Below are 144179 nucleotides of genomic sequence, written 5' to 3' on the forward strand. Positions count from 1 at the left end.
GACCTTTGAACGTTTGGCGGAAAACAGATAAAGAAATCCCAAAGCCCCCATTCCACTTGTAAGATTTAAACATATATTATAAAGCTTTAATTTCTCCTTACCCCTTGTTAAAAACAGCCATCGCACCTTCCAGAAACGAATAAAATTTGTTAATTATCGGATGGGAAATATTGATTGACTTTTAAATTCTCCTTACCTTTACAAGAAACGTCTGTCGTATTCTTTACGTGTCGTCCATTTATCTTCAGGGGACATTGTTCTTCTATTAAACAATCCATATCCCGCTGGTTAAAACACTGATTGATAATTAATAAATAAGTGCAGTACATGCAAGTAGAAATCTTAGATCATCCCCATTAAAACTAAATGGTGTCGTCCTGTAAAAGCTCCGCCCATTTACTGCCTTGTTTGGTGATGTGCCAATGAAAAGTTTCGGCTTTTGTTATGCAAATGAGAACGGGTGGCGTGACCTAAGGCCATGGGCTGGGTTTTTTTCTGCTTCTAGCTTCTTGCCGTGCGTGAAACTTGAACTTTCTAGAAACAATGCCTGGCATCAAAAAGTGTCCATCACTTTGCTAAAGAAATGTGTGTGTTTTTTATCGCAATTCCGAGAGTAACTACTGGAAAAGTGCGACGGTAAGTTGAGAATTTCCTTGTCTTATGAACTAAAGTGTACAAAAGTATTTTTATTCGCATAGAAGGAGGAGTTTGGAAAGTTTTCTTCCCAAAAAGTGACAGGTTTGAGACGCATTAGTTTATGCGTTGTTCAGTCCAGAGGCAGCCAACATTTTTATTGAAAATTGCGGGTGCGAATTACCAAACAGGAATTCATTTGTCTCATTATTTTGTTAAAAGAAATTACTGTAAATCTTTTTAAAGGTTTAGAGCACGACCTTGCGCGCCTGCTGCGCGAAAACTGTAAAATTGTTTGTGTTCTCTGTGTTGTTGGGTCCATGTACCATGACGTACGCGGCATGTGCAGCGTCGTCAGAATCTCAATTTAATCTTTCCTCATGTTTCATGGTTCGTCGCAATAGTCAAGAAAAACAACAAAGTTACGGGTTGTAACAACCCGCCAAACAATTCCCTTTCCTCTTGGACTTTAGCTGACTAAAAATTATCCTTTGGTAGTAGAAGAAATATTTTTTTTTAATACATTAAACATTTGCTCCAAGAGTATTCGAATACGCAAAGAAGTACATTGCCGTTTGCTCAATTTGGTACTTTCACAAATGCGCCCTCTTTTGGCTAAAATATCTGAAATAATTACCGTTTTTCATATGGTTTAGTGAAGTTAAAATTTTAATTTCTGACGAGAAAAGGTATCAATTGTGTATCAGATACCAATACCATTGTACATTGGCTGAACTTGGTCCAATTTAGAGTACATAAGCACATCTATTTGAATAAACTGTCAAATTTGGATAAGTAAACCAAAATAGATGGCAAATTCAGACCCACTTCTAGCTGGGGCTCCGCAATGAAGAAAGAAGATTTTCTGAAACATTTGATGTTGGTTGTCTTTTTTTTTTGGTGCTAAAGTTAATGTGCAATGCTTTGTAAAATGGCTCGTACCCAGTGGCGTAACTAGACATTTTCATTTGGTGGGGCAAGTGGGGGCAAAGATTAAATTTGGGGGGGGGGGGGGGCCAAAGAAGTGCAAGATTATTTTTAAATATGTTAACTGATATATAGTTGATACACACCAATGCAGTTCTAAAACAGTCTATAGTCAGCATGTAACAAAAGATTGCGAAAACAACAAAATCTTAGAGAACATGTCATTTTGTATAAGATAAAACTTTTTGACTGTATAAAAGGATTAAATTACCAACTGTGGTCAACAAGTACCAATTTAGAGTTGTACACGGTATTCTCAACTAGACTTTGTGGGTGTGTAAATACCCAAAACATAATAATATTAGGCCAAGTAAAAATAGAAAAATAGAAATGTTTAGCGTCCCCGCCCGCTTCCTTTTTACAGGACACCTCTTTTTTTTCTTAAGTTTTTTTATGCATATTTTTTTTTTCTTTTTTTTTTTGAAAAAGGGTTATTTTAAATGATCTCAGCAAAAAAAAAAAAAAAATCTGAATGTCTTGTCTGAATGCCTTGACCAACTGTTTCATTAATGTTTTGTGTATTTCAGCAGCAGAAAAAAAACAGTTGATATTTGACATTCATGGCGACCATCTTGAAATAAAAAATTAAAAAGCCCCTCCTCCTTCCTTATTTTTGAGAAACCCAGACACTAAACATGTTTCTTTTTTTACTCGGCCTTATTGTAACAAGTGTAAGCCAAAAACACAGGATCGAAATTGTGGGTGTTTAATAATCACATTTTAGTTACGAAACGGATATTTAAAAATAATAGGCCTACCTCTCAATTGCACCGCTTGCTTCAAAGGAGAAGAAATGGTCTAAGCAACCTTTTTCGCTGGCCATTTTTGTGCTGTAGTAAATTTCTCTGTAGTGCATCTGACCATGGAGGTAGAAATTTCTACCTCCATGATCTGACTTTGTGTTTGCGGAGCTATTGGTCTGCGTTCAGACCACCACGTATTTAACAGAACTTTGTCACATCCTGCACTCTCTGTAACCGCAAAACCACAACAAACATTTACCGCCAATACGATCGCGCGCGTTTCCACGCATCTTTCATGTTATAGTCCACATAGGGCCCACTGATAATGAATATAAGTTTTCCGTTTTACGACAGCATTTTATGCAGCCTTAAACGATTTATATATAAGGCCTATAAGAATATACTTATCTCTGATTTCATATGGGGGGGCAAGAGGGGGGCAAGGGTTCTGAGCGGGGGGGCCGGCGCCCCCCCTGCCCCCCCTCTGGTTACGCCACTGCTCGTACCCATGAACTTCTGTAATCTTTTTGTTCAGTCATGCTTTATTTTGGAAGGAGTACGCTGCAGGAGGCCAACATGGCATTTTTTGGTCGAAGTAGCAATCCCGATAACAAATCGTTTATGTACAAAAAAGGCATTTTCCCTTTTTATTCTTTTTTTTTTCAGGGAGTGGGGGCACTGGAAATTTGTGCAAACCATTAATCTTATTATACAACCAAATTTGTCTGGTTGCAACATTTTTTTTGTCAAGCAGATTTGCTAAGTATTCAAGCAATTGTTGCGAGATGCAAAGTCTTTTGCCAACAAGATTTACTAAACGTGTAATTTTCATAATTTCATAAAGCACAAAAACTCGCTCAGCACAGAAGGGTATTGCTTGGAAGAAACAGGTTACCAGGCAAAATTACATTAAAGTCACCTGGAAGTGGTATTTTGTCAAAATAAAGCTTTTGTCACTAAAATATGTGTTTTGATGAGTGGAATATGAATAAACAACTAACTAAGGTTTACATAAATTAGTTTCCATGTTATTTACAAATTAGAAAAAAAGCCCGACCCGAGCGGGCGCTGTTTGTGACGTCAATCGAGGCGGGATGAATCGCATGCAGTGCCAACACAGCATAGTGACGCTTGGCGCAAGCTAAAAACATGCCCTCAAAGTTGAAACAATTCCTGATTTTTTCACGTTAGGCAAATGCTCCTTTAGGTTCGTTACGTCTTTCAGGTACCTTCTTCGACTTCCCCACTAGCTGGAAAAATTATTGGGATGGCGTCATGTTTTAGAAAAGAACTTTTCTCTTCATGTCAAAATGTGTAGTGTATTCCGGATTCTCGAAGCACGACGGCTCGAAGTGTTTGCCGCACAGCGCTGGAAAAGACGTCGGACCGGACAACTTGGCAAACTGACACCATCTTTAGTTGTTTTGCTGCATCCAGCAGCAATACATCTGGTTGACATTGCCGGAAAAATGCAAGAAAAAAACTTTTTAAAGCGTACATGTACAAACCCACGTCCAGGACTTGAATGTACTTGCACATACGTGTGTTCGATGTTCGATCGAGGCAAAGTCTTCCTCGATTGACGTCACAAAAGGGGTAGGCGGAGTCACCCTCACACAACTTTATTTAAAGGCACCTGGAAATAGGATTTTTTTTCTTTTAAACATAAGAGTATATGTTTATTAACAATAAAACAATTTTTTGCGTAATTGTTTGTCACGATTTATATGTTAAAAAAATTAATTAAGTGCTTGGGGGTTGACTCCGCCTACCCCTTTTGTGACGTAGGAAAAGGAAGACTTTGCCTCGATGCGTAGATAAACATACGTGCAAAAGTACATGTAATTCTAAGACGTAAGTTTGTACGCTGCGAAAAATTTTTTTTTCTGGCATTTTTTCGGCAATGCCGACCAGGTGTATTGCTGCTGGATGCAGCAAAACAACTAAAGATGGGGTCAGTCTTCATCTGTTTCCTGCAGATCCCAAGTATAGGCGGTTGTGGGCTGCGAAAGTCAGATTATCTAGAGCAAAGTGGTCCGGTCCGACGTCTTTTTCAGCGCTATGCAGCGAACACTTCGAGCCGTCGTGCTTCGAATCCGGGATACACCACTCATTTGACATGACGAGAAGAGCCATTCTTAAACACGACGCCGTCCCAACAATTTTTCCAGCTAGTGGGAAATCGAAGAAGGTATCTGAAAGACGTAATGTACGGGGGCCTGACTACAAATTTTCTCTTCAAATATCGCGCCTTGAATTACGTCACGAACAGCGCCCTCTCGGGTCGGGGCCTACTCGTAAATTTGTAAATACAATCAAAACTAATATTTATAAACCTTAGTTAACTTTTTATTCACATTCCTCTCGTTAAAACACATATTTTAGTGACAAAAGCTTTATTTAAAAAAAATACCACTTCCAGGTGACTTTAATTTGTTAAACATATAAATCGTCAAAAACAATAACTCAAAAAATTATTTTAATGTTCAGGAACATATACTCTAATGTTTGAAGGAAAAAAAATCTAATTCCAGGTGCCTTTAAGTTTGTAGTCCGACCCAATTTTTGCTTAGCAAACAAATTTGTCAAGCATGTTTTTTTGCTTCACAGCTACATGAAATTGGGCCCTTGTTGCAAACTAAATATTTGCTAAACAGATTTGCTAAGTATTCAAGCCATTGTTGCTAGATGCAAACTGGCTTTTGCAAAACAGATTTGCTATAGCGTGCAGAATTTTGCAGAGCAGATATGTGCTAAGCATACGAATAAATTTTTGCAAAGCAGATTTGCTAAGAATTCAAGCCATTGTTTCTAGATGCAAACTTGTGTTTTTGCCAATTGCTAAGCACGTAGGCCAAGTCATTGTTGTCGGTTCAAACCTAATTTTGCAGAGCAGATACATGCTAAGCGTGCAAGCTATTCTCAGTTGTTGCAAACAAAAAATTCAGCTGATTTGCTAATCATGCAGGCCGTTATTACTGGTTAAAAAATAACTTTAGCTAAGCAGATTTGCTAAGCTAGTGTTCAAGCAATTTGCTAGATGCAAACTTGTTGTTGCCAATCAGGTTTATTAACTGTGTAGTAATTCTTGTTAGCTTGAATACTTAGCATTTGTTTGCAACCAGGGCCCAATTTCATGAAGCTGTTTTAAAAGCATGCAGAAATAAACTGCTTTATAGATTTCTTTGCTAAGCGAAAATTGAGTCGGGCACCAGCCACAACAATACAAACTTAATGTAACTTGGGCTGTAACCTGTTTCTTTTTAGCATACCATTCTGTGCTTAGCGAGTTGTTATGCTTACTGGCTTTATGAAATGCTGCGCTGTCAGAATGGCTTGCAAATCTGCTAAGCAAAAATGTGTTTGAAACCAGTAAGAATGGCTCGTATGCTAAGCACATCTACTCTGTAAAATTTGGTTTGCAACCAATAAGAATAGATTATGCGCTTAGCAAATCCGTTTGTTGTTAAGCAGAAAAACATTTCAAAGCAAAAATTGAGTCGGGCACCATCCACAACAAATCAAAACTTAATTTAACTTTGGCTGGTAATGTATTTTTTTAAGCAATACTATTCTGTGCTTAGCGAGTTTTTGTGCTTACAGTCTTTATAAAATTGGGCACTGTAAGAATGGCTTGCGCACTAAGCAAAAAATTTCTTTGCTAAGCAAAAATTGAGTCGGGCATCATGCCACAACAAAACAAAACTTAATTTCACTTTGGCTGGTAATAAATTTTTTAAGCAATACAATTCTGTGCTTAGCGAGTTTTGTGCTTACAGTCTTCATGAAATTGGGCGTTGTAAGAATGGCTTGCGCACTAAGCAACAATTTTTTTTGCTAAGCAAAAATTGAGTCGGGCATCATGCCACAACAAAACTAACTTAATGTAACTTTGGCTGGTAACGTGTATTTTCTAAGCAATACTATCCTGTGCGCAGTGAGTTTTTGTGCTGACAACCTTCATTAAAGTGGGCGCTGTGTTCAAACAGACTTGCTAAGCGTGCAAGCCACTGTTTGCAAACAAATGTTTCCAGAATAAACATGCTAGGGGAGAGCAGATTTGATTTTGAAAGCTTGTTGTCTCGTTTATAAAGTCCTGGTTTTGAAAGGGCAGACCTACAATCAGGAATTTATGTTATATATTCATTTATTATTATTATGAGTTAATTTTTTTATGTTTTCCTTTTTTGGCGGGGGGGGGGGGGGTCACAAATCAGTCCTTCGCTTATAGAAATAGAGGGAGCTCTTTTAATCGCGCTCCTGAGAATACTCAGGAGCTCAATTTGAGCTCCTAAAAAATCACTCTTCTTAGATTGTCAAGGAGCTCAATTTGTTTGATACCATACTCAGTTTATGATTACTAAAATGGTTAGGTCGGATCGGACTCGGACGTACACAAATAAAATTTACAGACAATATAAAATAAAACAACCCCGATACCACTCCCGTGTGACAAAATACCGCACGATTTTAAGATTTTATGTTTATTGTTTCCTTTTTCTAAAATGTTTTCACATTTGATATAAAGCATTAGAAAATACACATTTTCTTACGAGAAAATACGTCGCTGATCCATGGTTGATCTAGTAGTAGTTCTAGTGTGTATTACACGGACGACGTATACAGCAGCGTGTGTGTGTACGTACCTACGTACGTGTAGTAATGTACCCGTCTGCGAGTTCCTAAAGCTAGCAATCTGTTAATTGCGCTGCTCAATCTCGAGATTGCACAACAGATGTTGATTGAGCTACGTACGCTGACGGTATGCGCTTCGCCCTCACATTTGCGCCGCCTGGAAATGCGCTAAAACTCCCACGTGACACGTCGAGTCTTGTCTCAATGCGTTTATTGCTGGTTGGTGTAGATTTTACCAATAGAGGGCGCTTAATATCACGCTAGTGCATCGTTCCAAAGCGACCTCTAGCGTTCAATGTTTCTTTTATTTATTGTCGCACGCAAAGTAACAACGACTGGTGTGAAATCTGCTTTTGTGTTATAAATAAAATACACCGTAATGATCGCGGAGGAGCGCTGTCGATCGCGCACCTGAAAACAGCCCCAGGAGCGCGGTAGGAGCGCGAGCGCGATTGCGCTCCTCAAAAACGAAGGTCTGCACAAATATAAGAAAATCACATAGGGATTTGTACATTTGATCAATTTTTGCAATTTTTTCTTTTTGGGAATTGTTTTCCTTTTTTGTTTACAACTTTGGTGCCTGGACTTCATTCTATTCTTTTATCTTAAAGATAATCTTATTTTTTATACCTAAAAATTGTTTTAAAAATACTTGCAAAAAGCCAAAGTTCGAGCAGCGACCATTTGTCAACAAATGTTCCGTGGTAACCTAGGCATATATTACATGCCGAGTACCAGTCAAAATTGACCATTGGTCGACAATAGTCAACTATCGAACAGTCACCAAGATAAAAAGACTTAAGCAATAATGATGATGCAAATGGGCAAATTAAAATTTTGAGAAAAGTTTATTAGCAAAATCGTCAAACCCATGGTTCGTAGTAACCCTCTGGTCTATGACAGATCCACCATCAATAAAATTATTTAAAAAAAGTGGTGTGTCATTGCCGAGCCGATAAGGGCACCGGACTCATGCTCTGGTGTTTCTTTTCAGCAGAGTGTACGAGAGCCCTGACACTTGTGACCTTAAGCCAGACACTTGACCATTATAGCTGCATCCTTCAGATGGACCAAAGCTGTATGTCCCGCATGTTGTGTATTGCATTATAAAAGAACCCAGTGTACTTATCATAAAGAGAATGGGCTCGCCCCTGTGTTCATATTGCGCAGCATATTGCTCCACAGAACCTTGTAAACCGTGACCACGGTGCTATAAAGAATAGGTTTCACACTTAAAAGCGTAGCTCCCCATACCTTGCAGTAAATAATACTGAGTGCTTTAATACGCCCCTGGGCGTGTGATAAAGAGCTATGTAAAATAATAAATTATGGGTTTCTGATATAAAAAGACTAACTTACGAGTTTGCAGTTTAATGCGTTGCCTTGCTGTCCATCACTGGGCAAGTCACATAATAATGTTAGCCTCAATGCTTCCAAGTTTATCCCAGTATTGCACTACTTAGCTTCCACTGCATGCTTACTGAGCAAATGGAATGTTTCATTGAGCCAATTGCCCCAACAGTTTCAAGAGAGAAGTGAGACCAATGCATGTAGTGTCAACAAATCAGGGGCCAATTTCATAAGGCCTGTAGCAGAAAACTCTTGCTTGACAGAGACTGGATACCAGCCAAAATTCTATAAAGTCTACATTGTAGCAACTGGTGCCCTACTCATTTTTTGCTCAGCAAAGTTGCTTAGAATTTTATTTTTGCTGAACAGCTTGATGAAATTGAACCCATGCATGCAGCTGATGACTGGGTGTTTACTTGTCAAACCACATTCACTCTCCTGGCCCACTCAATTACATTTCACTACACACTCACATAAAGGCCACAACTAATTCCAGACATTCATGGCTATTCTTACCTTTGGGGCTGATGTATTCTATTGATTGACTGATTGATTTATTTGATTTATTGCTATTTATTTACAAGTATACACTTAAAAATTGCCTAGGTTCTCCTGTTTAAAAAAACAAAACATAAAAATATTGTTTAAAATTAAGGAATGTTTCAATTCAATTCAATATTCACACCATGTTTGCATGTCTGTAGACATATTTATGCAAAACTTGTGGAAAGTGCACATTTGTATTAATGCAAACTTACTTGCAATTGGGCTGATGCAGTGATTATTTTTTATTAAGGGAATAAAGGGTAGCGACGAGTTCTTCAGCTCTGTTTAAAGCCAACAGGGTCGACGGCCGAGTGATAAAGGCCCAAGCCTTTATCGCACGGCAACGACCTTGCATGGTCTTAAACGGACGTTTAAAAAATGTAAAAAAAACCACAATTATAGACACTTTAACAATTGAAAATTCAAAGTTTTAAATAAGGGAATCAATGTGTGGTGAAGAGGTTTTCAACTAGTGGTTTAATCCCAACGAGGCCTGGTTCTTGATAATTTTACCGAGACGAAGTCGAGGTAAACTATAAAGAACCAGGCCTCGGCGGGTTTAAACCACTAGTTGAAAACCGATTCAACACACTTTGATTCCCATTCATAAATACCTTTTCGGTCAAAAACATCATCACTTTTTGGTCAAAAAGTAAAATAAATGCAAAAATTATAATTGTTAAATGATTTCTTTCAACACAACACCCCTCCAGCTATGAAATGGTAAAGCCGTCTGCTGCCCTCGGGTAAACAACTCCTTATAAGGGAAAGCTGTGCGCGTATCGCGTGATGTGGCACAACTTTTCAGCCGTTGCTCTCGACCAATAGGAATGAAGAAACTGTCTTATAAGAACAGGTTATTATACCACAAGGTCGCGTGTCACGCCCATGAATTAACACGTTTTACGGGTCATAAACAAAGGTTTATACACAACCACGTGACGCGCTCTACACCAATAGGAATAGCGAAACTGTCTGAGGTATTTATGAATAATTTTTGTCAAAAACTTTCTGAAGAGTCTGTTTGATGCACGTGGGTTGTGTGCACGCACGCGCGCTTAGGCTACACGCAGGAAGCGCGGTTAACACGCGGAAGCCAGTTGGTTATAAACACTCTTTTCATTATCAAAGGTTTATACACCCCCACGTGATGCGCTCTTTACCAATACTCTCTTTATGTAATAGAGTGAAAAAGCTCTCTTTGAATTGCCATATGAAGGACAACTCTTTTTTTGAGTGGTCTTCCATCCTTTTAGATTGAAGTTTGCATCTTTTTGAGTGATTTTTTACTCTGTTCTGGAGTGAAACCCCCTCTAACAGAGTGAAATAATCACCACTCTTTTTGAAGAGCCATATAAGGGACTCTTTTACATTTAGAGAGTAGGAATAGCAAAACTGTCTGAGGTATTTATGAACAAGGGAATCAATGTGTGGTGAAGAGGTTTTCAACTAGTGGTTTAATCCCAACAAGGCTTGGTTCTTGATAATTTGGTTCAAATAATTTTGTAAAAAACTCTTTTTTTGTAAACAAATTTGAAAAACCTTATCATTTTGGGCTATAAGTTGTGTCAACCCAATTACACTTGGTGATAATTTCGGCCACACCCACAAAATACAGTTAATGTTTATATTACAAAAACTATGTAGCCTTAAGTTTTAAATGTCATGTTTACATAATTGTATTACAGCGGGCTGATTTGTTTCACTGTACATTTAACAGTTAATCACATTGATGAGGCACTGGGTTATTCTAGATTGGTTCTTTAAACATTAATTCAAATAATGCAATTTTTGATAAAGACATATTTACATCCTTGGTTGCTCAGATACAACAGTTCTTGTGCAATCTTTTGAAAATGTGAAAAGAACCAATTGTTTCCAAGCTAATAAAGGTTCTGCGCTCTCCTCAGCATTGATCAAGGCTGTTTTGGAAAGTAAGCCAAAAATGTCTTTGTTTTATAAGCTATAACATGTTTTATAGATTATAAAAAAAAAAATGGTTGTTTGGGCTACAACAAAATTATTGTCTGAAATATTTGTTTCTAACCATAGGTTTGTTGTTTTGTTTTCGTTCCTGCAGCTCCAGTCTTCAAAACATCAACATGTCAACAATTGAATGTCTGTGACCCACATATCATCATAAAACCTGGCATAAAGATCTACCTTCTCTGTAAACAGGTATGTTGCAACACTTACAGTCCCAATTCCTTCTTCCATATCCAAAGTGAAGGATTCAGACTGACTTGGGCCAGTAGGCTCAAATGAAAAGTGCACTTTTAATGATTAAAACTTTAAACTAAATCCATGCCATAAAACAGAACTTTGTAAAAACAACTCTAGAACTTTGCCCCTCCACCTTCCCAATGATAGGGTTAAGTGAAACTTGTTTGAGGGAAGAATCATTATGACTGAAACCAAGCCTACAAAGTTCATCACTGGACTTAAAATGTTGGTTTGTTTTAACTGATGATAAATTTCACACCAACACAAAAACCTCAAGCAAACTGTTAAAGGAATTTGACCCCACCCCCACCCCCCCCCCCCCATCTCCAATTACTGTTGCTTAAAATAATCTTGATTTGCACAAGTTCCTCTGATTATTTTTTTCAAATTGTTGGTGTTCTGCAAGTAAATTTGATACTAATTCTAAGCTGAAAGCATTTCATTTAAAAGTAAACATTTGAGGTCAACTGTTTCTTTTTTTCACAGGAAGGCTTGCCATCTTCAAAGATGTCTACACTTCAACTGGCCTGTGATTAAGGAACTGCTCTTTTTGATAAAAAGGTAAATTTGCGAAAAAGCAAATTAGTAAAACTTGCTCCTTAACAGAACTCGTATTTAAGCCTGATGTAAACATTACACAAAATCATTTAATGGGAAGCAAGTTTACATAATGCAAATGTTTTCAATTGTTTTGGGTGTAGCAAAGAAAAGTTGACTAGAGTGGGATTTGAACCAACTACCTCCAGGTTAGCGTGCAAGCGCGCTACTCTACCAACTGAACTTTACTAGCCTGAGGATGGGGGCCTCCCTATTTTGTTGTCATCTTTGTTTGGTGTGCAAGTAAGAACCCATACAACCATATGACTTTGAATTGGCTACAAATAATTTATTTGTTTTTAACAAAAAGAAGTGTGTTTGTTTTGTTTGCCTGCAGCTCCAGTCTCCGAAAACATCTACATGTCAACAATTAAATGTGTGAGACCTGCTTATCATCATACAGCCTGGTATCCAGAACTACCTTCTCTGTAAACAGGTAAATTGAAATGCTACAATCTCAATTCCTTCCTCAGTATCCAAAGTGAATGATTCAGAAAGACTTAGGGCCAGTAGGCGCAAATGACATTTGCCTAACACAGGGTCTCAATCCAATCTTATCAAGTACGACCAATTTGGACTAGAGTGATATCGAAGAAGGGGACATGGAAAGGTTGAGGCCACATGGTGGCAGAAATTGTTATAATTACTGCTTTTTTTACACCAGATCTTTAAAGAGAAAAACATTTTATTTTTCCAATAGTGGTCAACTACCAAAAGTGCCCTTTTAATGTAAATATTGGAAACTATATACATGTCTGCATACAGACCTTGATACATGTACAATTGAGGCAAGTTTCTTGAACACAAATCTAGAACTTTTGAAAATCCACCCTTCCCTGTAAGTCTGAAAGGGCCCTTATAGGGTTATGTGAAACTTGTTTGAGAGAAGTATCAGTTTGATCCCAATCAACACACTCACAACATCATTTGATAAAAATTTATAAAACAAACTTACAATCAAGCTTCAACAAGAAAGCGTTTTGTTTTAAAGTTTCGAATAATTGAGCTTTTAATGCCTTCGCTGTGATGATCATATCAGTTAGGGTTAGGTCTGATGTGTTGTAATCAAAACACACTGAAAACAACAACTGTTTCTGAGCAAGGCTTTAACATCAAAATTGTTAAATAGTTAAATGAATATAACTAGATATAGCAAAGCATCATGTATATCCATATCAACCTCATCCTCAGAGCCTTGTTTGATTATGACAAGACAAAAGATGAGCGGACTACCCAGTCAAGGATTAAGCTTTAGTCATGGTGATATCTTACAGGTAACCAATGCTAGCGGTGATGAATGGAGGCAAGCGAGACAAGTCCCTCATTCTGGAGTGGGAAGATGGGTGTCATTCCCAGTTAAAGGAGGTAACAAATTAAAGAAGTCAAACTCTTCATTACAAATAGTTTGTACACGCCGAGTCTCACATTGACCATCGTCAGTATTCAACTTTACTAAGTCGCTTCTCAGTTATGCACAGTGCACGTGCAACGTGACTTTTATGCACGATTGCTCAAGTTTATGAGTGCTTGACACAACGCTTTTTCAATGGTGTACATGCCGCAAAACACTCGCCACATTCGATCAAAATATTAGCCAGGTAGAGGAAGACACTGAGGTGGTGGCCAACTGAAGTTTTCGATATAGAGGTTTGTAATTTGGTGTTTTTCTTTTGTTAAAAACTGCTAAATTATGGGTTTTCCGCAGCACGCTTGACACACGGCACACGTACACATACACTGTATAGCTTGACTATCGATATATGATGACAACGCTAAAAAGTTTGTAAAACGAACCATTGCTGCACAGGGATAGGTTGTTCGGTAATAATAAACATGCATGGTTGGACTGAAAAGAGTGCTAATATATAAGACTGTCACATACAACACCCCAGCCAATGAATTTGATTTAAATATTTTAATAAAAAAATGATAATAATAACAATGAAGCGGATTTATGCACGCCCTCCGGAATAATACATCAAGTCAAACGCCCCCACACGCAGAGTGGAACAGGTCCATTTTGCGTATACCACATGCAAAGGTCATGCAAGTTGCAGAGCCAACTTAAGCGTGTGGTACCTGTACTTAAACTTCGGTTAGCGGGTGTATTAGTTTAACGAAATCAGTAAACAAAGGTGGCACCATCTTCCTTGTGATCTGAAGTACCTGGTACTTGTGTAGCAAAAAATCACTGGTGCTCGGGAAGGACAGGGCGGTTGTTTATACACAACGCCTCGGGGGCATGCTCTCATTACTTACAATGTAACACGGGTCATGAAGTGACATGAACTTGAAATTTGATTACAGCTGGTGGATTCTTTCAAGATATGAACATCAAAATACCACGAAATGATTGACTAATAATGCCTTCAACAGATTATGAAGTAGCAAAAAATTTAAAATGTACATCTACTTTGCCAACTGCCGTATAGTTTGACCTCGTAGACGTTGTGCGCAACAATTTCGGGCCGGTAGTGATCGACATGTAATGCGCTATGCGTGAATGAGACTGAACTATTTGTAATGTCATTATTTCCTTCACAAATTAGTAATATTTACTCCTAAATAGAGCTCCAAGTTAGGCCTGATGCATACATTACACAAAATCAGGCCATACAACCATTAACTGCCGTGTAGCCAGGGATCACACCCAAGTTTATGATACAACCTGGGAAGTGGCAAGTTGTAAACCAATTATGGCAAACTGACTGGGTACAACTGCATTTTACTCAGGATTCATAAATAGCTCAGACAGTTTCGCTATTCGTATTGGTGGAGAGCGCGTCACGTGGGTGTATATAAACCTTTGTTTATGACCAGTAAAAAGTGTTGAAACATGGGCGTGACACAAGAGCTTGCACCTGTGCAAGACAGTTTCTTCTTTCCTATTGGTCGAGAGCAACGGCCAGGACAGTTGTGCCACATCACACGATACGTGCGACGCCCACAGCATTCCCTTATAAGGAGTTGTTTACCCGAGGGCAGCGGAGGGCGTTACCATTTCATAGCTGGAGGGGTGTTGTGTTGAAAGAAATCATTGAACAATTATAATTTTTGCACCTATTTTACCTCTTGACCAAAAAGTGTCGATGTTTTTTGACCGAAAAGGTATTTATGAATGGGAATCAAAGTGTGTTGAATCAGTTTTCAACTAGTGATTTAAACCCGCCGAGGCCTGGTTCTTGATAATTTACCTGGACTTCGTCTCAGTAAAATTATCAAGAACCAGGCCACGTTGGGTTTAAACCACTAGTTAAAAACCTCTTCACCACACATTGATTCCCTTATTGATGACAGCTGTTGAGTGCTTCAGGAAAAGTAGACAGTGAGCAAAATATGACGTTAAAAATACCTGTTTTCTTGTTCATAAAAGTTGATTTTTGTGGAGCTTGAAATATCTGTTTTAACAACAAGGTGTGTTTGTGTTGTTTTCTTGCCTGCAGCTCCAGTCTCAAAAACATCTACATGTCAACAAGTAAGAGACCCACTTATCATCTGATATCCAGAACTACAATCTCTGTAAACAGGTAAATTAAAATCCTACAATCTCAATTCCTTCTACAGTATCCGAAGTGAAGGATTCAGAAGGACTTGGGCCAGTAGGCTCAAATAACAGATGGTCCACATGAGAAAAAATTACATAAGGTTCAAATGTTGAAAGTCATTTCACAATCAAACAACGTATGTATGAGTAGGTGCTTTTTCTCTGTGTGGAGGCGTACATTTTCTCTGTGTGGGAGGACCGTATAGGGGATGTACCACGTACTTTGCGCGCATGTACACAACAATTGCAGTCTCCCACTTGTTTTGCGTCAAAGTCCGGCAAGGATTTTACAAAAGGTTTTAGGTACAGAAGGTATCTGTGGGTAATAGAGGCATTTGTTTTCATTTCTAAAGGTACGTTGTGATTATTTTCAACCACTTTTCGTAGATTTGTTTTCCTGTCGGGCGACAGTAAAGTTGAGAAAACTTGTGTGCACAACTTTACAAGTAAACAAACCTTCACTTGATACGCAAACAATGTTTTCAAATTGTTGTTGATATCTCTTATGTTTCCAACCTGAAAGTTTGAATTTGGTGAGTCGAACAAAACAACTGTGAAATTCATTCAAAGGATAACTTCATCCTCTACAAAATAAACTCAACTTGTAATACAAGAAAATAATCACACCGACAGTTATCCAATGATTTCTGGATACAGCCTGAAATCAATAGAATTTTCATGGTGCAGAAAGGAGCGTGTGACGTTATGTTTAATATTGCATGCCTGCTAAAGGGTTAAATGATAACTCTAAATTACAATAAAACCCTAACAGAAGGGGGGCACATGGTGCACTCTAGCATGTTTGTGCCTGTAGCTTTTTACTAGTATAGCTCTCAAAGTTTGAGGGTGTCAGACTCGACAATATAGAAATCGTGTAACTGAAAGACGAACACAAAATAACGTTCACTCAACACGAATTAAACTTCAAATATTCTTATTAAATAAATCTTAGGGGTATTTACAACATTTACAACATAATCAAGGTATAAACTGAAATGATGGCTTCCGGACTTTCGGGTCGCCAGTAACTATTGGTTGTTTAAGCTCACAACATCAAATAAACTTATAAATAATATGCTTTACAGAATGGTTCTTGTGCTCCTTCTCACATCAAGGTCTAATTATCGCACAACAGTTATAATAAATAAATCAATGTATAATCGTCTCTCTTTGTGCGTCACTTCTCAATTTGTAGGCGACGTAAAACAAATAAATACGGTACGAGTCGGGTTCTGCCAATCTGGCCCCAAGCCTTAAGTTTCACTAACTGGAACACTTAAGCTTTCATACAATTAACAATGTTCAAATAATTATTGTCGTTGAAAACCTTCACCGGCGGCGGACCTCCGTCTTGCGGGTGAATCCCAATTAGCGCCACACTCTGTGTCCCTGCCGTGGTCGTCCTTGCGATCCAGACTTGGGGTACGGTAAGAGGGGTAGCTGATTCCAGGGGTTAAATGGTCATCGATAAACGAAATTAACCAAACTGTCTAATACTGGGTTTTCCAAAAGCACATCAGATAAATACATTCTTGATACAACATAATTTCGTTAACCACTTCAAACACTTTCGTTGATGTTTTTCATCACGTCTAAACTTAAAAGTTTTTGAGGGAAATTCTCCCTATCACTGAAACTGTTTGCACAACAAATTAATTGACTAAATCATCAAACACTTGAATGATATTAATAAACCAGTTCACCATCGTAACCTTGTCAAACTTCGTATCCGTCCCGACATTTCCAAGTAAGTAATACACTTATCAAAACGTTAAAACTACTCAACTTACGGTAATTAATTATTAGAGAGGAGTCTTTGGCGTCGCACTGCTGTTGCTGTAGAGATTGGTCAACGTACACGAAGGTGGCTCTCAGCCATAACTTTGGCTGACCGGCCTTATACCGATACGGTGGCTGTATCCACTCGCCTGCTGGTTTGGTCGGCAACCCTAACTTTCACATTCAACACCTCCTCTCTCCTCAAGCTCACATTGCTTTCTAACTTTCACAACACATTCTCACACTCCACATTAACTTTCCTTTCTCCAACTGTTTCAATGCAAAAAAAAAAGGCATTTGCCAAAAAAAGGAAGGGGGGGTTCTTAATTACCATGACCATAGTTAACTAAGGGTGGCACGCAAAGTATGCCTACATAACATAGCTTAACAGGGCGTTTCCTGCGCAGTCGACGTGTATGACGTGACAGAAATGCAGCACTGCGCGAAATATTTACAAACCGCAGGTTTGGGGAATTTACACTATGTCAGATCGAGAAAAGTAACAATAAAACAATTAAAAACAAATTATCGACATTCGACTCAGACAGAGGGAATGTCAATTTGTGTGGGAAAAAATAAAAGAAAGGTTAAAAAAGAAAAGAAATGACAGACCAATGATTATGGTACCCTTTAATCATCAATTGAGCCTTATGATTGCACCCTCGGTCATCAAAGATAAACAGAGTGTGAATCTGTAGATAAAAGGAAGGGAAAGTTTTTTCCAATGGCGGTCATCTACAAAAAGTGCACAGAACTTGGTAAAATGTACAACTGTGGCAAGTTTGATAAAAATAGCTCTGAACTTTGGAAAGCTCAAAGGAGCCACTAAGGTTTCCCCTTCCCTGTAAGTCTGAAAGTGTCAAGTCCAAAATTGTTTGCCAAAGTGTCCAATGGCTTTAAAATGTTGGTTTATTTTCACTGATAATAAAGTTCACACAAACATTTTCAAGCGAACTGTTACAGGAATTCAATCTCCCCTTCCAATCACTGTTGCTTAAAATATTGTTGATCTGCTCAAGTTCCTCAGAATAGTTTTTCTAAATTATTTGTGTTCTGGAAGTATGTTTTATAAAAAATTTAAAGCAATGAAAGTAATTACTTGAAGTCTACTGTTTGTTTTTGTTACAGGAAGGCTTGCTATCTCCAAAGATGTCTAATAAACTGGACTGTGATTGAGGAACTATTAGTAAAAAGGTAGATTTGCAAAAAACCAAATTAGTAATATTTACTTCTAAAAAGAGATCAGAACTAAGCCTGATGCATACATTTCACAAAATGAATTAATAGAAGCAAGTTTACATGATGCAAAAAATCATCACACGTTGATTTTTAATTTCCTGGGGTTGAACAAAGAATAGAAAACTAGAGCGGGATTTGAACCAACAGCCTCCAGGTTAACGTGCTAGTGCTCTACTGTACCAACTACCTAGCCTGATGTTTAGGGTCTCCCTATTTTGTTGACATCTTTGTTTGGGAGTGCCAGTAAAAAACTATACAACCGTTAACTGCCGTGTAACCAGGGATCGCACCCAAGTTTATGATACAACCTGGGAAGCTACAGCCAGGGGATCACCTTGAGGGGATTTGAAATTTTTAGTTTTAAATATCAAGTTGTAAACCATGTGGCAAACTGACCGGGTACCATTGCAATCTACTCAGGATTGATGACACGTGTAGTGTTTCAGGAAAAGTGGAAAGAGAGCGAAATATTACTCTATATTTGTTTAGTTATTTATACCTGCTTTCATATTAATCTATATTTTTTAGTTATATTATACATGGTTGCCTGTTTTGATGTTAATATAAAATGATTTTCTAGGGCTAGAATTATTTGTTTAAAACAAAATGTGTACTATTTTTGTTTTCCTGCCTGCAGCTCTGGTCTCCAAATCTTCAACGTGTCAACAATTTAATGTCTGAGACCCACCTGGCATAAAGAACCTCATTCTCTGTAAACAGGTAATTTGAAACCCTACAATCCCAATTCCTTCTTCAGTATCCAAAGTGAAGGATTCAAAAGCATTTGGGCCAGTAGGCTCAAATGACAGTTGCTTATCACAGGGTCTCATTCCAATCTTATACAGTACAACCAATTTGGATTAGACTGGCATAGAATAAGAGGACATGGAGTGGTTGAGGCCCCATGGTTTCAGAAATTGTTAGCAATACTTGATCTTTTTGCATCACTTCCACCTTGAAATGATTTACTCTAAATTGCATTAAAACCCTAACATAAGAGGGGGTGGGCACATGGCACCCTCTACCATATTTGTGCTTGTAGCTTTAATTAGTATTTCCCTCAAAGTGAGAGGGAAAGTCAATCTGTGGGAAAACTTTGAAACAAAAATGTGACGGCCCCCCTTCCCTGTAAGTCAGAAAGGGTCCAGTCCCAGTATCAGTTTGACTAGAATCAAGCCTTCGACACTGAACTTTAAATATTGGTTTGTTTAAACTGATAATAAGTTCACATCAACACAAAAACCACACGCAAACTGTAGCAGGAATGTTACCTCCCCCTCCAATCACTGTTGCTCAAAATAATCTTGATCAGAGTTTCTCAGTCTTACTTAATTGTTGTGCTCTGGAAGTATTTTTTATAAAAAAATGGAAAGCAATGAAAGTAATTATTTGAAGTATACTGTTTGTTTTTGTGACAGGAAGGCTTGCCATCTTCAAAGATGTCCACACTTCAACAAGTAGATGTCTAATAAACTGGACTGTGATTAAGGAACAACACTCTTTAGTCAAATTAAGGTAAACTTGCTAAAGAGCAAAAAAGTATAAAGGATTTGAGGCATTGCATGGTGAGGTATCAATGTATATTTGGTTTGCGGTAACACCATGTGTGTGTCTACATGCCAGGTAGAATTGTTCTTAGAGAACTGTCTTGCTTTATTCTACTGCCGCAGAGATGATAATCGGAGGTTCGGGAGACTTCCCAAGTTCTGAAAAAAACTGTCCTGTTTTTTAACATTTACCAGTGCGGATGGTGAAGTAAATAGACTGGACTACTACTTTAGCTTGTAGGATCGTAATTAACTGTAGTGACGCGGATTAAGTTCTGAATTGGTCTCAACGTTTCGACTAGCTTGCTCATCAGTCTCCTGACAAGTAGACACACACATGGTGTTACCGCAAACCAAATATACAGCAAAAAAGTAGTCTTCTCTCCTGAATAGAGCTCTCAGTTAAGCCTTATGTAAACAATACACAAAATTAATTAATGGGAAACGAGTTGACGATGCAAACAATCATTAGGCATTGTTTTTTATTGTCTTTTGGGGATTTACCAAAGACAAATTTACAATAGCGGGATTTCAACCAAAGGCCACCAGGTTAATGTGCTAGCGTACTACTCCACCAACTGAACTATACTAGGCTGATGCTGGGGGTTGTCTGATTTTGTTGGTAGCTTTGTTTGGGGTGAAAGTAAGAAGCCATACAATCATTAACTTCCGTGTAGCCAGGGATTGCACCCAAGTTTATGATACAACCTGGGAAGCAGCAGCCAGGGAATCACCTTAAAGGGGATTTCAATTTTTTGTTTTAAATATCAAGTTGTAAACCACATGGCAAACTGACTGGGTACAATTGCAACCCACCTGGGTTGAGAAGAAAGGGAGAGAAATGTGATGTTAAACATACCTGTTTCCTTGTTTATACAAAATTACTTTTTGTGGAGCTTCAAAAATTTGTTTGAACAACAAGGTGTGTTTGTGTTGTTTTCCTGCCTGCAGCTCAAGTCTCAAGAACATCTACATGTCAACAAGTATGAGACCCACTTATCATCATACAGCCTGATATCCAGAACTACAATCTCTGTAAACAGGTAAATTAAAATCCTACAATCTCAATTCCTTCTACAGTATCCGAAGTGAAGGATTCAGAAGGACTTGGGCCAGTAGGCTCAAATGACAGTTACATATCACAGAGTCTCATTCCAATCTTATAAAGTACAACCAATTTGGAGTGGAGTGACATAGATGAAGAGAAATGGAAAGCTTTAGGCCACATGCTGGCAGAAATTGTTAATAATACTTGATCTTTTGCATCACGTCCACCTTGAATTGGCTTGCTTAAGGACACAAGTGTCACGGCTAGGGATTCGAAGTGATGGAAATTTTTTCTTTAAAAATGGAAATTTTTTCTTTAAAAAATGCGATAGACTTAACAGCGCCCCCAACAGTTGTCATTTAAAGCCATTATGCACTTTCGGTAAACAGTATTGTCCAAGTCCCACACTTGGTGTATCACAACTTATATATAAAATAACAAACCTGTGAAAATTTAGGCTCAATAGGTCCTCGGAGTCGGGAGAAAATAACGGGAAACTCCACTCCTGTTTTGCCGTGTCATGACATGTGTTTATAATAAATCCGTAATTCTTGCTATCGAGAATTGATATTGTTTTAATGTTTTCTCAAAAAGTAAAGCATTTCACGGAATAATATTTCAAGAGAAGTCTTTCACCATTACCTTCTGTAAACCCTGTAGATTATTTGTAAATTTTGTATTTGGTTTTTTTCTGTACCGAAAGTGTATAATGGCTTTAACTACCGAAGGTGCTGCTTTATGTTAATTATTTGAATCGATAAATGTACCTCCAATCCATTACATTCCTTTTTCATCTTGCAGAACTTGGTAAATTGATAATTGCGGGGAGTTTCATGAAAATAACTCTAGAACTCTGGAAATTACAAAGTTTGCCACTATGTGCCCCCCCCCACTCCCATGGAAATCTGAAAAACCCTTTCCTTTTAGGGTTAAGTGAAACTTTTTTGAGAGAAGAATCAATTTGACCGAAATCAGGCCTACAAACTCACAACTGAATTTTATAATGTTTTTTTTAAACTGATAATAAAGTTCACACCAGCACCAAAACTTTAAGCAACAATTTGGAAATTGACCTCCCCCTCCAATCACTATTGCTCATTTTGATTGATAACAGTCAATATAATCTTGATATGCACAAGTTTCTCAAAACAATTATTCCTGGGTTCCTTTTGCAAGACTTTTGATAAAAATTCTAAAGTGAAAGCAATTGATTTAAAAGTAAACAATTTGAAGTCTACTGTTTGTTTTTATTACAGGCAGGATTACCATCTCTAGAGAAGTCTACAAGTCAACAAGTAATAATCGATTTGATGCCAATACTTTGAGCAACAAATCGTTTATTGCCATCAAGACAGTATGGTTGGTTGCCCGGGGCATGGGGCATAGTTTGCTTGTGGTTGGATGTTGGTACAATTTAACTGCCGATGCGTCGTAGTTTTGACAACATGAGGGTGCTCCTAAACATATTTGTATCACTTCCAATGGTACATTCATTTTGCTGTTATTTAGAGTTACGCTTGCAATTTGTTTGAGTTTGTTGTTGTTGTTGTTTTGCTGTGTTCACACTTATTTGTTCAAAAATGTTGCAAACGAAGCGAAATAGACCAAAGCAGAAACGCGGCCCATCAGGGCATTCTGCTAGGGTGCATGCGAGTTCATCGGTGTCTGCTTCGGCCTAAACCTGAAACCTCTACTCCTGTTATCAATATGGAGCCTGCATCAGGACAGCGAGGGTCTATCACTGTGTTAGCCTCCCCACCAATCACTTCTGGAATGGGTGAGTTGTATTCTGCTTTTGACTTTGACTGGAACTGTCTCTCGTAAAAGGTAAATTCTTAAAACAAGCAAATTACTATCAAGTAAGGCCTAAACACATTACACAAAGTCAAGAAAAAGCTAAATTGTTTTTTCTTAGCAAGACAGCATGATTTGAACCAACAGCCTCTATCAGGTTAAAACACTGACAACTGAGCTATCTAGCTCTATGCTGACATTCTCCCTATTTTGTTTTTGGGTGCTATTTAAAAGCCATACAACTTTAAGCTGTGTAAAGCACACAGTTTACCATAATACAACCTGGGAAGCAAAAGCCAGGGGAACATCTTTAAGGATGCAACTTTTTAATTTCAAATATCAAGTTATAAACGTATGGTGAATAATAATAATTTTGGGTTGAACAAAGAAAATGATTTAGTTCTGGCGCAAGAAACATCTCCAAGTGATTTTGCGAATTTAAACTGTTTGGCATCCATAAAATGTCTTATCTGTTAACTTGATCTTTCAGAGCCAGAGATGCAGCCAATTGTTCGCCAAAATCAAGTGCAGAGGGAATTACCTCTACTCTACGGATATCGCTGAGGGCTACACAGTAAAAAGGAGAGCATTGCAATTGCAAACATTAGCATCTAGTCTTTAGGACACCTTAGCTGTTTTGTATTTTTGAAGTGATATTAATGAACAACCCAGTAATTTTTCTTCAATTGTGTAAAATATTTCATTTTGTAACGATATAGTTAACATTTCTGTAAATAAGTGCACCATTTCAAGCAAGCACATATTATGCGTTTTTACGCGCTACTTGGCGATCTTAGGACCTTGGTGGTGTGGCACTAACCCTAACCATAACCTTAACCCTAACCCTAACCTTAACCCTAATCCTAACTAATTGTTTGGAATCCGGAAGTACAAAGCATGGGAAATTCCAGACTTATTGCGAAAAGGGACTTGGACACATGCACGTGGCATGTGGGGTCTTAGCCCGGCCGGTTGTTTCACATCTGGTGGTTGATCTTAAAGGTGCACTCCGGTGTTATCACAAACTATGGTTGACCAAACGGGTTAGTTCCTAGTCTTGGCCATGTGACTAGGGACCGCGTTCGGGAGTAGGGGGTGCCCCCCTCAGACGGGGGCATGGACCTGGGCGCTCTTTAACTAGAGTATGAGGGACCTGATGATCTCCTGGGCGTGTTTTAGGGATGTCTTGGTACTAACCCTAACACTAACCCTAACCTTTACCCTAACCCTAACCCTTACCCTAACCCTAACCCTTACCCCATCCCTAACCCTAACCCTAACCCTTACCCTAACCCTAACACTAACCCTAACATTGTTTGGAATCCGGAAGTACAAAGCATGGGAAATTCCAGACTTATTGCGAAAAGGGACTTGGACACATGCACGTGGCATGTGGGGTCTTAGCCCGGCCGGTTGTTTCACATCTGGTGGTTGATCTTAAAGGTGCACTCCGGTGTTATCACAAACTATGGTTGATCAAACGGGTTAGTTCCTAGTCTTGGCCATGTGACTAGGGACCGCGTTCGGGAGTAGGGGGTGCCCCCCTCAGACGGGGGCATGGACCTGGGCGCTGATTTAATATAGTATGAGGGCCCTTATGATCTCCCGGGCGTGTCGGGGCTGGTATCCTGGGACCTGCACGTGGTGGCCCTGCTTTTAACTAGCCTTACCAGGATGATATAGCCAAAATTAAGAAGTAAATTAATGAAATTGCTTGAAATGGTGCATTTATACAATACCTAACACTCGACTTTCATGATATAATTTTTATCCAATGTAATTCAGGCACAACCGTTCAGTTAATTAGCTTATTTACTCATTGTTTTTATTTAAGCTGTACTGATTGAAAACAAATAAAATTAGTACATTGCTGTGCCAGGCATTTACTCTTTTGACCGATTTGGAACCATTTTATTTTTCGGCCAATTTTTAAAAATGGGCCTTTTTGAGCCAGAATATTTGGTTTAAAAAACTGCAAGGGGTTAAACTTGGTCTTCTGACCGATTTGAATCCAATTTTTTTTTCGGCCAATTTTTAAAAATGGCCCTTTTTGAGCCAGAATTTTTGGTTTAAAAAACTGCAAGGGGTTAAACTTGTTCTTTTGACCGATTTGAATCCATTTTATTTTTCGGCCAATTTTTAAAAATGGGCCTTTTTGAGCCAGAATTTTTGGTTTAAAACACTGCAAGGGGTTAAACTTGTTCTTTTGACCGATTTTGGAACCATTTTATTTTTCGGCCAATTTTTAAAAATGGGCCTTTTTGAGCCAGAATTTTTGGTTTAAAAAATTGCAAGGGGTTAAACTTGTTCTTTTGACCGATTTGAATCCATTTTATTTTTCGGCCAATTTTTCAAAATGGGCCTTTTTGAGCCAGAATTTTTGGTTTAAAAAACTGCAAGGGGTTAAACTTGTTCTTTTGACCGATTTTGGAACCATTTTATTTTTCGGCCAATTTTTAAAAATGGGCCTTTTTGAGCCAGAATTTTTGGTTTAAAAAACTGCAAGGGGTTAAACTTGTTCTTTTGACCGATTTTGGAACCATTTTTTTTTTTTCGGCCAATTTTTAAAAATGGGCCTTTTTGAGCCAGAATTTTTGGTCTAAAAAACTGCAAGGGGTTAAACTTGTTCTTTTGACCGATTTGGAACCATTTTATTTTTCGGCCAATTTTTAAAAATGGGCCTTTTTGAGCCAGATTTTTCGGTTTAAAAAACTGCAAGGGGTTAAACTTGTTCTTTTAACCAATTTTGGAACAATTTTATTTTTCGGCCAATTTTTAAAAATGGGCCTTTTTGAGCCAGAATTTTCGGTTTAAGAAACTGCAAGGGGTTAAACTTGTTCTTTTGACCCATTTGTATCCATTTTATTTTTCGGCCAATTTTTAAAAATGGGCCTTTTTGAGCCAGAATTTTCGGTTTAAAAAACTGCAAGGGGTTAAACTTGTTCTTTTAACCAATTTTGGAACAATTTTATTTTTCGGCCAATTTTTAAAAATGGGCCTTTTTGAGCCAGAATTTTCGGTTTAAGAAACTGCAAGGGGTTAAACTTGTTCTTTTAACCAATTTTGGAACAATTTTATTTTTCGGCCAATTTTTAAAAATGGGCCTTTTTGAGCCAGAATTTTCGGTTTAAGAAACTGCAAGGGGTTAAACTTGTTCTTTTGACCCATTTGTATCCATTTTATTTTTCGGCCAATTTTTAAAAATGGGCCTTTTTTAGCCAGAATTTTCGGTTTAAAAAACTGCAAGGGGTTAAACTTGTTCTTTTGACCCATTTGTATCCATTTTATTTTTCGGCCAATTTTTAAAAATGGGCCTTTTTGAGCCAGAATTTTCGGTTTAAAAAACTGCAAGGGGTTAAACTTGTTCTTTTGACCGATTTGGATCCATTTTATTTTTCGGCCAGTTTTTAAAAATTCGCCTTTTTAAGCCAGGATTTTTTGTTAAAAAAACTGCAAGGGGTGAATCTTGTTCTTTTGACCGATTTGGGATCATTTTAAGCCGGGGAGGGCGCTCTACATATGCCAAGTATTTTGGAGGCCAAGTACTTCCGCCCACAAGAGGGCGCTATAACGAAAACTTTTAATCAATCAAATTTTCCGAAAATGTTTTAATTTGGAGGCCGAATACTTACGACCACTGGAGGGCGCTATAACGAAGACTTTTAGGCAACCGGGAAAATGTGTTTGGTTACAGCGCCCTCTTTTGACTGAACTTTACATTATTTTGCTGTTATAACTGCCCTGTTTAACCCCACCCGACCCAAAAAGATAATTTTAATTTGTCTAATTATGAATGTAGGACTGTCTGCCAGTTTATGACAAAAGTGGCTGCTTAATTTAACCAACCAATGTACTCCAACTTAAGAAATGAAACACAGCTAGACTCCATATCATTTTATTTAGCAAATTTATTACACAAAAATCAGCAAGACTTCATAAGGAGATAGTGCCGGTGCCATGACAGGCACAGGAATACTTTTTTTGTACACCAAGGTTTATATTTTTAATGGCAGTAGGGGCCTTGGCTACAGTTGTAAAATCAAAACCGAGGCTGCTTCTTTCAGCCACAAAAGTTGCATCTGCATAATAACATTTATTGTTTGTTAATTAAATAAAAGTAAAGTTCTGGTATATATGCACAATTGCAAGCAATTTAATTAATTTACTTCTTAATTTTGGCTATATCATCCTGGTAAGGCTAGTTAAAAGCAGGGCCACCACGTGCAGGTCCCAGGATACCAGCCCCGACACGCCCGGGAGATCATAAGGGCCCTCATACTATATTAAATCAGCGCCCAGGTCCATGCCCCCGTCTGAGGGGGGCACCCCCTACTCCCGAACGCGGTCCCTAGTCACATGGCCAAGACTAGGAACTAACCCGTTTGGTCAACCATAGTTTGTGATAACACCGGAGTGCACCTTTAAGATCAACCACCAGATGTGAAACAACCGGCCGGGCTAAGACCCCACATGCCACGTGCATGTGTCCAAGTCCCTTTTCGCAATAAGTCTGGAATTTCCCATGCTTTGTACTTCCGGATTCCAAACAATGTTAGGGTTAGGGTTAGGGTTAGGGTTAGGGTTAGGGTTAGGGTTAGGGTTAGGGTTGGGGTTAGGGTTAGGGTTAGTGCCGCACCACCAAGGCCCTAAGATCGCCAAGTAGCGCATAAAAACGCATAATAATGTGCTTGCTTGCAATGGTGTACTTATTTACAGAAATGTTTTAAGTAGTTTAAAAACCTAATTGAAAAACACCATTAAAACATGTCAGGCCTAATAACACATCTAAAAATTTAAGACAAAATACAGGGTGGTTCATTCATAACTTGACAATGAACAGCTATAGTGTGTTCTGATTACTAGATGCTGATGTTTTCATAAAAGTTGCTTTCCCTTTAGTGTAGCCTTCAGCGATGTCAGTAGAGCTGATTCCCTCTGCACTTGATTGCACTTGGGGAACAGCTGCATGCCTGGCTCTGAAAGATTAAGTTCAAAGACTAACAGTTAAAAAAACAAAGCATTCTGATTATTTGCATCATGTTAATTTACTTTCCATTTCTTGGTTTTGTGTAAAGTCTAACTTAAGCGGCAATTTAGGTGTAAATATGACTAATTGCCTTTTAGGAATGTACCTTTTACTAGAGAGTGCAGTTACTAAATCAAAATTGAAAGTAGAAACTCACCAATTCCAGAAGTGACAGACAGTTGCTGTCCCAAAACAGGTCCATGTTGACAACAGGAGTAGAGGTTGAAAACCTAAAGATCGTGGGGTCTTTAAGATAATGCCCGAATCGGCCGCGTATCTGCCGCTTAGGTCTACCAACCGCCGCAATCGACTTTTAGTCGGTTGGAAGTGCGCTTAGGGCGAGGCATTCTCAAACCAATAAATGTGAGCACGCATACAGACAGAAAAACATCAACAAACACAAACAAATTGCAAGCAAAACTTTAAATAACAGCAAAACGAAGCAGAGATTAAAAATTTAACAAAACTGATTTTCTAAAGCTCAAGAAAAAAGGTAACACTAGGACTGCTCAAATAACAGTGAAGTGTATTTTGCCTTGTGGAACATCGGAAGCCCTCCTGTAACAAAAGAAACGGTAGACTTAAAAAATTACTTTCAAATGAATTGCTTTAACTTTAGAATGTTTTCCAAAACACTTGCAGAACACCAACATTTTGGAAAATCTATTCCAAGGAGAGCAGATCACTGTTGTGGTCCGTAAAAGTTTTTCCAGATTATTTTTAAGCAACATCGATTGGAGGGGGAGGGGGGTTACATTTTTTATGACAAAAAATTTGTTTGTGTTTTTCCATTTGAATATTGACATTCCCAAGGTGCAATATAAGGCCTAATTGATGACTTCACTTTGATAGTTTGAACCTAACATACATGCTGAAATAAACAAAATCAAAATGGACGATGCATATGGTGGCCATTTTGAATTCCCAACAATATAATATGTGACAAATCACTTCCGTTTTTTTTAGGAAACTACAAAAATTATGTGGAAAGTGTTTAAAAATTTGTTTTGATCAGTTTACCCAAGTTCAACAAATAGTTGCTATGGTAACAGCTGACCTAGATATTTTTACAATAATTATGACCCAAGATAATTATCGGTCACAAATTTGGTGCTGGAAATTGTGTAAGGGTTTCAATTTACCTGTGTAGTTCTTAATGCCAGGCTGTATGATGATAAAGTGGATCCAAGACATTCAATTGTTGACACTAGATGTTTTGGAGACTGCGGACAAATCAAAAGAAACACACCTTTTTGTTCAAAAACGAATATTTCTGAACCTTACTTGGTTCATCGTAGGACCACGAAAGTCATTATTTGTATAGGCTCTAATCAAGAAAACAGTTATGAGTAGCTAAAGGGGTATTTTCTCAAAATTCCAATTTATCTAATACAATACTGATGTCATCAATTCTTAGGAGACTACAAACTTAACACCAAAGCATATCTCTACTTGTTTAACTTTTGTAACAATTATGTAAGAGCTGTTGTATTTGAGCAGCAAAAGATGTACTTTTTCAATTTTGTTATAATTTGGAATAGAACTCTCTATTGAGGGACTAATTCAAATCAAGAAGTATCTGTGATAAGCTGGTCCTTATTATTTTCTTATCCTTTATTTTTACGAAGTAAATTATTGTATTTTTGCCTGGCCAGTAGTATAATTTGTTACAACCAAGGGCCAAGTTTCATAAAGCCTGTAAGCACAATAAACTTGCTAAGCCCAGCCAAATCTACCTAGTGTAAACTGGATACCAGCCAAAATTGCCAAAGTATTACTGATGCAACTGGTGCCACACACAACTGTTTTGCTTAGCAAAGAAATCAACTGACTAGCATTTTCTGCTGAACAGCTTTAGGAAATTGGGCCCACATCATTTAGGCCTTTTCCCTCGTGTAAATATTCAGTACTTGTTGAGTGCAAATAAGAAAAAGGGACAGAGAAGCCAGTTATTTGTTTTCTTGTGTCATTATAAACCTGTGTGTATTGCAACCCCCGGTCAAGGCTACAGTATTTTTGTCTGGTCAGAAGTATAATTTGTTACAACCAAGGGCCCCGTTTCATAAAGCCTGCAAGCACAAAAAAACTTGCCAAGCACAGCCAAATTTTCCTTAGCAGAAACTGGTTTACCAGCCACAATTGCAAAAGGTTTACATTGTTGCAACTGGTTCCCCACACAATTGTTTTGCTTAGCAAAGAAATCAACTGAGTACCATTTTCTGCTGAACAGCTTTAGGAAATTGGGCCCACATCATTTCTCAGCAGGGCCCAATTTCATTAAGCTGTGAAGTGGAAAATACTGCGTTGAAAATTACTTTTCTAAGCAAAAATTAGGTGGGAACATGAGTGGCAACAATGTTCTTCTTCTGACAATTTGGCTGGTAACTTGTCAGCTAAGCAAGATTGTTCCATTCTTAGCAACATTTTCTGCCTACAGGCTTTGTGAAATAGGGCCCTTATTGCATTCAAGTATTTCTTTACAAGATTATTTTCCAATTTCAACAGCAACATCATGTTGACATTCCGCACAGTTACTCAAGAAATCAATTGGTACTAAGTGTAATTTAATATTAAAGGTTACCTTTTTGAAAAATTACCTCACTGGAGAGTACTTAAGCTCAATTATCATGGGACAGGCTTGAAAACTGGTTGACGGAATGACCTCTTCGAAGATGGTAAGCTTAACTGCAATAAAAATAAAATGCGCAATTCGCAGAATTAAGTATTAAAAATCATTATCCATCATTAACAAAGTGTGTCAGATAGTTTGCTGTTACGTTAGGAATTGTTCTGCTGGTTCATTAAAAACAAACGTAAAAGTTTAGTTTTTCAAGACAAAAAGTTACCAAACAACTAAAGACAAATAATTATTTTTGATTGCTGCAAAATCGCCGGAGCATTTGTTTTTTGCATAAAAAACTCATGGACTTTATCAGTGAGCCAAGGATCACACTCATGTCTACAGTACCATCTGGGAAGTCGTCAGTCAGTTTCCCTTGTGATTTATTACTTGATATTTGAAGAAAAAAAAACCCCATAAAACTAGTGATCCCTTTGCTGCTGCCTCCGTGGTTGTATTGTAGACTTGAGTGCGATCCCCAGCTATTATAAGGCAGTTACAGTTTGTATGGCTTCTAAGATTGGCAAACCAAAACTACAAATGGCCAAATAAGGAGACAGTGTAAGCATTAGGGCTCCATAGCTCAGTTGGAAACTGCCAGTATGCAAATCTGGGGGTCCCAGGTTCAAGTGCTGACCAAGTCCATTTTTCTATTATATAGTTCAACCTACACTTGGGAAACAGCTCATACTGATTGTTTACATGCATGTCATTTTGCTTTGAATTCTGCCTATAGTATTTGGGTATAACTTTTAAAACTTCACTTTTTATGGGAACTTACCTCTGGAAAATGCTTTCCTCTCTTTGATAGACCAGTCTTTGGCATCGTTGATGATTAGATCTCTTAGGACATGGTAAGCCTTACTGCAATACAAACAAACGCACTTTAAAATCATCACCCAATAAAACACATTAGATTCAGAAAAATGGCTTTTAACTGAGGATTTGTTTTGTACTTTCGAATGAAACTAAATAAAGTAAACAAACATCAAAGGGGGGGTTCTTGGAGTAGGTTGTACTTAGAAGTATTATTTTTTAAAATGTAAACCAAATATCAAGCATCGCTTATTATAAGAGATGTCAGAGATACCTTAAAACAATCTCTTCAGGGCGGGTGTTGGTATGATCTTCATTATCAGTGAGCTCTCAGAATTTAGCTTTGGGCAAATATCACACAAACTTTTAATTACCAAAAGTTGAACATAAAAACATAAAAAAGTTTCTCAGAGAATTATTAATAATAGTAATTTGGGAGGCTTATCATCCTTACTCGCAGCTAACAGCTAAATTGCGAAGGACGCGGCTACACTGTGTTCGAGAAGCAGGCATGTAAGGGCGCCTTTGGCAGCCAGCCACATCAAACCAACATGACCTCAGAGCACAGCCAAGATCAAAAGTGTTTGATTTTTCCAGGGAGGGAGGGAGGAAAACCAGATGGTCTGGAAAACCCTTGTGGCACAGCAGAGAGCCAACACACAACTCATCTCACATATGACCCTAGCCGAGAATCGAACCGGGGTCACCTTGGTGAGAAATAGCGCTTTAGGCACAAGCCAACCATGTTAACAGAAGTAATTTTACTGCTTAGAAAAAAGGGGTTAAAACAAGAGCAAAGTGTTTTTTGAGATGTCATAACCAATGAAAATTTCTCTTAATGATGGGTGCTTGGATGATGTTATTATCTATGAGTCTTAAGATGAAACTTATCAAATAAATTGCATGCAAATTAAATATGCTGCTGTGTATGCTTCTGATTCCCAAAGGTTTTTATTGGCATTTATTTTAAGTGTTTTACCAAATATAAACGGACCATTTAAAACCAGACTGATCAGTTCCCCACCTAGCCTGTTTATCCTGAACATATTGCTACACAACAAACACATAAGACTAGCTGTCAATTAGTTTAATTGACTCTTTAGGAACTAACCTTTCACTGGAGAGCAGCTCCTATACCATAAGGCAGTCTTGAACATCGTCAAGAGAGTGTAGCTCCTTTTTTATAATACAGTCTCTGATACTATACTTGACGGCAGGTAGGTATCTCTTTGTGATTGAAGACTTACTGCAAGACAAACAATGCATAGTTTGCAAACTTTACTGTTAATACTAATTATCCATTATTGAAACAGTTAGATTCAGGTAAAATAAATTTAACTTGCCATTTTTCTGTAAGTTTAGAGAGAAGGTATTGGTTTGATAATCACTCTTAAAACTAATGGTAAAAAGAACCTTTGGCCAGAAGCCTACAGCAGATTTTGATAGTATAAAACATTTTGAGAAAAATTTCTGTTTGAAGTAATGTGGTTATTGTAAACAAACGACAGGCGCTCACGCCTGTCAGATTGTGTTATACCTGTAGGGAAATACTCTCACTGGATTTTCAATGACATCTCAAAAATGCGAGCACTCTATATTCAGATGCTAGTTTTTTGTGTGCACCATCTTCATTTTTACAGGACCAAAACAATCAAATTGTTCAAAAAAAGCAAAGGTATACTTTGCCTGTAAACAAAATTTAAAAAAATGGTCTATAATTCAAAATAATTGAAGTAAACAAACACTAAAAACAAAGTTTTTGTAAACACTTGTCACATCAGGATTTGGTTGATCGCTGGAAAAAACAGAGGAGCAGTTTGTGGAGATCAATGTAAAAAGCCTGAAATGTGTGATTCATCTTAAATAGGATTTAAGGCATTGCATGGCTTGGGGTAACACCATGTGTGTATCTACTTGCCAGGTAGACTTTGTTCTCAGAGAACTGTCTTTCTTTATTCTACTACCGTGGAGTAGATTGTTTGTGTGTTCGGGAGACCTGTCATTTGCTTTTTAACTATAACCCGGGCGGATGGTATAGAAAGTAGGCCGAGACTACTACTTTAGCTTATAGGATCGTGATTATCTGTGCTACCGCGGAGTGAGTTCTTAAATTGATCTCAACGGTTTGGACTAGCTTGCTCTAGTCATCTTCAATAGTGATTCATCTTCTCTTTTTGGGGGTATTATAAATATTCAAATGTTACCTTTAGGAATTTACCTCTTAATAGAGAGTACTTGCAGCTCCTTCATCATAGGCCAGTCTGGACATCTACTCGAAACAAGTATATCTCTTTGAAGATACTGCAACACAAACAAAATACAGTTTTAAACATAGTGTTTAAAAACAGTATCCATCATTACAACAGTAAGATTCAAATAAATGGCTTTCTCTTAAAATTTGTTTGTGTACTTTCAATCAAATTTAAATAAAGAAAACCAACATGGACAAAAGAACAGAAATATTTTGAAGAAAATTGTGCTAACCAGAACTATTTTGAATGTTGCAATCAAAATACCAAGAAACAGCTTGTTGTTTTCAGTGTGTCTTGGTTAAAACACATCAAACCCTAACCTAGCTATCATTAAACATCACAGCGAAGGCATTAAAAGCTCAATTATTCCAAACTTTAAATTAACAGAAAATACCAAAGCAATTTCAGCCTAAATATAATGAGTGTATCTACAACATGGAAGGAAATAATTACTAAGGGAATCAATGTGTGGTGAAGAGGTTTTCACTTAGTGGTTTAATCCCAACGAGGCCTTGTTCTTGATAATTTTACCGAGACGAAAACCACTAGTTGAAAACCTGTTCAACACACTTTGATTCCCGGTTCATAAATACCTTTTCGGTCAAAAACATAAACACTTTTTGTTCAAAAAAGGAAAATAAATGCAAAAATTATAATTGTTCAATGATTTCTTTCAATACAACACCCCTCCAGCTATGAAATGGTAAAGCCCTCCACCGCCCTCGGGTAAACAACTCCTTATAAGGGAATGTTGTGCGCGTCGCACATATTGCGTGATGTGACACAACTGTTTCAGCAGTTGCTCTCGACCAATAGGAATGAAGAAACTGTCTTATAAGAACATATGCAAGCTCGCGTGTCATGCCCATGTTTCAACACTTTTTACTGGTCATAAACAAAGGTTTATACACACCCACGCGACGCGCTCTCCACCAATAGGAATAGTGAAACTGTCCAAGGTATTTATGAATATAGCTTAAAGACTCTCATATAAAGACATACAACAACACTTTAAGACCTACTGAATGTGAATATACCACTTTTATTAGTAATTCCACTCAATAAAGTAATCAAAGTGTATGCATCAAGTGACAAATAGACACCAAAACAATAACAAAGCATCATAGCAAGCCTGGATCACAGCACCAACAGCAATTTCCATGGTGCTCCTTGCTTTGCTGTGGAGCCCTCTGCAACGTTCTATTTCTATATTTCCTCATAGAGGTGCCCTTTACCAGAGGGAAATTGCTTTGCCCCTTCAAGAATGAAGTTCAATGCCTGTCATAGTGCTGTTATTCTTAAGTACATATTTTTTGTCTGAACATCTTTTTGTTACCGTTTACCCGTGTATCTTACCTGATATAGAGAGAGCGTTTTGTGCTGGTTGGAGACTGCCTGTAGTACTGACTGAACTATTTATAATTTCTTCCCTCGAGGACTGTGTTCTAGTTATCAAAAGTATAAATAACAATGTTTGTCAGTGACAATAAGTTGTTAAAGATAAGCAATGAATTTAACAAAGGAAACCACAAAATATCTAAATAGTATTAAAAATTAGTTGCGACTAGTTTCAAAGTCTTAATTAAATAAGGTACAATTTAGTCGATCAGTCAATTTCACTGCCAAGCACTATCCATCATTCATTAGTACCTCAGAAAGTTGTGCTCTCTTAATGGTCGAAGCATGCTCAGGTTGGAGTGTTTTAACAAAAGTTGATCTAGCAAACAAATGGCCTGTAACAAGCTTGTTGGCTTGTTATGCAGAAACTATCTATTACTGGCATTATATTATGTGATGGCACATGATCAGCTGTGCTTAGTTGGTCACCCTCATTAAACATGGTGTTGGAAAACAAAAGGGGAAAAATCAAATAAACTGGTTTATTTCTGGCTGTTATTATTATTATTTTTGCAAGAGAATGATAACTAACATAATGGGAAGCATAAAGCACAACACCAACCCAAGTATTTCTATGGTGATGTTATATTTCAAATCTCATAGTCTTGTTCTTGCAAGCTGAACTGCATTAAGAATGGCCGCTGAACGTAAATAGAACAATAATTCTAAACTGTATGAACAAAAATCACAAATTCGGTAGAATTGTTTGCGTTAAAGGTATTCATTAATGGCAATAACAGTGAGAGGGATGGTTTTTCAAGTGTGTGGTAATGACCAGGTTGGTGGTTGGCCACTGTATTGCTCTATTTGATTGGGTTTGAATACTTAAAGTTCATTTTCTAAGAATTTACCTTGAAGTGGAGTCAGCTTAACTCCATTACCAGTCTTGGACATCTACCTGTGATGGATAGATCTCTTTAGAGAAGGCTTACTGCATAACAAAACAAAATAACAAAAGTGTCTTTAAAAAACAGCATTTCAGATAAGTGGTCTGTACCTGTATAATTTTCAATGTTTCACATTAGTAAACATTATCCATCATTGATCAATACATCAGGGAATTGGTCCACTCTGATTTGTTGGGTGTAAACAAAATAAGGTATAATTTGAGCTGGTTCTTGCAAGTATGTGTAAGTATGTGTAAAGCCCAGTTCATACTTCCTACGAATGCAGCACCTGGGACTGAGTGTATGCTTCCATAAAGAAAAAAAAGTTGAACTATTAAAAACAAAAGCTTTATGACCCTTTCAGTTTTTGCACCGTTAAACAGCCAATAAAGGATGATCTCAAGATTTCAACTATTACCTTTTTTATGGCCAAATAGACATTGTAGATACCGGTTATTAACCATTTTACTCTCAGAATTTGCATTAAGTAATAATCAACTCAAGTCAAAAATGCACCCGGCCGCCAAAGTTTTTTCAGCTTAATGGCTTAATGACCCCTTGGCGCCAATGAGGATTTTCCCCTAATTAAGTGTGAACACATTTCTCCAGCTTTGGCAAACTGTGGGTGCTATTTTCCACATCAAATAGCCGCCACTGACGTCACAATTCCTTTGTCGTGCGGGTTTGTTTGACCCCACGTTTTTCAGAAATTTGGCTTGGAGAGTTCTGGAGAAAAACCCTATTTGACCATGTTTTACTTGAGGTAAGAGACTCATTATATTTTTGTTATGTTTCCTATGGACTGCAGCTATTAGAAAACTGTAATATCTATATATTTGAGATCATCCTTTATTGGCTGTTTAAATAATGGAGGTAGAACTGCCTCCATAATTTAGATAAGACGCTATTTTTTACCTTTTCAAAAGTCAGATAAGCTGCATCTTGTACGCAGGAAATTACGTCATTAGATTACTATCTGTTTTTTTTTTATAATTATCTTATACAAGGCCAAGAAAAATAAACAACATGTTGCTCGTCCTGCCCGCTCCAATTTTAGAGGCGCTGATTTGTTGTTAAAAAAAAAAAAAAAAAATTCATCATCTTTCTTTGATATTGGCCTAAAACATTGATATTTCCCCAACGCAAAGACCTTGAGAAAATCCGAGTTTCTTTGAAACATTTTGCCCTAGATCTTTGCACCAGGACATGATGCCACACTCACAGAATAATTTTGGAGCAAAAGCAAGAAGGACTCTTGGAAAGAATAAAAATATTAGTCGAAATGGACACAGAAACACATGTGAATTGGAGGACATGCCGTAAAACCATAAAACCATCTTCACAAACAATATGGCGACCATCTTAGACATGGTGGCCATCTTGAAAAAAAAGGGAAAAAAGACAAGCAACATATTATTTATTTTACTTGGCCTAATCGGTGCTAAAAAAAAAACAGGGTTGCATGCAGTCCTCATCCAAGTAGGGTGTCGTGGCTGAGTGGATTAGAACACCGAACTCAAGCTCTGGTGCTTCTGTTCAGCAGAGTGTGGGTTCGAATCCCGGGTGTGAAACTTGTGTCCCTGAGCAAGACACTAAACTATAATTGCTTCTCTCCACCCAGGGGTAAATGGGTACCTGCGAGGGCAGAGATGGTTCTTGTGATTGATTTAGCCGAGTAGCGCATATTAATGTTGCACAAGGCTGTATACTCCCACCAGGGAGCTGAGATGGTTTAAGGAGTGATTTAAGGCCCAGTTAACATGGGTAATAATGTGAAGCACTTTGGGACGCCCTCCGGGTGTGAAAAGCGCTATATAAAAACAGGTTATTAAGTATCTTTTAGGTAGAATCATGTGAATAAAAACATCAATTTTCTTTGTACATTTTAGAGTGAAGGAGGGGGGTATTGAAAAAGTGTACAGTTTGTACGCTTGTGAAAATGTTCACTGTCAGTTTCACTCTTGAGTCTTGTACAGGCTGGACTCGATGAGAGTATGATTCCAGGCTTGTGCGGGGGTAGGGAATTTTATTGGAGCAGTTGCTTCAAGTTGTTCAAGTTCGGTGCAATCACTAATGAGTCATCAAGGGCATTCCACTCTACTACGGTTCTTGGAAAGAATTATTTTTTGTGGATATCCAAGCAGGCTCTGTGGGTTATGAAGCTACTACTATTTGTTTGGCCTGAGCGCTGGGTTGCTGGCATTAGGTTGATAGTGAACAGCCCCTAACCAACGTGCCCTTAAAAAAAAATAAAACTTAAAGACACTGGACAGTGGACACTATTGGGTAGAGCTACCTGGTGGGAGTATGAGTTGGTGGGAGTACAAGATGGTTGACCAAAACGAGCGAGTGAGTGTTGTGTGAAATGACAGAACAATTTCCGTAACCTGCCACACCTTTTCACAAATTTCTACAAAAAGGAATAGGCCCATCTCATTTAAGTTAGATACTATTTTAATTCAGCCAAAGTGAAAATGGTGGCAGGATAGGGAAACTTTTCCTGAACACAGTAACTTGGAGCACACTTATTTTCTCCGAAATAAAAACTTCTTAACACAACATTACGTGCACAAAAAGCGACCTCATTGCAGCTACCCACGATATTGACACAACACAATCTTTGGCACACGTTTATTCCCGACATACAGTCACATACTCCTACATTTTAAACCACACAATTCTCTCTTAATACTTAAACAATATTAATCAAAATTACACCTGGAATTACCCTGACATAAATGCGGTTACTTTGAGAACCTTTCAATTTCAATAAATAAATACTGAATAATCAAAATCAGAGATTTAAAACAGAGATAAGTAAAACCTTTACCCCATAACTTTATGACGTCTGGGTACACACGACATGTACAGACTGACGTCTTCTGTCCGGGGACTCAAAAGTTCGGCTTTCAAAACTTTGCGCCTAGTGCAGAAAACATCACAATTTCTCCCATTTTTGAGAATGAAACTTCTGCTAAAACGCTTTAGTTTATAACACAAGACAATTCTTAACTCACCAGTACACTTTTCCAGTGGCTTTCCTTCAGAACTCCGGTGAAAACCCAAAGTTTTTGGAGCAAAATACATGAAGAATTTGCATTGTCGTCTGCTTGTCTTCGAAATTAACGCACATGGCCGGTCGGCTGCGCAGACGACCTCTCCCCCCTCTCTCCTCGAATCACGCCACCTCGGATCTCATTAGCATAACAAAAGAGCCGTCTTCTGGTTGGCAAAAAGTTCCCACCATATTTGGAAATACGGGACGGGCGATTTTGTTGACAGGGGTGATCAGAGCATATACTCGTAAACAAATACTAAAGTGTGTTTCTTAATTAATGAACCAGTGTTTCCAGATATGATTCTTATTATTGTGCGGATTTGAATTTTCTGAAGAGAACAATACCCTTTAAGAGAATGGAACAAATGACGGCAGAGAGATCATAGCTTGCGTCTTCAGGTAAGGAGAATTTAAAATTGATCAATACTACCTATCTAATAGTTAACACATCTAGGTGCGACTGAGAAGAAGGGAACATTATTTTTGTTATAGGGTAATGAGAAATTAAAAAGTGATAAATTAAACTAATTTACATAACCAAGCATGCGCACACTACGCCGTGTCGATACATCTCGTCACTGCATGCTGTGGGGGCCGGGGGGGGGGGGGGACTGAACGTCAACGCTCATTGGCTAACCAAAAGTCACTGCTTTTCGTGTGCCTGCTTGTTGAAAACTTTCCAGCGCTTGTAAAGCGCATGCTGATCTGGCGCTTAGAGTTACCATAAAGCATGTAACCACGAAACATTGCTAAGCACAAAAATATTCTGCCAAAACTACATTGACTGGTGCCGCACTCAATTTTTGCTTAGCAAATATATTTGTCAAACAATATTTTCAGGTTTTATAGAGCTGCATACCTGATGTATCACAGATGCAACAATGACAATGACAATGACTAATGGCTTACTTTTTGACCTCCCAAAAATTGGAAAATAAATCTAAAGTTATTTTTGATAGGTATCAAGAGGCTAAGAGACTTAATTGTTTGAGTAGTTTTGAATAATTAGAATTTCAACAAATACAATACCTAGTATATGGTATTATATTTTTGAGTTGCACCCTGTCGGTCACGACAATGCGCTCGGTCTGGTGCCTACTTGGTATACAATTAATTAACACAATGGTTTAAACAACTTTGTAAATAAAATTGCCGTTTCTTTTATAGGGCTCCCCCCATCCAGCCAAGTTGCCCCTCCCCGTCCAACCCCGCCCACCCAACTATGCCTGCGGTGATTAACTATTGAGGGCGGTATAACAAGTATTTCTTTCCCTTAATTAGTAGTCTGTGCACTTTATTTGCCGAATCACGTTCAGTTGTATTAACAAATAATAAGTCAGGGGCAAGACCACTTAGTTTACATCAGGAATACGTGATAGAAATCAATGGTGACGACACACGTGCGATTAACTTGATCATATCCCAACAATCTAACTTAAATTTAGGGGTTTTGTCAATCAAGAATCATGACGAGTGTACCAGCAGCGAAAAGGAAAAGGGTTGCCATGAATCGCAAGAAGGCATGGCGGAAATATTCCAACATACAAGATGTAGAAGACTTTCTTGAGGAACAGAGACAGCAGTTGCGAACAGGGTAAGAAAAATGCATTGCCATTGCATTGCCATTGCATTGCCATTGCATTGCCATTGCATTGCCATTTATTGCATCTATTGCGCACACACACGGCGGTGGCAATGTAGAATACTTTACAAACTCTACACGGCAGTAACACTAACAAATCATTCATCAACTCACATTAGATCTGATGTGAAGATTTGACTGATTAATTGATTGATTGAATTTTTTGCATAAAAATAAAAACACAGCACACAGCAAAGTCGAAGAGCAGAGCAAGCATTTTGCTTGGCCCCAGCGGCCAGCCTATCATCCAGGACCGCTGGGATGGGCTTATCGCTTGCACAGATTCTTGTTCAGGAAGTACGTCATGTGTACAGTGCATAGAAATATGGTGCAGTGTGAGTGTGATGCATGATGGGACTGCGCATTATTAAACCAATGACAGTGCATGATACGTTTGCCCATCCCAGTGCCTTTGGTTAAAGCAAGGCGCTGGGGACGAGCGAAAGCAAGCATGTGGTGGGAGAACAACAAGAAGGAATGATAATCCATACTGCCCTATTTCTTTCTCCATCCATGGAATGGATCAATCATTCAAATTGATAGTGATGATGACCGGAATAAAATAAACCAGAATTGAACTTGTTAGAATAGGACACAAGAAATAAAAACTGCACAAACAATGAACAATTAAAAGTTTATTTAAAGTGTGTCAGTTGGAAGGAAAAAATGGGATGTACTGTACAGAATGGCATAACTGTATATCCTCTTTCACAGTGAAACCAAAAATTTCATTCAAAAATGACTTATTATTATTTAACAAGTATTTTTTTAAATTTTATGTTCTGCAGAGGTTTGGCATCGGAGAAGTCAAATGAAGCTCTTTTCTTTGAAGACAAGACAGCCCACAGAAAAGGACAGAAAAAAACAGGTTATTACTACTTATTGGATCCAAACCAAGCTTGGATCTCTATTCCTGATAGCATCATTTATTGTTTGGGTCGCCAACAAAACAAATGGACTGAGAAATGAACAAGGAAGGGCAGCCTATTTTCAGGTCTTGAATTTCATCTTTGAGAGGGCAAGGCCATTTTCTTTTTCTTTGGAAAATCTTATAAAGTCTATGGGAAACTTTTGAAGGGGAACGAAGGCCAGACAAGGGACAACGGAGGCGGCCTTTGTGTAATTTCTGGCCTCTATTTTGATAAAATTGTATAATTTATTTTGATATTTCTTGTTCATCCTTTAATTACAGCATCAAAGTCAACTAAGCCGAGAGGCCCCATACAGCATAAAGTTGATCTTCGAATCAGACCACATCCCAGAGTTCCACCTATTCCTAAGTAAGTTTGAAGACTCTGTAAACCTCCCCCAAACGTTTAATAAATAAAACAAAAATTTAAATAATAATAACAATAATACTTCATTGTGTTTAAGTGGCATTTAATAAGAAATATGTTGTTATCTAAAACATACATGTGTGCAATGTGTTACAGTGGTCAAGTGGTTAGACCACATTAAGAGTCAGTGTTGCTAAGAGTACTTTCCAGAGTTCTATGAACAAAATAACATTCATATAACTCGAGTGGGATTCAAACCCACCATCTTTGAATTCTAGAGAAGTGTCATACCAAATAGACCACCGAGAAGCTTAAAGTAGGTCCAAGTTTAACCACCAAATATTGACAAAAGTGAGTTCTTTCAATAGAGCGCTTCCCCGCCAAGAAAGGAGGAAGAGCAGCCGGGTTTTACAGATCCAAGCTCAAGAAAGAAAGGGAATCTACAGTGAGAACAAGCAGAAAAGACTTGATGAGGCAAAACAACAGCGTACGCTAGCGACAGGGAATCGAAAAAGAGAAAAGGAACTATTAGATGAGCGGAAAGCAACATTTGATTTGTGGGGTGAGCTTCTAAATAATCACATCATGTAACTTGATCTTTCCATGGCAAAACAGTTTAACTCCAAATTCGACATTTTGAGAGATGCAAGTACAGAGGTAAGATGATTTGTAATGGAAATGGGAAACGTGCCCTCAATTTACTAACCAAAGATCTTATTTAAAATTTAAAAAAGTTTGAGTTTTGCCGATTACTGTGGTACAGGCCTGATTCTTCATGGAGGCAACAGAGGCGATTGCCTCCATGCCCCCTGATCATTGCCTTGGTTCCCAACTGTAACAGTATATGAAGAACATTTACAATTGAATTGACAGTGTATTAAATGAGAAATGCCTTTGTATATGAAACATTCTATAACTTGACATAACTAATTTGTTGATAGATTGTGACATGGTCAAGAAGATAAAGAAATCAGGTATAGAGGCTGATGAGCATTTTCTACGACAGACAAAAAAGACACCAGCGAAGGTAACTACAATCTTTCAAACACTTGTAGTAGATTGTTTGAACAGTCACAACTCTTTGTTTGATTTGAGTAGTCTTTTGTGATTGTATGTCTTATAATAGTAATTATAACATTTTGATACAGCTCTTCATGCAACTGTTTCTAAGCGCTATAACCAGATTGATAAAACAGATGGGATTTATTGACTTAAAAGCGTCCAATGAAGTAGCTGCTTGAATGTTGGTGGGTAGCTTGTTCCAAAGTGTTGGGAGCTATGACTGAGAAAGCACGATCACCATAGCGTGTTCCGGGGAAAGCTTGAAATGAGCGATTGAAAAAGAGCAAAGGCGTCGATTAGCTGATGATAGTGAAGATTAACAAAGGGCGATGAGATCTTGGAGATGTCTTGATTTTTTGACAGCCTTTACAGAGCAACTACTGGATTGTTTTCGTCTATAATTAACTGCTTTACCATTCAATGATTATTTGTTTTTAACTTGCATTGTTAATTTTGTTGAAACAGCTACCTCCAAGATACCAGGATAAACCCAGCAAGTTCCCAGCAGTAGAGATCATTGCTCCTGGTGCTTCATACAACCCATCGCTTGAAGATCATCAGGTTTGACAATTGTTTTTCCTAAACTCCACTCTAGGTACTTAACCAACATTAAGATTGTCTTGCCATAAGCAACCCTAGATCGTCTCTTCCCTGTGTTATTAATAGTATCCATAACTAAAGCATTTTTCATGATGACATCTTTGACAGGATTTGGTGAATGCAACTTACGAGATTGAGTTGAAGAAACAGAAAGCTGAAGAGAAATTAGACAGATGGCACAAGATTCCCAAGCTCAGCGCTAAACAAGCTCAGGTAAGTAGAGTCTAAAGAGCATCTGAATGGATTGACTGTGGCTCTGGCTCATCAAGCCAGCAACATCAATTTCTAAGCATGTTCTCTGATTTAGGTTACTAGCTATAGCCATAGCCATATGTCCTGGGCACAATTTCATAATGCTGTTAACAGTTAGCAAAACAAAATTCTAAGCAAAAATTTAGCTGGGCACCTGTTGGAAAAATGTAAACTTTATGGAATTTATGGTTGGTAACCAGGTTCCGTTAAGAAATAGTTTTCTGTACTTAGCAAACCGTAAGGAATAGTCATCAAGTATGGGAGGTACATCAAATGATCCATTGAGAATAAGAACTTGTAATCATACATGTAGCTCCTTATAACATTCTTCTGTTGAGTCAAAAGATGCAAGGCATTCATGTCTGTTATAGACTAAAAACCATGGACCATTTTTATTTGTTAAGAAGATCTTCATGTCAAGGAAACTCTGCAAACTCCCACAAAGGATATCAACATCAAGCTGACAATAGCCAATCTCTCTCATACAAACATTGGTTAAGCTTCTATGATTATGAGTTACACATATCAAGAAATTGTGATTCAGTAACTAGACGACAACACTTAGTATAAGGATTGTGAAATCTGCAGTTAGCTTGGTAGGATTCAAACCAACAACTTTGTGATTGCAAGTCCCGCAGTCTAACCACTGGACCACGGTGACCTAATACTGACTTGATTTGTTATGTTTCTAGGCAACCTACATTGATGAGATGTCAGCAGGACTCTTCCATGACGATGAGAATCAGAAGGGAGATCCTGAAGATGTAGAAGGTGAAAAAGGTCTCCTCCCGAATCCCCCGACGACGTTTGAGAATCGCAAGACAAAGAAGAGGAAACGAAAAGAGAGGGCACTCAAAGAAAAGGTCGGTGACTTTTTCCAAGATTGGAATTTCTAAATCTATTCTATTATAAAGTATGGCACATGCATGTGACAAGGGCTTATCTTAGCTGGACTCAGATACTGGAACTTGCTACCTCTCAACATTTGTACTTGCAACTCTGTTCATCAATTCAATCGTAAAATCAAGTCATACCTATTTTTTATCTTGAGGATCCAGTTCAATTACGTTGTTTCCTTTCCCTGGAATAACTGACTTCAGCAAATTGTAACCATTTGAAAAATGTGCTTTATAAATGCTTGTATTTTTATTATTATTTATGCAATGTAGGATTTGTCTTCCTCGCTTTTTTTTCCACTCAGTCTAAGCTTGGTTACTGATGTGTTTGTCAACAGTGCAACTTAATCCAGTAAGGTTTGCAAAGACACCGTGTAATCAATCTCTTGATGAGTTGTGAAAAATACAAGAAGAACCAGTGATTTATCAACTTGACGTAATTAATTTTCACCCTTTGTTCTCTTCTGACCATAAAGGAAAAAGAGATGAAAGCTGAGAAGCGTCTGAAGATACGACAGAATGAAGTTTATCGATTACGCAGCATAGCTAAGGAGATGGAGAAAGAGAAAGCGGATGCAGCGATAGAAAGAGAAAAACGTCTTCAGAGAGAGAAGGAAAGAGAGAAGATCCCAAAATCACTCGGACATCACAAGTATCCTTTACTCATTCTAGAATGTTGAAAATTTCAGTTACACTTGGGTTTAATTTTTGCAGTACACCATGTCTGTAATCTCACTATACTTCTGGAATCTGGGTTATGTTCTCAACACTCTAATGGAGCCAAACGAAAAGAGAGAAGACAATGAAGAATTTCAGGTTTAGATGTGGGAAAAAAAAGCCACAAAATTATTCCAGGACCTATGCAGTCAAGTAGGTACTGAAAACCCAATCCTCATAGTGGGATTCGAACCAGGGTCCCGGAGATGGAAGGTGAGGAAAGATACCACTGCGCCAACCTGACCTTATCATGATTAGTGTGAAACAGTTATTTTCAGTTATTCTCATAAACAGTAACACTTTGACCAGAACCATTGTTGAAATCTAACCCAACATAGTGGTGTTGGCAAGAGGTGGTGAGATTACCAAATAATACAGTAGTCGAAACAACAAATTATTCAGCAGTAATTCCTGCATTTAACACAGTACAAGCCATATAATCTATTAAGTTTTTTGTTGGTGTATACAAACAAAAACTTAATTATTTGATTGATGAATGAACGAATCAATACACTTGTTAGTTCTTTAACCATATTGCTACTTCAGATTGGAGGAAGAACCCATGGTGATCAAGCTTAGTGATGAACTGGTCGGAAGTCTACGCCAACTCAAGGTACTATCATTGAACAACTGTATTATTGACCAATTGTCCAAAGGCTTTTTCATATATTAACCTCTACCCTTGCAGGTACTCATTTATACCCCTGACACCTTATAAGTTTTGTGAATTACAACAATCTTTGGTTTTCTTATTCTACAGCCGGAGGGTAATCTCCTGAGAGATCGTTACAAGAGTCTACAAAAGAGGAATATTATTGAATCAAGAGTTTGGAAACGGTGAGTTCAGTTTTACTGCAACCCATGTTGGAGTCAAGTCGAGTCAATGAAAAAATTTCTCAGAATTTATTCTTAATCAGCTGAGTCATTCCTGAACCAAAGATCAATAGTGTAAACAGAAAGCTCTGTTTATATTATTTTTGTCTATTTTTTCTCTGTTTTTTTTTTTTAAGCGTCGTCTTCTCAATAATTTGAGTTGCGCTATTCTAGAAGTCAACGTCTCGGTGTGTTTTACAGTTTATTTCGCATTTTAGGTGACGCTATATTTACATGGTAAGCATTGCAGACAAATGGCACGTATGACAAGGTGTAGGCAACATTAAGACAAAGTTATTGTTTCCTGTATTGTTTTGTTTCAAGTTTATGACTCATTTCGGTACCGTTTTGTTTTCAGAGGTGGCAAGGCTAAGTATAAGGAGTATGAGAAGAAATCACACAAGGAAATAACGTAAGTTTAAATATCTTCAATCATGTCTCAATCAAATAGAAAGTGGCAAATTATTTTCCCCCTGCAAGAGGATATGTAACATTGCTTTGAAAGAAAGTAAATAGCAAATGAGATACACATTAACCGCGATTTCAACCCTTCGCTCCTCATGAGGTAATCAATGAAATGCTTTTGAATCAGGAAGTGTAAGTTGACATACTGAATGAAATCTCATCTTCTGCAGAGTGTATGCATGCCCTGAACTGTATCATAAATTGAAAAATTCTCAGCATCTCTGCTGCCACCTAGTGACTCCTTTTGTCCATGATTGATTGTGTTTTTGTCTACTTCAGTAAAAAAGAATGGATGGATTTATTTGGTTGTTTTTCAGGAGTTAAAGGACAATGGAGCGAGTAGGATACTCAAGGGGGTCAAGGAGTTCTTCAAGGTGTTTCAGACTATGTCAAGAATTAAATTGTCATCACTTAAGACTGCTCTGTGTATCATGTATGGTCTCTACATTTCATCTACACATCTATTGAGAAGCATGTATCCGAGACACTGGCGGCTTCTAGATTGGCCCCTGTATATGCATAAAACACTGTCCCTGTATTGGCCCCTGCATATGCATAACACACCTTTGTGCCATGTTTGGGGTTTCAAAAGATATCATATTCAGGGTGGCAATACCCCTAACCCCCCCCCCCCCTTATCAGCACGTGTTTAAACAGTATATTTTAAAGTTTAAGTTTATTATTCGCTTGTCGCAAAAAAATTACATGAATCAAGGATAAACAGTCTTCCAATTGGATTTAAAAAGACACAAAAGAGATGTTACTATTTAAATCATACCCATACCGAGTCAACATCAGATGTAACTACTTGAATAAAATCATGTATTTCCACTTGACGGCTTTTGTTTATACCTGTTCATGTTTGTTGTGTTGTCATTCAACCCATTAACTATTTCTTGCATTTAAACCATATGTTGGTTAGCAGACTGCAACAGCTATTTCTATTCAGTCATTTATTCTATCAAGTAAGAAGCTAGAAAGTTCAGCGCTAGAAAGTTCAGCGCGCAAAACTTGATCCCAAGAACTCCATCACTAACTTTTGATGACGTGTCATATAAGTGGTAAACAGTTGGCAACTACTAAATTCTATTTACTCAAATAAAATTCAAACTTACTCGGTTTTCAATATCACATTTTTCTTTTTAATATTAAGTTTTTCCTTTTTTTTTTAGTTTTCGGGAAAATACAACACAGTTTATATTGTTTTAGAGTACAAAGCCCAGAAACTTAATGGAAATGAATAATAAATAAGAGATCTAAAAATTAATTATTCAAATTATGAACTTATGTGGCAGTTTTGTGTTAAAGAACCCTGATTTAACAAAACAAAATACCTATATAAGCAAAGGATTTAAAACCATTAGATGTAAGCTTTCGTAGTAAATTTTCTGTACATCTTTTTAGAAGTTAATTGCAAGTTCAGAAGAGAAGTAATTTCAAAACTTTAATATGAGGTATTAAACAAAACAAATTATCTGAAACATGGTTATTGTAATAGAATTGAGTACAATGGTCATAATTGTTTAACTCGACAATATTCTGCAGGGAAGGTAGTGGTAAGACTTAAAATTTAAATTATTACGTAAAAAACTTGATCTATGTAATAAGTTAGTCTTTAAGTGCAACCACTACCTTCCTTGTTTTATCTATCAGACTAACTCAGCTATTTTCTCAGTATTGTATAATATACTGCAGTTATATCTTCATTAATTGGATTTAAAGGGGCTCTTTTTCTTCAGATACTTTGTCCAACTTGTTTAGAAGTATTTTCAACCTTTATACAGCGTGGGGGCTAAACATTTCCTTTAATACAGGCCAGTGAACACTCATTGGCTCAAATCTGTGTTTTGTTCTAAATTTAAGTCATCATTTTACTTTGCTTAGACTCTACAAATTTTAAATGACTTTGAGCAGATTAATTTGATTTTGGTAATCCACAAAATGATGGACACTATTACTCGGTACCGATCCTTGAAGACATGTAAATGAATATAAAGAGTTACAAATTGGAGTACCCAGACTTTTTGACGAATGAAAGTTGTAGTTAAGTCACTACACTTGGTAAGAGTTCCCGACCATTTTTCTTCCTTCAAAGCGCATTTGCGTGTTATAAGATTTCAAATGTCAAATTTGGTAGAAAGATAACCCTTTTGGATTTGCCAAGATGATATTTTAAAGATAATTGCATACATGGGTTTTATATTCTTTACCATGGTAACCATGGTAAACAGTCATTCAGAATAAACAAAATTGTACCAAATAGTTTTTATGTCATATCTCAATATATTTGGTAAACCACAAGGGAAACCGACTGGGTAATTTATCTTTTTTTTTTAGCACCCCGAACACAGATATTGACAAAATAGGGAGACCGCCAATATAGGGCTAGATAGTTCAGTTGGTAGTGTGCCAGCACGTTAATCTGGTTCGAGTCCCACTCCAGTAAATTTTTCAATATTTTTGGATCCAAGGTTACAGCATACAATAAACAACCAATGTCAATCCGAATCACCTTAAAGGAACACGTTGCCTTGGAACGGACGAGTTGGTAAAAACAAAAGCGTTTGTAACCGTTTTTTATATAATGCATATGGTTGGAAAGATGTTTTAAAAGTAGAATACAATGATCCACACAAGTTTGCCTCGAAATTGCGTGGTTTTTCTTCTACTGTGCGAACTAACACGGTCAGCCATTTATGGGAGTCAAAATTTTGACCCCCATAAATGGCCGACGTGTTAGTCGTCGAGGTAAAAGGAAAACCACGCAATTTCGAGGCATGTTTGTGTGGATCATTGTATTCTACTTTTACAACATCTTTCTACCCATATGCATTTCATAAAAAACGGTTACAAACGCTTTTCAAAGACCAACTCGACCGATCCAAGGCAATGTGTCCCTTTAAAACTACTCCTTATTGATTACTATTTTGACCTCCTCTTCTACAACTTAGAAAACTCATTCCTTGCCAAACTGTGTTTCACTCATTAGAGACATAAATTATCCTGATGTGTCTGAAAACACTTGACTACAAGACTTCTAGCTAGTCTAACCCGACAACATAATACATTCATTCAGGGACTTCTAGCTAGTCTAACCCGACATATATACTCATTCAGGGTATTCGTTTCAGAGGTAGATTTCACAAAGAGTTAAGACTAGTCTCATCCCAAGTTAGGACCAATTACGCGTATTAAAAAAAGAACTAGCTTTATGTTTTTATTATTCCCTAGGACTAGTCCTAACTCTTTGTGAAATCGACCTCAGGACTTCTAGCTAGTCTAGCCCAACATAATACATTCATTCAGGGAGTTATACCATTCCAGGACCTTGGCTCTGTCTTAAGCTCCAATTTAGTAACTTTGTGAATCAAAGAATTGAATAACAGGCATGGAATTTCATTTTTGATCATATTAAAAGGGCAAGGCCATTTTCATTTTGAAAAGGGCACTTTCTTTAGAAGATCTTAAAGTCAATGGGAAACTTTTGAAGACCAGGGGCAACAGAGGCCGATGCCTGCGCGTAATTCCAGGCCTGGAAGAAGTATATGGGAGCCAACTACAGCTGGCTCTCGTTAAAAAGAGCACTGCTATAGAGAAGTTTAAATGTGAAGCCCCAATTCTTATTCTGTTTGAAGTTTTTTGTTTTGTTGTTCTCGTTTATCAATGTTTCTTTTACAAAGAGGTAATTTGGCCAGTCCCAGTGCTCTTGTTGTTGAAACGAGAGGCGACTGTACGTGAACAAAATCTCTTTTGATGGCGAGAATTGATGGTTCTGAAAAGAACCAGGGTTGAGATTTTGTAGCGTATCAGTATTTTGTGACAGGTCCAAAGATTTGACAAAGGATGCTTAATTTAGAGCCAAAGTCAAGGTTAGGTAAATATCCCAGTTCAATCATAAAATCATCCGATTGGTTGGAAGCTGCTCATGTGATCAACAGGCACACAACATTGTTCTGTATGAACATCTAATTATAGAACATTTTCTAGTTAAAGCAAAAGCGGGTTTGTGGCCTTTGCCAATAAACAATCTGGTATTTTGAGACGGATACACTGTCAAATAGTTTTGTTCTGTTTCTTTTTTCTTTACTGAGGTTGTTTTCTTCTTTTGCAACTATTTAGGTTGATTTAAGTCATTTTAGGGTTAGTTTTCCAGCTATCTGGAAAAAAAAAGATCTAAAAAGCTTTTAATTTTCCCCGAAAGAAAACGAGATTAATACCATGAAATAATAAAATAATCTATATATATAGGATGACCTGACTTCTACAAAATATTGTCCAACTTTTTTTTCCAACAATCCAGTAACATAAAAACTTTAATTAGGATATTCCCATATCGAGGAATGGCCCAAACAATCTCATCCAATGCACATTGGAGAGACGAATTCAGCTTACTGAAGTACCCTATCTAGGCTTAACGTGAACAAGAGGGCAAACCAAAATATTTCACAAAACTTTTAAGAAGAAATTGTTCTTCCTTCTTAGATTCATTTTATTTGATAGATTTACCTAAGTTGAAGTGGCTGTGTCATCATGATCAACGCAGGCCTGTGGCTGTTCAAGAAGTTATGAAATCTCGCCAAGTTACTGCACATGCGCGCACACCCTATGTATTACACCTATGGAGAGCGCGCATGCGCGCAGTAGCTGGGTGAGAGTTCATAATTTCATGTACAGTGACAGGCCTAAGTTTATTCATGACAACACAGCCCTATTTCCCTTTAATGACAGATAGGATAATACAGTTTCACAACATTCTAATTCACAGTCCTTGATAACTATTTGCATGAATTTGATCAATTTTTAAATCTCATGTAAATAAATTGTTTAATTTGAATTAGTTTGTAACTATTTGACAGACTGATTACAATAATTAGTCAGGTAGAACTGCCAAGATAATTCATTCATCAAAAGATGAATGAAATTCATCTCTTAAAAACATTTTTGTTGATAAATTGTAACATTATTCGGTTACATTGAGCTACAGCTTCATCTAGACTTGGTAATTTGTACAAGTTAACTTATTTTTTATTGTTTTTTTTTTTAGCAAAGCAAACATTATTGGCATTTGGATCCACCACACAGGCTAGCATCATGTCAACAAACTGGAAGACCACAAAAATAATATAAGCATTTCATTACATTGATGGTTTTCAAACTCTACTTTGCATGTTATTTAAATAAACAAAAGATACGCAAAAAATATGTTCAAACTAAACCAAGCATCACAAAGCTGACACATTTGGCTCATATCACACGTTTGTATCCCTACCTATTACATTCATATCTTACACAAAGAAAAACTAATGAGTTATTTTCTTGTATTTTTAAGATCATGCATATGCATGACCCTCCTGCATATGCATGACGATAAAGGCTAATTTACATAACATTGAGTCCCTTATAACATTAACTTAGCCACTACATTATGCATACATATAACTTGTTATTTCACCTAAATAAGAAAACCACCTCATTCTCCGTATTCCTTAATCTAACCCCCCTCGAGTCATTCATCTAACTTCTTTATCTACAACCATTTTTTTATTTAAATTTTTTTTTAACGTTATTTAATACAAAACACATATTTATTAAAATCCTTGGATATGGTAGGGGAACTGCACACGTTAGGGGGACTCATGTTTTACAAACCGTTTTCCATCCTACAATCAGCCAATATACAATATTTAGACAAACCTAAATGTAGACAAATAATAATTAGTGAATAATAATAATGTATAACTCTGGATTTTGTTACAAAAAAGAAAGAAAAAAGACTAAACAGAAACAAAATCCAGATTAAAAGAAAAGATAGTTGGAATAATTTACAAAGGTTGCTGCTCTAATAAAGATATTGAATGTAAGAAAGCTACAGATGACCGTAATTGGTCATATGACCACAATTGGTCATTCTCTAAGCCTCTGCATTAAATCCACACATTATTCCCATTAAATGGACACCACTAAAGTGCAGTCAAATTCTGTGTTTAAATATCTTACTTGATTCTAACCTTTCCAATCGTCCTGATTCTCAGTTACAGCGATATAACTGTCAAGTATGGCACACCATCTTATCAGAATCCAGAACTTTGGATGTCAATTTTAAATGAACACGTTGCCTTGGATCGGTTGAGTTGGTCTATAAAAAGCGTTTGTAACCGTTTGTTATAAAATGCATGTGATTAGAGATATATTTCAAAAGTAGAATACAATGATCCACACAAGTATCACTCGAAATTGCGTGGTTTTCCTTTTACCTCGTAGACTAACTCAGTCGGCCATTTATGGAAATGGCCAACCGTGTTAGTTTGCAAAGTAAAAGGAAAACCACGCAATTTCGAGGCCAATTTGTGTGGATCATTGTATTCTTCTTTTTAAACATCTTTCCAACCACATGCATTTTATAACAAACGGTTACACACGCTTTTTATAGACCAACTCGTCCGATCCAAGGCAATGTGTTCCTTTAAGATAACCATATGGCCATGGGGCTGTGACTCTATTAGAAAGTTATTAATACATAAGGCTGTATGTATGATTTACAGACAGAGAAACACAACACTCTTAGATGTTTGTATTGTTACCATGGATACAACCAGTCAGCCAATGAATGACTCTGATCGTAGACATGTGACTTACTCCATCTGATACTCAATACTATACCAATATACCTAATCCTACCTCAATGAATAAACCAAGTTTGCAGGGTTTACAAATAAGTGTGCCAACACGACCCATTTTCATAGAGCTGCTTAACCACAAAAAGAAACTAAGCACAAAACAATTCAGCTTACCAGAGAAAGGTTACCAACCAAACTACCATGCCATATGTACTTCCTGTGACAGGTCCCCTGCCTGTTTTTGCTTAGCAGTGAGTATTTTCTGCTTAACCAGGCCATTAGAATATCGGACAACCAGCCTGCGGCACCTTCTATCTCATAAATACCTATTCTTAAAAAATTAGCGTAAGGATTGAACACAATTCCTTGTCCAAATGTTGGGCGATAACTTTTATAGAGCTATAAACTCTGATGACAGAAAAGCTTCATTATTTTCTGTAAAATATAAACTAAGTTTGAGCAAATCCACCTATGTATATCACAGTTACAGCATGACTTTAAATTGGTTAGGGTCATTGCGTAATGTACTTAAAAACGGGTATGTTGTACTAAAGATTCTTGAACTGTTTGTGGTGTTGTAGTTGACACTAAGTAATTAGAGAATGCATTGTTTTGTACCAACTATAGAATCGGCCCAACTATAGTTGGGCTAACCCCAACTACAGTTGGGCTCACGCAAACTACAGTTGTGCTAACCCAACTACAGTTGGGCTAAACCAACCTACAATTGGGCTAACCCCAACTACAGTTGGGCTAACCCCAACTACAGTTGGGCCGATCCCAACTACAGTTTGGCTACCCCATCTACAATTGGGCTGATCAAAACAGTTGTTGGGATGATCCCAGCTATAGTTTGGCCTTTCCAACTTTAGTTGTGTCGATTCCGTAGATGGTGCAAAACATTGTCATTTCTATAAGTTCATGTTGTAAATTGAACATTAATACACTAAATGTTTGCTCTATTTCACTACTGGTACACTACCCAGATTGATTATTATGTAACACCACATGAATAGTACTGTTCTGACTGCTACACTAACCTTACTTAAAAAACACTACCACTAGAATATCAAAAAAAACTGTTTTATCTCAAAAATATCACTCTATGCATTCTGCATTAGTTTGGCAAATGTTGACTGTCAAACGAGGAAGGAAAAATAATATCGAACGGGGGAAAAGTGCAAAGGGTAACAAATGAAATGTGATATTTACTTAAGCCAATGATTGATGCAAAATCATATAAATATAAAACTTTTCTTTTAAACAGCCCTCAATACAAACGCAATGAAATAGTCAGATCAAAATGATAGATATTCAAGTCATATATGCAGAACTTGACAAAAGTTTCACACATTTATTTTAAAATCTTGTGTTTTTAAAGAGCGTTGATAGAGCTTGAAACCACAGATAGTGACAACTAGAGATTAATTTACGCAAAGTTTACTTTGAGTCGCTACGTGTGAACCGCCACCCAAGTTCATGGTATAAATGGAATGTGACTGGACCTATACTGAATGTCGGGTTATTTACTGATGTTTCCCGTACGGAGTTGTATGAAATTGATTCCGATTTTAAAAGGCCTAACTTTAAAAGAGCTGCCTCAGTGCAAAAAATAGCGAAACCATGCTTACAAGAATAAGGTTACAAGTACCATTTCACATTTACCATCTCGGGGCCAGCTCATTTCAGCTTAGCAGAACATTGTTGGGTTAACAGGGTTAAGCAGCTCCATGAAATTAAGTCCAGGGCCCAAATTGATAATGCTGTTTGCCGCTAATCAAATTTTGTAAGCTTACTGTAGCAGAAAAATGTGCTAAGCACAAGCGTACTTCATCAAGATTTTCAAGTTAGCAGACAAAATCTAGGCCCACATGCACATTCACCATGGGTTTGCATTGTTAAATCACGCGTGAGCTTACCGCGGGTTAGTCAGCATTTACCCCTGATTATGGTAATCCTAAACAGCAATATGAAATAGAAAATCTGCCAAGGGACGCTCCGTAAGCACAAAATGGCTGCTTGCATTTTTTGTGTGAAATTGAGTCTAGAAGGTAAGATGCACAAGTAAATCTCAAGTGAGTTGGTTTGCCCATCAGCTATCATTATCCAATGATTCTTAATATTCCGACTGTGTAGCCTTGATGCTACATAGTTATATCAATCATGATATTGCTGAAGGCAGAATTCCTGCTTAATGGTTCCTAATAAAGCTGATACTATGCAGGAAGACCAACAAGCCACACCATCCCATATTATGTTAGCAGGAATTTCTCCCTGAGACCTGGGGCTTATTCTATGTTTGTTTAGATGATCTTCCCATCAAGGGAACTTGGCAAACTCCCACAAGGGATATCAACACCCAGCTGGCAACAGCCAATCTCTCGCATACAAACACTGGTTTAACGTCTATATGAATTGCATCAATAAAGAGATTGTGATTCAGTAACTAGACGACCAGGCAACATGGCAAAGCTGAACTCAAGCAAAACAAATCAGTGCTGTAGTAGTCAAATACATTTAAAGTAAGCGTACTTCAAAAGGTTACCAAGGAATTTTTGCAATTGCTTGTGTGTACCTCACTTTACTAAGCATTTTTCACCTACACCAGCAAAGAATGTAAGCGAAGAATGTTGACTGTAAGCTTAGAATAAGCAGATCCTTGAAGTTGGATCATGATTTGGAGCAACAGTTCGCAGCACTTTTGGTTTATGTAGTTTTATCAAGTTGGTATATGCAATAATTTATGCGTGAAAATCCTCACCAGCACTTTCTATGAATATTCAAAGCCAGATGTCTATCCTCATTTAACGCTGTATTTATTCTTTGCAACACACGCAAAAGCTAAAAGTTTTTAGTATTAAAAGTTCCACAACTATTTTCCACACTCTAAAATTACTTTTTTGGGGGATGAGTTTAAAAGCCAAGTGAGCAACGATAGCACAGAATGGTTAGGATTTACAGGGATGGTTACTAACATTGCAAAACACAAGTTAGTTTTCATCTAATCATCGTCTACAATTAAAATTCACTCCTTATTTAAATATTACCAATGTACATTCACATCTCAAGGTTATTTATAACAAAACAAAATGCCCAGTTGTTGCTTTAAGTACAAATTCATTGTGTCGTACTCAGAGGGCCATGCATTTAAAAGATATTGTTTCTATCTTCAATAAGTTGCACATTGTGAGTAACAATAGTTTGACATAACGCTTTGTGCATTATATTAATGGACTCTTTGGATTAGACTGAAGATATTAGAGGCCTTTCTTAAACCTTGTCTCAGGCTCCAGGCACCGTGTACAAAATACACGATGCTCCAAAATGCATCCTAAATGCCAAGCTGCGTTTCCACTACGTGCGCAGTGCGCGTAGTCCAAGCCGGAGATGGAGCCCAAGGAGAGGTTTTAGAAAGATCCCAGCATTCCATACATCCGTATCAAAAGACTGTCTTCATAAGACTCAGGTTTCTACAAACACGTGTTAATCCCAAGTTAATCCCATTAGGGAGTAGGTAGAGTGTTGGACAAATCCGGATCTTGATCCAGCTCGCAGATAAACTCAAGTAGAGGCTAAGTTCACGCAAGGACTATAGTTGACCGTAGTTTGACTTACATTGCTTAAACTGTCTAGTCAACGAAAGTTTGGACTACGCTAGTCGACTATTTAGAACCAGCCTACCGGCCATGGTCGCATCGCTGGTTACCGACAGACAGTTTCATAGCACAGTGCAGAGTGGACCACTTATTACAAAATGATACTGCGGTAAAATTGCTGGTCGCCCTGGTTTATATGACAAGAGTTGTTCGCACTTCAACCTCTGTGCGCATGCCCTTCGTACATCACTGAACAACCACTCGTTAACCATTGATCTCCAGAAGACGATCAGAGCCTACTGATCAAAGCGTTGAGTTGAAACCAACGGTTCTTTTCAGAACCACCCCATCATTTAGAGATAATCATTACATGGTGTTACCGCAAACCTTTACTTTACCCATTGATCCTTACGCGAACTTGAACACAGCTTTAACGACACAAGATTCCATCATGCCAACCCACCCGAAACATTCTTTAAGACACTTCGATGGGAATAACATGATACAGTTTTAGAAGACAGATTGCTTCCAGTCCATATGAAGAGATTGTTGTTGATTTATTTAGTACGATGTTCCTTTAGCGTCTCCGTCCCAGCCTCCAGACCCACCAGAGAGTTGATCTGGATCAACCTGGCTTGTCCTGTGAGGCGTAGGAGGAGTACTGGAGCTTGAACCTAAAAATCAAACACAACAAAATCAGCATTATTGGGATTGTAATAATAGTACTAATACTAAAAAAAAAAAAATTATATAATAATTTAGGTTATTATTATTATTTATCAATTTATATTGTGCCCATTCAAAACAATATACACAAGCGAATAACAATCATGAAATTGTTAATTAAACGAAAAATTAACATAAGAATAATGATTAGACAAGACTTTTGCACTAATTTGTAATAAAGATATAAACTGAACTAAACTAAACTAAGATAGAGAGAGAGTGACTCACCTAATGAATGCCTGGGTGAATGGCTCGACAGAGGTGGTGAATCATCGCTGTAGCTGCGTACTGATCCCTCATGAATGCTGCCCTCGCCTGACATTCCAGAGCCAGGCTGCAAGACGCCTCCACCGTTGACGTCTCCTCCTCTACCCGCTGATGAGTGCATGGAAGAGGGACGTTCTCGACCCAGAGATCCAGACTTCATACCGGGGACCCCGGGTTGGAACATGCTACGGACTCGGTTGAAATCACGCCCTCCTTGCTTCTCTTCTCGCAATGGAATCTTCCTCTGTATTAAGACAAACAGGATGTGTAAATAAGAATAAGAATATAATTTATAATGCGCCAATTCCAGACGACGCTGTTCCACAACTGCTCTAATGTAACAGTGTTTATGACGGGTTTTGTAAATTGTGTACAGTTTACTCTATTGATCTTTAAATATGTGATTCAAATCTATATTTTTACATGTACTTATATTTGTACCATTGTTAAGTGACCCTTTCAGCTACTGCTGATGGTCATTTTGTTTGTATATACCAATAGATAAATAAAGGCGCATGACAAATTACAATAACAAAATCAGCCCATTAAAAATCCCATGACACATTAGAACAATATATGCAGAGAGAGAGGATAATTCCCAAAGCTATGAATCAGCAATACAAATATACGTTACAATGTTTAAAAACTCTGAGAACCAAGAAAAATCAAATCAACAATCAAAATTAAAAGCTAAAAAGTGAGGCAAGGCAACCATTTGATTGTCAATTAAATGAAGTAAAATACAAAGCTAAATCCAACCAAATACATAAGCCTTAACCACAGAGTAAGCATTTTCATTTATAATGAAGAGTCAATAGTAAGGAGACTTTCCACATCAACCAAAGCTAAGATACAAGGCTTCTAAGTCACCTAAGAATACTACCTCCAAATCCAGAATATACCATTTTAAAAACCTTTTCTGAGAATCATTTTAATAGTGTAGATTTTGAAAATTTTAATTACTAATCAAACTAAAAGACTTATTCTACAACTGACCACTGTCTAAAGGTATTCATAAGCTGTGTCCGCATTGTTGGCTACAGCTACGACTACAACATGAATTGAAGTATAGGACGTCCTTAGCAACATACTAAGCAACAGCCGTAGCTGTAGGCGCTATATTGGATAGACCTTACTGATCATCAAGACTTACCGGTGCAATAGCAACCAGCCAAGAGAATGCAGTGAATAAATAAAGTCACAAATAACATTAATTTACAAGTCAAATGTTCCTAGTGTATCAAGCAAGCTGATTAAATGGAGCATATTGTAAAAATATTTATCATGGGTGAATAGTAAATGAACTGGTAGCATGACAAGTCTAACCACAATGAAACACTCAACCCTAACTTCAGTAAAATATATGCTGAGTTTGTCTGATTTAACCAGTTCGTTTCCTGATTAAAAATCCAGTGAAAAGTGCCTGTTTATAAGACCACTGCTTTTGGAAATGAACTGGTTAAATAGATAAAGTAAATACTGTACAGCAATAATCAACCATGCTAGACATAGTGGTAAGACTCTATACATTTGTGTGTTGCATATTCATGAACAAGTATATTGTGTTGCATATTCATGAACAAGTATATTGTGTTGCATATTCATGAACAAGTATATTGTGTTGCATATTCATGAACAAGTATATTGTGTTGCATATTCATGAACAAGTATATTGTGTTGCATATTCATAAATCTACCATGCTAGACATGGACATAGTGCAAGCATACCAATCTTACAAGACTCTACAGATTAGTGTGTTTGGATGGCATATCTATACAAATGTACACTGTATTATGTACATTGTGTATAACATTATACAAACATTTATCACAGGTGAATGATAAACGCAATGTGATGGTGCCTATGGGTGACGCAAAATAATCACAACAATAAATGCACAAGTAACAGTCGCAAGATTGCACTGCATACTACATACATACATATTATTGTGTTTTGGTGGCACATTCATAAAAATGTACATTGTTTATAATAAAATACAATCATATATCAAGGGTGAATAATAAATGAAATGGTAATGTGACAGTACCTATGGGTGACGCAAATGAATCACAACAATAGAAATGCACAAGACACAGTTGCAAGATTGCACTGCAATTAAAACTACATACTGACATTGTGTTTTGGGTGGCATATTCATAAACATGTGTATTGTTTATAACAAAACACAAATATTTATCAGGGGTGAACCATAAATGAAATCACAGGAGAATGGTTAAAGAAATGGTATTAATGTGACAATACCTATAAGGGTAGCAAATCAATCAAAACAATATAAATGCACAAGTGGTAGTTACAAGATACCACCGCAATTAAAACTTGGGTACATGTAATACACAAGTAAAATCAAGATGAATATGAATGTATTTGCATTGATTTGAAGAAATTAGAAACAAATTCTACATGAACATTCACAAAAAACATTTATGTAACAAATGAATCAATTAGCAATATTGACTTCTTCTGATGATGTTAATCTCTAAAAATGTGAAACAATTTTGTCAATTGCTTTCATATCATTATGATAATTTCCAATAATTGAAACAAACCCAAATTGCAGATGTATAATTTGGACAATGGGATATCAAGACATAAAACTACAACTGACGCTATGTACTTACCGATGGCAAGTCTCTAAGGATCTGTTTCCCATCTCCAGGGCCCATATGAGTGATATGGTTGAAATCTGACGGGGCTGAAATCAATGACTTGCGATCCGTCCTGAAATCAAAATCAAATTTTCATTGTCAGATTCTAGTTACAATTCAAACCATTTCAATTAAAAGGTCTTTCATAGAGCTGCGTTAGCACAAAAAGTAGCTAAGCACAACAAAATTATGCTTACCAGAACAAGGTTACCTGCCAAACTACCATGTCACATGTACAATTTGGATTGGTAGCTTGCTCATTTCTGCTAAGCAGATAATTGTTGAGCAAAATATTAAGCAAATGGGCCGAGATGACATTCTAACACTTACTTTTTGATGTCGTCTCTATTCTTGAATGAAAACCTTCCCTTGTCTCTCTTGATGCTCTGTTTGCTCACACGAGGAACAACTAAATCATCTGCAGAAACAAACAAAAACATTTTGGTAATACATCAATACATCAATGACTGATGGTAACGACGACTAAATGCCCTGTTGGAACAGAAAGTTTGAAATTTGTAAACTCTAGTATAATAGTATTATTAGTAATAATAATAATATATTTGATTTATATAATATCTCTAGGCACTTTACAAAGTATTTCAAATATAAAAATAACAAGTTAAATAATTTACAATTGACTGAATTCTAAGATTAACACACAAGCTAGGTAAATAATTATGTATATGCATTTATAATTTATAAACGGTTTGTTGCTAAAAAAATCACATTATCATTCATGGTTTATTAAAAACATTCAATACGGTTGCCACAGGCAAAATTATATTGAATTTACAAAAATGTACAGTTAAAACATGAAAATTACAGCCAGAGTAAAATTGGGTTAACATTAAAAAAGTAACATTAAAATTCACACAAGCAGACATTTTAGTGGTGAATGTACAGTATAGAAAAATATGATTGGAAAACATTAACAACAAATTATACATAGTTTTCATTTAGAAGTTTGACCATTGCAGCCAAAAAAAGTGCTAAATTACATGACATTGACAATATTAAAACAAACAAAAAGAAGCAATATTACAATTCAGAAAAATAGAGACTAACAAAATACAGAAATGCACACTAAAAAAGATAAACAGTCTGCATGAGTAGATAATGAGAAATATACAATTTGATATTTAAGAGGTGGGTTTTCAAGGCACTTTTGTACTATTCAAATGAGGGGATAGAACGAATGTGATGGGGAGATTCGATTAATATTAACAATAAAAACAGTACTTATATATCGCAATATGAATAAAAATTCCTCAAAGCGCTTAACAGCAAAATATAAAGCATTACAAATTTTAGAAGATTATTCTGACTCACCACTATCTCTATCATTGTTATGTAGATACATGAGTCTGGGTGTGTGCAGATCTGCTAGGTAACATAGGTTGAAGCTACCATCACGGCTTACTGGACGCGTCTGAGGGAAAAAACAACAAAATCAAAATGATTGTGTAACTTTCAAAGATAATAATAATAACAATTTTTTTATTACGAGCTTTTCACATTATTACCCCTGGTCACTGTGCCACTTGATTCATTCCTTAAACTATCTCAGCTCCTTGGGGAGTAAACAGCCTGTGCAACAAATTTGTAGAGTACTAAGATAAATCAATCATAAGAACCATCTCTGCCCTCACAGGTACGTACTTATCCCTGGGTGGAGAGAAAAGTGTCTTGCTCAGGGACACAAGTGTCATAACCCGGACTCGAACCCACACTCTGCTGAACAGAAACACAAGAGCTTGAATTCGGCCAAAAGACCTTATACTTGACGTTTCCTGACTTACCCCTTTGATTGGTATTGTCTGGAACCATTCCATATGATGGACATCAAACATATCCACTGATACCTCACTATAAACCACAAGATGCGGGCAGTTAAAACCTGAAAATGGAATCAACACTCAGTTGGTTAAACCACGATACTCGATAAGTGAGTTACAAAATAACCTCAAGATGTGGGCAGTTACAACAAGAAAATGGAATCAACACTCAATTGGTTAAACCACGATACTCGATAATTGAGTTACAAAAAAAACTACAAAGTGTGGGTAATAACATGTAAAACCAGAATATAGAATCAACACTCAGTGAGTTAAGTCACTCTACTTGATCAGTGAGTACAAAATAACTGCAAGGTGTGGGCAGTTAAAACCTGAATATGTAATCAACACACAGTGAGTTAGAAAGTAAATATAAAAGGCAAAAGAAGTAACATCAAGTGAAAAGGTCAGGTAAGTTTCTTAATCAACTTTGAATCTTCCAACTTTGAATGACATCACATCATTTGTATTGAAGGTATAGGTTTCATTTCATTTCAACATGGTTTATTAAAAAGAACATGAATCACAGCCAAAAGCTGAATTACTCCTGGTTTACAATTAAAACAGCAACAAAGAAGAAAGAGAAAATATCAATTAAAAACAAACATTTTCATTGAAATTACAAAAAGATAAATATACAATAAAAATTGATGAAATATCCAACTTTACCCTGATAGCGATTAAACAAAATCGCAAAAATATCATTATACAATGGAGAGATCTAAATATAATATTTATTAAGCAGACGAATAAGATATTTCAACTTACAGATAGCCGTTGGTACTGCTGGCCACATTAACTCTTGTTTCCTTGTCCTGCGTCCATGGTAATCTACATACACTCCAACGGCTGTAGGTTCAAGTCAAGAAAATGATCAAGTTTAATGCTGGTAGAATAATAACATTCAAAGGTGAAACTCAGCACATCGTCGGACAAATTAAAGCTGATTATTATTACAATTATTATTCAACATTTATTTAGCGCATCTTCAAAGGATTGAAGCGCTTTATATTAAATTCTATAAATCAAAAATCACTAAAAAATGTTTTATAAAACAGTGAATAAAAATACACTCCAAAATAGCAAAGACTTTAAAAACGTTAAAATTTACACAACAAAGGCAATAGATAGAAAATAATTTACAAGACGGCAAAGATAAAAAAGTTAATAATTATGTTTATACAAGCCAAGCACAATATTATTACACAGTAAAAATATTAGAAGCTACACCTAAGGATTAAAAAACTTAAAGACCCACAAGACAACAGATGTTTCCAAAGAAATATATATAGCCACAGGCTGCCGTGGCACTCCAAAGGCTTTTTCATACACAATATCAACCTCTACCCATTTATACCCCCGATTGATTTTGGTATTAGAAACTGAATTCACAATAAGAACTTTTTCTTTTCTATTTTTTCTAAAATGCAACATTACAAAATTGATTAAAAAATTAATGAAGAAAGAAAAATGTTTTGAAGACTTACTCATGAAACACAATAAATATTCTTTGTTACTGATCTGAACGGCTGTCAGTGCGTCTACTGGCGTCTTCTGAAGATAAGATAGTGAAGGATCTTCCACATTCAGCAAAGCTACAAATCGGAAAACAAAAAATACAATTTAAAAACTTACATGCCTGTTATTTGAAAATAATAATAACATAGCATTTATAGAACATTGTGGGTATCAGATCCTTTGCTGAGCTTTACAATTTTAAAAGTACAAAAACACATGAAACCAACAAATATATAAATACACACCAATATTGACATACAAACTAATATGCTGTATGGATTTTGAGGCATTGCATAAAAATAACCTTCTTTACAAGCACTTAAAAAAACATTTGATACAAAAGCAAACAAAGAAAACAAATAAAGTACAAACCTACACATTTCATAAATAATGATGCAATTAACAAGAATATAAATGAACGTAACTAAAGATAGAGGTGGGTTTTGAATTGGTGACATACCGACGTTTATTTGGTTTGCGGTAACACCATTTGTAAATGCACTTGCTAGGTAGATTATGTTGAAAACCTCTCTTACTTATATTCTACTACCGCTGTACTTACGCTGTATATGCTGTCCCTCTCCTTGTATGCTGAAGAGTCCGAAACCAGACGTGTATCCCGCACACAGTCTTTCTTCAAACAGCTCTAGACACGAGCAGGGAGCTGGAAGCGTTAGTTCCTTGACCTTCTTATGGCGTTGTTTGGTGCGATTGAATTCATACACAATGACATGACGCTTCATGGCAACACACATACACATAGTAGAACCTTGTCGGATGGTTCCAGTGGTAAACAGTGTACTACCTTTGGGCTCTTCTACTTTGATGGTTGCTACTTCTTGATTCAAGGCCAGGATGGGAAAGAGACGCAAATGACGACTCCTCCCTAAGCGGGAAAAAAGAATACAGGAACACACTCTTAATCACAAAGTATTCATGCAACTACAGTTTGTCAAAAATACTAATAATAATACAGCAACTGTAAGGCGCACTTTCCTGTAAACCATTTCAAGCCGGTCTAGTGAAGTTAAGTAAAATTATTGTCAAACTGTAGGGAAAGCAAGCTTAACAAGTGTTTTAAGTTTCTGCTGGAAGAGAGTGATACTGTGCATTTGTCTGAGGTCTTCGAGAAGTGAATTTTACTGTTTATAGCGGAGAATGGTGACCGAATTCTGCATTTATGGTCACCATTCTCTACTTATTTTCTTGACTACTATATAACTGTGCTAGCGCCAGAGTTTTTTGTCTTGGCTGTGTAAGCAAAGAATGCCTAGTAGCCTGCATAATCAAAATATCCCTGCTACCCCGTGTGATGTCATTGCCGATTCTTTGCTTATGGTAAGCAGAGGCCCAATTTCATAAAGCCTATAAGCAAAAAAATTTATTGTTTAGCAGAAACTGGTTACCCTTTCCAAAATCCACAAAGTTTACGCTGTTTTAACTGATGCCCCACCTTCTTTTGGCTTAGCATAGAAACTTGCTAAGCAGTATTTTCTGCTAAACAGCTTAATAAAAATTGATTAAGGGATAGCGCTGCTTACCTGAGAAGACTACGATGAGCTGTTCGGTGGGCATAACCTCAACCTGGAATATCTTCTTACTATCTACCCGTACAATGATACCACTAGAAACTTGCTAAGCAATATTTGATTGATTAAGGGATAGCGCTGCTTACCTGAGATGACTACGATGAGCTGTTCGGTGGGCATAACCTCAACCTGGAATATCTTCTTACTATCTACCCGTACAATGATACCACTAGACAGTTGAAGACAGAATAAACCTTCATCCGTCCCAAGCAAAAATCTATCAGAATCTGTCGGTACAATCATCAAAAAGGAAAATTTTACAGTAGTTCACTATAAAAATTAAGTAATAAACCACCAAGGAAACCGACTGGGTAAATTTTAAATGATTTTGGTTTCTTTGTTTTTCGTCGTTTTTAAGTTAGAACACTGTTGATATCGCAGCCTTTCTTATAATTGATAGTGGCAGGGTAAATTGGGCGCATTCATAATATCATAGCAACAATATTATTATTTTATTATCACACAAGGGCAAGTGGAATACAAACAAATTTAGCACATCTGCATCCCATATCCAATGAGGCCGAGGGTGATGAAATTGTTGCCAGCAAATTTGACGAATAGGTTAAAATTCAATTCAAATTATTCACTTGAAAAACTTAATTTATCCTAGATTAGACAATGACAAACAATTTGGCGGCTCCACAAGAAAAAGTTTTTAAAATACAAAGAGCGTAACATGCGTAACATCACACTCAGGTTACAACGGATCAACAAATCAGAATCAAGAATTTAAGTTTGCTTGACGATATAAGCTGAAATAACAAATGTAGCAAAAAAATGTCTGTGAATTTTTTTTCCCTTCTTCTACAACTGCAAGCTCTTCCCTAACTCACCAAGAAAATCTGCACAGTGGCTCATCTTAATGAGAGTCATACTAGGATCGCAAACCTCCTTAGCGAGAAACACTGGTACTTCCTGGCGCTTGTTACGACGTAGGATCTTATGCAGCTCATTCAATGCATTAACCCATTTCTTCTTTTCATGTTCGCTGCATGCTAGGAGTAGAAACTGGGCTGTGATGCCCGGAGGGTTGAGCTGAGAGGCGGCAACCTGGAACACATTATCAGGACAAAGTGGGTTTAGTTTAGTTTAGTTTATTACGATAATTGCACAAACATCAAAATACAACTTAGTGCAGAAAGGGAAACCCCAAACAGGCATGCTGTACCACTAAATGGGACCCTCTATCACACATCAGAATAGAACCAAGAACAATAACAATGCAAAAACAAAAGTAGGAAACATGGAAATTTATGTATATAATAAAACATTTTAAAAATCACAATAAAAAATAAACAATACAAGCACATTTTATAGACAATTAATAATATAATATAATATCGGATAATAATTAATGAAAAAATGAAATTCCAATGCTGCAACCCTCAGTCCTTCTAATCTCTACTTTGGCAATTTAATTGAGAAATATTTGTGAGACTGTCAGGGTTAATGACAACTGCAGAGCTTGTTTAATCCCAGAGTTAATTCAATGTTATTAAAGTGAAGTATAATTGATTTGTTGCTCACCTTAAAGATACAGGGTACATCCTTCTTATCAGCGTGGATTACATCTGATTCTTTGACTGTACTAACTAGAAATTCCTCATCTCTGTAATATCAATGAAAATATTCAATTAAGACTTGAAGCTAGGCATCAGAACTCCAATTAACCCATGGCACCCACAGGGAATGTAGTGGTGCCCTGTGCTGTGGTGCTCTTTGCAAAGCTCCAATACAAATGCAAATGTTCCTCATAGAAGTACCGCTTGATAGAGAAAAAATGCTGTACTTTTCAAGGCCAAGTCCAAGTTTGTACTTTTACAATGCAAAGCCAAGGGCATTGACAATGTTCACATAAATCTTCACCAAAGTGAAAAAGACAAAAGCATAAATAAAATACATACAAGAATCATAATGACATTGTAAATCTGCGGCAATGTAGAGGATAACACAATACAAGCCAAGAGCATATTTCCATTGTGGTCCTCTTAGCTTAAAAAATACATTCAAAATACAGATCATTCAATTTAAATACAATCAACCGAATAACACTAAAGGGTAGGAATCAAGGTGGAGGAAGTGAATGGGAATAATAATAATAATCAGCATGAATATTCATACAGCGCCAAAATCCACATAAATACATCTCAAGGCACCATTCAAATTCATACAAAATGCAAATAAAGTAAAGCAATTAAAAGAAACATTTTAAAAGTTAACGCAAATGATCAAAGATTTATAAATAAAATTAAAAAAACAAAAAAACAACAACAATGGAATATTATACACACAAACATATCAAGTTTGATAAAAGACTGAGCCTAGAATGATGCAAACTCCAATATCTCTTTAAAAAAAACACAATATAGAGCAGGGTTTGACAGGTTAGTTGAATAGACAATGCAAGTATCGTGTGTATTTGAACAGAGAATATAGGCACTGTTTGTAAATTGTTTTGTCCTATTCATACGTCCTCTGTTTGTTCGATTATCTTGTCTCTATCTGTCCACAGGCTGATTACTACAAGCCTCAACTTATCAAATCGGTCTCCATACTGTTCATTTTCTTTTACTGTGTATAAACCTTAAAATGCTCTGTCCGCTATTGCATTTTATCTTCCACTACGCGCTAATCCACCAATCAGAAGCTCGAACTACTAGGGGGATAAAAACATATATGCTACGACCTCAGTTTTATATCCTACGACCTCTGTTTTTATTACACAGTGCGTAATGTGAAATGTCATTTTGTCACGCTCCATATACGGACAGTGAAAGAAAAAATTACATTCTAAACTTTGTGCGAGTGAATGGTGTTCGTCGAGAAATAACGTTCTGAAATTTTAAACTTTGTGCGTTGCACATGAGACTGGAAGATAAATTCGTTATCGCACGCGCGCTCGTGAAATATGAAAAAATATAGTGCGTCTGCGTCCCATATCCAACTCGACCGATTCCACCCGCGCTTGTGTGATAACTTATATTGAATTGACTTGAAATTCCTTACCTCATATCAATGATGTGTGATGGTTCCAGATTGCTCTGATTACTCTTTCCTTCATACATATCAAACAGGAAGAGTTTAAAGTCACATACTACGGCAAACTGTCTCATCCAGCCCTTACGTACTCCTCCTGGCTTAGGGATCTTCAGTGTTCCTTCATAGGCTGTTCCAATACCTCGATTAGGATCAACGCCAAGAGGTTTGGCAACTGGAAATAATAATAAGAATAATAAAAACTTATAAAGCGCACAAACCCATATAAGTGCTCGTGGCTCTAAATACAAACAACAACATACATATGTACCAAATTGAAACTATAAGCCTATGTGAGGAAGAAATCCAGAATACAATACATGTGGTAGAGAAATACAAAAACTTCAGATTAGATTTTCTCTTCGAATGAAACAAATTAATACAGTTTTGCAGGATTTTACAAATTCCATTGACGTTGTAGACCCAAATTGTTTTTGCATTTACCCAGTTTTATGACAATTAGAGAACCAATTGTAAACAATTCAATCAACCACAATAATACAATTGAATACAATTTCAAGAAAGAGAAACTGTTCAACTGTAATATTTTTAATGTTAAGCTACAAAAGAATCCAAATGGACACAAGTCTTGAATTAGCAAATTTCGAGTCGGCAATGGGGGTACCAATATCTTCTAATAAGCGCGAGACTTGCAGTCTAGTGTAAACAATTCAATCAATTAGAAACAACTTTACATTCAAGAAAGAGCAACTGTGTAATACTTTGATTGTTAAACGATAAGAGAATTGAAGTCATGTCTTACTTTGATCAGCCGGAATTGGACACACGTGAGCAGCTTGTGATGAACAAGCAACGTGACATGAGTACTGACACACTGTAAGGAAAATACACACAATCAAAATGGGTTACTCTTAGCGTACATTAGACAAAGTTACAGTTATTTGATCTGATATAGCACTACTACTCTTTAATTCACTATTAAGTGAAAGAAAGAAAAATCAATTGAGTTGTTACAAAATGTTAAATTGGGCATGATACTTGGCCCTTGGGAAAAAAGTAGGAAATTTTCATTGGGTACAAGTGCTGACCTCATTAGACTTTTTTTTTGCTATTTAAAAACAATTTGATTTTTCTGAGGACCAACAAAATCAGAACGTAAGTAGGAAGAATATCACGCCTGACGTGAAGGAAAAAAAGGATAACAAAATGAAGAGAATGAAATTCTCTGTACTGACCTTCGCATCTCATTCCCTGCCTGATTCGGCCGAGCATGAGGGATGTACAATGGGCACATTTCAGTGGAACACTGAACGTGCATATAACAAATTTATGAGCCTTTGGCTTGGGTTGTTGGACGGGTGTTACTGGTGTGACTGCGGCCACTGGTTTAGGAGAAGTGGCTGTGTCAACCTAAACAGCGAAAAGAAGTAGAAATATTGGTAATAATAATAATAACTAGTTCTTATATAGCACATTTTGCAAAAAATCGTATCAATGCTTTTATGTCATAACTGCTACAGGGATAAAGGAAGGAGGACAAACAAAATGAGGTTCTTACCTGATCTTTGTGGTTGTCTTCATATTTATCTTCCTTGGATTCAGGTATTCCATCCTCCTGTAAAAGAAAGATGAATCAGATGTAACGATAGGCATGGCTACAACATGGATAAACTCAACTACAACATGCAAGTTTGAATGCGCACATTTAGTCGACTACTGACCACCGAGGTACATGTGCATGCGCAGTGACGCACTCACTCAAACGACTCGTTTGAAAGTCTAGTCAACCATGGATATGTACTTAAACTTGCTCATGGCTTTGTACAAAATTATGCTTACCAGAATACGATTACCAGCTAAGCTACCATGTCACATGTACAATTTGTGACTGGTATCCTGCTCATTTCTGCTTAGCAGACAGTTGTTAAGCAATATTTTTTTCGCTCTAAGCAGCTCTATGCTGGGCCCAATTTCATAGAGAAGCTGCTGAAGCAAACAATTATGCCTAAATATTTTCTGCTTAGCAAAACTTAGCAAGATACCAGTCACATATTGTACATGTGACATGGTATTTTGGCTGGTAAGCTTTTCCTGGTAAGCAAAATGTTATTATGCTTAGCTATTTTATGTGCTTAAGCAGCTCTACGAAATTGAGCCCAGGTCTCTTCTGTAAACTCTGGGAAAATAAACCTCTGATCTTACCGAGTCAAAGTCAAACTCTTTGACATCTGTGTTAAGAAACTTCTCAATGAAGGAGAGATGCGATGGCTCTTTAGTCCCCATAGATTCTGTAATAAAGATGATATAATTGATTAAGCATCCGTCCTATATAGTAACAGTTGTGGGGTGGCTACAAATAAAAGGCACAATATAACCATTACACTAAACATTAAAAAAGGCAAAGAGTTGTTGTACAGTGCCAATGCATTATCTACCATTCCAAACTATAGTGGATGAAAATGTATGGTCAGTCAGTAGGAGGGTTAACCCTCTCATGTTCAATTTACTTTAATGATTAAGATTATCATAGACACATCAATTGGGTATCCATGGAGGTCACAATAGCAGCCTTAGAAGTCCTCTTTCCCATTCTGCAAACTTTGTGAATCTTTGTATTCTGTTTAACAATTATTTTTCTTTAAAAAAGGCATTTAAACCGGTGAATAGCGAACGGTGGGCTCATGAAAGAGTTAAAGACTGGCTGATGATTTGTGTGAACTTACTAGTGCTGTAGTCATCCATTTTCTGTTCCAATTCCTTGACTTGATTCTGCAAAGCTTCCACCTTCAGTAAAAGCTCCTTATTTTGTGCTTCAGATGTTTTTAATTTACTGCAAGAAAATCAGATTAGTATCAGTGTGATTAGCTTGAGGTGAGGCTACTTACTAAAAATAGTAGTAATTATAATAATAATAATACTGAGTTCTTATAATAACGTGTTATCATAGCCGTTAGGGGTCTCAAAGCGCTCAACAGTTTTTCTTGCAAAAGTGTTTTTGAAGTACAGAACCTTTTTTACTTTACATGGCAACATGTAGTGTTTCACAAGGTGCTGTGGTGCAATATAGGATACAGTACATCTAGGAGGTTTTCCGCACTAGGCTAAAACATTAGAGCTTGGTAACTTAGTTGGTGGAGCACTGGCATATTAATTCAGAGGTCAGAGGTTCAAATCCCCCTCTATACAAATTGTTCATGTTCAACATCAAAGTATTATGCTAAAATACATCCCTGAATGAGCTTCCATTCCTGAGACATTCTGGAGTGTTTTTAGGATTACAAGTGAAAGAAGGTTGGCATAGTGGTGGCGTAGTAGTGGTATGTTGCCTTGCCTTCCACATCTGGGGACCCCAGTTCAAATGGCACCAGAGGCACTATGTGGATCATGTTATCAGTCCCTAACTGACTGTAGGTTTTTTTTCCTGGAATAATTCTCTGTGGTTTCCTTTCACACCTAAAACTGAAGCTTCCTTCTTTGTCTTCATTGGGTTCTTGGCCAGTACAGTGATTAAGTTCGCTTTTCTGAGAGTCCTTGGCTTCCCAACCAAAATTAATAAATGAAAAATGAATGAAAAGGGTCCGTAAAAAAACTCACCTCTCTGTTGCCACTTGGTCCGTCTTGACCTTTGACAACTCCTTATTGATCTGTTCCTTAGCCTGTACTTCACTCTGAAGGCTCGATTGAAGATTCAATAATTCCATCTTGTCCATCTTCTGAGACCGTCTCGATTGCCAATCCTTTTGCTGTTGGGAGAAAATAACAATTGGAGTGATTTATCAATTGATTGATTCATTGGTTGATTGACTGATTAAGCACATCTATCATCAAGTCTCAACATTTTTCTTTGAATCATGTCAAATTTCATTAGAACTTGAAGACAGTTTTCTTGATTGTTAAACCGTATCGTATTGCTTAAGGTTTTAGAGTACCGTTTTAAGCAATAAAACTACGTAGAGAGAGACTCTGCTATGGTTGAAACGACAGCCCATATGTCCTTTTGGTTGGTAAGCAGTTTACCTCAGCTAACAGTCTTTCACTTCAAACAAACTAGTGATATACTACACTGACAACAACTGCTATCTACCAGACCCAAATTATACATTGATAAACCATAGCGGATATCTTTCACATCAACCCCAGAACAATCCACTCAAGAACGAGGAAGAGGAATAAGCTTACCCTCGCTGCACCAACAATTCCTGATTTCTTGACCCCTTCTAATTCATCGGTCATCTTGATGGCCAAAGCCTGGAGGTATCCTCTTGCATCCTTCTCATCACTCACCCTACAAAACACAAAACATCATGGTCAGTACAAACTGGACAAAGGTCAATAGTACTAAGAATAATAACACGGAAATAACGACTGGGAACAAAAAATCAGCAAAAAATGCACTCGTTGAAAGTTTGTTCATGAGTTGGTGTCGCTAGAAAAATCTTTTTGGAGTAGTGTTGGTTCTGAAAAGAACAAATAGTTGAGTTAAAGTCAACAACCTGTTATTTTCAAAACCAACAATACTAAAAAAAAAACTTTTCAGACGGTGTTGCCACAAACTTCTCTTAGTTATACTTCCACCATGCAAAGTTTCAAATCCTACTTAATCTATAACACATTTTAATGGTTTCCTGGTGCAATTCTAAAAGAACCAGCTGCTCTTACGAATTCCTCGGTGAGCTATAAGTCTCCCAGAATGAAATAGTATTCCTCAGTTGATTCTCCATGTCAGTCTTGTCAAGATTGTTACGCTCCTTACAAAAACTGTCCCCTCTGTGTTTGCCCATGGTTTATACAGGTCACAATGAGTAACGATAGCAAGACACTGAGTGCCCTTTGCACGGTTCAGTCATTCAGATAGACTTAAGACCCTTTAAGAACCACTCACGATTAATATTCAAGTTAAGCAGGCAAGAATATGACAAATCAAAGTCAAGGTGTGGTTTGACTCGTCCACTGCGTATTAATATATACTATAAATATGACGCTTTACGTAAAAATAAAGACACTGTCCTAAATCTTTAAACTGGGTTTAATATAACAACTAAAAATAATTGACTACACAATGTATGTCACAACATGTTTTAAGGTATCACATTACATTGATATCAAGGCTGATGTTTCAGTTGTCTTCACTTGTAAGTTTTAATGCCATTTTTGTATTAATTTAGAAAACTGTCCAATTGTCACCACTAAGCACCCGTAGTGCTACTGTCACATACATGTATGAACAACATGTCTAACTTGCTTACCTACAGCGTAGGGCTTTTTGTGCAACAATCTTTAAACAATCAACATGCAGATTTTTAACTGGCAGAAATATTGACTCACTGGTTCCAACGTTACATCACACAGGAGCATAAATTAGTTTAGCTAGTACCAGCGAATTTAAAACCTCATACCCAGGACATTACTAATATTGTACACAAGATGTGGACAACAAGCAAAGGTGGGCCAATCAAGGTAATGGGCCCAAGGGGGAAAACCCCTCTAGTTCCCACATCCATATATACATGTGTCTTTGTAATATGTGATTGGTTCTCGACCAATCAAATTCACAATGGTATAACCAGGAATGTGATAGGCTGTTGAAAAAAAAACCTGAACCATGAGCGCAAAGCATGAAAGCTGGCAAACACGAAATCTTGCGGGTACGCAGCCTGCTCATATATAGATTTATCTTTGGGTTTTGAATCTCCTACTCTGCAATCTGGGTTGTTCCATATGATTTTATCTTCACTTTCTTATGAAATTGATCTAAGCTATAAAATATAATACATACAAAACAACAAAAAATAAATCAAAAACAGATTTCAGGTAAAAAATGGAGAAATTTCACAAGTTTCACAAGACACCATGATCCACATGGTGTTCATTAGGCCCTACTTGTAACTAAGTAATGAAGATGTTCCTGTTTCTAATTAGCACTAATCCTCAATTATTTCTGTACGAGTGACTCATTAGCAATCCCATCTTTACTCTTCCTCACTCTTTATTTATAGAAACAAGTCATGGCCATGAGGGCTTCACACACTTTAATAACGTCAGACTGTCTATTCTTAAGAAAATCTGACAACTTCATTTTGTTTGACAACTCTGGGAGAACTGGCTTTGAGCCAGACAAATAAATGTACAGTCTCTGTTGATTGTGACTTCTAAATGTATACCTTCCCTTCAAGGAGTGTGTAAAACTAGCTTATAAGTTTAGAGTGAGGAAAGATTTCCTCCATTCTAAGATTAATTAAATAACAGGAAGATGCAGTTAGAACAGGAAGGTTTAGTCTCTTCAAGGTTCTGATATAGAGGCAAGGAAGTGCCCCCCCCCCCTCCTCCACCCCTCTTTCACATCCCTAGAGAAGACGTCTTGACATCAAGGAACTCAATAATTTAAGTCGTTGTCACAATAGACTGTGCAAGTCTTACACATAGGGAAACCTAGAAAACCTGATACAGAAAGACATTTTCTATCAAATGAAATAAATGTTATATTAATAGATGTTAAATTTGCATCGGGGATAAAGATTATTAATTTTTGGTTTTTTACCCATACACCGATGTGTGTTAGCACTGTATACTCTGTAGTTTCGTGAGTCCTGTGAACAAATACCACAGGATGTTTTTGAATATTGCCAGCAACGGCTCCCTCTGAAGTATCGTAGTTTTTAAGGAAGAGGTGATTTCTCATTCATATACTAAAAATCCTTTAGGCCAGAGGCCTTTTATTAGGCATCTGAAAGCACACAAACTTGTGCAACAAGTGTGTAGTTTCTTTCATTATTTTCTTGCAAGTTCGATGACCAATTGAGCCTGAGTGTTCACAGGTTTGTTATTTTTTACTTATATTGGAATACACCAAGTGAGATTGCTGGACTTTGACAACTACTTACCAAAGGTGTCCAGTGCCTTTAAGATATTTCTGAATGACTAAGGTGAATATTTGTACTTACCATTGAATGATTTCTCCAATCTGTGCCTCCCAGTGAGCTACATTATCCTTATCAGACATCTCCTTGAATTGCTCTTCAAGAGTCTTCACTTCACGACACTTCTTCTCATATTCAGAAATTGCCTAAAAACAAAGAAACATGCAACATTTCATAACGTATACACATTATTCACAATAGCACTCTGTACTGATGATGTCACTTTTTGACAATGACGTCATTTTTGTTCAAAATACCCGGCTATCAGACCAGAAATTTATTTTACAAGACCTGAATCAATATGACTTGCACAAAGAGAAAATCCATCTCTTTTGTCATAGAGTAAGTGTACTTAAATATTCCAGTATTGAAAATATTTAACAGATTCATAACCAACAATATTTCAAAAGAAGTTACACAATGAGGTAGCCTATTATTATTCATTTGAAAACCACAAAACCACATGACTTGTCAAGCGGCAGGTTTACTGGCCCGACACTGAAATCACTGCCCTCAGGCCTGCAGTCAACTATAAATTTCAATCCCTGGGTTTCCTTTCTAAAATATAGGGCCCAATTTCATGGCTCTGCTTACCGTAAGCAAAGACTAAGCGCCTGTGGAAGCAGGAAAATTCCATGCTTACATCAAGCACATTTCACGGGTTAGCGGGGAATTTTGGCTTGTGCAGGTGCGTACTCCACATTTCTAGAAATTCTACACTAACACACCTAGGGCAGAAACTCAACTCTTGCAGGTAAGCGTAGTATGGTGATCGTAAGCGCACAATTCGGCGGTAAGCAGATTGATTAACTTGGCCCCTGATTTCATTCATTTATTCATTCATTAATGGGGGTTTTTTCTTAAAAAAAAAAAAAATTCCCATGGCGACCAAAGGTCGAATTACAGGAAAATAGAAAAATATTGAAAAGAAGAAAAAATTACACTATTACAATACTTGGTTTAGGAGAAAAATTGTTTGAAAAGTAGATTTGACTTCAAGTAATACTTTGAGACATACCTTATCCAGCTCCATTCCTAGTTTCCTATTCTCTTCATCCAGCACGGCCTTTTCCCGATCAAGTTTCCTCCTCATCGTGTCTAAATCATCTTGTTGCGTTAGCGAACTATCCGTTACTTTCCCAAGCTTGTCCTTATATTGACTAACTTCTTGTTTCACTTTGAGGATCTGGCGTTCATGCTCTGATATCGTTTCTTTTAGACTCTGTGTAAAAATTCAAATGAAGAGTAACATTTGGGTCTTACAAATTATCGATGGGCAATTAATTGTATACTTCTTACCTGTGTCAACTTAATTTTCCTTAATAAGAGGAAACTAGAAATAAATAATAAACTTGCTGGTACAATCATGATTAAATCTCTGTTGTGGGAGTGTTGGCTCTGAAAAGAGCCGGTTTGGTCACGACGTTTCGAACAGTTTACTCGTCTTAAGGAGAATGAATTTTCCTTTATTTACTTAATTGTCTATATTTTCTTACTATAACTTCTCCATATTCATCTTAGAGCGCTTTGTGACTTCTCTGTGAATGTGATATGCCCCATACAATACAAGAAGGGTTCATTATTGTTAAAATTACAAAAACCCTGGTTAATTATTATTGAATTTAATTCATTTAAAATAACTTGGATGTGCACAAACAACAAATATGTGATGAGATTCAAATTTTTTTAAACTGACACGACCACTTGATAAACACCATGTGAGTGATTGTGAAATGATTTGAGTTATTAACCTGGTGTATCCTAAGAACATTTACTTTGAGAGAGTTTGATTGTATCCAAAATGTTGTATCTCGTTTAACATAACCCGGATGTACACAAACAGCGACGTGATTCGCTGTTTTTGCACTAATGCGGCATCTTGATAAACACCATGTGAGTGATTGTAAAAAATGATTTCAGTTTTTAATGCACTACTCAGGTGGGATTGAAACCCACAACCCTGCATTCAAACCTACCTTAACCTCTATGGTATGTCTAGATTTCTCTTTGCTTAATCCTTCTTCATACATGACTTTCTGCCTCTCTAACTCAGCTCTGAGTTTAGTCAACTCTTGCTGCTTCATGTCATGAGCACCGGCTGACTGCAGATGTACACGACCACGCTTCTACACAACAACAAAGAAATATTGGTAATTGGCTTAATACATGCAGGCATCATACTAGGTCATTTGAAAAAAAGAAGGAATATTTTATCAAGTACAAGGGCTGACCGACATGTACACAGGGTGAAGACTTAATAGACTTTTTATGATATTTAAAGTAAAAAAATTTCAGATTTGTCCAAGTGCATTTTTTCAATAGAATTCACAGCTGCAATAATTGCATCTTACAATCAGGGAGATTTTACAACAATAAGGCAGAATTGTAGAATTTCATTCAACATAATTGGGAAAAGGTTTCCATAATCAGGGAGATTAACAAATTGTGTTCATCAGAACATGGATAGATTGGTTTATTCCCAGGGAACTTTCTGCAGAATCAAGGAGAGTTGCAGAAGGAGAGTTGGCAAATACTGCTTAACGATTTCAGAAAATAGAATTAGCTGTTGCAAACTGCCCACCAACCAAAAAGGGTATAAATGCAAAAAGAATTAATTGCTTGACGTTTCCACCCAAGCAGAGTCTTTCTCAAAGGCTAAACAAGAGTTAACCTCTGCTAGGGCCGAAACGTTAGACAATTAACTATTTTTTGCTCAGCAATTTGGCAGATAGACTTCTAATTTGAATTCTAAACCCACCTTAACCATTTCTACCTCCTCCTCCAGCTGCTTAGCAAAGTGATCACTCTGAAGACGTAATTTCTTCTCTCGATTCAACTCCGCTTCTCTCTCTTCAAGTAGTGTCTCAAGCTACAATGAAGAAACATCAGTCAACATCCCATCAATACAAAGAGTTGTAAACATAAATAAAATTACCCGGTCTGGAATTTCACCTTTGAGAGGGCAAGGCCATAATAGCAAGTAATAATGAGAATCATTGTTTCCATCTGGTTGCCCAACTGTCCTTAGTTCATTCCATTTCTTTGAATGTAAAGCCAAGTCGAAATAAATAGCTTCAGCTGTGGCTATGGCCAGACCACTGAATAGTCTTACACCCATTTCAGACCGGAACTCCAGAGTCGAGCCGAACCAGATTCTGAATTAAGTACATGAAAAGTTTTACTGGACGTGCTTGAAGTTGAAAGACTGTTGCAGTCGTTTGGACTGACTCTGGAGCACCTTAGTTTCAGACATCCTTGTCATGAACCGAGCCAATGTAAATGTTATGTTTAGTTCGCCTATCAACCAACATTTATTTGGGTAGACCTAGATTGACTCCAAATCGAATTTGGTTCAGCACACCTCTGGCGCGCCTGATTGAAACAAGATGGCTGCATGATTAAGATCAACTATTTAATGAGGTTGTCCATTTGTGGGTTTTCCCCCCGTTTAAGTTGACACCCCTACTCTGACCCCCAGGCTCTCACCTCCTGACAGCGTTTATCATTCTTGCGGAGATCCAACCTCTGCATTTCCACTTTTTGATTCATGGCGTCACACTCGGCTTCTTTGTCTCTCATGTCCCGGGTAAGCTTCGTCTTCTGAGACTTCAACTCCGACATTCTAAAGGGGATACCAATCACAAATAGTCCAATAATATTATCAATTTAATATCTTTCTGCAGTTGATATGAGATGACCTGACCCTATAAATACAATTCTTAGATAACGCTGTGATTCTATAAGAACAGATGATCCCAACTGGAATGACAAATCTTGAAGCAGTAGCTAGAATATTACACAAACGATTCCATACATTTTTTAAAGATGTGATAATGTCCAGTCATTCTTTACTTATTGGTTTAATAAGACAAAACATGGTTTGTAGTACCACAAGGAAGCACTGCAACTGACATGCTTACAGAATAAAACGCTATGTATTACAAAGACAATCAAAATCAGAAGCCAAATATCTGGACCAGCCAGATAACAGAATAACATTACTCTGATAAAAATACAAACTAGCAATCGTAAACATTATCACAAATACACACCGATTACAGCCACAAAACAAACAAAAAAGGTCAAAATATTTCATCCTTGGGAAAAAAAACAGGAATATCTTATCGAGTGCAAGGACTTTAATCGACATTTCAAACTATTTAGTCTCAACGTTTTAAAAAAAAATTCCCAAGAATTAAAAAATCGGAATATCATGCCTGCATAGCTAACTCCAAATTAGCAGCCCATAGACAGACAGTAGCTGCAGACGTCACCGTGCAAGAAGTCAATAAACAATGAGTGATGTTACTTACATTTCATTGATCTCAGCGAATTCTTGCATGGCTAGTTTACGTTGTGACACAGCCTCTTTCGTTTCTTTATTCAGTTGTTTATTAGTCTCTTGTAACGTCATGGCTTCTCGTTGCAACTCTTCCTTCTCTTGTTTTGAAGACCTGTTTCAAAACATTTCAAAAGTTACTAACAAACCACCGTATACAAGTATTACATAGCATACAAATCTAATAAAAAGGTAGTCAAGGCGCTGCAACAATGCAAAGTTAGAGGTGTCAAGACCAGGACTCAAATCCACACTCTGCTGATCAGAAACACCAGAGCTTGAGCCTTGTCACGTGTGCTTGTCACGTGTGCTTGTACACTCGGCTAAGACATGCCATTCTTCTGGAACTGTATTTTGTGTGTGTTTTTCTTTGAATGAATGTATGATAAATTTAAAGCCTTACTAATAATGTCAAGATTTACCTGTATTGTTTTTCTAGTTGCCTAATTTTAGAGTTCTTTTCTTCATCATCTTTCCTCATTGCCAAAGCATCTTGAACATCTTTCTCCAAGCGGTTGTTGGTAAGTTGGGCCTCTGTATCAAAAAAAAAAAAAAAAAAAAGACGATGACCAACTGGTGTATGACTTCCTGCTCACTTGGTCCAACAAATATCATTGCGGAGTAACATTCTAAGTGAATGACATTGACAATGATCATGTAGTTTGTTTTTCCATCAGTTGTGTCATTTGTGAAATTTACCCGAACTTGCAGCTACATGTACTTCCTGATTTATGACAACAAGACCTTGCAAATAATCAACTTCAAAGGCAGAAAGTAAAACTAATTAATCAAGGCTACAGAATAAATGCTTTAGAGGTTATAACAACTAATGTATTGATGATCTTAACACTAAACATCCACAGCTTTGGAATAGCATTGTGGGCTTTCCAAATTTGTTTTCTATTATTCCTTTTCTTGAATCTTTCTTGTTCGTGGCTAATGTAAACACTGAGAAATACGCTGACCAAAAAAAAAATAACTTGGTGAAAAAATCAGGAGTAAGAGTGCTAGAGAAGAAGACCAAAGAGCAAATTTCTTGATATTCAGAAGTAAGATACACTTCTGTTTTTACCAGGTAGACATAAAAATATGAATTCAGATACAAGTCGGAAATTATCATCTTAATAGTCCTTGAATTATTCACACCTTTCAATTTATTATTCAATGAATCGATCTCATCTTTAAGATGTTTGACTTCATTGTTTCCTGAGCTTGGCGCTGAACGATTGCTGTCTTGAAGTTGTCGTGTTGCATCTACAAATCAATATGAGATACAAGAAGAGAAAGTTACTTTCTTATACTAAGCCAATTGCCGAACAACAACTTCCCCAATATTCACACCATCTTGGGACAGCCGACTGGAACTACTTTTATGGTGTGCATTAGTTTTACAAAAAGATTGCAAAATAATTATTCACAAAGTAAAACTGCAACAAACAATTATTTAACACGCCCACATTGATAAAAAAGTACTCATCTTCGAATACAAAAATACTTAATGCTCACAAAGTTTTAAGGATGAAAGTATGTGTCAAACTTGCTGAAAGTGTGAATTACAAACAAAACAGTGGCCACTGAGAAAGTTTGCTGTTGTGACGTCTTGTACCTTGGTCAGCCTCAAGTGACCCATTCCACAATCGGATTATTTGGGGCTGACCCGGGTGAGCCCTGTGACTGACGTCAAAGCTATTTGAATGCAACAGGGGAAGACTCAGCTAAAAATGCTCTCAGCATCGCCATCAACTACAGGAGGAGCCTAGCGCCAGCTCCTGGCTGGAAGAGACCTAGAGGCCGCCCAAGATCATACAGGTCTCCACAACTGGGTCGGCCTAGTCAAATCGTCCACAGGTGGTGTTAGGCTGTAGGTCGTGGACACGAGAGATCGGCGCAACAGACCCTTCATGTCTCTGCGGCTAATTGATTGATTGATTGAGAGATCTGGGTGGACCCAAAGAAGCTTATCGAACCTGCCCATTAATGATTTAGATGATGGAATGACAGGGATTCTCCTGGACCCACCTGATAATTTACTGCTGAGACTACTCTTCTCTGCTTCTAGTCTTTTGATTCTTCTCTCATAAGCTTCCACAGTGATGCTGTCTGTAGAGTCAGTTATCATTACATCTTTGGATTCTAGCAGTGACCCCAAGTCAGATAAGCAACTATTAACAACAAGAGAAAAGAAAACACTTGTAAATATGTCACATCTCAATCAGACATCTTTGTTACATAACAGGTTATAATTGCGAGGACCAACTGCATCCATTAATAATAAAAATAATGGCTTGTTATAATTCTAGCGCACATATCCATCACTCAGTGCCGCTCAGGGCGCTTTAACATACATTTTCCTGCAAGGTAAGTTGGACTATGTTTGAATTATGAGACCTACACCTTTAACATAGCACCATGTAATGGTTTATGAGGTGCTGTGGCGCAATATGCTGCCAATCAAACCGGGAACACCGGGGCGAACCCCTTCTCTTTTTGAAAAAAGCACTACATTCTTTTACGTGCGTTACACAACACACTGGACCAACAGCTTTACGCCCCATCAGAAGGATGAAGCAATGATTAAGTGTCTGACTTAAAGGACACAAGGTTCACGACTGGGACCCGAACCAACACTCTGCTGATCAGAAACACCAGAGTTTGAATCCGTTGCTCTTTCCCGCTAGGCCATGACACGCCATAATAGACTGAATGATTCTAGAAGTCAGTGTGATTGTGTGTCTCACCTATCCCTTGTAAATGAAAATCCTACAAATGGAAGATGGTTGCCAGTGAAGGCTGCGTGTGTGTTTGGTGGTACTGTCTCTGATTGCTTCAGATCCGTCTCATCTACATCAAAGTTAGATGTATCAGTCGGACTCTTTACGTCTGGTTTGTACGGCGGTGACACTGCAGGGAGAAGACAACATCAACAAGAATTAACGAGAATCTCTATAATAGATGTTAAATCTGCATCAGGGATAAAGAATATTATTTGTTTTTACCCATACACCGATGTGTAAAGCACTGTGCATATTGCTCGGGTGGAATTCGAACCCTTAACCTTTACCACTCTAGAGTAGTGTCTTACCAACTGAACCACTGAGATTGCCCAGTAGCTAGAGGCTGTTCGAATCCTATACTTTAAGAGCATGTACCGCAACAATTTAATAGGGATAAAGAATATTATTCGGTTTTACCCATACACCACTGTGTGTAAAGCACTGTACATTCTGTGTATTGGTAAAACCAAATAATAATCATAATCTCTCTTTTTTTCACGCCCAATCTTCAAGTTTCTTCAGGTTCATAACTCAAAGTCTTTACCAGACTATTTTAACCGAGTATCGACTTACTTTCTCTGATGTTTTCCCAATCAATGCCAGCAAAGAAAGGGTGATTCTTGAAGTCTTCCAGTCCATTAATTCCAAGACGTTGTTCAGCGTGACATATCAGCTTCCTGATTAGATCCATGGCTTCTTCAGACACGTCATCAATGTCAGGCGGGAAGGCAAACTGGTCCTAAAAAGTGAGATACAGGAAGAGTGGTCAAACTATTGGAATAATTATAAGAATAATGGCTTCTTATATAGCGCTCATATCCATCACTCAGTAACCCTATCGGCGCTTCAACATCCTATAATTTCCTGCAAGGTATGTGGGACTATGTTTGAACTATGAGATCTCTTTCTACATAGCACCAATAATTATGGTGTACAAGGTGCTGTGGCACAATATGCAGCCAATCAAACCAGGAACACCAAGGCAAACCCCTTCTCATTTCAATACGTGCATTGGGTTCTTTCACATGCATTACACAACACATGCGACCAATGACTTTACGCCCCATCCGAAGGACGAAGCAATCATGTTTAAGTGTCTTGCTTTAGGACCCAGGTGTCACGACTTGGACTCGAGCCCACACTCTGCAGATCAGAAACACCAGAGCTTGAGTCCAGTGCTCTTAACAGCTAGGCAATGACACGCTGGAATACTTTTGGTTGTAGAAAACAAAAGAGGTATAACTGAGGGGCAGAAAGAGGACAAGCTATTTCAGTGTCCTCAGGTGTAATTCGAGGCAGAGATACCAGCAGAGCTGCCTTCCTGGGTAGGGCATAGAGAAGATTGGAATAACTGTAGGATGTCCCGCTTGTGAGCGCCATGTTTGGTTAGTAATTTTTATACATTTTTTATAAATATAAATAATTTTATGAATTTTAAAATGGGGAGAGCCCAAGTGTTGGTTTTTGTTAACATGCAGGATTCCAGTAAATCACTCAAGGGGATTAGAGTCTAAACCTTTCCCTTTTTAACAAAAGAAATTTGACAACATAGCATCAACTATGCACTGATGGATTACGTGCATTAAACAGCTTTCAACTTTTAGACTTGTACAATATTGTCATTTTTTTTGCCCTGATCCTTTTTCTTCACAATCCATTTTGGGTCTGAGACTACCAGTGTTGTGTAGAACCAATCCAAAGAATAGTGACTCCACAAGATTGTTAACATTCACTCAACCCTAACTGTCCCTAATAGCTTCAGGTACACATTCAATATGGTATTTCCTGACTACAACAATACAGCAGTGATTTCATTGTTTGCAATTGCCATTCCACAATATAGCACTTTGTGTACCATAAATCAAACAGAATCATCTGAAAATCCACTTCCTCAATCATTTCTTTGTTGATTTTGTAAGCAACAAATAAATCCATTTCTTATGTTAGTATCAGTTTACATACGTATATCATGCACATGTACATGTATGTAAACCATGCATTGTGCAGAAACAAACAAATTTGTTCAATTCTAGATACTACATTAAACATTGTAAATCAATAGACCATTAACCTATAAACTCAATACAAAGTTCAGCATAAGTGACTTATAAATATTTTTGTTATTGAAATAAAATTTTAAAGCAAATTTTGTTTGTACATGGTGAAAAGTTATCTAGAGATAGACATATCCTGTACAGGTACCGCAGCCATCTTGTATTTTTGTCTCAATGTTCAGTATGCATCTCTTAGCTGTATGTACAATGTATCTCAAGCATTTTTGGTAAGTGATGGGATACATGAAGCAGGTGAGAGCCAGTTCACTAAAAGTCCTTTATGCCAACATAAAATGCTTTCCGACAGTGGATTTTAACAAGACACATGATGTTTGCTGTGCATAATCAAAGAGTAAACTGGCTTAATGACACTGCTACATAATGGTAGCTACATCTACCTTTCAAAAAATCAATCAATATCTTCAATTTGACCTCAACTTTGAGTCTAACTTTTCAGCAAATACTCAGGTAATGAATTTACACCCCATAGAATCATTCTCCTATTTCATCTCATTTAAATAAAACAGAATACAAATGAGAGTCCCAAACACACTCAGTATTAACAAAAACTGGACAAAGCTTCCTGTAACATAATTCCTGTGTGAAATCGCATTAGTTCAAGCATCGTATTACTTGACTGGCCCACCCATGCATTCAAATACAACCTGGGTATCTATTCCAATTGCTTATTTATATCCACTTTTTTTAAAGACCAGCAAACAAATGGGCCAATGTAAGGGTGACTAATGACTGATTGTGTAGAATACACACATGGAGGTTTATCCTTAAGAAAACCTTGATGTGTTTCTGAAAGGAGGGTTGTTCCTTGATCTACGGTTAAAAACATGCGAGTTAACGCTGCTGTGGAAATTCATGTTAGAGATGGACATTAAGCTTTGTACGAACACAAACATGATTTTTTAAAATGTCTACAATTATCATGAATTATATAGACAGCTATTTAATCAATTCTGTAATGTTTTGGGGGTTTTTGTACAGAGGAGTGCTGAGAAATTTGGCAAACTGGTTACAACTACTCTTCACTTTGAACCTCTAGTGCTTCACTCTCAATTCAAAATGTTATTCCCCTTTATTACTGACCCGCAGAAATTTACCTCTACCCTCAAGTTCCAAAATCTTGTTTCAAACTCAAATTTAACAATTAAAACAATCTCCTTTTGAAAAAAAAGGGTTTGAAAAAAAGACAAACTAACTGGAGTGGGACTTGCTGAGACAGAGGTCATGGTACAGTATGCCCCTTGTCTTGGCCTTGGTGCCCAACATAAAAGTTTCCAAAAGACATTAAACATTTCCAATGAAAGTGTCCTTTCCAAAAAGAAAATGGCCTTGCCCTCTCAATAGTGAAATTCCAGTTGAACCCACCTCCTTTTTAAATACATCAACAAAAAACCGCAAACATTGCAATTCTGTTTTTCAGAACGCTAACATTACCTTTGATACATGTGATGGGAATACTGTGTACGAGGCCTCACGCAGGCAAAGCCAAGACCTTTTACAATTAGAATAACAAAACCCCCAATATGTTACCATCCCCCATAAACACCAATGCTAAACAAACTAAAGCTCTGTTTACACACACTCTGTAACCCAAAACCATTGCCTTGTGCAAAGAGCTCAAATATGAGTCAATTTCTATGGATGGTAATGTGGATTATATTTCACAAGATTTGCTTGCGTTTAGCCAGTCATGTGGACAAGAAATACAAACAAAGAAACTGGAAATGTTGAACAAGAGATAGATTTGGAGGCTTGGCTCTGATTTTAAATCAACTCCCCATCGGCATGGCAACAGCTTATAAACAAATCCCCTTCGGAATGTCAATTTTTGAGTAAAATGTGCTACATTTACTGTTATTCTACAGTGCATGAAACTGGAATTGCAGTTTTCAAAATAGAGGTTAAAGAATAAATTATTACATGTAGGGCTTAGAAAAAGGGTCATCAGCCCTTTTAAATGTATCACTTTCGATTTTGATTTTGTTTTCTGCAAATAATTAAAGAGCCTTCCCTAACTTCAAATCACAACAACAACAGCTTTTGTGAAACCACAATAGGATAGGCTTTGATGCTCACATTCCATTAAACCTTTCATAGATCTTTTGTTTCTTTGCAATTCTCAACAAAATTGCTACCCCGACATAGCTAGTTTTGTTGAATTTTTTACTCAACTTCTTCAGTAAAAATGTCTGAAAAATAATGTTTAATCATTTCCTTCTTGTAGCTCCTTACTTAGAGTGGCTTTTAGCCTTGTTTGCGGCAAACTTGCACAACAAACAAAAAACTATAATAAAAACAACAACAGATATTTGGTGTTGTTTTCGAAAATGTAAATTTAGATAGGATGGTACAATCTGTTAAGCTGTTTTGGGCAGTTTGGAACAATCTGCTAAAAGGGCCTCTGGTAAGAGTACACTTCAAAGTGGAAAATACATTAGAACTGGAACATTTCAAGGGGCACCAATGTATTGACCAAGCAAGGGGCATGGAGGCAATTGCTGTTGTTGCTTCCATGAAGTATTAGAGCCCAATTTCATAAAGCTGTTTTAAAAGCAGAAAATACTGCTTCATGAATTTCTTTGCTAAGCAAAAATTGAGTCCGGCACCAGCCACAAAAATGCAAACTCAATGTAATTTGAGCTGGTAACCTGATTCTGCTAAGCAATACTATTCTGTGTTTAGCAAGTTTTTGTGCTTTACCTGCTTTGTGAAATTGGGCCCAGGCCTGTAGTACTATTCATGAAATAGGAATTGTCTGATTTGTGTTTATTGTACTTCATAACAAAAGTAACAACTGACACTGTTATGAAGTGCAATACACAAAAGTCTGACAATTCCTAAATCTCTTACATTATCATCATTTTATGGCACTATCAATCTGGTATTTACAAGACACCTAATTGACTAGATAAAGATGACTTAACCAAACATCTAGCCTATTTCATGAAATGTCTTCAAGATTACCAACCTGGTTATGAGATGACTCAGAATGATGATATTAACTTCAAGCATAAATGTCACTAGACTCATCCAAACTCAAGCCACATTTCAACATTTGCGTATGTGTTTGGGAAGACGGAAGCTTGTCATTTACTGTAGACATATTTAGTTACCTCTTTTTCGAAGAGAAATGTTTAAATTCTTAACAATAATTTATTAAAATCTTTATTTAAGAAACAAATTGAACACCTTGCCAATTTTTTTACAAATTCTAATTTGGGGTTGAACAAAGACAAATTTCCTAGAGCGGGATTTGAACCAACGTCCTCCAGATTTGTTGGCTAGCAGTTCACCAACTGAGCTATCTAGCCCTATGTGGTGGTCTCCCTATTTTGTCACTATCTTTGTTTGGGATGTGCCAGTCAGAAGCCATTCAACCGTTGACTGCCAGTATAGCCAGGGATCACACCCAAGTTTATGATACAACCTGGGAAGCAGCAGCCCACATTTAAAGTAATAAATAAATTGGTTGGTTTAGAATCTTAAGAAGGGACTTACTTTATGGTTCATAATCTTGCCGTAGGTCTCCACAAGTGATTCTGCGTAGAATGGTGTCTCACCAAATAACATCTCATACATACAAACACCGAGGGACCACCAGTCACACTCTGGCCCATACTTCCCTTTGCCATCCTCCATCGCCTAGTCAGAAGAACCATCAAGAAATTATTAACTTAATAAACTGTGTAAGAACACCGTTATGAAAACAGGATATAGGAACAGATTAATCCTACTTCTTAACACATTGTGCAAAGACAGATCATAAATAGATGTTCATAAAATTTACTTCGGCTAATTTCTATACAGAACAGCAGATGTTTAATTCCAGATCACAAATGGGGTTTAAATATTATTTTCCTATATCCAATTTCACAGAGCTGCATAAGCAGCAAATATTACTTAACAAGTAGATACAACCATATTGGAACTTGTTCCTGCTTAATAAAGGTTGTCTGAGCTCAACAAAGTTGCGTATACTACAGCTTCAATGAATCTCAGCAAGAACCTTGTGCAGATTGCAATGTAAGTTATTAAGGAAATCATTCAGGGACACTGTGCATAAACATATTTCAAAATCCTGTCTGAAATACAATGTTCCATTCTTTGAAGAAGAAAAAAATAGAAAATTAGTAGAAGACTACCTACCCTGAGAATCTCAGGTGAAATATAATCAGGCGTTCCCACGGCAACATTTGACTGCACCTGAAATATTAACCACAACAAATATATAAATATCATGTAATATAAAACAAGGAAACTGACTGGGTCAAATCCTACAATAGTTTGGGGTTAACAAAAAACTTAACTAGGGCAGGACTTGGACCGGCAACCAACAAATTAACGTGCCGGCTTTTACCAGAGCTTTTTAGCCCAATGTTGGTGGTCTCCCCATTTTTTCAATATCCTTGTCCAGGGTGCTAGTAAGAAGCTGTTTCACTTGTAACTGTTGTATAGCCAGAGATCACACCCAAGTTTACGGTACAACATGGGGATCACATTTTAAAGCGGGATGCAACTATTTTATTTCAAAAAAGCCACAAGGGAACAGACTTTGTAAATTTGAAGTTCATAACGAGATTGGTCAACATCTCAAAGAAATTGAGGACATTACATGTACATGACCTTTTTTCTAAGTACTTTGTATATCAAATGCATTCTGCCGACATCTTAAGCAACACATGCGTCATATTGTAGGTGAACCTTGCTCTCCTAAACGGCAATTGACATAGCTGCATGATGCATCTGTTTCAGATCACCAGGGAAACATCTAAGACTCTATGACTTCTTCAATAAGACATCAGTCTCAATCCTCTTACCGAGCCATCATCTTGCATCTTGAGACATGATCCAAAGTCAGCGAGGCGTATGTGACCATGTTGATCCAGTAAGACATTGTCAGGTTTGATGTCTCGATGCACATAGTGTAATTGATGTATAGAGTCAATGGCTAGGACCATCTCAGCGATGTAGAAGCGAGACATGTCCTCTGGGAGGCGGTCCTCAAATTTACTAAGTAGAGTCAAGAGGTCACCGCCACTGTAGTAATCCATGACGAAATACTGAGGAGGCAAACCGGGTAATACAATGTCATAACAGGATCGACAAATTACATTAATACAGTATTGGACTTCTTTTAGGACAATGCCCAATAATATACATCAATGAAACAAAGGGAAGAGGGAAAAATCTAGATGTGCTTTTTCATTTGTTTTTGGAAGAGTAGATTCACAGGCATGTATGCTTCTTTTTGAAAGGGCAAGGGCACCAAGTCATATTCTCCCTGGTAAAGGGAACCCTATGACGGAATTGTAAATTTCTGCCGGAGCATTTCAAAGCACAAAGGCAATAACCAGGAGGCATGGATGGGATTGGAGGTGAAGTATCAGGCCTGTGTCTCCTTTTGCCTCAGTGACGGCGGTTTTTGAGAGTGTACATCATATGTAAGGGGTCTATTACTACTCTCTCAACTTTGAAATAATTATCCTGAGGAATAGATAAAGGAATGACTTGTATTATAGTTGAGCTTAGACTTTATAGAAACAAATCAAGGTTTTTGTTGGTAACTAACAATGATGTACTTTGTCTTGATAAGGCTTACGAAGTATATGGAGTTTTGAGGCATTGATGGGGTATCAATTTAAGATATGTACTTTGCCAGGTAGATTTTGTTCTTTAGAGAACTGACATGCTATATATTCTACTACCGCGGAGAAGACTAAGGGAGACTTCTCAGTTCTGAAAAGAACTGTCTGCTTTTAAATACTACCTTAGGGAAAGGTAGAAAATTGGCTAGGACTATTACTTTAGCTTAAAGAGGATTGTTTTTCAGGCTTACCAAGTAGTCATCATCTTGGAACGAATAATGAAGATGAGTTATCCATCTATCGTCTCCCTTCACAAGAACATCTCTCTCTTCTATAAAGCAGGCCGTCTATTCAATACAAACAAACATCAAATCAAAATTAGTATTGAATAATTGCATCAGGGATAAAGACAATTATTTTGGTTTTCCAATGTGTAATTCCAACTGATCATTGGGTTAAGTTATAAAATAGCTTTTCAATACAGGGTTCATGAAAAATTTGAATGCCACCAAGTGAAGACAACTGAAACATCAGCCATGATCAGCCATGATTCCAATGTGATGTGAAACCGTTAACGTTCCATATCAAATGATAAAACAAATACTTACCTTATAGGCCCTAATAACATTTTATCTGAAAGCTCTCCTTCTTATTTATTTTAAGAGCAAATAGTGTCTGACTTTAATGAGGAGTGTCATATTTTTACTTGAAAGTCTGAGTTGGGTTTACACTATTCTGAATGGGAAAAACCCCAAGATGGCTGATCTATATTGATTACACATGGGATCAAAATGATAAGGCCAAACAGATGGCTGCAGCTGTTGCTAAAGACCATACTTCAACACTTGTTACCATGACAACCAAGCCATAGCCATAACTTCAAAAATAACTTTAGTTACTTTGCAAGAGACTTAAGACTTACCTCAGCCCTCTTCAGCATCTCCCATTTGTTGAGTAGTTTCATGGCAAAGATTTTGTCTGTGTTCTTTAATCTCACCACGGCAACCTGAAAATACAATTCCACAAATCAGAATGCATTATTCAAATGTATCGTAACATTAAGGTACAAAGAAGATGCTAGTTGAAAAAAACTTATTCAAATGTACACGTATGCGAGTTGTTTGTAAATCATCAAAAATCAATTCACAACTCAAGATAATTAAACGAAGTAGAAGTATCATACTTTCTATTCTAAGATAGTCAAGTTCCTCTGCATATTATTTAGTTTTACCCAAAGGAAAACTAAAGTTTCTCAGCAGTTTTTGTATTATTTTGATTTGGGGTTGAACAAAGAAAGATTTACTTCATGGGCTTTGAACCAACAACCTCCAGATTAAAGGGCCGACACTCTATCAACTGAACAGTCTAGCCCTATATTGGCTGTCTCCCTATTTTGTCAGTATCTTTGCTAAAACCTTGAACCATCTTATTCATTCTACTACAATCTAAAATGTAAACATAACTATTTTAGTGTATTTTTATTCAGACCTTGTATTTTTACCTTCATGTCACAACAATATGTCATTCTAACACAAAATTCAAATTCTAACTTAATAAAATGATGTGTCTTTGTGTAAGTTGGCCCTGACCTTTTGAATCTTAGAGCAGACTTAATCAGAAGTCTTACACACCCTAGTTTACTGCCCCATCTACTTCACATGTACTTGTCTTTCATGCTGTCATAATCATGACATCATTCAAGGGTCAGTGGACGATTGCTATGGCAACTGTTCATAATGCACATTCAAGCACAAAGCGCAGAGTGCTCATGCACTTTGCCCTCTTTTTATTACCTCAATTCCAACATGGAAATTAAATTGTTTGAAACCCGCCGAAATGTCTCCTCTTTACTTTCTTTGGTGATATTTTGTATTTAAAAAAGGGGGTTTGCAAAGAGAAAAAGGGTTTCTAAAGAGAAAAAAAGGGTTTCCGAAATCTTCTTTGTTTCCATGAAATCTATTAATAATCAGTTTTCATAAGCTTTATTTTGTTGGGATATACAATGTAAGAAGATAATAAAATTAAAGGTCTTGTTAATGGATTATGACCCAGGCTCAGTCAATTTATTGGGTAGCTTATTTATTATTTCAGGCTTGAAACACTACAGGAAATATGAACTGGCAAAACAATTTGTCTATTAACAACAACCACATCCCTTTCTTTATTGTTTTTGGTTGTACATTAAAAACCAAGATAATCATTAAATATCTAACAAATGGCCAGATCAATTACATGCATTAAACCTGGCAACATTTTGTACAAAATATATACAAAACATAAAAGCATGAACATGTGTGCAAATCGGCATTGTATGACGGAAACAATCGCCACTTTAATCGGCTCATTGCACAAAATTGTTAATCCAAACAAAATACTAGAAATATCAATTTTATATTGTTCAAAAACAATCACTGATGTGGATGTTACATGCAGGAGGTTTAAATTTCTTTTATCGTCCATGTGATGAAATAATTGCAAGTTTGACTGTGTAGATCTTGTGAATTCAGCGTCTTTACAGTGTGTGACTTTGTTTTCTACACACCTTTACAGCAATCTGACTGGAAATCTGACGATAAAAAAACTTGCAAGACCAGATAGAAAGGTCTATTGTTGCCGAAGTTTTACAACAAACATCACATTCATCTATCTGTATCGTTTATAACAACCAGGCCATTTTTAGAATCAGTTAACAGCAGGTTCAAAGGTCATCTTAAATACTAAAATATTTAGTAAAATTTAGTTGAGCCAACATTGTTGGGGGAGGGGGGAGTGTGTCAAGTGTCCCAAACATTTTGGACGAGATTGCAGAAAGTGTTTACTAGAAATAATTGACAACTGATAGACTTGCCCAAGTCTACTGTATCGGAACTTCCTATACTCTGCATTGAGGCATTTCTATTCCTTTATAAGTGAATTCAGTTCGGTACACATCAAATGAATATGTGGAATGCACTGGAAGATATCCGACATTAATTTCACCGACTAATGAATTCACCTACCTCACCAAAAGCACCTCGACCTATGACCTTCAGTGTTTCAAAGTCATCTCTGCGTAACCGTAGCAACTTGATCTTCTGAGCAATTGGGCGAGCTGATGGAGAGAAAGAATAAGAATATATTATTTCATTATACATATGAAATTACGCATCAGTCGTAGAATTATCACCTTCGTTTAATCGTACAATGGCAGCTTGAGAAAGCCACGGCGCAAATTTGAGGGAAAATATACAAGACTGCGAGGATTCTGGCTAAACAAATTGACTGGGCCAGAAAATATTTACAAGACAAGAATCACCCTTGAGGGAAAAAAACAATCTACTGTAAACTGTTTTTAATTGTACGTGCAGTTATGTTTAAGTTTATATCATTTGTGTATGGGTAATACTTCAATACTCAACGGAACTGAAAGACATTTATCAGACTCAGAGTCAATATTTGATTATAATTTTGTGTTTAAATGATACACGTTGAGGTGTAACTTTTCAAAACCACAAAACTGTTGGGGACTTGTCCAGTTGTGAGTATACTGGCCTGGTGCTAAAAGCCTCAGGCCGGTGATAACACGTCAATTTTATGAAGTGAACTTATTCTCCAAATCAACCCAGATCCTAACGCAAAAATATGAATATTATATTCACAAACTGAATTAAAACAAATGGCAGAAAACTGCCACTTACATTCCAACAAAATTAATGGTTCATATTAAAAATTAAAATATTATGTTTTAATAGTGGATTATGTTTCAAAATATCTTTAATCATGTATGACTCAGATATTGTATTAAAAAAATAATAAAAAATAAAAAAAACTGAGAGAAAAAACTGCTTCGGGTGGAAGCAAAAAATATGTGTTAAGCATGATGTTGTTCCCATGCCAGTATTCTGTACACAAAGATCACATCATCATTTTGCAAGGCAGACAGTTTAGATGCATGGAGTGTACCGTCTACCTCCTTATCATGTATTGATTCTATGAATCAGCATTAAGATAACATTGACATAAACATAAATTACACACTATACGGTCAACAAGACTTTACGCATTGTTTGCTTTGAAAAAAGAAAGTAACGTCTTAATCGTGTTATGAAGACAGCAAGATAATAACACCTTTCCAAATTGCAGAGGATTTGTTTTATGTCATCCAACACACTGCAATTGAATTGTGATATTGATTTGAAGGGGGTAAAATTAACATCAATGTGAATAGCACAACAGGAAACACTTCAAGGTCAGGTACACTGTATGAATGTCAATATATGTAGACTCATAAGAATCGTAGAAAGGTCTTGGGTGTATCATGGCTACCTCCATGAAGAGGATGCAGCAGAGCGGATTTTCTTAGAGCAAGTTCGGGTGAGCGACTAGACTTGACCAGAAACTATGACGTAGCTCTGGAATTGACCATATCAGCCATGCTCCAGTGCATGGTTTGATGTAGTCAATATCCCTGTGCGCTGTGATTTCTGGTCAGTCTAGTCGGTCTAGTCAAGTCTAGTCGCCACCCTTGCTACTTGCTACTTGCTACTTAAATAAAACAAATCTTGGGTGTGTCATGGCTGCCTCCATGAAAGCCCCACAGAAGAGAATGCAGCAGAGCGGATTTTCTTAAAATAACAAAATCTTCAAAGACTTTAACCCCTGATATTGACACTGAGCCCTCCAATCTAAAATTCCACTAGTTCCAATCTAACTGAAAGGAATTCAAGAAGTAAATTAAGAATCTATTTATAGAACCTCAGACAGCCAGGTGATGCAAGATCCTGTCTCAAATATCAACTCCAGGTAAATGTACATTTTTAATAAGTGATCACAATTACTTTTTATTAATAACAGATAGAACCATACATAATAAGTGTTCAGAAACGGACTGCCCTCATGATCGACATGATGTAGCAGGCCTATGGCTGTACATGGAATTTTGAACTCTAGTTACTCTACACGCATGCGCAATGGCTATCACATTGCAATATAATGGTGGCGCCTTTTGTGACGTGACAACCAGCGTAAACACGCACTCAGTGACTGGTCTAGAGTTCATGTACAGCCACAGTTCATGATGAAAGTCCCTATTTAACATTTCCACAGAGAGGAGAGAGATCCAAATCAAATGGGAGGCAACTCTGTTGACCATTTTGATGTAGACTCAAAAGCCCTCCACCAAGACGAATAATTTAACTCAAAAACATTTCAGAAGGAATAAAATGAGGTGATATCAAAATATGTGAGTGTAAAGTGGACAAAGTCACTGTGTTTTTAGCTCAATGAAATCTGAAGCCTTTTCCAAATCTTGGTTGACGCAGGCTCACTGTCTTTTAAGCTCAATGATACTTAGAGCCTTTTCCAAACCTCGGCTTTGACTGAGGCTCAGGCTTTGTCATCAAGTTTTGAGCAGTGTACATTTTGCACAGTGTTTCCAACATCAAACAGAGCCGGAGATTAAGCCAGAGCCAGAGCCGAGCCTCTGATCATAATCCATTCACTCATCTTTTGTTGACAGTTAACCTGAGGTTCATGATTCACCTGTGCAGAACTTCACAACTTAACTTATCATACAAGAACTGATCCTAGACAAGTGTAGCGTATTCTTTTAAATCCTGATCTGACATCACGGTTGTCATGTCATCCACATGCCTACACTTCTTTTGCAAGAACATCTCACAGAGTGTTTTTGCATTACCAAATGTTCACATTATGTAATTTGGCCCAACTTACCCCCCCCCCCACAATACTTTATGTGGTATGTCCAAATCAAGTTTAAGGTTGTGCGCATGGCATACTTTTGATGGGAGGTGTCAGCATGTTTTTTTAAACAAAGTTAATGTGTTCTTGTGAAAAATTACATTATGTTATTATGTAGATTTAAAGACAATATTGGTTTTCTTGTAAAATTTATTGTAAAGCCATGTCACATTGGACTTTGTGGGGGTTAAAGTACCACGACTTTTCTGTAGAATGACAAAATTAAATCCGATGGGTACACATGGTAAACTGACCTCCCTGTCAACTTACCGCGACCGTGATGTAAAACTAACAGAGGTTGTGGAAGACTTCTGCGCAGCCACGGTTACTTATCAGGGGCGCTAAAAAATACCAGGGATCAGCTCTGCACTGTAAACCTACCGGACCACGCTGTAAATTGCTATGCAAAGTTGGGGGAATATACGTCCAGGTGGGAAAGCATGGTAGAACTGCATAAAAGTCAGTCATGGTAACTTTCTGCGTGGCAGCGGTAAAAAAAGTCCAATGGTGACAAGGCTTGTCACATTTGATCTTGCAACTTTGAACTGTTTGTTTTCTTAATCATTAGGTATAAAACAATACAGTCTGTACAAAGTGTTTGTGGACGAGGTGTATATATTTTAAAACAAAGAGTATGCAATGACTTGTGGATGAAGTTCCGTCAACGACGACCTACAAAAATGACCTTGAGTCTCTTCCTTTATCACTAAGGAAACAAGAGTTTAAAAACAGCACATTTCTGGTATGGAAGTTGGTTTACAGCGATGATTAACAGTTTCCTGTCTCCGCTGTTTACATTTTACTACAATTGTACAATTGTACAGGTTTAGAAGTTGACTTGACATAATATCAGTCCAATCATCTATATGTAAATATATACCGAGTAGGAAGAGGCTTATCTTGTTTGGACTTTTAAGCTCTAAACAAGAACCCACCCCCATAGGACTCCACGATATCTAGTGGACTTGGGGAACACGGAAGTAGGTTAAACACTCAATCTCATCTCACTTACAGTTAAATTAGTCATCACAACACAGACTACAGGATCTTTGGATTTACATCAAGTTTATTACGCTTTCTAACACTTGATTGGTCAATTTGAAAAGGTCTGGTGTTCATTGAGCTGTCTTCTTCTCAATCTACTAAAAATAAGCATTAGGCATCTCAAAAGCGCTCATTGTTTTGAAGACAAATGTATGCCAATTTGAATTATGAGACCCATCTTATGTAGCACATAATGTAACAGTTTTAAAACAAGGTAATCCGGTGTGATCTGCAGCAAACCCACTAGAAGCAGCGTGTATTTTTTAATATTCTCTGTGTCATCCAGGTAATATATTAGAAAAGCACCGTGGCAAAACCTTTTATTTAGTGCATTACACAACACATAACATGGAACCGTGGAAGAGCTGAATCGAGCAGGAACACAATAGGGCAGAAAAATCTGCTAAGGCTTTCTTGCACTAAGACTGACCAGTCTATCATTCAATTACTTGCCTATTCATGTTTATTTGATTATCTTTTTTGGGGGTTTGGTATTACAATATCAACAATATCTTTCTGTTTGTCCATAGTGTTTGCATGCCTTTTAAACTTTAAAGGCCCCACACGTATTGCTAACATTACGGACCTTTCACACTCAACAGCTTTGTGAAGTTTTAGAAAACAAGACCTTCCAAGTAAAATGCACAATTAAATACTTAATACGACTGAGTGTGACTACAGCATTATTCTTTCTTATCATCTTAAGAGTCAACACCATATGAATGCTTCAACTTTATTTTATTTTTATTTAGTCTCACAAAAATCCACGTTGGCTAATTCCCAACTATTTCTCAATTTAAACACAAGCCCAAAAATCCACACATGACAAAGAATGGGGTCAAGCAATCTTGATAACCTTTAGAGAGACATCATCGTGGAGTGTGTGTATTTTTACGGAGCACATTCTTGCGGAGTATAGCTGAACGATGACGAGCCACGTAGTCCTGTTTGTGCATGGAGATGTCAATTAGTCATCTAGCCAAGTTAAATTTCAGAGCAGAGAATGCCAGGCCAGATGTTGTTTATTGCTGTGGCTGTTGGAAATACTACCTTGGAAAAAAATGCATTTATAACTGCTTGTGAACCTATCAGTCGCAACTGTCATAAATGAAAGTCTACAAATGAGCAAATGTGAACATCGACTTCTAACTGTGATTCTGGGCTCGATTTCACTATGAGATAGGACTGATCTTAAGCTGTGTATCAATCTTAATTGCTAGGTAAAGTGTAATGTCACAATACAGATCACTCTGACAATATTGGCATCTCATCTCCAGAAGGATCTTACCGCATTGTGAACAAAAAGCTCTGGAGTAATAGGTTTAAACCTCTTTGACAATGTAAATAATATAAAAACATGTAATGTATAAGCAGTTGTGTTAGATGTTCACCAATACAGTGGAGTAAATAAGGGAAAGGAAGAGTAGACATTTTCTGCTTACACAGAGCAGCCATTAGCAGACTTGCTATACTTTATAACCTCTGCTTAGCGCAAGCCAAAGCAAAACCCATGCTAGCTTGCAGGCAGCTTTTGTATAGAAGATGAGAGATGCAAATTCATTTAGAGATCCGCATTGTCAAATCTTCTTGATTGTTTATGAAAAACAATTTTGCTTACACAAATTGTTTGGGCACTGTACAGGAATCTGTGGGCTTTCAGCACAGAATTTCAAGGAAGTGACGCCATGAAACTGGGCACTGGTAATAAAAATCCATTTGTACATTTGTGACTGTTTACGCAGAGATGTTGTACGTATTACAGTGTGTTGTATTTTTCATTTGTAAAAGATCTTATGCACAATGTATGCACATTTTTCGCATGAGTAACTCACATGTTGTTTCAACTCATCCAATGGTAGATAACCACAGGTGTAAGTGTCAAATGGGAGAGTCAGTGCATGTACTTGTACACTATTCAAACAAAATTACAACTGGCACTAGCAGCACTTTCTAAATATTAATAAAAATGTAGAATATTTCAAATATCATCTCAACATAAAATTATGTTTTATACACATTCTGCAAGATACATATCACAGCATCAGTGTGCCAAAACCATGCATCTTGCTTCAGCTAAAATCGTTTATCTACAAATAAATAATTTTAAAAAATATTTAAAAACTGCAGTCACAAACGTTTTATCTCGGCCTGTAGTGTTATGAGTATAATCCGGGCTATTATAAGCGAGATATGACATTGTAACAAAATTTATCAAAATCATGCATAAACACGCGATATTTTTAGGAGACTCGTTGTTTTTGCACTGACACAAACGATATAGGCTACATGTACATAAAGACTATGACATGAAAGCTTTGCATTCATAGCGTAAACATGCTGCTCTTATATTATACTACTTTTATAAATGCTTGGTTGGCTCCAAACAAGGTTAAAAGCCACTCTTTGATAATGGGCTACACGTACAAGAAGAAAACAATATATGGCAAAGGTATCATACAAATGGCATAACTGTGAGTGTATTTTGTGTATGCATGGAGGAAGTAAATGTACCTAAACCAACCCACAACGATCGTGTGAGTTGATAAACAACTTGGGTTTATAACTGTATCGTTTATACTGTGTTGTTGGATGGTCATAAATGAAGGGTACAAATTCTACTTAGTGTTTCAACATCACTTAGCAACCTACAGTCCTGAATACAGTGGATATAGTAAGAGGTACACTTTCACACATCAGATACTTTACAGTTCAACTCTGCTAAGGTGCAGTCAGGGTCAAATTTCTACCCCAAACCGATATCAAGTATACACAGTCTGATTGGGGTTTCGACTGTGATTGTTACATTCAATGGGACATCAGCGTTTTCTCTTACAGTAACAGTGGTCCGCTGGCCATTATTAACAAGGTTTATGGTAAATTTTGTTACATGTGTAACCATCAGTTTCATGAACAAAGTTTTGAGCTAGAAAAATCATAAACACAACCGCACATGAGGTCCAAAACATTGCATTTTCCTCACAGCATTTTGACTTACTGATCTCTGTAGACTGTTCTTTCACTAACCGTCCATCCCACCTCCCAACCATCCCCTCAGACCTTACCAGTTTTCTTTTCCTATTTTATCATCATCGGACAATTACTATGTTTACAAACACCTAGAAAAAAGGCAAATTACTCTCAGTGCCCGTGGGCCTTGTCTACTCTTCCCTGTTGTCAACTGTTTCCATAAAATTGATAATTTCATTATGCTGCCTTTCCACCAAGGAGAGACTGACTTCTCCCCCTTCAAGACACATGCTCCAGGTCTGTGATAAATAACACAGTAATGTGTACGCTGCACAATACAGCCTGATACCAAGAGCAGTTTCTCCTTAAAGTGTACATGTACCCCTATGTGGGGCATCAAGGCAATGGCCATAGGCAATAGGAAAATGGCAAGTGGCAACAAGAAAATTGCCAGGGCAACCGGACAATGGCCAGGAGCATCAAGGCAATGGCCATGGGCATCAAGGCAATGGCAAGGAGCATCAAGGCAATGGCCATAGGCAATACGAAAATGGCAAGTGGCAACAAGAAAATTGCCTGGGCAACCGGACAATGGCCAGGAGCATCAAGGCCCGGGGCATCAAGGCAATGGCCATAGGCAACAGGACAATGGCCAGTGGCAACAAGAAAATTGCCAGGGCAACCGGACCATGGCCAGGAGCATCAAGGCAATGGCCAGGGGCATCAAGGCTATAGCCTGGAGTATTGAGACAATTGTCAGGGGCATTGAGGCAAATTTTGCTTCTGTTGCCTCTGTAAACTTCATGTATCTGATCTGAATAATTTAGGGATGCGCCGCATTAAGTGACTGTATTTAAAAGCTTATAATCCAATGTGCAGGCCTATAATATTGCTCACATAATTCATGAATGAGGTCCATAATGACTAAACATACCTTTATCCACAGTTCATCTATAAGTAAAAGGTAAGATTGTTGACGAAAACATTCATCAAAATCAGTATTAATTCAGACAAGAAAGGAAAATCTGTGATTGACTTTGACAATATGAGAAGAATATTTGTTCTATTATTCAATAAATTGTGACACAAAGCACTCAATTACTCTAATGACTACACGTGCTTGTCAATATGTCAGTCTCCTTGTTAACATTTTAAAAATTAAGCCGCTAAAAAATGAAGTTGACAAAAAAACTTAATTTGTTAACCTTCAGGTTGTATTAGACAAGGGATGAAGGGAACCCGGCTGTCTGATATGCTAGGAATGCACAATGCATACATACAGGCAAATAAGTCTGGATTCACATGGAATTTCCTTCTGAAAGGTCAAAGGGTAAAAGACAGGCCACCGCAGCCTGATACCACACATGTCTCATGAGCTTGTTATGTGGAGACCCAAGCTGGGGATGAGACAACTGATCCATGTAGACACAGAGTACATTGTGATGTGCACCTGATATACAATGGAGTCACTGCCTCAGGCTGCAAAAAGAAAGACTCAGCTTTGGGAAGGATACTCTATTGCTTTTCTATAGCTCTTATCCTCAAAATATAATCATGAAGTAACAAAATCTCAGCCTACCTAAAAATGTTTAATGAGAAGAGAGAAAAAAAAACATTGGTCAAAGCGTGAGCCAGATGGGTGTCTGGGTGGCTTTTGGGGACCCTGTTTTAGTATTGACACATTGTTTTATCCGTCATTTACATGTAAACAGTTTGGAAACACAGTTTTTAAAATTCTAGCAAATCCTGGCTAAACCTTGCCACTGTTACAATGTAAGTGTTAGTATGAAATAATGCATTTCTAATCAAACGCAATTGGTTTAATCTTAAATTTCAATGTAATATGCGTACACGTGTACTGCAAGGGTATTCCCTAAATGGAGAAAGCAAGCTTTCTAGATTGCAGACCTAGACTCCAACAGTTTGAGTCTTTAGAATAAACAGTACACACATATTAAGACAATTAAAAACCACACGAACTGTACATAATTGTACAGTGTAGTGTTTGTTTAACTCGTAAAATTAAGTACAGCGTGAGATGCATGTTTTCAGGTTAAAAAACCACACACCCAAGGTCTCGTTTGATTAATGGTAAATTCATTTCTAATAAAATTGAGTCACCGTCGTTAATAAATCCCCACCTAAAACAACCCCACTCATTTTCATCTAAGGATCCCTTATTGTTCTAAGTACTGTATCCACCATGTGTACACAATGGCTACCTACATGTATTTAGTTTTAATATTAATGATGCTGATGTGTCTGGGTGAGTCACCGGCAACCAACCATCAAACCAATCAACATTAGCAATTTACAACAGCAGGCAGAGTACCAGTACTCATAGTGAGGGATCAAGGTACATTGTGGAATATGCAGGAAACATGAATGAAGTCTTTTAAGGTTCCGACAAGAGCCCGTTTGCAAGAAATCATGTTTACTTATCTTTGGATACAGTAATGAAAAAAGAGATTAATCATTACACAAGGTGCAGGCCTTGAATTTCGTTCTTGTTGGGGCACAGCAATTGTCCTCAGGTAGGGGGACTTTTAAATTTATATTGAAACTTTGCAAAGGGCACCAAGGCAAAAGCACATGGCACCTCGGAAACGATAATTCTAGGCTTGAAGATGATGTCTATTCGTCATATTCAAGTGGCTGTAACTGAGTTCTCCCAATGGTTCTACAAAACTGAGGGGCATGAACTCAAATATTTTCAAGTTTGACTGAAGCCACTGAATTGAAATGCGTCTTCTAAATGTTTGTTTACTTTATTTTTGGATTTTAATTGTGCTATCTCAAACATTTTTTGGTTGTACTTTCATTATATAACAGTTGTGAATCTGATTATAATTTATTTGTGTATCGGCTGAAATGCGCAAGCACTGGCCTGATACGCAAGTAAGTGCATGGAAAAAACTCTGTGCACAAAGCAATTTGTCTTTCTAAACAAAAGTTACACTGTCGGTTTTGAGTAAGCATTGTTTATATTTACACCTCGGTAGGGGTCAGTTCACTTCATTTAATTACTTACATGTACACTGCTGCAAAATAAACAACACTACAACTAAGACAAAGGGAACGCTATGCTCATTGAGTCACAATGATCTACATGTAACAACATTGCATTCCATTCTCAGAGGTCCAATTCTTTCTTACGCTACCAGCAGCCTTATTATTTACAATTTTTCCAAACAACCCATTTAAAAGTACACAGTAGGCCACCACGCTCCAGAATATGCATGAAATAAAAGTGCATTAGCATTATTATACCAGCAGACATACATTGTTACCACTTCACAACATACCAAAGAAATCACTGCAGGGCATATATTAAATACAATCTCAATTTAGCGTGTTCAAAGTATGCACATATATTACACATACATGACGGCATAGCCGGGCAAACATACGTAATGAAGACCCACCATACCCTCAGTCAATTAGGTTATTTTTACCTGAGTAACTTCTCATCCCATATAATAAATTGGAGAACCGCAATTGTGGCTTAAGGAATGGATGGCAATACAATAACATGAGACTGAATAACTTGCCATTATTATGCTTGATGGTGTTAGCAATTTCTACATGAGGTAACTTTTATCTGCATGATGGGTTTTCATTGACATATATAAAATCGTCCTCTGTGTACACAGTGGTATTTTAAAGTGAGCTTTGATTAAAACAAGGCTTTGCAGCATGCACTTATTATCTGGGCGGCCTGGAATTTCATCTTTAAGAGGGCAAGGTCATTTTCATTTTGGCAAAGGCATTTCCATTGTAAAGTCTATGGGAAACTTGTGAAGGCCAAGGCCAAGAGCGGGGCAACAGAAGCCGTGGCCTTTGTGGCTTGATCTTGGCCTAATTTCATGGCACTGCTTATCCTAGAATTCTACGCTTACCGCCCACTTTAAAGAGCCCCGCAAGCAAATACCTATTTGCATCAAAATGGGGGCTGTCACTGAGAAAATGCAGAGTCACATCTCGGTGTTGTGGGTTTGACTCAAAGCTTATGTTACACATACTTCAAAATCATTGACCATAGAACTCTTTCAAAATGTAAAAAATAATTCTCAATTATTCTTTGTCTCTGAGGTTCAACAACGAAAAACGAGCAAGATAATGTACCAGTCACAGACGCTATGACATCGTATTTTGGCTGGTAACCATATTCTAGTAAGCATTATTTTGTTGTGCTTAGCTGCTTTTTGCAATTAAGCAGCTCTATGAAATTGGGCCAAAGTTGACAAACCAGAGCTTACATTATTATTCCAACCTTTTAATGTATACAACACTATTTCCTTGATGAGATCTTTTTCAAAATATTTCTTTTTTCAGTCTTTATATTTTTCAGTCCTTCTGTTTGTCAAGCACAAACAGACGAAGGAAGAATTCTGCACTCCACTCCAGCTTTTATCTAATCTATTTTTGTAAGATTTAGGATAACGTAATAATCCCATCATTTAAGAAATCTATAGTTACTGTCTGCGCAAATGTTATTACAAACTAACAACCCTCATCGCCTACTTACATTCACATGTTATGCACGGTGAATATCAAATGGTGTTTGTACAATGTACATTGTACATTATGTACTATGCTACTGTCTTAACCCTTTGCAGACAAAAACTATGTCAGAAATAATGTAATGTAAGTAAAACAGTTTACCTTTACTCCAAATTATTTCCCCTACTTAATTACACATCAAATCATTGGGTACTTTGTCAAATTGAATTATAATGAATTTGACAAAAGGCCTAAAATACAACACACACTCACTTTGCATTCATTATTACCCCCATTGTTAATTGAGACATACTTCATTAATTTGGAGATTAATTAGTAATTTGATATCAACCCCTAACGAGACAAGTAAGCTCAGATGACATGCTTTTGACAGCTTTGCTTATTTTATTGATACATGCATAGAATTTGCCTCAGTCATTACAAGAAAGCCCATGGGAAATATCTTTCACATATTAAATTATGTACTGTAGGCCTACATTGTACATTGTTATACCTCGGTAACAAACTGTGAAGTTTGATTGCAACAAATACGCATACCACGGCTGCACAGCACGGCGGGTAACATGAGTGATGCTAACCGGTGTACATCAACTTGATCGTTCCAGCGTTTGTCGATTTCCAGCACTTAGTACGAAACAGCCGCGGGTTCGAGGGAACAGTGAAGAATGGTTTCTTGCTTGAACAACTGTATTACTGTTATAAAACTTTGCATACTCACCGTAATTAATGTTTGAAAAACAGAACTTTGAGAAGAGGAATAATTAGGTTACCAAGGTATAACAAAACAGTTTTTGCACGCTGTGATTTGGGGTCCATGGGTTTTGAACACCCTCAGCTTCGCCTCGGTTGCCATTTTCTCCCTCTGGTGTACAAAATGCCGTGGACCCCGTCACAAAGCGCAACAGTTGTATAATGTGTTTCAGTTACAGAGCATTGGTACAAGGTTCATGTACGATTAAAGCCCAACTTCATACATTTGCTTTTGAAGCACAAGTACACGCAATTACATTGTATGCATTTCAAAAAAGTATCCAGATAAAGTTACCAGCTAAAGTACCAACAACCATCTAAGATTTGTATCCTAAATTGTTAGGCAGTATGACAGCGATTACAGGAACTTTCATGTATGATATGATGTTGGCTTTTTCTGGTTGCAAATGTAGATAAAAACAATTACAGTGTACAGACTTCAGCCGAAGATTACATAGTCCCTTTAAGCTAATTAATGCGTGTAGTCACAGCCACAACAGAATAAAAATGCTTTGGTCATTCAATGGATCATGACCACCCAACAATAAATATGCCATACCATGCAAAATTACACAGCCAAACCATAAACATGTACTGTTTGGTCTGTGTTTTAATCATGTGGACATTTCTAATTATGATTTGTTGCCAGTGCAAATAAAAATTACTTGAAATGTGTATTTATTTACCCTCAAAATCAAGGATGGGGGGTACATTGGATTTGAAGATGATATCATTTCACTGAATATTAAATTGAAAATATCAATTAAATTGTGCTGGTTGGGTGAGCAATAAACAAGTAATTTTACAGACAACTGAAAAGGGAACAACAAGTGGTTAATATTTCCTGCTTTGCTTTTTTATGCAGTGGAATTATTTAATCCTGTTTAATTATGTTGTGTCCTTTCATAATTTTATTGAAACTGAAACTACCTGATAAAAATTTAGAATATTGACACAAAAGTTATTCTGAATTTCTGTTGACCAATTTTACCATCAACTTCATGTCCTCGCCGGAAAATAATTCCTAAATGGAATACACAATCTCAGAATTGTTAATGACAGTAACGCTTCTCAGATTCAAATTTGGGGGCATACATGTAAAAACTTATATGTTTTTGCATATAACCACATTACTTCAAAGTGAATGTTTCTCAAAATGCTTTATACTATCGAAAGCTACTCTAGATTTCTAACCAAAATTTTTTCCATGGATTTTAAGAGTGATAACCAAATTATGTATACCTCCCTTATAGCTTTACATGTTGCAATTTTTCTTTTCTATTGTACATTTTTTCCCAGCATGGAGTAGCAGTCAATTCCAGCGACTGCCTTTAATCAGGAAGAAGTCGTCTTGAATCTTGTCCGAATTGTGGACAGGCTGGTTGTGGATATGAATTTGTTAAACTTGTTGTTGAGTCCCTCGTATTATTTATTGTGTAAAAACGAGCAATCAATGTGTGATCTTTTCTGCTTCTCTGATCACGATATGCATTGTGCACACAAAGAATTATGACATGAAATCCCATCACAAAAGACACATTCCAACCGTACACTACAAATAAGGTGACTGAGTCTACAATATGTCTGAATGCATTGTGCGATGTACATCCGCATAATGTACAGTGTTTGGGTGGGTAGATGTTTAGTCCACTTACATGTAAATGTATAAGAATGTGACTAGACAAACTTTTGTACAATTTGTAACTATTCTTCCACCCAAGCAAGGTTTTTAGCCAGAATTTGGTAAAAGTGTCCAAATTGTTCACTTACAATAGGAGATAAAACAGAGCGTCCAAATTTAAAACAGGGTGTCCAACAGACACCCTGACTTCCCTCTGGCTAATATACTAAGAACCCAAGTTCTGCCTCAAGATGTAATAACATTCCTGTAATGTATCCCAAACTAATCAACTTATAGATGGGTACTTATTGTACTCCTATGCAAGTGTCTGCTTTAGAATGAAAAATAGAATGTGTATTGTTCATGAATACTGTCTATTCTGTAATGTAATTGTACAGTACAATCATAGGCAGGTTTATAGTCAGTTGCATGATGGCAATTGTCCAATGCTCATGCTGGTGATCACCAATATCTCCATAGATTTGTCACTGATGATGCCAGCGATAGTATACCCATTTTTGTAGAACTCATTGCAAATTGAGGTCATGTCAAGGTATAAAACATGGTGCCATGCCTAGTTCCATGTCAAATTGTGATTCCATAGTAACAACAAACTCCAACTCGGATGCATTGTGCTTCAACCAAGCCTCATACTAATACCACTCAAAAACACAGTGTAAATAAAACAAAGGTTAAAGTCAACCAAACTGAACTGATTTCAAACACACTACTTGAAAATATTTGCGCAATAAAACTTGTGCAGTGAAATGGGCAGTAAATCTACAATTGAATAAACTTACTTCCTGTAATAAACCATGGTACGTGTACTTCGGTACCTCTTTGGAGTGTGAAATTTTACCTCTAAGTGTAAAATTACGGATTGTTAACTTTTAACAGCAAACTTTGAAACATACAATGGATGATTGGGTACAGACTACTCGCATTATGATGTCACAAACTAAAACAGCGCCCTCACTGAGGTAAAAGGAAAACCACTAATTAACTAATAGTTGTGCGAGGCGTGTACACATGTAAGCATTGCTATCGTTTTCCCACAGTGATGGTGGAATGCAAGAATGCAAGGGATCTATTAAGTTTCCTTTGTTACGTCAACATTATAACCAATGTTACTAAATACATAGTTCATGTACCAGACATGAAGCATTTAAGACTGTCTCAATAAGATTAATTTTACAGCAACAAATGAACACTTGTAACTGGGTACAACAATATGACGACCAAAGTAGTCAGAAAAAAAAAGATGAAAAGACCAATGCTCAAACTACCATAACTTTTCACAGGCAGTTCCCTGTGCACGTTTTCTCCCTTCAGTCCAACCACCTCCCAAACTATTGGTGTATAGGCCTACTGCAGTGGTTTTCACAGTGTGATAATAGTGAATAAGAGCCTGGTATTAATTCAACGAGTCAGGTTTGCATAATGCTTACTCTCCATGGTATTCATCTTCAAGGATAAACCTTTGTTATCAAGCCAGACCCAAACTATGCAACGATGTTGATTGGCTTCACTTCCAAATATTTGACAACACTTTTACCACAATTCGACTAGCCCTAATAGCTGGAATCAAGAAGAGTTGAATAAGTCAGAATTTAACTTGGTACGATCGGTGATTAATATTTGGTAATTTATATCAGATAGTTGTATATATCATCTTCTGCCAAAAAAAGTTTATGACAGAAACAAAGGACATCAAATGAGCACAATAAATGCTAAACAACTCTAAAGGGCAACTGGTTTACTTTTCAACAACAAATCTAAATTTCCTCATCTAAAATATTTAGGCTGGGGTATTTTTTTGCCAGAGTTGTCTGTAAATTGTAATCTGTTTAAAATGCTGTGCTGGCTACTGATGGTGACCAAAGCTCTGAACTTAGAAAATCAATAATTGCGAATATAAACATGACCTTGCATACCTGGGTCCTCACATTGCTTTCAGATTTATTTGTTTTGTTCCAAATACCATTGTTAATCTCACGACTACAAACCATAACATAGGCCCAAGCACTTACAAATTAGAATTTGCATATTGATCACATGGTCAAATAATTAAGCTGATAAACACAGTGTTTGTTTTTCTTACACATTTGATGGATGTGTTTTTCTTATAATACGTATGAACCATACATACATGTAGAGGAAAGCTGGATGGGCCTAAAAGATGGGCCCAAGGTCAAATTCCATTTTGTTATGCACTCCTTCTCAAATAGATAGAGGCCTCATAAAAGGGCTGACAAATTACAAATCTCTAACCTTACTTTCAAATGATGTAAAATACCATTTTATTTTTTCATTCTTTCAGAGCCAAATTTGAAACACAGCATCATTGATCATGAACAACAACAAAATTATTTGGTAAACCTACACATAGACCTAAAGAGGAATATTTCATACTCAATGCAGTTTTGATTGAATCAAAATTTAGGAATAAAAGAATTCTCTGAACAAGAATGAACAGACCATGTTATTTTAATGTGGTGCCATGATCAATTTGTTTTATACTTTTGACAAAAACAAATGCACAGTGGATATAAAACACTAGCGGCTTTTACACATTTTTAAGTTGTAATTTTCCCCCTACTTTCATGAGGACTCTTTCTGTTGGAAAATGAGCACGAGCACACAACTTAATTTGACCTTCAAGCTTCTCTTTAAACTTTGAATGGCAAAGCCATACCTGTGTCACAGGTTTGAAATAAAACAGCTTCCTTGAATGAATTTCATGAGAAAATCTTTTTAATTCTTCCGTTTTATTTTGGGCTCTAGGCTTTAGACAAAAATTACAGCGGTTGTTTGATTTATTAAGTTTTTGTTTTGCTACTGTTACTGTATACTATATAAACTGTATTTGTTTGTTTGTTTGTTTGTATTTTTATTTATGTTTTGGTTTGGGGTTTCTTTAGTGGGTGGTGGGGGGGGGGGGGGCGAAAAAATGGAGGAGTGAGGGGAGGGCCAGAGGGCCAGGCAATCTACCCTCATCCTACATGTATGAGTACATACATGTAAGGGTTTCACAGCCTTCACACACCCATCCCCCCCCCCACACCCAAAAAACATTCATAATCCATGGCAACAATAAGAAACCCAAAACAAATGTTATCTTTATAAAATGAAATAAAAACTGCTTCTAAAACTTATCAGAGTAAACTTTTGTTGAGCCTACACGATGGAAAGTTCAACAGGCCAGAAATAACAAGGACATGACTTCTGTTGCCCTCCTCTTGGCATTTATGCCCCTATAAGAGTTTAATTATTTGCAATAGACTTTAATATTTGCAAAATAAAACAACTGCCTTGCCCTCTATCAGACGAAAATTCTGGCCCGTTTTAAACTGGATTATATTTTAACCTGAAATGTACAGATTATGACCCAAAATTTTAATGTACAGATTAAAATCTCGAAATGTACAAAAACAAAACAAACAATAAAATCTGACCACACATATCTCTCATCATAAACAGCTTCCATGATGACAAGTGTCATCTCATAATGATATGCGAATAATGCAAATTAAATCGACAGACAAAATCAACCTGAATTTAAATCAACTACGGAGATAGAAAATTTAAAAACTTACCAAACTCAAGAAAATCTGAAACTGACTTCTCCCTGCGGATTGTTGAGTTGTGGCATTCATTATATAAGAGCAGGAATACATCCAGTAGTGTCTCAATACTAACTGCCTGTCCACTGCTCTTATGTACTCCACTCAGATAGAGCTTCTCCAGACTCTTCAACCGCTGCTCAGCATCACAAGACATGGTGAAAGTCTGGTTTCAGCCTCTCCAATTGAACTTCTTGATGTGCATAGATTGTTATAGAGTTCTCTTCATGCAGTCTTTGGTTAAGGACTCATACATTGTTTTTTTTTTACCACTGCCACTGCAGATCATTTATTCCTTTTTCTCTTACGGAGTTTTTTTTAGAGTAGGGTCATTGTTGGAACTGCTGCCGATTTCTAAAGTCCAGGAATCCAGGATTCAGAGCTTCTTGTATTTCCAAATGTTTTTACCTGTAAAAAGGTTAAAAAACATATTTGTAAGAAAAAGTAAAGATGAGGTAATAAACTAAGAGCAAAGCTATTGAGTAATACGCCTCTTAAAATTCATGCATGATGGCACCATTCTAACCCAAAATGACGCCATTGACGCACGTCGATGGCCGCGTTTTGGGTTAGAATGGTGATGTCCGGAGACCATCTACACAGGATCGGATAGCTCAGTTGGTAGAGCACCTGTACATTAATCCGAAGGTCATTGGTTCAAACCCCTCTCAAGTCAATTTTGATTAAACCAAAGCAAAACACAGGCCAAGAAGGCCACGCCTCTGTTGCCTCTGGTCTTGGCCTTGGTGCCCTTCAAAAGTTTCCCGTTGACTTTAAGATTTTCCAAAGGCAGTGCTCTTTGCAAAATTACTGTGGCCTTGCCCTTTCAACATGTTTAAAGATTAAATTCAAGGCCAGAGGTAACAAGCAGGCAACAAGGCTCACATTGATGGCTACGGTATAAGGCTCATATTGAAGGCTACTGTGTACTAGGCCTGGGCAACTAGTGAAACTTGCAACTCAACTAGTTGCACCTCAAATAGGCGTGACTACATCTACATTACATTTACATCTACACTGGTACTGAGAAATATGCACTTCTGGATGTAAAAGCTGAGGTGAAGACTAGGTGTGCGTGAAACAGGTGGAAAGTTGTGCTTGAAAAATAAGTGCAAGTAAAACTTGCAACACTAGTCGCGACTATTTTTTAATTCTCAAGATGCATTGTGGCAATGTTTGCCGCAGGCGCAAAATAGTAAAAATCAAGCTAAACAGGATTGATGGATTGTGTCACTGATGTTTGATTGTGTTTTGAAAGCAAATCTGTTGAATAGTTGTGAGTAACACAATTGGTTCACCAAACAGGTAATCGCAACTATTTTTTAAGTTGTCGCAATCATTTTTTAGTAGTCGAAAACTATTTTTTTAGTAGTCGTGGCGACACGATTAATCGAGTAGTTGAAAAACGATAGTGGGGACTTGACTAATCAATCAATAGTCACGACTACGACACTAGTGTAGCCTTCAAGGCTGCAGAGGGGAAAAGTTTCTGCATCACGCCACCACTTTTTCATTATGAAATAATATAGTATCTTTTTGTAAACATGAGTGAAAAAGTGGTGGCAGGATTCGGACAGTTGTCCCAAGGAGTAACCCAATGAAGACTTAAGACTTAAGACTAGACGCACTAGCCACCCAGGCCTGTGTAAATGTATGCATACTCAGTGTGCATGCACATTTGGTCGCCACTTGTTCACTAGTTATGTTACAAATCTCCAATCCAATCTGTTTGATTAGGCCTATAGTTCAGCTTAATTTCAATAATCGTAGACAAAATGTCAGATATGACTTGAATTTTACTGAGTGGGATAGCCACACCAGGCGTTTGTACAGTAGCTAACAGATGCAGATGCAGAGTGAAAAGGTGGTGGTCAGATTCAACATCTTTTCTAAGATAAAATACAAATTATGTAGTTTAAATAAAGGCCAATGCCTATTAAATAATCTCAGTAACTGGGGCATTGTACCCCTTTTTTAAATTGTGTCCATAGAACGTTTACTAACGATCATTCAAGTCAGAAGAACAGCGCCTAAGTTACTATGAAACTAGCTAAGAGAGTTATAAACAACAAGTACAGAAACTCAAGTTACAAAGAATAAGATGTAATAACTTTTGTCTGCATCATCTACATGACCAGTTCAGATCCCCAGCCAAAGGTTTGAGTGTCCATGGTAAGTTAGGGCAACGAGCATGGGTCGGAGCTGCCATCATTATCAATCCAGACAAAACAGCAGCAGCATGAGCAGTGGTTAATGGTGGTGTCATTGCAGAAAAAGGATAACTTTCCTTGTTAAAAAGGGATATCTCATTGAGGTAATTAAGATACTATATTATTTCATATCGAATGAAAAAGTGGTGGCGCCATACGGAAACTTTTCCCAGAAAAAAAGTAGGCAGGTCTTCTTCCAATCCTTGCCTTCGTTCATAAATCAACACCCAGACAAAAATGACAGACAAAACCAGGAAATGTTATTATTTTAGCTTACATGAACATAGACTTAGAGTGTTAGCTAAGTTAACAATATTACATGTCATCTGGATACATTACACCACAGTATTTTTTCTGTCAATACACCGCCTAGTCCTCTTTACTCGAGTCCCACTGTCATGTCAGTTGAGTGCAGCAATGAGTAAAATGACGACCAAGCATTCAACTACAGCTACAACAAAAATGAGTGCACAGCCAGTGACATTTCAGTCATTACTTTCTGCACAGTGTTTGCGGTCTGGGCCGCCAAACTATCCCTTTAACGACAACAAATACCATAAACAATAGCTACATTTCAATTACAATATACACAGCTTTTGCTTTACCATTTGCCTCGTAAGTCCTCTGGTGTTTTAGATGCATTTTCCTCGAAAGTTCGAGCCCCGGTAGTTGGTTCACTTCTTCAGACTTCCGACAGTAAGATGGCTGGTCATGCTGAAGGTTGTGAAGTATCGACTACACTATTCGAGATTTATCGATACCTTCCGAACAGGTGCAGGGCTGTGCTTTTGTTTCCTTAGCAATAATATCGATACTAGTAACCGAAACTTCACACAAGTAATGTCGGTTAGTATTTTGACAGTCGATACTGCAACATTCATGACTGATGCATTCTGGGAAAATCCTCAAATGGTTTCCAACTGGGCATGCGCAAATAATTGTCTAAAATGACGTAATGTACCGCAAGGATATCAAAGCGGGGTTTGTTGTCGATAAAGTGAGCCCCCGGCGGCGGCGGGCTGTCCGTTTGAGAGGGCCGTCGAGACAGTGGACTTTGATCGCCCCAGTTGCAGGTTTTTCAATAAGTCAATGAGTTCTCCAAATGATGGGATACAATTAGCACAATTCTACAACTACAAAGTCCGAAAATCAACACCTTGTTGACATTATACGGAATTTGTACACAATTACATTGTATGTTACAGCCTATGGTTACAGGCACTGAGTGCCCATTTTATTCTGCTGGACAATTTAAAAAAAAAAATTGCTAAGCAAATAATATTGAGTCGGACCTGATTCTGCTATGCAATATTATGCTGAGCTTAGCGGGTTTTGGCAGGGCCATGCGCCCAATTTAATAGAGCTGCTAAGCACAAAAAATAAATTTGCTTAGCATGATATTTTTGCCTTGATAAAAACAGGATTACCAACCAAATTTCCACGTGATTTTCCGGGTAAGCAACAGCTGAATACCAGTAACAAGCAAAATGGAACAAATAGAAATTTGGTTGGTAATCTTGTTTTTATCAAGGAAGAAATTGTATGCTAAGCAAATTTTTGTACTTACATGTATGATGTATGCTTTGAAAATTGGACCCTGTGGTGGCGACGTGCAACTATTTTTTGAATGCTCATTTTAGCCCTGCCCCTCCACCACCAAAAGACAAAAGCTTCAACAAACAACGGAGAAATAGACAAAGAGAAAAGGAAAATCCCGTCTATTGTGAATAATCCCAAAATTGGTCGACACTATTAAAAAAAATAATAACTTCTCGTCGCGTTATGTTTTCTTCTCGTAAATACCAACAGAGGGCGCTATGTATATTTAACGGCGGTGTGCAAACCACAGACATGTCTGTGGTGAACGGTACGTACATCAGAAGAAGTTAGTACAGTTATTCGCCAAATTGGGGACACAATCCCCTGACACACAGAATCAACATTATTGTTGTAACAAATAGTAGTTTATGGTAAAAAGGTTGATTGTAACCAGGTTTATCGAATTAAATATTGTGCTTATTGTTAGCGAGGCTCGTAGGCATGCATTGTGCACATCAAAAATCGTCGGCGTGTGCAGGTGTAGGTCTGTGCAGGTGTAGGTCAGATAAATAACCTGTGGTGCAGAGACCGTTAAGTATACATAGCGCCCTCTGTTGGTTCGAATCCCATTGGAGCCCAAGCGCAAAAGGGCGCTGTTCAGAGTCGAGAGGTGGTGTTATGGTATGGTAACTGTGTGTGTGCAAGAGGAAACACTCCGTTTTATCTTATTTTTCTTGCACATTCTCGGGTTTTTAGGTAGGTAAATGTTTTTTCAATACCAACCCTTTAAATATAGGTGAGAGCAACATTGATCTTGATTTAAAGCATGAGTTTTTGATCTTGATTTGTTGCATTGTCTAGTATTTCCCATCGATCATGCTCATCACGAACGAAGCTTACTTTCTAAATAATTTAAAAAAAATATTTTTGAAATCATATGTAGAATTAATAGAGGGAAATAGAAGTTAGTTTTCACGAATTAGATTTTGAGGTCCCGAAATCAAGCAGCTGGAAGCACACAACTTTATATGACAAGGGTGTTTTTTTCTTCAATTATTATCACGCAATTTCGATGATCAATTGAGTTCAAATTTTCACAGGTTTTTTATTTTGTGCATGTTGAAATAAACCAAGTGAGAAGACTGGTCTTGGACGATAACCAATAGTCTCCAGCGCCTTTAACATTTGTTGCGCTTACGACTTGTTGTGGGAGATTATTCCAAAGTTGGTTAATAATGGCTAACATTTTGAGAAATGATTCCCTTCTTTTTCAGGGAGGGGGATTCAAAAATATTTCAATGATAAACATTTCTGCATGAAACATTTCTCAGATTGTGTATTCCAATTAGGGATTATTCTTCCTGCATGGATGGGGACATAGCCGCTCCAGATTTTCAATGAAATATCCCGAATGCTACAGCATTTTTTTTTGTAAAAAAAATAATGAAACGCTGAAAAATACAAATATGAATATTTAATGAACATTTTAAATTGACATCTGACTGTTTGACAAATTTTGCAAGAAATGCCAAAGTAACCATTTATCACAACATAGTGATACTTTGAATCTCTCATTCATATAACTGCCAATTTACCTGCCAACTATTTTTTTTTTTTTTTTTTAGGCAGATAGAACAATGGCGTCTACATCCACTTCCCAAGATGTTTCTCAAGAGGTACTTTTAAAGCGTATCATAAAAGCTGAGGAATACAAAGCCGCTGGAAACGAGTTATACAAATCCAAAGACATCCGAGGAGCGATTGGGAAATACCATAGGGCTATGCTTTACATCCGAGATCTGGACTCCAATCTACAGAATAACATCTTGCAATACCTGACAAGCTTTGCTGGTCAAGAGAACCCGCCGGGACAATTAAGTGGCTTGAATCCACAGATGAAACTTCCTCAGGAGTTTGGGAAGAGAATAAATGACGTCCAACAAGGATGTCTCAATAATCTAGCTGGTAATTACTGTCTTATCATTGGCCAAAACCCAAATTAATCCGTGTTCACACTACTCTATTCCCCGGGGTTACCCCTGGGAATAACAGCCGGCCTTTTCACACTAGGGTCGCTTTACCCCCGATCTACCCTCTGTCTGCCCCAGCAAATGGACATACCCAAAAGAATAAGCCTTTTTGAGATATGGCAGACACAATGCTACAACACTGTAAGGTTTGGGTAAATTTGTGTGTATACACCCAAACCAAACAGTACACTCCTATCACATCCGCCATACCTCAGAAAGGCTTATAGCCACCCCTGCTCTGGAGTAGGGGCAAGTGGTAAACCCCGCAGGGTATTCTTGAAAGATGCAACTGGAACCCTGTGAAACAGGGACACAGTATGAAAGTGCGAAGGGTTGACCGTGACGTAATAAAAGGCACAGGGCCTCCCTGTTCTACAGTGTGAAAAGAGCTTTTACAGGCTGTATAGTAACTTATTAGGGGTAAAATCAACAGACAGATGAATGGCTAGGAACTACTTATACCTACATGTATTACAGCTCAGCTAGTCTCTGTTGTGGTAAGCTAAATTTGTGTGCTTACTGCTGAGAAGGTTTCAAGGAAATTGGTCCATAAGAAATCAACATAGCCATAGCTGTGATGTTGAATCTTTATCAGTAAACAAAACTACAGAACTTGGATTTTAGCTTGAATTTTCACCTCTTTGTTTCAGGCAGTTGTTTTGCTCCTCAACTTGTAGTTGTTCTATGATGCAGACTTTCTTCTTTGTTAGCCTTTTAGAAATATGGCGGACACTGGTTTGGATGTATACAGACAAATTTACCCAAACCGTATATTTTTTTACATTTTAAAATAAAATGCAAGTCGCCAGACACACAAGGCCTAAAGGCCACCTCAAGGTGTGGGCTGCAGTTATTTTTTTTTACCAGAGGCCGTTGCTACCTACTCCTAGGGTTAATACAGGTTTACCCCTTTTACAGTCCATACGGATGTAGAAAGTTGTGTCATATTAATGTGTTCACCATATCTCAAAATGGCTTATTGGCTAGGGCTTGAAAATGACTTCCTAGTTTATATTGCTTACCTTCATGTTGACTGTGTTATTTTTTTCAGCTTGCATTCTCCTTAAAGATGAACCAGATTATGAGAAAGTAGTGACATACTGCGACAAAGTGTTGGCTATCAACCCAAGGAATGCCAAAGCACTCTACAGGAAAGGCTGCGCTCTCTACCATCTTGGAGCTCATGAAGCTGCGTATCAATCTTTGATCAAAGCACAACAAATCTCTAAATCAGGTATTGGTTCGGAAACCACGGGAATGTAACTGTTCTCAGAGCAAGGGTCGATTTCAGAAATAGCTAAGATTGATCTTAACTGCAAATCATTCAAAGTTGCTAAGTAAAGTGTGATGTCACAATACAAATCACAACTGACAATTTGTCTTGCTATGAAAAATCGGCCCCAGCCCCTTCTTTATAACAAAAATTACTCTGAAAAGCCTCATGCAAATAAAAAGTATTTTATAAACAATGACATTATTCATTAAATGAATAGTTCTTTGATCAAGAATCCGTCACATGACACCACACCTTTGTTTTCTGGCTGACTGTAATTGATGTTGTTACTTACTCTTGTCCCATTGAGTGTAAAAACCACATCAAATGACAACTGTACACAGTTTTTAAGGGAAGGGGACGGACAGCAAACTTTTGTTAGTCATATATATTCCTATTTAGGGCTAACTTTCATTGCAGAAATTAGTGCTTTGAAATCAATTAGCAAAAACGAGCAGGATACCAGTCACAGATGATACACTAGACAATGTTAGTTTTGTTGGTAACCTTATTCTGGTAAGCATAATTTTGTTGTGCTAAAACAGCATGAATCTGAGCCAATTGTAATGTTAATCAATGTTTTATTTGTGTATTTGTGTTTACAGATCCCAACATAAGGAAGTACTTAGCATTGGCTAAAGACAAGATGAGTGATGAAAATAATGCTCAACGCTTAATGTATCAAGGAATGTTCAACAAGTCATCAACAGAGACAAATAGTTGATATGGTTCTGATATGTAGTGAATTAAACTATATCTGGCTGTAGTTCAACATGTCATCAACACATCAAACAGTTGATATGGTTCCGATGTCCTGGATACAAAGCATGACTGACTGTACCAAGGAATGATCAACAAGTCATCAACAGAGACAAACAGTTGATGTAGTTCTGATGTAGTGGATGCAATTGTAACAAACTGTATGTAGCCTATAAGAAAAGTTCAACGAGTTACCACCCTGTCAAACATTTGCTGCTATGGCTCTGATGATGTGGATACAAAGTATCACTGACTGTACAAAGAAATGTTCAACAAGTTATAGAGGCATCCAACAGTTGATATGGTTCTGTTGAATTTAGTGGATTCAATTATAACTGACTTTGTGTACCAACGAGCGTTCAGCAAGTCATCAACGTGTCAAACAGTAGGGTTCTGATCTCATGGATACAAAGCATGACTGTATACATGTAGGAATGTTCTACGAGTTTTCAATGCGTCAAACAGTTGATATGTTTCTGATGTAGTGGCTTCAATTATAACTGACTGTATGTACATGTACTAGGAAACTTCACCAAGTTATCAACGTGCCCAACAACTGAACCAGCCCCTTCTCAGCCAAAGCCCCCACTCCCTATCCCTACACCACGGTCTGGAAAACCATTAGGTTGGCTGCTCCAACACAATGCATCGGCAACCCCCTTACACCAGTGATAAGGAGAACGACGTTGGTTTGCATCATGACTGATACCAACAATTTTTTAACTGAAAACTGGTTTTCACTGAAGCTTAAATGGAACAACAACCCAATGTCATGTAAATGAATGTTCAACTCAACATTACATACACCTCTATTAATATTTATGCATGAGGTACATCACCCAAAACGAGGCGATGGGCGCAGCCACTGCAAGTGATGGGGACTTGCGCCCATAGCCTCATTTTGGGTAAGAATTATGACGTTATGCATAAATATTAAGAGAGGCGTGTTATATACTTGATGTGCTGCTGGTACAATTGTCTTTCAGTTGTCAACTGACGGGGACAGTGTATGGGGGCAGGATGATGATAGTGTACATGAATTATTGGGATTAAGTTTCCTTAACAACTTGATGATAATGAAAATGAAATAGAACATGATGGAGAATGCTGAGCTCAATTGTTTGCTGTACACGTCCTCTATGTCAGCAGTGGTGGACATACAGTATCAATACCATGTACATGTAACATGCTTGTGTGACAAATTTAACCAATGGGAAAGCTGAAGTTTATCATAGAGCTAAAAATGGCAGCATATATGAATTGCCTCAAAGCAGATATAAATTGCTTGAAAATTACTATATCTTTTGAGGGAGGGGTTATGGGTTTCTGTTGCTTTTGAAGTTAACTTCAATAGCCATTTTGTAAGGAATTTTATGAAAGCTAGTGTGTGCATAACATGTTGCTACATGTAAATTGTACATGTAAGACAGTATGTCATTAAAACTTTGTAGTCATGGGATTTATAATGTCAGACATGTAGAAAACATGTGTCATGTGAAATAATTTTCAGAAATGCTTCACAAAACGGTTGGGAAACTATTTAATAAATTATACAAATTATTAAAATCCATATAGCCTAATGTCAAGTAAGAAGAGCTTTTTACTCTGCGTAAAATACTTAATTGTTATATTTTGGGGTATTACCTGTGGTCTAATCACTACTGAATGTCAATAGGCCATACCTTTAAAAACATAGTCACACAACGTTCTTCTGTCAAACTTTACAAATTATAATGCTCTAAGTTCATGTCTTTGGTGCTTTTTGACATGGCATGTACTTTTGTAAACCTCCTATTAATTGAATGTTTTATAATAAACACATGATAAGTATTTCATATTTTAAACCTAGCAGTGTCATTGTCGAATATTTTGGTGTTGCCCTATGAGGACAAACTTGGTTGTCATTTTGGTTGGTAAGCAATTTACAAAACCTACCTAAAATCCATTTTTACTTTTATTTTAAGATGCAAGTTGTAGTTTTTTCTGGGAGACAACAGTTATTGGAGGCAACTTCTGCTGTGTAACTTGGTTTTTATGAGTACATGTGGCGTTTTTCATCAAATGGGATGCATTTTTAATAGTACAAAAGTGTTCAATGAAAGCACCGTACAACTAAAACTACAAAATCTTTAGAACCAAATTTGGGCATGAGATGGAGTTACATGAAATACTAAAAGATGAAATTAATTGTCTGGGGCTGCTTTAAATTCAAATAATACATACTTAATGGTGTAGAGGGAAACCTAACACTATTTACCTCTCTCCACTTCCCACCAAATGAGAATTATTGTCGGCTAGTTACGAAGAAGAAAAGTTGCAGATGCAGCAGGCGGTCGAAAAGAGCACCCGTTAAATTAGTATAGCGCCCTCACTTGCTGCTTCCCGTCCATTTGTCATCCTTCTTCGTGATTGGCTAGATTTGGCGGGGAAAAATTATGGGCGGAGTCGTGGGGGTGTTTTGCTAATTTTGTCAATGCCCTGTTTCCTATATTCATGGAAACCTGAACAATACTACTAACCAAATTAAAAAATACCTGACATAATATTTTATCAATGCCATGTCGATTATTATTATGGATATTGATTAATTGACTATTATTAACCGATTATAAGGTCAAAGGTTGGGTCATTGTTTCAAAATACGGCCCTTACCAACCACATGACCTCGAGACAAAATTGATTGAATAATCATCCATTTACAACTTAAACTTCGTTTTAAAACATCATTATCGAGTATCTACAATTGATTTAATTTTTAAAATAATCACTCATCAATTTCGTATCAAAAGTTCCTGGTGTTTTTTCGTTCTCTTATCGACAGCTAAAATTTACTAAAGAAACTCAACAAAGAAAAGGGGTTCAGCAACAATATATAAATATATATAGATTCTTCCTGTTATTTTCCCATGTTTTTGTTAGCCATGCATGGTTCAAATAAATCCCGATGAATCTCAAATTCAGAGAAACTAGTCGTAAAACTGGAAACTAACTGTTTCATTTCTACATAAGTTATAACGGGTTCCGCCGGACACAATGTCTCCATTGTGGTACGCTTATTTTAGGACATCCAATCGACCGAAAATTGTTCAAATAAAAAGGTTGTACTAGCAACAATGATTGTAAAAACAGTGCCCTTACAAAATCAACAGCGGAAAAATAACTGAATTGAAAAGCTGTTTCTAGTCTATTTTGTGGTCCCACACATTCTTTGCCCTTGTCAACCACAACTGGAGATCTGGCAACCGCGCGCTGTTAAAATTGATTTCGGAAGTGACGTCATAACAACTGGAATCATTCATAAAAAATTATTACATGTAAGCTATGCGGTGCTACGGTTTGCGCATGCGCCATTCCTTGTGCAATGCGCTGTTCATTTAGGTCGGTGATCTCTGTTGTTGTATCTCTGTCCTTACTCTATGGTTGTGTTGTGAAAATCCTAATCAATTATAATTTTGCTATTCCAATTAAAACTAAGACTACTTTTCATTTCATGATTTAACAACAAGAGAAGGGGGCACACACACACGGGAAGTTATAGTGGTCAAACATTTTAGAACGATTTCTTTATTCCTCTTCAGAAATTCCATCAACAACTCTTTGATGTTTGTCGATCCTCCATGCTCTCATGTAAATGTCTTGATGGTACATTTGTTTAATCCATGTTTATTCCATCATGTCCCCATTAGTTTTCTCTTTCTCTAAAATTGCAGAGGTTTTGAGAGAGAAGCTGGTTTGGTTATCCACAATTTTTATGTATTCCACTATGACATAATTCCAACCATCATATTTATAACATTGGACTTGGAGTCTGACATCAAACAGCCACACTACTTCCGACTAGAAAATACCCTGTTCTCAACAACCATCTCCACACAACATATAAATAGGTGCAGTGTGTTTAGTTTGGCTCGACCCCTGATTCGACCCCTAGGCGTTGGGGTCAAAGCAAACATCCACCTCGTTCCTTTTTGCCTCTGACTACTGTGTATGTACTGCTGATCGTTCATGTATGGTACATGATGTGCTATGGATGTACATGTGCTAACTGGGCCGATGAAATCGGAAAGCCGATAGCAGCTACAAGGCCACAAAGAGGAAATCATTTGCATATGAAAAAGCTGACATTGGAACGGACTTGTTTTTAAAAGTTACTCCGCCAGCTGTCATATTACAATACGGAAGAACAAAAGTTGTCCAAATCGGTTTACGGATTGGAGTTGTGGGTTCTGTTTAAGATCTTTGAGTTGGATACGAAATGAATAAAAGTGGATTATTATTATGATTCTAAAGTGATCTGTGGAACTATTTGATTGTGCGCGCGCAATATCCTCTGAGTGATAAGGTGATCATTTCCTCATGTGTGAATCACTGGCTTTTTAGATATGTAGAGTTTTGATAATGTCGGGGAACGAAAAGTGTCATGGATTCAATCCCCCCAACTCGAGAAAAATGCCCCAACTAAATCGACATGGTGGGAATAAGTAGCGTGGAGGACAACGAGGATGATGGAGGAGAAACGACTAGACGAGTAAGTTTATCACTGGGATGTAAATTTTGGATCATTAAACCGTAAAATAGTGTCAAAAGTAGGGGGTCACCTAGGTCCCAAACGTGGCAGAAGAGTAACACAAGTTGTGCAGTGTTGATTTGATGTGTGCATGTATGTAAACAATACGCATGTACATTCATGTGCAGTGTACGTACTGCATCGTCCATGCACACTGTGTGGACGACTCGGCTCGTTATAAAAACACATGAATGTATTGGTTTTGTCTCGGTTCTACATAATATTTAGAGAATGACAATCAACTTGTATGTAAAGATCTGTTATTTCACCTCATGTTTTAACATATTGATTTGGGTTTATGTTGTAAAATATTGAAAATAAACACACATTTTTAGTTTCTGTCAAGACTCGAAAGTCAAAACATTTTTACAATTTATATTAACACAACAAGTCAACTGCAGTGTTAACTCGCTCAGTGGTGCAACACTCCTCTTAGTTTTAATAAATTACTGGCCTTTGCTTGTGTAATTTTGAATAATACTAGGACCAATTTATACCAATTCTAGGGGGAACCCAGCTGATGAGGTATCCATGTCCATAGATCGCAACCCTCCATCCATCCTCCTATCGGTCGGAGGGTTGTGATCATCCCAACATGAAATTGAAAGGTGCCCTTAAATTTTGCTTTGCCAATATCAGAGTAGAAAGACAAATCAAGGATCAAATACAAATGTTCAACAGAGAAGCAGAAGTAAAGATTTAGGGCCTGTCTATTTAATGACACAATCCTGTCTGACACGACGGAGGATGTTGAAAAAGTTGTGTCATTGAAAAGCAGCCATCAATCATGTCCCAGGGACATCAGCCCTCGATGGAATAAGGAGGAATTATTTTCAAATTAAATCGGTGCTTTCAGTGTGTAATTATAAATTAAAGGTTTAGTTCTAAAATGGTGGATGAATCAAAATGGAAATACATCAAAATATTAAAGCAGAATAGCCCATATTATTTTGTATTTTTTTTTTATGAACTTGGGTAATCTTCAGTGGCAAAATTTAATTTGGGCAGCTATCTTTAATGTCGAACCAATCTGAAAATATGAAAATGAACTTGTGAAATTAATTAGGAATTTATTTTGTGCTTCCAGACCACATGACAAAGCACAATTGTTTGTTTGTTTGTTTGTTGTTGTTTTTGTTTTTGGTTTTGTTTTCTGTCAAATTCGGGAATTGATATTTTTACAGAACTACAACTGTAATGGCCTAAACACCAGCAAAGTTAACAGATAACTTATTAACTTTGCCTAACGTGGAATTAAATGGGCTATAAAAAGTATTCCTAAAAACTTACCCGGGCTGTCTAAAAATATTAATAAGTTTGGTAAAAATGATCATTGAGTTGGAGTGTGACACATGTTTTGTATAAAATAGACACCATTATCACCTGTTCAATTTTTCAGAATATTCACAGGTGTGCAGTCACCGTCAGTCAGCTCAATCCAGTCCATTTTAAGCTCATAAGAACTTTGACAAACTCAACTTTTCTGTTCGCTGATGTAATTGATTGCAGCAAACTTGAAATTGAATTGCCTTTGGAGTACAAAGAATACATTTACTTGCTTGTCTTCATGACTCTGTAGGTTGCCAATACTTTTCCCCTCTGGTAAACTAGAAAGACGGATGTACATGTATAGCATGACCTTTTGACATTATCTTTCTTAACACAATTTATCAAATCAAATTAGAACATTTTATCATCAGCTCAGAAATCAAAGTGTTCCCCAATATTGCTGTTTTTTTACTTATTTGAAAACAATCTCAGTTTGTGTGATTGTGGATTTGTTACTTTTTAGCGGAAATCACCAGTTGATTTGACCGCAAAGTGATGTGAAAGCCTCGCTATATTATTCTCAAGTTTTTATCACTTGTGGGTGGATGGTTGACTCATGTCCGTAACCACTAAATCTTACTTTGAACTCTTGTGGTGATGCTTTTAATTTGAAATGTCTTTAAGTGCCATGCCTTTTATCCAAACTGTACATATTGGCCTGAATGGTAGTGTGGATTTGTGTTAAAAAGGAGTAAGGTTGTGTCCCAATTGGTGGCTATGGCTCTGGCTGTATCACCACATCAACGTTATAGCGTAGGACGTCCTTAGCAATAGCCTACTTAGCAACACCATTAGCAACACTACAGTCATAGCCATAGCTTAGCTAGAGACGCTAATTTGGATTTGGCCCTAGTTGAACAAGAGGCTGTTCGTAACAGTTCCAGAGTAGTACAGCAAAGAGTTTAACAGTTTTTATGGATCAATGCAACAAGTTAGGATGTTTGTGTGATGGTCGAGATTATTTATGTAGCTATTTGTTTAGATTGCAACAAGTTTTAAAAAACACTTTATTTTTTGACACTGGTTTTTGTATCATTTATAACCACCTTTATTGTTCTTCTTTCTTTGTACAACAGGGATTCTTGTCTAATACGCGTGAAAGCCCAAGTAATGACGCGTACTGACGAGGGGTGGGGGCCACTGGGCAATGGGGGATACGGCATTGTCGGGATCTACCGGTTAAGCACCGATAACAAGAAGGTGGAATACATGATAGTGGGAACCAATTCAGCCAGAGACACGGTAAGGATCATTCTTTTTATTGTTTACTGCTGTGATTCAAGTACAACCATTGTGGCAATTTGTAATGTTCAGTTATTGCTGTGTGGAAAAATCCCCACATTCCAAAGTCTCACATTGTCTGTAAGAACAGACTGAACAGACTGAGCGCTCAGGTATTATCAGATACTAGGTTAATATCACCATTAGTTTAAACATGTTAGTTTTTAAAGTGATTCAATGGGAGAATGCAAGATGGCGTCAGACTTACCAGGTGGATCTATTGTTTTCATAAATAGGCACATACTCAGAACTACGCAAACAATTGAAATTTACCTGGTATGTCTTCTGCCACCCAGCATTCAAAAGTTTCACATTGTTTGTAAGAACATAATTACAGATTTGAAGTTTTAAATAACAGAACATTGTAGAAATCATCAGTTGTTAGTAGAATGCTTGGTTTGTTTTCACATTTCCCCTTGTGACCATCTCGAAACCGATACTTTCATGAGAGATCAAATTCGCCATTGTAGAGAGCTTTAAACTTCCAGGTATCTGAACGGTCCACATGGTAGTAGTGAAAACTCAACCAACATTTGACTGATTGGGCTTATTGGTGTTGAGTGAATGTTTGTGCAATGTTTGACAATTCTGTTTCAGAATGTCAAACTGAAGTGGACATAAAACTTGTTTACTTTTTGAGTTCATGGTAAATCAAAGGCGGGCACTGTTCTATGCGTTCATCGACTTGTCAAAGTGATTTTCATACAGTAAACTTTGTTCTGCTTTATAAAGCGTGACACAGGTCTGTTCTAAATTGAATGACTGTTTTGAAGTAATTAAAACAAAACAACTTTCTGTTGAGTGATTACCAGCTTAAAGGCACTGGGCACTGTTGGTAGTTACTCAAAATAATTCTTAGCATAAACACTTACTTGGTAACAAGCAATGGAGAGCTGTTGATAGTATAAAACATTGTGAGAAACGGCTCCCTCGGAAGTAATGTAGTTTTTTAGAAAGAAGTAATTTCTCACTAAAATATTTGAATTGAATTTGAGGTCTCAAATTCAAGCATCTGAAAGCACACAACTTATGCGACAAGGGTGGTTTTTCTTCCATTATTATCTCGCAACTTCAACCACCAATTGAGCTCAAATTTCCCTCACATTGTTATTTCATGCATATGTTGAGATACACCGAGGGAGAAGACTGCTCTGATTTGCCCCTGGTCTTGGCCTCGGTGCCCCTTCAAAAGTTTCCAATTGACTCTAAAATTGCAAAATGAAAATGGCCTTGCCCTTTCAAAGATGAAATTCCAGGCCTGCGTTTTGATGTAGAGAAAACTGAAATGTGACTTCATAAACCTTCAATTGAGATATCTAGTTCTATTAATAGCTTGATAGGAAGTAATTAGCTATTAGTTAATGAAAACATAAATTAGAGTTACATACCTAAACAGATCTAATGGTGAAAACATACATGAATTTTCCTGGACTCAGTGACTCAAACTTTGTTGTAAAATTAATTATTGTTGTAATAAAAAGACTGGTCTGGGGAAGTTTATTAAAAGGAGAAGTTTTTGTAAAATAAATAAGTTAACTTCATAATGTCATACCTACATGCACAATATATGTCTTTAAAAGTACCATGTAGAACCGTTTTTGCTAATGAAGGATGATGTCGTTAACTTTGGTTAGTTCTTTGTTGTCAGTGGAATAACAACATAACTCAAGTTCAGACAGTCAAATGATGAAGTCACGTAAATCCAGACTAAGAAAGTCACCCCAAAACAAACTTGATTGTATCATGCCACCACTGATGTCTATATTACTATGAAAACAACCATTTTCCAGCATTTATCTCCAACAATGCCCATAGTATGAGGCCACTTCTTTACCATGGCAACTTGTTATTACTCATCAGATTCTATGTAAATATAATCACAGTCATTTATACCTAAAGTGGAGAAATTTTTGGAATGTTGATTCCTCAAACATTGTGTCTGTAGCGGTGGCTATTTCACCCCACACAAGAACCACAAGTGTTCGAGGGGATCTTAGTGTGAGAAAGCGGGCTTGGTATGGTGGGCTTATCCATTTATAACTCACCACCCAAAGTGCGCTCTGGACGGATCCCAATACTGGGTGATTGCTGCCAATTTAGGTTGGCCCGCTGCTCACCGTAATTCCTTCTTGGCCAACAACTGGGCACAACTCCGGAATGTTGGGATTAATTTGGGCCCCATGTGTAACCTATGGTGTTCCTAATGCACCTCTAATTGGGCCTGCAGGTCATTTTGGGCAAGTCTGAAATCTCGGGGAACTTGTATTGATTGGTGTTTTTCCACTATAATTCAGACTAGAAGTCTCTCTCAAGGCTTGAGAATTTTTAAATGTATTGTAGTCACAAATGCTGGAAAAATCTGTGACTTAACATGATTTGTTTTTCTAGCAAGTACAAAAGAATCCAATACAATGTCTGTATAATTGTCATAACACAGACACAAGTGTGTCAATGTCATACAAGAATGAAGAAACAGATCCATGTAGACTGCTTAGAACACTGTATAGTCTGAAGGTTTCCTTTGAGTTTCCGAGTGTTTGGAGCCGCGGCAAATTGTAATGCATACGGAATATGAGACAAGGAGCTAAACGCACTATGTGCATGCAACCTGTACACCGCAAGTAGAAACTTCCATCTGATAATCATTTACTTCCTCCCTTGTGGCTTCAGTATTGCCAGACAGTGCTGCTACTGCTCTATGCTGGCATTTAGATATTTTAACGTGCATAATGTTGTCAGACTCATTTTGCATAATTTGTATTCCAAGTAGTTTTATAAAGGAGAAGATCCTGTGTAGGGAATGTTGTCGGAAATGCATCAGTGAGTGGAGTGACGTGAATGTAGTGTAGTTTCCTGCAAAATACAAATTAAAATTTCATTTTTTGTTTATTTTTCAAATGGAAGCCTATTTGTAGGCACTGCGCTAGCCTCTATAGTTATTTTTATACATAAAATTACAGATGTCTGAATAGGAATTAACAATGATTATTCAGCGTTGATAATTCAATGTCTACTCGAAAATACATACTGATTTGAGAACATCCATGTGTACACAAGTTTGTAAAAACAGTGGGCAGAATTTCTTTTATAAATAGTGTTAATAAATAGGCCCATGTGTACGATGTATTCAGTAGTAAATGACGCAGGTATGAATTTGTATACATTCTGAAAAAAATTGTGACAATTTTTCTATGTAAACCTGAGCATCATTATTGACTATAAAAACCTTTTGATCTAAACCTACCCTTAGTTGCGATAATCATAACCCTCTATCCTACCGGGCACCGGTGGGCGCAGACTGTCTGTGACTGTCGGGAGGATGGAGGGCTATGATTAGCGCATCTACGCTTCACTTAGTCTTATGTTTTGTTAGCCTAGCATTTCACAGCTTTGTTCCTGCTTGTCAGGTTTTAAATACCTCAGCTAGGAAGAGGGATTACAGAAATTTTTATAAATTTCTTTAGCACTGTTGTTGTTTATTTATTGGACAGTGTTGGTTTAAGACATAAACTATACTTAAAGTGTTGTGTTCCTTTGGCATTGTTTTTGTAAGGTTCTGTTGTCGCATTTACATTACAATGTGTGTTACGTTGTATCTGAAATACATTATAGTTTTCTCATAGGGCTGTACAATACCCAAAAAAAACTTATGAACCAACTTTAAATTTGCCGAGTTGCTCCAAGACCAAAAAGTATTAACGGAAATACCATTGAAAGCCACAAATGCATTATACCAGTTATGATTTATCCCACGCAAATATGGTTCATATAAAAGGTTTTTTTTTCGGAGGGGAGGGGGGGGGTATGATGTTAATGCTGTTTGTGGAAGTTATGTACCACATGCACCTTTTACAGTATTGTAAAGGAACAATAATGAATGCATCATTGGCTTTGAATGTACTAGCTTCCTCCCTCTCCCACAGTCCTAGAAGAATACATGGTTAGGCTTTGGTTGGAGGGGATTAATAGAAGAATAATAACTCCATTGTATTGCCCTGGAAGCGGTCGCCAGACTCCATTGCACGTGGAATATTGCTCTTGCTTTCAGGCGCCCATTGAATAGAACCAATCGGTATTGAACTTGGCGATAAAAACGAGCCTGTTTTGGGGGTTTTGATTGTGTTGCTTTGCATGGCTCTCTCTCTCTGGGGCTTGGGCTTATTATGGCGTGATGAGTGAGCAATGTGCAAAGACCATGCACCTTTTACTCAAACACGTACACATATCAACCGGGACAATTTATCTTTAACCTCGCAAAATGATGCATCAATTTAATGATCTTAAAGATATTCCATCGTGTAAACATAATTGTAAGGAATTGGACTTGTTAGTCATTTAACTACTTTTTACACATCTGTTAGTTTCAAAGCTTAGTGACCATTCTGGGTTTGCTGTGTTAAATCTAAAAAAATTATTTTACCTAAAAGATTGCACTTTGTTCATACACGTGTACATGTACATTTGAAAGCGAAAATTGAATCATTAACGAACGTGAGTTGTTGTGTTTTTCAATCTGTACTTTATATGACTACATTGGTTACAAAAGAACAACTTTAGTAAACACAAGTTAAACTACTTGCTCAGGATAAACAAACTGTACATGAATTTGCAGTCATGTACAGTTGTGCACGCTTTGTATACAGCACACTTTGTACAGTTTAGTACATTGGGTTTAAAGTTCACGTGGATTTACATGAACTTGTTACAGATACTAATGGTGATTCATGGTCTATTTCCCGCCAAAATTTTTCGATTCCTGTTGTTACAGTTGTTTAGTTCCTGCAAATCCATCATGTTTTTCTATGTGTGATTTACATGGACTTTAAAGCCAAGAAGTGAAATAAGAGCTACACTTTGTGTTGTGTATACAAAAAGATTGGAAGGAAGTCCCATTATCATGTTATAAGAGAAACAAAGTATGTTTGAGAGTTATTTTGATGTGTCGTTACGTTCCTGGCCTCATGTTTAAACAAAGTTGACCTTCTGTATATTGAATATGGATTAGCTAAGATTTCCTGTAATGCTAACCTATGTGAATAAGGCTTGTTTGCTTTAAGTGTTTGCCCTTCGCTGCTACAAGTTGATGAACCCTTTGGATACAATTGATTGATTCTGACAAAAGGAAGAATCCATCTTTTTGGATGTCTGGCATCATTGCAATAAATGCAAAGTCATCTTGCGCAATGTACCTTTAAGACAAATATTCTAAAGATGAAAGAAAATGCCACAATTTTAATTGGAAACGTTTTGGCACTTGCAAGATCGTGGAGGAAAATCTATCCCTGGTTATACCTGTGGCTTTGTGGCATTGCAGTTTTAGGATGTTATTTTATTAATCATTCATGGGACATAGCACAAATGTCAGATGGGGAGATATGTTGGATATTTCACAACAAATATCCTTTCAAAGTTTGTATAGACTGCAAGTTTTGTGCGCCTTTACATTGTTACTGCGTGAAAGAAACAAACTTATGCACTTTAACAGGTCCCAATGTTCAGATCCGCGTGAGACTTGCACCAATCTATTATTACAAACAAATTGTTATAGTTATTAAATTTAGTGATGTAAAACTTACATGTAGGTTCACATTATACAGAACTACATGTACTTTACTGTACAACTACTCATAACTGAAATGGTAAATGTATCTCAATTGTGTATGTGTACCTCTGCTATGTACTTGTATGTTTATGAAAATATATACATTATAATTAAAGATGATTGACATACTGTACATCATGGATCTAACAGCATCTCTGTAGATGCCCAATTTCAAAGTAGCCAGAAGTAAGTCTAAAATTGTTCGTTATGACCAGTTTCATATTTAATTGTTAAGATGGGAACGTGTTGGTTGAATTAATAAATAAGTGCATTGCTGTTAATAGGGAAACTGTTTTGGAATTTGTAGTAAAACTTGAGCAGAAATTAATTGTGTAAATCTCATTTACTGACTTGATTTGAACTGAAATATAATTTAACTTCATTTCATTTGCACAGAGGCTAATGGACTGTCTGCTCCGACGGGACGTAGAATACAACAAACCGACACCGACTTTCAGACATTGGAGAACAGTGGACTCCAAGTTTGGACTCACTTTTTCTAATCCCTCCGATGCACGAGCTTTTGACAGAGGATTTGCGCGAGTCGTTCAAGAACTTGACGATGGTTTGTATTCTTAATCAAATCTTGCTCTTCCTTCACTATCTTTTTGTATACAAATTACCAGATGCATGAGAAGACATCACATTTGTACAATTTAAAGACAAGACCGAAGATAAAACAACCACAGATCTGGAATTTCATTGTTGATAGGGCAAGGCCATTATCACTTTGAAAAGCAACAATGGATTAGAAAATCTATGGGAAACTTTTGAAAGGGCACTAAGTTTTCCAGGCCTGTGTAACCAGAAAGCAAACCCAATCACTGTCCATGCCTGATACTTAATTCTTGGAAGAGCAAAGTAGTTTTTCCTAAGTATGGGCACCTCGGGGTAGTTAAATTTGTACTGGAACAAAGGCACCAAGGCAACGGCAAGGGTCATGGTGCCTCTGCACACTTGATACTTCATGGTGGCAATTGCCTTAATTGCTACATTCATAGCCTTGGTGCACCTTGGTATATGTTCAAACAGAAAGTCACACTTTCCTCCTGACATAGAGGTGCCCTTTACAAATGAGAAAACGCCTTGTTGTCCTTATTTCAAAGTCAAATAAGTGTCAGGTCTGACTACATATTACTCAAATGGTGTTTCAGATTTAACAAAGAATACACTAACGCAATGATGTAGAAAAGCAGTAGACAAATAATAAAACCTAGTGTAAATCCTCAAACAAAAAATATTTTCCAAAAATAACAGTTCAAACAATTCAGGTTTCTGAGTTGATTTCACATTGAGCTGTTTCTTTTCTTGAATGTTTGGCTGACATGTGGACTCTGTTTCTATTAAGGCAGACATAACAAGGCATGGAATTGTTTGACTTGTCATCTTGTCATGTGCCCTGTTGAGGTTTACCACGCAGGCCAACCAGCCCCACAAAATTATGTCTACAAAGTTTTGTTTGAAGAAAACTTGCAGGTGGGGGAGAACCACAGGGTTTTAATTTCCAGAACCTGTTAGTTTAGGCTTGGAGGTATCTTATATCAGCGTTGGAATTAGGGGTTGGTGACATATTTTGTTTTCATACCAGAAACCACCGTGGTGGGTGCAAATGGGTGGCTTAAAATTTGGTTGTTCTTGATGTTGAAATCTGAAGAATTATTAAGCAATAGAAGAACTTCTTTATCATGTCATTTTTTTTGTTTTCTTTGAAATTTTCAGTATTTTACATCATGTTTATTTATAAAGAGATAATACAGCATTTGTATAAACTTCCCTATCATGGTTCGTGATTGGGGCGTTGTTCAAGTCCTGAAACATTTATTTGTGATGGTGGGGGGGGGGGGGCAGAAGTTGATACAAACCTTGTGATACCTCTGGGTTTTTTTTTCAGGGTTTAGGATTTAACTCAACCATCACACTGCATGTTTACTTTACCTTAGTAAAATGCTCTAGTCTTATAGCTGTTGAATAACTACAAAGCAATACACACTCAAATTGCATCGCAATATGTATATATTGTACGTGACACGCGATGTGTATGTCAAAGCATGAATAGGTGTAATGTACATTACATTTACGCAACATACGTACATGTATCTGTACAATACTGCATGCTGTATTACACTTGTGTACATGTACAATGTACATCCCCTGTACTTTGTGCATGGATGAAAATTTCATGTACATGTGTGTACATGTCAGGACATGTACTTGTTTATCTTATGTTTATAGACATTGGTGTAAGCATAGATATAGGAGTGTAAGGGATAAAACAAATAATATTCATTATTCTCGATGCAAAATTAACAACAGAGGTTTTCTTTGGCTTGCACTTGCAAGAATGAAGTACATGTACAATCACCAGGCATACACACCCATATACAAATTTGGCCCTGGTATTTATGTATCCTTGATTGTAGTAATAATACACAACAAAATAATTGAAATCTATAGATGTCTGCACTGTGATGTTTTGTTTGTTCAGTTTGTGCTTGAAAATACATGTGATGTAAATGTTAGATATGTTTGATGTACATGAATTCATTTAAAATGCACTTGCTCGGGAGTCCAAACATATTTGAACTGTCATTGAATTTAAATACTGAAGTAGCAGACCAGGTATAAAGTAGGCAACCAGTCATCAGCTTGCAGTATTTACACGTGCAAAATGATTTAACTGTGATTATGTCTACTTCACCATGTGTTTGTCATCTATACCGATCAGGGCAATGTACTGAGACCCATCCCAGCTTGATTAGGAACAAAAGTACCTCTGTTGACAAAATCATCAGGCTTGTGTTTGAATCAACATACCTCACATTGTGGGAAAGTGACTATTATTATTCCACAAGTTAACTAGGCTACACACGTACCCATATTTGTACATGTTAGTTACCCAAGGCTATGTTTGCAAAATCCATTTCATAGATTCAGTGGTTCCCCATGTGATATCAATTGTGTAGAGCTTCATTAGAGCAATCCATCCTGAATCAATTATATGTACACTGGCTGTTCATACGCCTTGGTATTATCAAGTATTGCTGAGAAGCGTGTTTTAAAACCTCTTTCACACTACACATAGTTGATGAGAAACTCCCAGGAAATTTGTTGATCTTTTGACACTTGAATTGCAAACCCTTGCAAACACCCGGGGATAAAGCCAGATTCAAAGGAAATAGCTACCCCTGCTGTGGTTTTCTGTGAACCTGTGATTTTGTCTACTCTAAATTTGTATAATAATAACAAGTATTAATGTGTGTGTTGTTGCTTGCCTGTCATTTTCTATGAGTACTAAAGATAGATTGACACAGTACCCCATTCATCTCGTTTGGAGTTCCCCATCTTCTTATTAGAATTCTCTGAAAAACACAGGAAGTCACTGATGTCTTCATACCGTATTACTTCAGCCCTATCTCTCTTATGTACTCTGATTTGTCCAACTTGCTTCTTGAAGCGCTTTGGGGGATACACAGTAAATCATACCCAGTAATACATTGATTTAAGGCCGAATTAAATTGCGTTAAAGGGTAGACGTTGCGCGATGGTGTCAGGAATTTCATGTGGATAAACATGTTTGTTTTATTGGCCCTCACTCAAAATAACAAAATGTGTCAATTATGAGAGATAATGAAACCCTGTGGGAAAATAACAAGGATGAAAATGTTTTTTTCAATAGTGTTCTATGAGAAATATAATTGTCTTAGAAATAGCTAAGTTTAGACACTGAAGTACCTTGATACAAAAATAATGCGTCATACTCAAAATTTGCGGTGATAAAATAAGTGATGAATTGTGCTTTTTCTATTTAAATTTAGGATAGTTAGTAGATGGATGTCAGACTAAAGAATCAATAATCATTCCTAGAAAAGAGGCGAGAAATTTGATTAGTCTCTTTAAAGTTGCGACCATGAAAGGTGTGAATAGATTGAGGAATGAATAGACATTAAATGTAAAAGGAAGACGTTTCTAAATACTTGTTTGAAGACTAAGATTCACAGGATGCGAGTTAAATTCACAGTGTTTATGTGTGTCATGAACAAAAAGCCAACCTCATGCAAAAGTGAAAGTTGGACGTCGGTAGAACGACTCTATACAAGTCAAGACTATTGTTCATTCCATGGCTACTAGATTGTATTGAGAGTCAGTCTGTAGTTCTCATAATGTTGCAAATGAAAGCGGATCGAGTGTGTTGTGTTGTAATTTATAGAGTGACTGGTTAGGCAGGATGTTCACGGTCAACACCACACTCTGACAACGTCATCTAGCTTCCTGTGTCTTGCATTGCATTACAAGAGGGCAGTAGAGCTAGTGTTAGGGGAAACAACCCTAAAAGGTCAAGGAAACCATAGGAAATGCACCAACAGTCGGATTTCCTCTACTTCCACTCTGTCTCCCCATCCTTTACTGGATCCTATTGAAAGAGGAATTTACACATAAAAATATCTTTTTACATGATCGTTATCTTGTCATGTTATGTTAAATGGTTTATTCGTCTGTGTTAGATTGTAAAAACTGGGCTGAGGCAACAGCTGTTGAAACAACATTCAATTGATGTGATGTGACGTTTTAAATAGAACTCAAGAAAATGGGTTGAAGAGATAACAGTGTCGGTATAATTTCATCAAAAGGACAATTATTTAAAGCAGTATTTAAGTAGTCAATAGTGGGAACCAGTGTCAAACATTGTATAATGTTTGATTCAGTGCTGATGAACCTTCAGGACATACTGTACATGTACGTAGGCGTACATAATTGTTTAGAAGTTCTACTTGTGGCTTTCTTTGCTTTGACATTATGAACATTATGGATGAAGTATCAACTGTAATTTATTGGAGCTCCTTAAGCAGAAAATATTGCTTAACAAGTTTCTTGTAAGCAAAACTGGGCGAGTAATACCAGTCACAGATTGTATATTTGAACTTGTATTTTGGCAGGTAACCTTATTTTGATTAAAGCACAATTCTGTTGCAATTAGGTGAAATTTGGCCAGGCATAACATCTGTCATTTAGCATTGCCTCAGTTAAATGTAGTAAACTTTAAATAATAAAACCCCAAACCACCTTTAAGGAACCCTGATTTTGAAATGCCCTACTTGGTTGAACCATAGAGAAAGGACAACTGGTTTCGGAAGTGAGCGTTTATGGCGCTGGTAATCTACTCTCTCTATCTATGTTTATATTTCCCTGCTCAGGATGAGGATGGAGTCTAATGTGGATGTGACTTTTCCTTTCTATGTTTATAGGGAACTTGGTCTGAATGATCAAACAGGCTCCGATTGTAGATTGCCCTTTTATATTCTCAACAGCCGCCATGGAATTTCAGAGAGGGCAAGGCTGTTTTCATTTTTACAAAAGCGGGGGCAGCAAAGGCCATGGCCTGCGTGCCTTCATGTTATTCTAGGTCTGCTAAACTTGAATAGGTGCACTTACTGTGACTTAATTTCACAATAACCATAAGGGAATGTATGGTATAGACCTTAATCATTTATTGTACTCAGAACAGCAGCATAAAAAACAGATACTCTGTGCTGTAACTTGCGGAGCTAATTGCTGAAGAATTACATAAATAAGTTGTCAACTACATGCAAGACTGGAATTACCTTTTAAGTGGCATTTGCAAAATGAAAACGACCTTGCCCTCTCCAAGATGAAATTGGAGACCAGTACTTGTCATACTCATAGCCAAAGTTATACTTGGGTAGTTTTGTAATGTATTATACATGTAGGTCGTATAAATAAGCCTGTCAGTGACTTGATAATCTCAACCAACCTCTTGCTTCAGACAGACCAGTCCGTCCGTTTTTCTTCAACGTAATGAGCTAAGTAATATGTCCATATTTGATAAGCCTTGGGGTTTCAGGCAAGCTCTCTATGGACACTTGTGCTTGACCTCGAGTCTTGTAGTAAGAAGATAGGTGTACAAACCATTCACTGTGAACAAAATCTTTGCTTTACTGCTTTGAAACTTCAAGAAGAGCAAAATATCAGGCTTCGAATTCCACGGAGGCCACTGGATTCCTTGGCTTCTGTTGCCCTGGTCTTTCCTTCAAAAAAATTCCCGTAGACTTTAAGATTTTCCAATGGAAGTGCCCTTTCGAAATGAAAATGGCCTTGCTCCCTTCAAAGATGAAATTCCAGGCTTGAAATCTTCATTCCTATTTCTACCTCCATGATGTAACTCTCATGGAAGCCAACTTCATTAACCATAAAAAAGTTGCCATAAACCAAAAGTACAGAGGTAGATGTCTCATGGGTATTATGTCTTAAGATCTTGACATGCTTCTTGAAAGAAGTGACACTGGCAGTGTTAGTGTACTGTTTGGTCTATCTGCTAATGGGATAGTCTTAAAGGTGATTAGTGTACCATTCTAATAATTCAAGTATCCTATTGTATTCCACACACTTTATAACTTCCTGTGATTATTTATCCAGTCCCAACCACAGCTTAAAATCCACACAAAAAGCCTAGGAGCATTGAAGTTCCAGCATGATGTGAATTATTCACCGTCAGTGGACATTAAGTAGTGAAGGAGATGTCCCTGTTGTCTGGCCACTGACTCCTTGCCAGCACCCAGGAGACCATCTCCCTATATAAGGAAGATACTTTACTTCCATTGTAAGCCAATTTGATGCTACGCTGTCCTGGGAAACAAAAAAAGACAGCGACCACTCTGAAACTTCAGAAATGTAGCTCAGATCGCCTCGAGCAAACTCCTTATTTCTCTTGTAAAAGTAAAAAAGAAGAAAACTTTGAACATGTAGTTTGAATCGCCTGGAGTGGGCATCATAGCCATTTTTAGATTGCCTCTTTTTTCTCTCTCTCTCGATATCTTGAGGATTCTTTGAGTTAATGCATTAGGCCACACTGTCACAGAGTAAGTAGTAAGGGATGACCGTCTTACTGCACTAGAGTGTGATGTCAGTGTTTGTACTATTTCTATCAGGTCAAAGGTCACAAGAGTAGTATGAATAACAGCCCAGAGCACACCAAGAACTGTTGCGTGAATCTTTTGAAAATGCCACTATTTTGTTATGTATTGTACATATAATTATGTATAATATCTTTTGGTTTCGTTGTAGAACCCAATGGATCAGTATTATTTAGTGTAATGATGATGATGATCATTTATGGGAAACAAATCTATTGTTTATTGGTGAAAGAGAAAGTAAAATGATTAAAAACACAAAAATGTGTTTTCTGCCGAAACTGAAATTCTGACTTCTTGAGTTTAGTCACAGAGTTCACGGAGGTAAATTACACATCATTAAATTTCGCACTATTAGTAGTAACATCCATTCTTGTTAAATTGCGTGTTGCCATGTTTGTCCGTGTTTGCCATGTTTCCATGTGTTTCCAAGATAAACGATATCGGTAACTGAAAGTAAATAGAGGCTTTTTCAACACCCACACTGCAGACTCATTCTATTTCTAAGAAAAGTAAATAATTATGTAAAGTCACAACTTAGTCATTTTGCAGTACAGTTGAAATATTTGTTTACACTTTTCATTGATACATTGTACAAACCACTATATAAACATAAACATTGAATACTAAGAAACGTGTTTCAACATAGTATAAAAACTAAATGAACAATTTTCTCTTGTTTTACTTTTTATTAGCATCACTTCAAATCATTGTGTTGATTTTCCATACCTTGTTAATATTACAATGCAAAAAGATAAATAGGAAGATTTTACATGAGCCACCTTCAGTAAATATTCAGTTATTTTCAGAGCTAGAGAGAGTAATAATGGTGACTGAGGTATTAGTTACTGTGTTATTTTACTGTTTTATTCATCCCTATACCCATAGTGAAATGAATGGAAAACTTGATACTTCTTATCGTCAAGTTCCCAGGGAGGTAACATGTCTTGAGGAAAATCACAAAGATTCTATTCCCACTTGAAAACCCTCTTTAAGTGGGTTAAAGTCTGCATGTATGCAAAAATACACAACAAATACTGCAGGTATAATGCAGGACTTCAAGTTTATATCAACTTAAATCAAGCTAATGGAAAAGGGTTTTTGTTTTGCGATCTAAAAATTGTAAACCACAGGTCTCAAAATAACCCACGGCGCCCACACACAGCAAACGCTATCATGCATTGTGCTTTTTCTGTGGTGCTCTTTGCAAAGTTCCAATACAAATTTACAATTTCCTCTTAGAGAGCCCCTTACTAGATGGAGGAAGATTGCTGTGCCCCTTTAAGAGCGAAGTTCAAGGCCTGAAATCAAATAGTATGGTTTTCAATAGCATTTTTAAAATTTTTTTTTAAATTCTCGTTACTGTAGGTGCATCGACGGAGTCCTCACTCAACCAATCAACGGACAATGAAGTAGATGACGACCCTGACTCATTTCCATCTAGTGTAAGTCAAACTCTTCCAATAGTTTTGGGAATGAAGTTCACTTTCAAGGCTGTTTCAGGGTTGTGTACATACAGGCTTTTACAGGGCTCCGCCAACCTGTTTAAAAACCTTTTAAGGACAGTACACGTTTTCTAGATAACTAATGAAGCCCAAGTCCTACCTGGGGTTTCAAAAACTACCTTGGATATTGGACACAAGGACATCTAAACCTTGTTATGAATCCCGGTATCTGAGCACACAACCAGGCAACCAGCAAATGATCATTTTTTCAAGGTGTTGTTACTGTAATGTTCAGACATTTAAGAATTGAACAGAGGAAGACACAGGTGTCTACAGTTGTTAAATCTGAAAGGACTCGATGTGTTTTTCTGTTAAGGGGGAGTGAACTTTGACTGACCTTGTTGTTAAATGGCTTAATGTGTTGTGTACAGCTCATTGTTTCTAAATGATTTGTATTTCAAGTAATAATAATTTGTCTTGTTATTTGATTTGCAGCATGTCGGGGAGCCCCTTCTTTCGGATCCCAGTGTTCATGAATATCAAAACACTCCAGGCCCCGGGAATCGAGAGAGTCTTCGAGACATCCTTATGCAGCCCACCCAAGCAAGAGACTTCACTCCTCAATTGAACCATCACATCAGTCAACAAAGATTACACCGTGTACATTATGTGTCTCGACCCAATCCAGTCAAAGATGACAAGGAACGCCGTCTCTCAAACTCAAAAAAGTATTCCTCCATCGGACATGAAACAATCTGGACAAAGAAGGCCACAGAGTTCCAGTCCCAGCGAAACAATGGTCTTAGCGGAGAGAACGGTAATAGTGATCCTTATGTGAAAATTCTCAAGAAGCCGCCACAAATTCATGAGTATATGTATCCGATAGTGCTTGGATCGGAAGGAGAGGACGATATCAAGAAGCAAAAGAATCAGTTTAAGGTGATTACGAGTCAGCCAAGGCCGCCTTCACCACCTGTCAAGCCATTCAAAGCGATTCCGGCCTCGGATCAAGTCAAGTGTGTGCACTGCCAACAGTTTTTCAATCCTGAGGTGAACAGACGGGGTACATGCCCAGACGCCCCCGACGAGACAGAACGATGTATAGGGAGGGTCACTTGTATCCAAGCGGCTACTACCATGATGTACCACTGCATGTCTGACGCCGAGGGCGATTTCTCTGAGCCATGCTCGTGTGATATCACCGGTGATGACCACTTTTGTCAGCGATGGCTCAGCTTAGGGTTCCTGTCGCTGTTTGTCCCCTGTCTATGGTGCTATTTTCCACTCAAATGTTGCCACATGTGTGGCACAAAATGCGGGTGCTGTGGGGGAAAACATAAAGCTATATGACATCCCACTATTGTATATAATCATGCCTCATGGTGCAGTGTGTATTTAGTCTGTAGAAATACAAACTTTTCATGTGAAGATGTCATAATGTCGAGAGGAATGCATAATGTTATGCATTCATTCTTTCTCCATATTGACGTGTATGATTCTGGCTGTCCTTGTACAAACATTGACCAAACCCTTACTATCATAATGAACTCTGCAGTTCCACTGTAGTGTTCATTGCCTCAAAATAAACCCCAAATTTGCATCTGCAAGGAAATAGCAAGGAGTTTCAACATTAGTGTGAGCCAATAAGCTTGGCAGTTTCTTACATTGGTATCAAAATTCATTGACTTGAAAAGCAGTGGGCTTAACGTGAAAAACACGGAAAATAAAAGTAAACAAATCAACGACTTTTGAATAATACTTGTTCAAGTATGAATACGAAAGAGCAAGTGTCTTTGACACTTTAAATAGGAAATGCAGACAATTTCAGGAACTGCAATGCTATAAAAACACCTTATCTTGAAGTAGGTTAACGAATGAGCTAAATTACCCTGGCTCTTTTGATGTGTATGCACTTTCATTTTAATGGAGTTCGAAGCAGGAACCATTTAGCATCAACTTGTCCGTTTCCTGACTTTGCTCGGAAGAAACACTCCACGCTCGGTCGTTAACTTTTCTGAAAGTATCTTTAATCGAATTAAAGGATTTGGGTGTGTTCTATAATTCATTTCTGTTGCGGTTTTGATCGCTTAAATTCCCTACGTCCTTTGCCTTTTCCTAAAGGGTCATTGGCTTTCAAAGAGTGCACAAGAAAAGCCAGATCTACACAAGACAAGAAATGACGTGTAGGGTTTTGAGGTGTAAGTCATGTAGGTTTGTAGATACCTCAAGATGACACATCGACAAAACTCTCTTGTAAGAATTTTATGTGTAAATTTGTATACACTTTTAAGCAACTGACAACATTGAAATTAACGACACGACTTGTAAGAACAAACCGTAACAAAAACTAAAGTTTGCGACATATCTTTTGCCTATTTTGTTTTCATTTTTTAAAAGTTTTTTTTTTAAATGTCACAGAGGCTATACAAATTATGTAATAATGTAAAATACAAAACTTGTACATAAATAGGTAAATTAGAAGCATTTATCATTGTAAAGTTAAAAGATAATAAGTAAAAACCTCTGTTTATAATTAGTTGCTTGTTGCGGACGCATCAAATTGCTCCACGTTTGTTTTTGTACATTTAGTTTGCTTTGCTTTGCTACTGAACTTGAAAAGTTAGAAGGGCAAACCCAGAGACAGACTAATTGCTCTGATAGTATTCGTTACGGTGCGGTATTAAACACTTTTTTGTAATTTGTAAGTTTAATGGCAGGCTAATATACTTAAGTCTTGTATCTAGAAGCAGACGTATTGTTTTCAAAAATAATCAACTACATTGTATTTTTTTTGTCACGATGAGAATTCTACCGAATCTATGAGACAGACACGACTATAACAGAAAGCATGTGTGAATGTTGGAATAACATTAGAACAAAAAGAGTTTATTTTCTATACAAAAGTCAAATGCAAATAGCATTTTACTAAAGTCTTTTTTCTCCAGTTACATATTTTGGATCCCCATTTTTTCGTTTGGTGCTTCCACTTGAATGTGAACTGTATTTAGTCATGGTTGTAGCGGTTGGTGTTTTATTGTGTTGCTGTGCTCAATGCAATCTCAGGAGGAATCATTGTGTTTATCAAGCTGGTACCCTGTCTCCCTCAAATCACCCTTATCCCATAGCCTAGGTGGATTTCTACCGGGTGCTGGGTGCTTCTCCCGTCACCCGTATGGAGTGAGTGGGCTCATGTGGGATTTTCCATGGGTGCTTCTCCTATCGCCCATATGAATTGGGTTCCTGTGGGATCTCTACTGGGTGTTTTACCCATCACCCATATGGATTGGGCTCCTGTGGGACTTCTATCGAGTGCTTTACCCATCACCCATATGGATTAGGCTCCTGTGGGATGTCTACTGGGTGTTTATCCCATCACCCATATGGATGGGGCTCCTGTGGGATTTCATATGTGTACTTGTCCAATCACCCATGGAGTGTGTGTTTTTCCCATCACCTATGTCGAATGGGCTCCACAATGGGTTCAAAGGGTGCTTGTTCATAGTTGAAAGGTTGAAGTAGCAGAGAAGTCAAAGTGTCCTTAAGTCATCACTAAAGTTTACATTATTGTTTGGGTCTCGGCTTTTTGATTCAGTTTCAATTTCTATCTTAGACAGTTACTTGTCCATGCTAGGAATGTCTTTGATGGATACATATTACTTCGGATATTCATTTAATTAACTTTTCAAAGGGAACTTTTCAACGATGTAAAGAGAAATTTGTAACAACAATCCTCCGACAAAAGGGAAACTTCACACCAAGACAACTATGTTTACATTTTTGTTACAAGAATTCCATCTTCTTTTTTGTTGAAAAACTTGAATTATTGATTTTACCAAGAGTATAAGCAACTCAACTAGCAATTAAGGAAAAGTTATTATGTACAATGTACATATTTGAAATAACACATTGTGTAGAAGATGACACCAAATCAAGCCACACAAAAAACAATATCTCAGAAAAGCTTTGTCAATTTCCAATTTTGTGGGCATTGATAACAAACCTGTGTTGATCTAAACAGCGAAAATACACATGTGATGTGTTATTCCGGATGTTTCAAATAATAAAGTGTCATTTAGTTCCTCATAGTCAAGTTACATCTCTGGTAAAATGGAGCTTGATTCTGACTGGTGTCAGTCTGGGTACTTATTCACATTCATTAGACTTGGGTGCTGCTGCTTGTGTTTTAAGAGTGTCTGTTGGTCGAGCACCAGTCTAAACTCCATTAATGTGTTGGGCCATGTCGGCAACGACGGCTTCAGCTACAGCTAGTTCAGAGCGTCATCCATAGCTGTAGCCGACGTCGCTGTTTTGGATACGGCCTTAATACTGTAGAAATATAACTTGAAGAATGCTGTGTGTGTCTGCTTTGAGGCAAATCATGCACGCTGCCATTTTGGCGTATTGGCTAACTTCAGCTTTCCCATTGGTTGATCTGGTTAATTGTGCCATGCAGACATGTGACATGGTATAGATACTCTATGTCCACTCTATGACATAGAGGGCGCTCACAGTAGACACGGACGACAACTGAGCTCAGCATTCTCTTTGTTCTATTTCAATGGTCTGTGCACTTCACATCTAATCTGACATTTACATGTGATCCTGCTTGACAGTAAAGGCCATTGTCTATCGCTGTTTAAATCTGTCAAACAACATAGTGCCAATGCATGTAACATTTAATTATTATATTTCATTATTAATTTGAAGCACTTCAAAATGTTTATAAATACCGTTGTATATTATGCTTACTGCTTCCATTTACTTACCATCAGATTTGGTGCGATAATTTGTTTTCTTTCTTTATTTATTTTTTTCGGTCTTGTTTTTTGTTTTTGCCTCCAGCTTGCAGACAATTTGGAATTCAATGTTGTTTTTTATAAAGCGATAAAAAAACTTTTATGTGTCACAACTTAGATGCATTTATACTTTATCCATAAACAAA

General features: G+C 37.2%; 4 protein-coding genes and 3 long non-coding RNA genes across 9 annotated transcripts in view; 5 read left to right on the forward strand and 2 right to left on the reverse strand.

Annotated features, from left to right (window-relative positions):
• Nucleotides 1-546: 546 nt before the first annotated feature.
• On the forward strand, nt 547-13072 carry LOC139940132 (uncharacterized). Its single transcript, XR_011786390.1, has 5 exons — nt 547-636; nt 10975-11072; nt 11604-11678; nt 12052-12150; nt 12989-13072. It is a non-coding gene; the product is annotated as an uncharacterized lncRNA (long non-coding RNA).
• A 2087-nt stretch (nt 13073-15159) lies between these two features.
• On the forward strand, nt 15160-24078 carry LOC139940130 (uncharacterized). Its single transcript, XR_011786389.1, has 6 exons — nt 15160-15241; nt 18166-18231; nt 18914-18996; nt 19695-19791; nt 20775-20866; nt 22128-24078. It is a non-coding gene; the product is annotated as an uncharacterized lncRNA (long non-coding RNA).
• Nucleotides 24079-30308: 6230 nt separating this feature from the next.
• Nucleotides 30309-34826, reverse strand: LOC139944177 (uncharacterized). The gene is made up of 5 exons (XR_011786927.1): nt 34736-34826; nt 33346-33428; nt 32239-32373; nt 31093-31175; nt 30309-30376 (listed from the first exon to the last, which is right to left on the reverse strand). It is a non-coding gene; the product is annotated as an uncharacterized lncRNA (long non-coding RNA).
• Nucleotides 34827-40099: 5273 nt separating this feature from the next.
• Nucleotides 40100-51672, forward strand: LOC139941406 (ribosome biogenesis protein NOP53-like). 2 transcript variants are annotated; one of them, XM_071937881.1, is made up of 13 exons: nt 40100-40316; nt 41153-41232; nt 41557-41644; nt 42010-42203; nt 42583-42668; nt 43169-43264; nt 43412-43516; nt 44248-44418; nt 44928-45103; nt 45715-45781; nt 45929-46005; nt 46400-46453; nt 46824-51672. In XM_071937881.1, the coding sequence occupies exons 1-13, from the start codon at nt 40189-40191 to the stop codon at nt 46828-46830; spliced, it is 1329 nt and encodes a 442-aa protein (XP_071793982.1). In that variant the 5' UTR covers nt 40100-40188; the 3' UTR covers nt 46831-51672. The 2 variants fall into 2 exon arrangements, with proteins under 2 accessions (XP_071793982.1, XP_071793991.1); XM_071937890.1 differs by lacking the exon at nt 46824-51672 and having other exon boundaries at nt 46400-46457.
• A 1232-nt stretch (nt 51673-52904) lies between these two features.
• LOC139941426 (serine/threonine-protein kinase MRCK alpha-like) lies at nt 52905-113187 on the reverse strand. Its single transcript, XM_071937914.1, has 39 exons — nt 113092-113187; nt 110250-110684; nt 93008-93099; nt 90931-91014; nt 90260-90355; nt 89241-89483; nt 88570-88626; nt 87922-88065; nt 82925-83090; nt 82316-82478; nt 81597-81739; nt 80724-80831; nt 80000-80111; nt 79552-79692; nt 78725-78860; nt 77997-78107; nt 77215-77364; nt 76257-76460; nt 75263-75384; nt 72501-72606; nt 71916-72064; nt 71045-71151; nt 70524-70609; nt 69880-69936; nt 69557-69731; nt 69124-69195; nt 68331-68535; nt 66852-66933; nt 66158-66374; nt 65411-65551; nt 64298-64621; nt 63705-63812; nt 62986-63066; nt 62182-62279; nt 61712-61811; nt 60710-60797; nt 60353-60452; nt 57674-57956; nt 52905-57393 (listed from the first exon to the last, which is right to left on the reverse strand). The coding sequence occupies exons 2-39, from the start codon at nt 110431-110433 to the stop codon at nt 57281-57283; spliced, it is 5148 nt and encodes a 1715-aa protein (XP_071794015.1). The 5' UTR covers nt 110434-110684; nt 113092-113187; the 3' UTR covers nt 52905-57280.
• Nucleotides 113188-114680: 1493 nt separating this feature from the next.
• On the forward strand, nt 114681-119931 carry LOC139939330 (tetratricopeptide repeat protein 9C-like). 2 transcript variants are annotated; one of them, XM_071935121.1, is made up of 4 exons: nt 114681-114781; nt 115651-115990; nt 117107-117289; nt 117934-119931. In XM_071935121.1, exons 2-4 carry the CDS (start codon nt 115663-115665, stop codon nt 118050-118052), a joined length of 630 nt encoding a protein of 209 aa, XP_071791222.1. In that variant the 5' UTR covers nt 114681-114781; nt 115651-115662; the 3' UTR covers nt 118053-119931. The 2 variants fall into 2 exon arrangements, with proteins under 2 accessions (XP_071791222.1, XP_071791230.1); XM_071935129.1 differs by having other exon boundaries at nt 114715-114781; nt 115655-115990.
• Nucleotides 119932-122477: 2546 nt separating this feature from the next.
• LOC139941432 (sprouty-related, EVH1 domain-containing protein 2-like) overlaps nt 122478-144179 on the forward strand; it is a 25809-nt gene continuing 4107 nt past the window's right edge. Inside the window, exons 1-5 of the mRNA XM_071937927.1 lie at nt 122478-122615; nt 125060-125225; nt 131263-131431; nt 139161-139237; nt 139733-144179. The exon at nt 139733-144179 is cut by the window's right edge and continues 4107 nt beyond it. Coding sequence (XP_071794028.1) covers nt 122590-122615; nt 125060-125225; nt 131263-131431; nt 139161-139237; nt 139733-140587 — 1293 coding nt within the window. The 5' untranslated portion in view covers nt 122478-122589 and the 3' untranslated portion in view covers nt 140588-144179. The remainder of the gene's footprint in view (nt 122616-125059; nt 125226-131262; nt 131432-139160; nt 139238-139732) is intronic.

This window comes from Asterias amurensis, chromosome 1, assembly GCF_032118995.1.
Source record: "Asterias amurensis chromosome 1, ASM3211899v1".
Taxonomy (NCBI): domain Eukaryota; kingdom Metazoa; phylum Echinodermata; class Asteroidea; order Forcipulatida; family Asteriidae; genus Asterias; species Asterias amurensis.

What these genes read in the sequence shown, in the direction of transcription:
- LOC139941406 (XM_071937881.1), top strand. Translation starts at nt 40,189, where the DNA reads ATGACGAGTGTACCAGCAGCGAAAAGGAAAAGGGTTGCCATGAATCGC. An exon ending in AAATCACTCGGACATCACAA is followed by an intron (nt 45,104 to 45,714) that starts GTATCCTTTACT and finishes TTGCTACTTCAG; the next exon opens with ATTGGAGGAAGAACCCATGG. An exon ending in GAAGTCTACGCCAACTCAAG is followed by an intron (nt 45,782 to 45,928) that starts GTACTATCATTG and finishes CTTATTCTACAG; the next exon opens with CCGGAGGGTAATCTCCTGAG.
- LOC139941426 (XM_071937914.1), bottom strand. Translation starts at nt 110,433, where the DNA reads ATGTCTTGTGATGCTGAGCAGCGGTTGAAGAGTCTGGAGAAGCTCTAT. An exon ending in GCAAGATTATGAACCATAAA is followed by an intron (nt 83,091 to 87,921) that starts GTAAGTCCCTTC and finishes CTCACTTTTTAG; the next exon opens with GACCAGTTTGCCTTCCCGCC. An exon ending in TCCTTAGAGACTTGCCATCG is followed by an intron (nt 57,957 to 60,352) that starts GTAAGTACATAG and finishes GTCTTAATACAG; the next exon opens with AGGAAGATTCCATTGCGAGA.
- LOC139939330 (XM_071935121.1), top strand. Translation starts at nt 115,663, where the DNA reads ATGGCGTCTACATCCACTTCCCAAGATGTTTCTCAAGAGGTACTTTTA. An exon ending in ATGTCTCAATAATCTAGCTG is followed by an intron (nt 115,991 to 117,106) that starts GTAATTACTGTC and finishes TATTTTTTTCAG; the next exon opens with CTTGCATTCTCCTTAAAGAT. An exon ending in ACAACAAATCTCTAAATCAG is followed by an intron (nt 117,290 to 117,933) that starts GTATTGGTTCGG and finishes TTGTGTTTACAG; the next exon opens with ATCCCAACATAAGGAAGTAC.